This window comes from Saccostrea cucullata, unplaced genomic scaffold (assembly GCF_032062105.1).
Source record: "Saccostrea cucullata isolate Sc308-1 unplaced genomic scaffold, CSIRO_AGI_Scuc_v1 ctg321, whole genome shotgun sequence".
NCBI classification, from domain to species: domain Eukaryota; kingdom Metazoa; phylum Mollusca; class Bivalvia; order Ostreida; family Ostreidae; genus Saccostrea; species Saccostrea cuccullata.
In genome coordinates, this window is record NW_026931624.1 from 71,896 (window position 1) to 216,074 (window position 144,179).

At 32.0% G+C, this 144,179-nt stretch overlaps 5 protein-coding genes across 6 annotated transcripts; all 5 read left to right on the forward strand.

Moving 5' to 3' along the window:
- Nucleotides 1–6,834: 6,834 nt before the first annotated feature.
- On the forward strand, nucleotides 6,835–28,390 carry LOC134233149 (tRNA wybutosine-synthesizing protein 4-like). Of its 2 annotated transcripts, XM_062715143.1 has the most exons (17): nucleotides 6,835–6,960; nucleotides 11,659–11,783; nucleotides 12,196–12,271; nucleotides 14,065–14,148; nucleotides 14,583–14,697; nucleotides 15,636–15,783; nucleotides 16,823–16,889; nucleotides 17,212–17,243; nucleotides 18,005–18,095; nucleotides 19,086–19,269; nucleotides 21,446–21,694; nucleotides 23,408–24,076; nucleotides 24,428–24,525; nucleotides 25,393–25,568; nucleotides 26,268–26,397; nucleotides 26,664–26,841; nucleotides 28,208–28,390. In XM_062715143.1, the coding sequence occupies exons 1-16, from the start codon at nucleotides 6,865–6,867 to the stop codon at nucleotides 26,838–26,840; spliced, it is 2,517 nt and encodes an 838-aa protein (XP_062571127.1). In that variant the 5' UTR covers nucleotides 6,835–6,864; the 3' UTR covers nucleotide 26,841; nucleotides 28,208–28,390. The 2 variants fall into 2 exon arrangements, with proteins under 2 accessions (XP_062571127.1, XP_062571126.1); XM_062715142.1 differs by lacking the exon at nucleotides 28,208–28,390 and having other exon boundaries at nucleotides 26,664–26,971.
- Nucleotides 28,391–34,293: 5,903 nt separating this feature from the next.
- Nucleotides 34,294–39,365, forward strand: LOC134233150 (uncharacterized). Its single transcript, XM_062715144.1, has 4 exons — nucleotides 34,294–34,333; nucleotides 34,596–34,712; nucleotides 35,835–35,879; nucleotides 39,143–39,365. Exons 1-4 carry the CDS (start codon nucleotides 34,294–34,296, stop codon nucleotides 39,313–39,315), a joined length of 375 nt encoding a protein of 124 aa, XP_062571128.1. The 3' UTR covers nucleotides 39,316–39,365.
- A 10,980-nt stretch (nucleotides 39,366–50,345) lies between these two features.
- Nucleotides 50,346–99,415, forward strand: LOC134233155 (adhesive plaque matrix protein 2-like). The gene is made up of 8 exons (XM_062715150.1): nucleotides 50,346–50,386; nucleotides 50,669–50,785; nucleotides 58,133–58,171; nucleotides 61,040–61,153; nucleotides 61,327–61,443; nucleotides 98,714–98,827; nucleotides 99,001–99,117; nucleotides 99,301–99,415. Exons 1-8 carry the CDS (start codon nucleotides 50,347–50,349, stop codon nucleotides 99,357–99,359), a joined length of 717 nt encoding a protein of 238 aa, XP_062571134.1. The 5' UTR covers nucleotide 50,346; the 3' UTR covers nucleotides 99,360–99,415.
- LOC134233154 (fibroleukin-like) lies at nucleotides 62,999–66,423 on the forward strand. The gene is made up of 4 exons (XM_062715149.1): nucleotides 62,999–63,129; nucleotides 63,513–63,609; nucleotides 64,446–64,613; nucleotides 66,019–66,423. The coding sequence occupies exons 1-4, from the start codon at nucleotides 63,001–63,003 to the stop codon at nucleotides 66,273–66,275; spliced, it is 651 nt and encodes a 216-aa protein (XP_062571133.1). The 5' UTR covers nucleotides 62,999–63,000; the 3' UTR covers nucleotides 66,276–66,423.
- Nucleotides 99,416–101,352: 1,937 nt separating the features above from the next.
- On the forward strand, nucleotides 101,353–112,450 carry LOC134233151 (ficolin-2-like). The gene is made up of 4 exons (XM_062715145.1): nucleotides 101,353–101,370; nucleotides 101,810–101,906; nucleotides 110,243–110,407; nucleotides 112,188–112,450. The coding sequence occupies exons 1-4, from the start codon at nucleotides 101,353–101,355 to the stop codon at nucleotides 112,448–112,450; spliced, it is 543 nt and encodes a 180-aa protein (XP_062571129.1).
- The last annotated feature ends 31,729 nt before the right edge of the window (nucleotides 112,451–144,179 follow it).

Below are 144,179 nucleotides of genomic sequence, written 5' to 3' on the forward strand. Positions count from 1 at the left end.
AAAATAGTGAAGAAAACATTAAATTCAAGTTATTGGCCCAAAGAATATCTGTAAATGATATTTTATTTAATTAGAGAATACATATTTTGTTGAGAAAAAATAACTTGATCTGTCTCTCACCGAATACAAAATACGTCATGTTGTAAGAAATGACGTCATATTGACAAGTGTATTGCGATCAGTGACTTGTCTATAACTTGTGGGATTTAACTAACGACAAAACAACACGCTGTAGTAAGTTTTTATGTAGTTTGATGATTTCTTACTGGTTAAATTAGCAGACAAACTCATATTGTGGTATTTTAAAGAAACGATGTTTGACGTATATTGTGTATGATGTCATAGTCAAGTTTTCCCGTACAAATTAGGCTCCGCCTCCTTTTTGTAACCTTAACTGTGCTGCGAAAGTGTAAATGAAATTTAACAATAATATGCGTATATGAATTGATCAAATTAGAATTTGACTTAGTTTGCGGATTTTTGAATTCTGCATCATTATTTCTAAGATTAAAGGGGTGGTTTGTAGGACGAAAATGTTCAATCAGGTCATTTAAATATTTAGGTGAATAGCAATTCATGATTTTATAAAATAGTAGCAATTTATGAATATTCCTCCTAGTTTGTAAAAGATCCCACCCTAATTCATCATACGATTTTGATCTAGAGGAATTTGATCTTAAGCCAGTAATGATTCTACCTGCTTCTATTTGGATATCTTCTAAAAGTTTTGCATCTTTTTCAGAACAATATTGTCCCAGACAACGTCAGAATATTCTAAAACAGGTCTAATAAATGCAAAATATATATTAACAAGTATTTCCCTTTTCCCTTTATACTTTAAGCATTTTGAGGATATTTAGTCCTTTGGTAGATTTTTCATGAATTAATTGTATATGCGATGTCCAGGTAGCATCACTTTAAAAATGTAATCCTAGTTGGGTATGAAAAGCATTTTGAATAATGGATGGGCCATGTTCACCAAATGTAATGGGCGGATATTTTATGTTTTTCGGGTGAATTCAACATTTACAGTTTTGTTTGGATTAAAATCAACAAGTCCTTTTATTTTTACCATTTATCAATTAGATCCAGATCACTAGTAAGTGATTGTGCTACATTTGTGGCTTCCTTTTCTACAATAGCATATAAGGAGATGTCATCAGCAAAAAGATGCATATTATTTGCTAAATCATCACAAATATCATTTACAGTACCCGCATCGTTATTCTTTACAGGATACACGATACGATAGGATACACGCACGATACGATAGGATACACGCACGATACAATAGGATACACGCACGATAGGACAGGATACACGCACGATAGGATAAACGCAAAACACGACACACGCAAAACACGATAAACGCAAAACACGATAGACCTGATAAACGATCTTCACGATAGGATAAACGCAAAACCTGATAGGATTGTTTCAAAATGCGGAACGTTTTCTGACAAGAGGAAAAGATTATTTTGTTTAGTTACTACAATATTTTAATTTAAGTACTTGCAAAGCTTCAAATCTAACTTATAAAGTACATTAATTATTATAATAAAAAAAATTGAGATCACTGGTAATTTTACAAAAATTGTGTCTTTATACATATTTTTTGACAATGATTAAATGGATTATTATGAGATGGAGACTGTATTTTTTTTTATTATTATTTCTACTCAAGGGTGTGGATTTACGATTATTTGTGTACATGTTGAAATTCGCATCTTAAGGTTGAACTATGACTCCTTTAATTATGGATATTTTAACATACTTGTAATTGTTGCAAAAAATCACTTTCATAATTACCGGTATGTGCCGTTTCTCGCGGGTACTATTATAAATTTATGAAACTCTATAAATAGATTTTTTATTTATGAAAAAGATTTGTACCTAATAAATTTATCTACAAATACTAAATTATTTCACGGAAGAAATATACGCAAAAAATTAAATATTTGTATTTAATGTCTAAAGCTTACAATCTGCGGTGTATCCAAAAATCGCAATATTAAAATCTTAGGGAAAAAATACATGTTGAAAACCGGCCGAAAGATTGGTCCGAAGAAATCAGCTTTAAGAAAACTTTATATTAATTCAAGAAAATTAATTCCCTGAATAGAAATCTAAATAATTGTTAATATAATGACGCTCTGCATTAATACATTTAACTGTGTCAACAGAATATGAATCTGCTACAACTACACATGTACATGTACGTTACGCTAAGCTCTAACTTATGTAAAGGAGAAAGTCCAAAAACTGTCCATTCTGTGAGAGAAAAAGCTGTTCGAGGCCCGAAGGGCCGAGAATAGTTTTTTCTCTCACAGAATGGACAGTTTGAGGACTTTATCCTACTTAAAACATTTTCTCTATTGTTAACTTAATAAACTGTCCCAGGTGATGATGATATATTTGCTATGATAACGTTACACACTTGATTGTCCAGAGAGTGAGGAGTGAAAACAATAGCTGTATTGTTCAACTTAAAGGACAGTGCCAGGTAAATTTAGATTTAAATGATAGCTCACTTGATTTCTGACTACTTCCCATGTAAGGCTTCATGAATGAAGATGTCCTCATCGGATGGAGAAAGTAATACATATTTCTCCAAAAATGCAGAACAAAGGTCGGTAAATACTAAAAAGTAGGTAGACACAAGCAGAAGCCTGTAGGTATGCAGAAACTGAAGTTAGTGTTCAAGTTTTGACAAAAAATCTTTGTGAACAATCAGGATTTAATGGAAACTACACGAAACATTCTTTTAGAACAACAGCGGCAACCCGCTTGTATAAAGCTGAGACTGCGGAACAGCTACATTATGTACAGTGTAATGACAGAGAAAACGGGCCACAAGTCTATTACAGTTTGATTCTACAATTGAACTAACAATGATTAGTAGCAGAGAGTAAATGAAATAATTCATCGAAATACATATGGGGATTCAAATAACGGCAAGTGTATGAAAAAGATGAAAATTTGTGATCCATGTCTCAAAAATGATTCCACCTGTAGTGCATCGAGTGAGGTTATCATTTCATCAGGAAATATGCTTTTCCCTTTTAAAATTTAAATTGTTGTAGGATGTATTTTTAAACATTCATGGAATGGATCTAGTACGTTTAGCATTCATCTTAGGCAAATGTTGTGAAGAGGATAAGATGTTTGTTCATTAATGAAAAAAATTCTGGATGCGGATGTTCTAAAATTATTACGCATTAGGATATTACATATGTGTCTTTTTTCCATTGGATTTTTCATTTCCAAAAATGATACACTGTTGAACAATTCATATACAAATGTTTGAAATTTATGCATAATCGTGTATTAAATTGAAAATTTAGTTGCCTGTTTTTAGTACTAATGAATTTCAGGAAGTATTTTGCATTTTATGTTTTGTTTTCAATATTCAAATCTGTACATTAAGTTACCTGTAATTGTACATTAAATTGACAAAAAGCTGTAGATTAAGTTAAGAATTGAGAGTTTTGCCAACTTAATGTACAGTTACAGGTGACTTAATGTACAGGTTTTAGATATCCAAATCTATTATGCTATATAATGTACTAAAAACACAAAGGATTACATAACAAAAATGTTTTAAGTACATGTAAACGTTTATATATCAGATACTTAAAACCTCTTATAAATTAACGAACATTGAATGACATTTTTTCTTTACAATAGAAAACACAAAAATTAGAAACAAATATTAAAAGGGTGAAATGCGACTTTTCCGACTAAATAATTGTAAATCATTGATACTAAACTTAATGTGTACTGTTTCTAATGCAAATGAATTATTAAACCCTGAACATTATTTTAGACTTACCCGGTAGTCTCATATACGGCGTATTCGAAGGGTGGGATGTTGAAAGTCCGTAACCAATTTAAAATTAGATAAATATGATCTAACCAAATACATGTAGCCAAAAATAATATTGACTTCTTAAATAAAGATATAGACGTATGGAATTAAATCTATTAATACTATAAATTGATTGGGTGCAATACATTAAATCGCCTTGCATGGTCACGGTGGAATCAGACTTTTTTATTATTATTATTATAGTAAAATACCGTAGAAAAAAATAATGCGAGCAAATTTTCATAGTTTAAAATATAAGAATTATTTCAATCTTTTCTACCATCAAAGAAATTGTTTCCTAGAATTAATTCTGTCTGTAAGCCGATGAAAACCCGATGATCCGAAAGAAAAACCGATGATTCGAAAGTTCATATACCATAAGTGCAGTATTTTTTTTTTATTTCTTTAAAAGACTTTTTTTTTTACATAAAGTTATGGAAACATCGTACAGATAAAATAAATCAGCGGATTGAGTTATGTGATTTTTTTTTTAATTTAAATTCAAGCTAGGAAATGATTTTTCAAATCCATAAATTGTACAATTATTTAATTGATTTAGAAGAAAAAAATCTGTTATGAGTGTACATGTAGTTCACGCAAGGTGTAAACACAATCCCGAAAATAGATACTGTTTGACACAAGGTAAGAGAGCAGTTCAGGAATGTTGAGCTATCATTTAGGGGGCTAGGATAGAAGGGGAAGGGGTGTTGACCGCACAGGAAGGCAGTGTGCTGATTAGAAAGGTACACATACGTGTCAGCTTTAATTATGGTAAGGAAAGCTCTTCGCTTTGATACGCAGGTGCATTATATTTTAGTTCATTTCCACGCGGAAAAGCAAAGCTGTTCAAAACCATCATGTTTTTTCCTGTTTATTATTTTTTTGATTTTCTAATGCCAGATAAAATTACATGTAATGTAAAACTTCTATTTTATAGGAACTGGAGTGATAGATCGGGTAGAGCATTTTCATGCAGTACATTTTATAATGTAGATATACTTCTTTTTTTAAATTTAGACAAAAATGTCATATTAAGAAATTTAACTAATTAGATAGTGATAAAAATAAATTCGAAAAAATTGTACCTATACGGAGAAAATCTGTGTTAAAGTTATCTGGATCATTAATGTCTCAAATGCTTAAAGCTTCGTTATTATTTGTTTTAAAATCAAGATTTTTTAAAAGATAATTGTGTATACATGTACATGCAGATCAGAGGCAAAAAACAATCCTAATATTACCAGACGATTGATGGTGAGAAAAAAATGTATAAATCCTCTGCTAATTATTATAAAAATTTTCCGTGACTTACCGAAAATCATCCTCTATAGTGACTCATTTCCATGAATTAAAAAAACAAACAAACAGGGAGTCGATTATTTCATTTTCAAAAATTAATTTTGATTCTCTGTTTGTCTATGATATGATTAATTTCTCAATTTAATTTATTATTAATTGTTTAATTTATTGATTATATTATTTATATATTTATTCTTTTCCTTCCACCCTTTAATATTTCTTTTAATGATGAAAAACTAAGGAATTAAACTATCTTTTCTTTTTCTTGGTTAAAGCAATCTTATTTTAGTTAACAAAACGAAAAAGAAACTCGGAATACCTCGGTAGTTTCTTCCTGTAGTAAAGATAAAAAGCGAGGATTTCCGAATATACACGATAAACGCAAAACACGATGTATACAAGATAGAACCTGATAAACGATCTACACGATAGAAAACGCAAAACACGATAAACGGAAAACACGATACGATAGGATACACGCACGATACGATAGGATACACGCACGATACGATAGGATACACGCACGATAGGACACGATAGATTTGTAAAGAATAACGATGCGGGTACTGTATATGTATAGGAGAAAAACAAAAGGTCCCAAAACAGAACCCTGAGGAACACCAGCATTTACTGTCTCATGGTTTGATGAAAAGCCATCAATTACAACTTTTTGTTGTCTAGTACACAAATAATTCTCAATCCAGCCTAATATGTTGCCATTAATACCATATTTTTTTTTTTACTTTAGCAAACTTTATCAAATGCTTTTGAGATATCACAAAAAATAAATCTAACATCTTTTCCTTTGTCAAGACTTGAAATTATAGTGTTATATATTTCTACTAGTTGGTTCACAGTTGAGTCTCCAGGTTGAAACCCTGACTGATATTTGTAATTACATTATTATCTTTCATAAAATTATGCAATTGTTTAAACAATTTTTTTCCGTTATTTTACACAAGACACTTGTTAGGGATATTGGTCAGCCTATAATTTGATACTTCTTGAGCACTATCTTTATTTTTAAATACGGGTGTAATCTGTGATAGTCTAGATAGATCAGAGGTTGGGGGCTATGCAAAATATTCAAAAACAACTTACATTTGGGGAAATTTAAATGATTTTTTGAAGAGATTTGAGGAAAATGAAATATACACATGTAATAATATTACTTCATTATAGATGAACTAGCCAGAAATGTGTCATGCAGGTGTGACTGGCCGACAGGGAATGTTCACTCCTCCATCGTACCTGATCCCACCTCTGATCTTTTGGAAGTCCGTTTTTGCTCTGCTCCTATTTTGTATTGTTCTATATATGGACTTTTGATCTTGAATACTGTTCGTTATCTCCATATGTTTCAATGTTATGCATTCAACAAAGGTTCAACTGAAAATTTAATATATTTTCAACTAAAACTGAGCAGTTCTAAATTTTCAGAAATTCACAGGGAGGGCCAAAAAGGCAATTAGTGGACCTTGTTCTTTTTTTAAATTCTACTTTTCGTTCAATTATTTATTTTCGAAGCATCATACCCTTGGATGGAATTTACCGGAGTTAAACCAAAGACATATAAAACCAGGGGGTCTCTATGTCTCTGGTTAAACATAGAATACGAAAAGAACTCCTTTTTCCCCATGGGACCGAACTGTAAGCGGGTCGAATTGTCAAGATACCAAGAGTAAACACGTTCAAAGATGGCTGCGCCCATGGCGCAGATGGATGTCCCAGTTCGTGTCAACAAAAATGCCGAGAAAAAGACAAAGTCTTGCAAAAGTCGGAGAGAAACAGCGGTAATTCATTTAGAAATGAAAACAGTTAACTTTTTTACGAAGCCATGCTTACTTAACTTCATTAGATGATAGATTAAACCGGTGTTTAAAACTCCCTGTAAAATTAGCTAGACTAGTCCGAAAAATCTGACGTTTTCCTGGCTTTTTTACGATTTTTATATTTTACATGCCAGGAAAACGCATGTTAAATATAAAAATCGTAAAAAGCCAGGACTATAGCTAGACATGCAGGGCTGATCGCTAGTCAAAGTTGTCCCGCAGTCAGCTGTACTAAAAATGTACTAGCCCGAAAAAATGTCTTTGATAAGTTCTTTTTTGTAATAAATAATAATGTGAATGGGGCCAGCTCACTATATATTCGACCTATACAGGTCCAGTACAATCACTAGATTTAGCTACGTAGGTAGAATATTACCTACATAGCTTTATTTACCTTACCTCAGGTAGCTTTATTTAGCTATTTCAAGGCCGAGGCTATCCGCACGACGGTCGTGCCGATTATATTCGTTATTCGCACGACGGTCGTGCCGATTATATTCGTTAATCGCACGACGGTCATGCCGATTAGAAATCTTATCCGCACGACGATAAAAAGAGAGATAACTCCTCTAAAATACCCACAACTTATTGTGCACACTGGTAAAACAAATGATAATGAATACAACAAAACTGTGGCAAAAAATAAAAAACTTCGTAATTATTATTAAAGCAACAATTTTGCAAAAATTACTATGCTACTATTACTTAGCTGCATAGGTAGAAATAGTCTTTGGACTGACCAATGGTTATATACCACATTATGCACGTATAAGAGATTACATATTTCTTTTTCTTTAAAATAAATATTTTGTTCATGTAATTGTAATTCAAATGTTTTGTAAAATCAATAAATAAATCAATTTTCCAATTATATTCATCACTATGTTGCATGTCCTAAACATTAATTCAATGACATTCATAATTATTACTATACCTCTGATTTGGTCGAAGCCCATGTCCTTTCACTTTTTTCTTCTTGTTCTTCGGCCCGTGCTTACATTCATATTTTACAAATCTGAATCGAAATTTTTCATCATAAGGTCTTTTCACTTTTAGATTCTCGCTTTTTGTTGATTTGCTGTCTGTGATGGTGTATTGAACATTTTCTCTTTCGCAGTAGGCTTCTAAAGCTTTTTCAAAATCTTCATAAGTATCGAATGTGTCGCCTACATCCATCCCTTCCTCCATTTTTGCGCTATCTCATTTTCCCGCGACAGCATCCTCCGATCTCTCTGGCCAACTTTGGCCGATTCTGTACCTTGGGGCGGGCCATTGATCACCTGGGGGAATTTTAAAAACGAGAATTGACGTGCAGTATCAAAAGCTATGACAAACCAGTACTCGAAAGATTTGAAGAATAATAATAATTCTAGTTCTGCTGATAAACAAAAGTGTATTACAGGTTCTAATCTAAGTCAATTGACGTTTTAAACATTTGTCTTAATAAATGAAAAATTCCCCATGGTGCAGCCATAATAATAACATTGAAATATGGGGATTTTTTTTTTACTTTACGATATAAGAAAGGTTAAAAAGGTCCAGTGGTTGTATATTATATTTATCACAAAGAAATATCTTTCCCATAAATAAGTAAAGAAAGAGCGTGATATTGTGACAAAATATTTAATCAACATATTATGTAGAAATAACTCTTTTACTTTTTAAAAGGATTGTCTCAAAAATAACTCGAACTCTTAAAACATTTTGACTTCATTAATAGTCTTAAAGCGAAACCGTTCATATGTACGTGTTATATAACAAAAAACAACAAACATGTAGCACAATTTGTATAATAGCTGCAGATCTGGTCTGAAAAGGAAATGGGATGGATGACCCCAGAGGTACAGTGCCACACACTAATATATGACCCCTTGATTTTTTTTTTATTTTACAATTTATATTTATTACACTGTCTTTTCATGTTTTCAATGCGAAAAATTTAGTTAAAAGACTGAAGATAACCGTTCCATTCAAAAAATACTCCTCCATACATAATATTAGAGGGGTATTCGTTTGTGAACGTGGGTGTACCCAGAATTTTTTTTTTTTTTTACTTACCTGAAGAAGTTGACAAGCAAAAAAAAAGATAGAAAATCCTATTACATGGGGGGGGGGGGGTTTAAAGCTATTTTTTTTTTAATGCCACATTATTTTTATGATGACTTGCCATTTCACGCCATTTAACTGCCATTTTTAAAGCAAAACAGCGTGCACAATAAGTCATCACAATATTGTAGAGGAGTTCACAGGGGCCGGTAACATACAGTTTTTGATTTTACGTATTCACTATATATATACAAAAAAGGATCTCTTTTTGTATACATATAGTGATTACGTAAATTCAAATACAGTATGTTACAGGCCCCTGTGGAGGAGTTATCTCTCTTTTTATTGTCGTGCGGATAAGATTTCTAATCGGCACGACCGTTGTGCGAATAACGAATATAATCGGCACGACCGTCGTGCGGATAGACACTTCCCTATTTCAATGCAACTTTTCAAAGTTTTTCTTTTTATTTAAAAGAGACAAAAAATCGCAATTAAATGACTTTTGATATTTATACTAGGAAGGTTTTAAAAAAAACAATCCAGAGCAGAGATAGTTTATACATCATGTACATTGCTGTATTTCAAACATGCATGAGAGAGGATATAACCAAACAATGGAATTACACGTTTTGCTCTAAATTGTCCAAACGCCTCTCTCATGCATGCAGTGAGGCATGGCTGAGTATGCTTACTTAACATTGTGCTAAATAATTACCAAGTTGAACGTGTTATCATGATAACCGGAACTGGACTCCATTGTCATTTCATTCAAGGAGTAACTGTTCCAACTGTCATACATAGCCTCAAAACTTTAAAAACTTTTATTGCAATTGCGCAGAAAAAGACATTTTTTCAAGAGTGATTTTTTCATGAATTGTTTTCAGATGAGTTCAAAGTTGAAAATAATCATTGCATCAAAATGATATTTTCTGCACACCCTGAGAAAAATGCTTTTTTACAGGAATAAATTGATTTGGTTAGCTAAATACACCTACCTCAGGTAGGTGAATAAAGCTAAGTAGGTAAATCAAGCTATGTAGCTAAATCTAGTGATTGTACCAGACCTGCTATAGGCTGCATGATCAAATTCTACTCATTTGCTTGTTACACAGTCACTGTACAATCAGTAGTTATATTAGTTGATTTGAGAGAGTTTTTTCAAATATCTAAATTTTGATTTATGGAAAATTTTTACATGTCCAGCGCTGGGCATCAGTATACTTCCAAATCTGTTTGCCCGTGACAAAATTGGCTTAAATTGAGGTTGGGAGCACGGTTATTTCAAACACTGATTAAATGAACGATCGGTGTTAAGAAAATAATATCACCTGATCATATAAATACACTGTCACATTGATTTTAATATCACCAGGACCACTATGCCACCTTTGAAGAATTGTTAGGTTGCCCTCTCCTGACCGACTGGCAAAAAATGGCCCCAATCAAAACTTTTTTTAATCTTCCAAGAAGCTTACGCAGCGAGCATCTTATGCCTAGCTGAAGAGAAAATTCAGACTATTGCACATTCATTCCATAAAAAATTTTTCCACAGTAACTTTGACCAACAGGGCATTGCTTCGTACAGCATTCTCGCGAGAATAACAACAAAAGTTTAGCAGAAAATAAAAACTCGCCTTGACTTTATGACTATCACCTCACCTTCACCTATCCTCTTCATGCCCCCTGGCACATAAGGCATCAAATGCTTCTTCAGTCTCGAGGGGTGTTTCCAATGCCACTAGGTCTTACCTTACAAATCCCCGAGTAAAACAACCGTCTCAAACAGCGAAGCACATGTCACACCTACACGTTTGGTGACTCTGGTTATACCTTGGTAGCTGAGTGACAGTGGTGAAAGGCGAGACTCCGGTGCCTTTAAATAACTGGAACTTGTGGCTAAGGGAAGGAAAACCCCAACAGAAAACCACTGGTGCTTCGAGTCCAGGGGGTTTCTGCATGGCTAATCACCAGGCAGAGTAAAGTCTTCATGATTACGTAAACCCAAAATACACTGAATTTATGACTATATTGCAGATATCCAAGTAAATAAAAACTTTCTTCATTTAAGTCAGCACTGTTCAGGCTGTGTTTTAGTAGAACAACCTTACAGATGATGTAATGTTATGTCAGAGTCTAGACGCAACAAACGTCACGTGCTGTTTGACGAACCAGTTATTATAAATTAGAAAAGAATAAGCATCTGCGCTCGCCTCAACAGTTCACTGTCAACAGATTATTTTAGCATTATGAAAAACAGATTTTGAAAATTCAGCATTGAAATTGAAATTTTCTTTGAAAGATGCTTCTACTATGGACCAATCTTTTGGTTAAAAAACCCCAAAACTTTTGTTAGTGAAGCTTACCAAGTGATGCATTCATGACATTGACAATGCAGCATCGTGGGTCCAGATCTAGCATGGAAAAAATTCTAATTGAATGAAAATGAAGTAGATTCCAATCATTCCATCTGAATTTTCTCTTCACACGAGCATTGTTGTTAGCGCTTGCAGTGATGAGAGGGGCTTCCTTCCGCTCACTGTACTTGCTATATATATTTGATTACAAAAATAATTAATTTACTTTCAGTTGTTTTAAATTTTACACATCTAGGTCCAAGGAACCAATGATAGCTCCATTGTCAGCAAGTGTTCCATGGCCAGTGTGGGTTACTTCTCGGACCCCTATCTCCATTGCTTTGTCTCCAAGACAACAAGACGCTCTCCACTTATCCATAGGTAAATTATTATGTACAGGTATTGCATTAAATATAACTTTTATTTCTTTCTCTGGTTTAAGTTATTTTTGGAGAAAAAAATGGATCAATAACATAAATTTTATGCTGACAATATATGAAATTTTGTATATCAGATTGGCAGGTAAGAGGCTCATTAAGCCAATTAAAAATTATCTTAATCAGGAGGCAGAGTTAAACTTTAAGTGATGGAATGTAGAATTTTTATTTGATTGGAAAATCTTGTATATCCAAAGAATATACATGATTGTGAGTACTGTGAACAATTATAAATGATTAAAGAGTATACAATTAAATACAGTTTATTTTTGAGAAACTTTTGCATCCAACCTTAAGTAAAACTGTATAACTATAGAGAACTCATTAAGTCATACAGGATGAAATTTTTTTCACAGGGGTTATTATATCCGAGCAAAGGCCGCAGATTTCTTCCTTAGAAAGTTTCTAGAAACCTACCCTCACAGAAATCAGGTAAATTAATCCTGTTATTTGTATATCTAAAAGAAAAGTACCTTAAAGGATTTTAGCTGTCATCAATTGGAGTTTAAGAGGCTAAAGTATAAAGGAGATTTTTAGCTCACCTGAGCCGAAGGCTCAAGTGAGCTTTTCTGATCACATTTTGTCCGTCGTCCATCCTTCCGTCTGTCTGTCTAGCTGTCTGTCCATCTGTAAACTTTTCACATTTTCGACTTCTTCTCAAGAACCACTGAGCCAATTTTGACCAAACTTGGTACAAAGCATCCTTGAGTGAAGGGGAATTTTATTGTTAAAATGAAGGGACATATCCCCACGCAAGGGGAGATAATCAAGAAAAGACAAAAATAGGGTGGGGTCATTAAAAAATCTTCTTCTCAAGAACCATTGGGCCAGAAAAGCTGAAACTTATGTGAAAGCATCCTAGGGTAGTGTAGATATTAAATTGTTCAAATCATGACCCCCGGGGGAAGGGCGGGGCCACAATGGGGAATCAAAGTTTTACATAGAAATATATATGAAAAATCCTTGAAAATCTTCTTCTCAAGAACTACTGGGCCAGGAAAGCTGAAACTAATGTGAAAGCATCCTAGGGTAGTGTAGATATTAAATTGTTCAAATCATGACCCCCGGGGGAAGGGCGGGGCCACAATGGGGAATCAAAGTTTTACATAGAAACATATAGGAAAAATCTTTGAAAATCTTCTCAAGAACTACTGGGCCAGAAAAGCTGAAACTTATGTGAAAGCATCCTAGGGTAGTGTAGATATTAAATTGTTCAAATCATGACCCCCGGGGGAAGGGCAGGGCCACAATGGGGAATCAAAGTTTTACATAGAAATATATAGGAAAAATCTTTGAAAATCTTCTTCTCAAGAACTACTGGGCCAGGAAAGCTGAAACTTATGTGAAAGCATCCTGGGATAGTGTAGATTCTAAGTTGTAAAAATCATGACCCCTGGGGGAAGGGTGGGGCCACAATGGGGAATCAAAGTTTTACATAGAAATATATTGGAAAAATCTTGGAAAATCTTCTTCTCAAGAACTACTGGGCCAGGAAAGCTGAAACTAATGTGAAAGCATCCTAGGGTAGTGTAGATATTAAATTGTTCAAATCATGACCCCCGGGGGAAGGGCGGGGCCACAATGGGGAATCAAAGTTTTACATAGAAATATATAGGAAAAATCTTTGAAAATCTTCTTCTCAAGAACCACTGGGCCAGAAAAGCTGAAACTTATGTGGAAGCATCCTGGTATAGTGTAGATTCTAAATTAAATCATGACCCCCGGGGGAAGGGTGGGGCCGCAATGGGTAATCAAAGTTTTACATAGAAATATATTGGAAAAATTTTGAAAATCTTCTTCTCAAGAACCACCAGGCCAGAAAAGTTGAAACTTATGTGGAAGCATTCTTGGGTAATGTAGATTTTAAAGTGTTCAAATCATGACCCCCAGGGGAAGGGTGGAGCCACAATGGGGGGATCAAAGTTTTACATCAAAATACATAGGAAAAATCTTTGAAAATCTTCTTCTCAAGAACCACTGGGCCAGAAAAGCTGAAACTTATTTGCACATGGAAGGATCCTGGGGTAGTTGATTTCAAAATGTCTTAATTATGATCAGTGGGGTAGGGTGGGGATACATAATGTATTACAAGGGGGAAATCTGGTAAAGAACAGAATGGTCAAAGCTTCTCAGGTGAGCGATGTGGCCCATGGGCCTCTTGTTACTTATATTTCATTAAATTTTGATTTTTAGGTATAATTTTTTATTGCATTTTATTTTTAAAGATCATTTCTCTTGGTGCTGGATTTGACTCAACATACTTTCGCTTAAGATCAGAAGGAGTGTTGGAAAAAACTTCATTTTATGAGGTAAATATTTGTTAATTGAATAAAATATAGTTTGCAGTATATGCCCAGCCCAGGGATATGATATGTTCAGTATCATGAGATAGTCATGTATTATACATATAAAGCCATAATGTATCATAATATGGCTGTCAACAATTGATTTGAATGTTATTTTTAATACATATTCTTGTATTGCTAATCCTAACATTAGTTTACACAACTTGAATTGATATGTGTATCACAAGTCCTTGTCATCAATAAGATTGATGTACCCATCTCCCCTCTGTATGAATTTTCCAATTTGATTCAGATACTAAAAAGGCAGAATATATATCCATAGTGATACTTCATAATATCATTTCTACTTTATCTGAAACATATCTGATAATATGTGTATTCTTACAGGTATATATTCTAATTTATCACACATTGTAATAAAGTATATTTGCTTTTAGGTGGATTTTCCTGATGTGGTACAACGTAAGAACTCTTTGATTCAGAGCAATGAGGACTTAAAGAATTTAATTCCAGGACTGAAGACCCAGGGAGTTAAGGAAAATCCTCTGATTGGTCAGTAAAGTCATGTATCCTCTGATTGGTCAGTAATGTCATATATATATGCTGATTAGTCAGTCAAGTCATGTGTAAAGTCATGTATCCTCTGATTAGAAAATTCATGTATTCACTGATTGGTCAGTAAAGTCATGTACATCTATCCTCTGATTAGTCAGTGAAGTGGTGTATTCTCTGATTAGTCCGTAAAATCATGTATCCTCTGATTGGTCAGTAAAGTGATGATTGGTCCATAAAGTCATGTATCCTCTGATTGGTCCATAAAGTCATGTATCCTCTGATTGGTCAGTAAAGTCATGTATCCTCTGATTGGTCAGTAAAGTGATGATTGGATAGTAAAGTCATGTATCCTCTGATTGGTCAGTAAAGTCATATATCCTCTGATTGGTCCGTAAAGTCATGTATCCTGTGATTGGTCAGTAAAGTCATGTATCCTGTGATTGGTCAGTAAAGTCATGTATCCTCTGATTGGTCAGTAAAACATTATGTTCATAGATTAGTCATATAAATCACAAATGTATACATTGCATTGGCTGATGACATGTTTCTGTAGTTGAGCAAGAAATATTCAAACAGATACATGTTAAAAATGCTTCATTAATGCCCCTCTCAATTTCTTCTCGAAAAATAAATTCAACTCATTGATTATGATTTTTTTTATTGATTATGGTTCTTTGATTGATTTTGCTTTGTGCAATTTTATACTGACTCTTTGTTTCTTTTTAATAGCTTTATAAATGTATTGATTGTTTTCTGAAGAAAATGCGATTCAGTCTGCTTTAATTTCATTTGATATTTTTTTTCTACTATGACTATTATAAAAATTACATTAAAAAAGGTTTTACAGTGAATAAGAAGGTAAAACTGGGCTTTTGAACTATTTTGATTTCTTCCACACATATTAGTGCATTATAGTTTTCATGTCTTATATTTAGAAATCAACACGGAAGAATATAAACTGTTAGGGGTGGATCTGACCCAGCTGAACACCCTGGAGGCATGTCTAAATCTGTGTGGGGTGGACTGGGACACACCCACTTTATTATTGTCAGAGTGTGTAATGACCTACATGACTAGGAGATGGTGAGCAGCTCTAAATTAAGTCCTTATTTTAAATCATGCATAAGTATAAATTTATCCTTGTGTTCTCAGGCCCCTTTCAAGAAATATGATCAAGGGCATCATAAAAAAAAAAGTTATTTTTTGAATGATTTGTTTAAGTTATTAATTGTCCAAAACTGTCAAAAATGATGAGGGAGGTGATTTGTTGTTTTTATTTTATTCATTTAGCAATAAAAGGGGTCAATGAGGCACCCTTGGAAGAGATAAGGGAGGGCTTAAAAACCAAGAAATTAATTTTTTATGGCCTACTGTATTTATAATTATCTAGATATAAAAAAAAATATAACTTATTTCTGTTGTCATCCTTAACCCACCTCGCTTTATCAAACCTTGCACAAAAATATACGAGGGCTTGCACAAAAAATATAAGACTTAGAGGGTAATGTCCTGTCAAGGGTTTGATACGAAAGAGCTATGCCACTGGCAAAATTGGCAGAAGCGTTTTATTATACTGAAATGTTATAATATAAATGAGGTTTTAATTTTTTTAAAAAAATGATGATATTTAATAATATGAAACCTGATGATGTCACAATGCTGCTGGAGTCATTATGACATCATCAGTTTAAAAAGATTTATCGCTGGAAATCAAAATTGGCGGCAAAACATGAAAATTTTCAGATGTTTTTTAGCAAAACTATAGGCATTCTACTTTTTAAGAGTGGAGTATAAAATGAGTTATTTTACCTTCTGAACTTTATATAGGAAACATTTTAACAGAAGTATAATAATAATAACTATTTATTGGCTATGTTCTCCTTTAATCAACTGAAAGAATGATTTTGTTAACACTAAAGTATTGTAAAGAATTTTTATTCTCTTTGATATCACAAGCTGAATCAAATATTTCCAAGTTCATGGGGTTATAAAACCTTCTTTTTAGTTGATATGGTTTAAAAGAAGAGCAGACAACTGGGAGATTTTCCTCACAAGTCTTTATCTCAATAATTATGATCATGATATTTTTCTCAGATGATACAAATACAATTTTTTTTTACAGTTCTTCAGCTGTAGTGAAGTGGTCAGGAGAGGCATTTTCTGAAGCTGTTTTTATTTTATATGAACAGGTAAAGAGATTTAATATGTCTGTCTGAAAAAAACCCCCCAGATACAACGGTAATTTTTAAACATGATGAATTATCAGTGAATTACATCTACAGTGCATAAATAAATGTTAAATTTTAGATACTAAAAAGCAAATTAAAATCTTAGCATACTTAGAGGAGGAGAAAGAGATCTGAAATTTCAATGATATTTTAAATGCTTGATTACAGACAGTGTTAGACAAAAATATCAAATGTTGTTAATCTTTCTAATGTATGTTTATGTATTTTATTGGTGACTTTTAATATTAAAACATGATACATTTATCTAGTACTTTCTTTCCAGATAAACCCAAATGATGCTTTTGGAAAGTTCATGTAAGTATAGAAACAAAATTATTCCACTGCCTTTTACCTGTTATAAAGTAATACCAGGGGGTACATTCAGCACTCTTAATCAGCAAATGATATCAGTTCAAATGTATCTAATTCAAGTTCAATATAGTCTAATAGTTTCCATTTCTTTTTATGATATATATGAAGGATACTGAAGGTCCACTGTAGTCTAATAGTCTCCATTTCTTTTTATGATATATATTAAGGACGGATGGTACAAACAAACTTTTGTCAAAGAATTTGAAAATAACAACTTGGGTCATGTTTAAATGAATAACTTTCACCGCGTAGTTTTTAATTTCTTATTCAAATTTGCACAAAAATGGAATTTAAAGTGATTAATATTTGTATAGATTAATAAGAATTGTTTCACAAGGGCAGACTTTTTAACATCACAGAAGGTTTACAATTTCTTTATATTCTTGAAATTTATTATTTGCATCATTTGCAATGAAAATAGGCCAAAAAATATATATCAATCCAGGCATCCATTTTTTGTTTGTATCATCTGTCCTTAAGTTGATGTCAAGGCAAAACTGTCATTGCATAAATGTATTCTTAGACTATATGTAGGCTAGACACATTCAGAGTATGTACATGTACTTACATTATCAAACAGGTAATCAAATGCAGATGTAGGTTTCTATAATACACAGTCAAGTCCAGTATATACAGTCCAAGTACAGATATGATGCATATTGTCTTAACTAAGTCAAAATGGTTGCTGTTTCTAAATTTTTCAGGCAGAGCCACTTTCAGGTGATAGGTTCTCCACTGAAATGCATCAATGCCTTCCCCACACTTCAAGCTCAGAGGGACCGCTTCCTGAATCTGGTAAGGACTGATGCTATATTTGTTGTGGAGGTTAACTCCACTTTGGAGTGGTAATAGAGAAATGGTTTTGAATTGTGGAAGGTTAATGGAGGAGTGAAAGTAGAGCAATGGTTGTGGAGTATTAATTGAGTGACAGGGGTGGTTGGGAGAGAGGATTGTGTAAAAAGTGTCTCTAAAAGGTGTAAAAAATGATCCTCTCATTTTGGCCGTGGTTGAACGAGGAGAGAATTCTTCGTAGCTCATTAAAATATTGACCAATGTAAAGCATAGTGATGATGATGGACCTTTCAATATATTATAAGGAAATATTTCTTGTAACCTTTTCTTTGATTTCAATTGTTTAAAGGACAGGCATAAATATTCAAGACTTTTTTGAAGCATAAATAGTAGGAGAGAGTATTTGAAAATTTGAACTCTCAATAGACATGATATTATCTCAGTAGCTGTGATATCTCAAAAGCTGTGATATCTCAAAAGCTGTGACATCTCAATAGCTGTGACATCTCAATAGCTGTGACATTTCAACAGCTGTGATATCTCAATAGCTGTGACCTCTCAATAGCTGTGACATCTCAATAGCTGTGATATTTCATTAGCTGTGATGTTTCAATAGCTGTGATATCTCAATAGCTGTGGCATCTCAATAGCTGTGATATTTTAATAGCTGTGATATCTCAAAAGCTGTGATATCTCAATAGCTGTGACCTCTCAATAGCTGTGACATCTCAATAGTTGTGATGTTACAATAGCTGTGATATCTGAATAGCTGTGATATTTTCAATAGCTGTGATATCTGAATAGCTGTGATATTTCAATAGCTGTGATATCTCAATAGCTGTGATATCCTGAGAACTCTCAATAGCTGTGATATCGCTTTGTGATACATATATATCAGATTTTATAGTTAAAACAAAACAAACAAATCCAACTAGACAAAAATATGTAAAAAAAACCCATCTCATTCAGCCACTAAGTTTTATACATTTGCAGGGTTGGAGTCGGAGTGAGGCAGCTGACATGAACCACTTTTACCAGGAGCTGGTGCCACTCAGTGAACAGCGGCGCGTGGAGTCCCTGGAGCCGTTTGATGAGTACGAGGAGTGGCACCTGAAGTGTAGTCACTACATGATTGTCAGTGCAACCAACGCCAAAGGCTTTCCCTCTGTCTTGTCTGGTAACTACTATATGAGTACTTTAAATAGTGGTCTTCATATTTTAGCGGCTTTGGTGCAGACAACATTGTGCTAATTCATGAAAACCAATAAGAAATCATTTGCATATACAATACATTGAACGGACATGTGTAGTGCTAATTTATGATTACGCCAACAACTCCATATCCACTGCTTATGCTAAATTTTGAATACCTAAAATTATGTACACGTACAGTACTTTATTTTATTTAACATAAAACCATCTGCACTCTATCATTTGTATTTCTATTTAAATTCTGAGGAAATTTTGAATTTCAACAACTATAAAAGACTAGTGCTAATTGTAACGGGAACCGTTACAGATGTTCCCCAAACGCTCCCCAACTTCATTTTGATGCCATATTCCCTGTAAGTTTCATTAAAAAAGATCAAACTCTGTGCATTTTTGACTTTGCGTTTACGTCGAGAAGGATACCAATTACAGGAACCAATTTTATTCAAGCTGAAGCATTGCACCCGTGCGCATGTGAATGCATGAACCGTTATGACCATATCATCTTGTCTACACTATCTATATATTTTAATATACTATATATTAAAGCATTCAGTCCAAAAGTATTAAAAATTACTCATTCAAGTGTATTTTTAGTTCCAAATGCATGCACGTGCGTGCACGTGCATGATGGCCACACCTTCTTTTAGGAGTCCGTTATATCTATCTATGTTCTAAATCTCATCCTGTTTGGTTGAAAAACAAGGGATATAGCCATTTCAACTTTCAGCCAATGATTGCTAGCACACGTGCATACCAAAATTTCATGAATTTTTTCTATATCATATTGTAGGATATCCTGTAATGCATGTCTATGCTTTAAATTTCAAAGCATTTTGTCAAAAAAAAGGGAGATATAGCCTTTTAAAGTTTCAGCCAATTGCAGCACGCGCGCATGCGTTGTGCGTTTCATGAAAATTTTTATTTATCAGCTTAGATCTTCATAATGTAGGACCAAATTTCAAAATTTCATAAGGATTATGGGACAAAAAACAAGAAAGATTTGAGACTTTAGTTTCAGCCAATCAGAGCGAAGCGCACGTGCATCTTTGAAATCTTCTTCTTTTGACCATGTCATCTTGTCTAAACTGCTAATGTATCCTTACAATGAGTTTCAAAAAAATCATCAAGAAATAGAAATGTTATGGCATCATCAATAATATTGGTTATTTCACATGTTGCACGTGCGCGCTCTTTCGAGCACATGTGCATGTACGTGCTTTCATGAAAATTCTTATATATCAGGCTGTAGACCTTTATAATGTGTGACTAAGTTCAAAATTTCAAAGGATTAAATAAACTAAAACAAGAAATATATTATGATGAGCAAGAGTTTCAGCCAAAAGAGCGAAGCGCACGTGCATGCGCGTGGTGTTTGGGGCTATTTTGACCATGTGAATCTTGTCATTAAATCTACTAATATATCCTTCATTATCCTAGTTTTAAAGAATTTTCATAAAAAATGAGAAAAGTTACGGCAAAATCCATTATATTGGTCATTTCACGTGTTCACGTGCGCGCCCTTGCAAGCACGTGCGCGCAAAATGACCTTCGTTAGGAAAATGCATTAAATCTTGACCCTAAAAAGGTTTCTTCCTAAGTCAGATGTGTTGATTACAAGATCACTCTGGATTATAAAATTTTCCCAGGAAGAAGAAAAATAATAATAATAATAATAATAATAATAATAATAATAAGAAACAGAGTAAAACATGAAACAAATTCAATCATCTGAAAGTTGTTGCATGATGCTCAGGTGACCTATAAGGCCCGTGGGCCTCTTGTATAACAAAGGAATAAGTTTATTGCACTGAATATGTGAATACTTGCTTGTATTTTGTTTCTTTTCACATTTACATACTTTATACAAGATTTTTTTTTGTCCTGGAGATTTTCTCAACCTGCAAAAATGTATTTCCCAATGGTTTTTGTACCATTTTAGTTTTGTCCAGAGAAAAATGTGTTAAAAGAGAGATAACTCCTTTTTTTTTCAATTTACTCTAATTCAAATTCACCCACTTGTTATGAAGGTTAAGACCAAAAAAAAAAGTAATTAATAGTTTCTCAGGCACAGCCCCATCAGGTCAAAAACTGCCCTATTGATGGTGTTTTATGAATTAACTTTGAATAATTCTGTTTGACAGACATCCAGACTTCACACAATCCAGGCATCAAAGACTGTGTTACTGTGAAGGAAGGGTCTGCCTCTCACAGTATATGGAGGTTTGGACACAGCAGCCTGTTATTAGAGGACGGTCACTCGCTGGTCAGTTTTGGGGGGTTCGGGGAGGAGAAGGGGAAACACTGCAGAATCCTGGATCTGACCATCACAGATATCAAGACTTCTCAGTCCTACATAGTGCCGGTCAAGGTCAACCCAAGGGAAGTTCAAGGTCAGTATGTATTCTTCATCTAAAGGTCTTGTGTTCAAAGTATAATGTATTAATTTTTGTACAAGCTGCAAATTATTTACAGTAAAACACATTTGTGGTGAATACGCTTATAATGAACTGACACTTACAATGAAGTGCTTTTCATTCCTGACTACTTTAATTCATTGTAAACTTAATGGATATACATTATGTAACAAACTACTTAAAACAAAGCACCTGGGATGAACAATTTTGCTTGGTTATAAAGGTTTTTAGGTCACCTGAGTAAACTCAGGTGACCTATTGCTAATCGTTTTCGTCCGTCGTCGTGCGTCGTGCATTAACATTTGAACATTTTCAGCTTCTTCTCTGAAACCACTGAACCAATTTCAACCAAATGTGGAATATAACATCTATGGGTGAAGGGGAACAAAAATTATGAATTTCATGGTCCCTGCCCCCCTGGGGCCTGGGGGGTGGGGCAAAAACTACTAAAATTAGTGCAATCTTTAAAAATCTTCTTCTTTACTCCTGGACATCAAGCAGTCAAACTGTTGGTATGATTGTAATCAGCAACAAGTCCTCTACCAAAATTGTGAAATTCATGGCCCCAGGGTCAGGGGTTCTGGTGTTAGGGCGGGGCTCTATTGATTATATTGTGAAAATGCATTATTTCTTTGAAAATCTTCTTCTCTGTTCCTGAGTATTAAATAAACTAATTAAGTACATAGTTATGATGAGCAATAGTGCCTCTACCAAAATTGTGAATTTTATGGCCCCAGAGTCAGGGGTTCTGGTGTTAGGGTGGGGCTCTATTGATTATATAGTGAAAATGTATTAAATCTTTGAAAATCTTCTTCTCTGCTCCTAGGTATTAAATAAACTAACTAAGTGCATAGTTATGATGAGCAAGAGTGCTTCTACCAAAATTTTGAATTTTATGGCCCCAGGGTCAGGGGTTCTGGTGTTAGGGTGGGGCTCTATTGATTATATAGTGAAAATGCATTTATTCTTTGAAAAGCTTCTTCTCTACTCCTAGGTATTAAATAAACTAATTAAGGACATAGTTATGATGAGTAAGAATGCTTCTACCAAAATTATGAATTTTATGGCCCCAGGGTCAGGGATTATGGTGTTAGGGTGTGGCTCTATCATGATTATATGGTGATAATACATTACATCTATGAAAATCCTTTTCTCTACTCCTGGGTAATAAGCAGATGAACTATTTATATAGTTATGATGTGCAAGGGCTCTTCTTTCAGAATTGTGAATTTCAAGGCCCCTGGGTCAGGGATACCAAAGACGGGGGGAGGGGGGGGGCTCTATTTCTATATACTGAAAATGAATTGTTTGAAATCTGCTCCTTGGTATTAATTGAACATTTTTGATAAGCAAGTGTGCCTTTTCAAAAATTGTGCAATGTGTAGACCTAGGGTCAGGGGCTCATGTGTGTTAAGGGAACTCCTGATTATTGCTGAATATTACTGATTAGTTGACATGGATTTTTGTTCACCTACCCTGCTTATGGGTATTAAGTAAACAAACTAACCAATTGCAAAGTGTATAGTTATGATAATCAATGGTGCCTCTTTCAAAATTGTGAATGCCATAGCATCTGGCTTAAAACATGAACCAAATTCAATCATTTGAAAGTTGTTGCATGATGCTCAGGTGACCTATAAGGCCCATGGGCCTCTTGTTTATGTTTTACTGTACAAAATATTATTTCAGTTAGCAGAATGCATGATCAGAGTATCTTGCTGAGGGATGGATCTGTGATTTTGGTGGGTGGAAGAATGTCTCCAGTTCGTCTGTGTAGCCAGGTCCTGAGAATCGAGTTCAAACCTGTCACTAAAGGTCAAACAAGGTCAACAGTACTGTGTACCAAGTGTGGAAGCACAGCGGAGGCTGCGTGTGACCGCAAAGGAAACAGGCCTCCTGAGGAATTTGTTCTTGTGGAGGGAAATCATTCCAAGAATGGTCAAAGTCAGGAAGTAGGCTTAAAAATAGAGCAAAAAGTGGAGAGAAAAGAAATGGACTCATCAGTGCCTGATAGACCTAATTTACAGGGCAACACTTGTGAGAGACAATCCAGAAAAGAGAATTTGTCAGAAAATAATTGTAAAAAGGAAGGTGAAAGACCTGAAATGAATTGTGAAAGTGATAAGTTTAATTCTGAATGTGTTAGACCTGATAAATTTAATGGAGATACAGTGATGGAGAAAAAATCAAATTGTGAATGTGATGAAGATAAAAATATTTGTGATTATAATGAATCTGTTAAGGATAATGAGGGTGAAATAAGACGATACTCAGGGGTCCGTATACAGGAAGTGGTAACTACTGGAGACACACCCTCTCCCCGCTGGAGGCATGTTGCTGTGTTGATCAAACAGGAAGGTATAAGTGGTTTGTTTATCTCTTTGATGTTCAATTTAAAAAAAAAATTGCAAGGGTTTATTCAATAAATAATTTTGCATATTATTTATATGTTATAGTTTTTACTACTTTACTCTTAAGGTTTTTGATTCGATCATGTGGATTTATGTTTTTTTTTATCCAACTCTTTGTGTGTTTAAACTTTTCTATTCCCTAGCCAAGCTTTGGAAATAAAAAAAATTGGATAAAAAAATATTAATAACACCACAAACTTTAAAATATTCTCTTTATGTATAACTTATCATATTTAATCCAATATTTCTCCAAAAATACCTTGTATTTCTTCAGTTTGGTATTTTCACTTGTTTTAAGGTCATGACCTTTTATACCTACATGGAGGGAGGACTGACACAGACTTGGCCCTGGACGATAGTTACCTGATGGACACAGAGTCTTTTACCTGGACAAAAGTATGTTAGGTTTCTACTCTGTCTTTGAACATAAAAAATGATGTCTTGGGTTGTTGCATTAAAGTATGCTTGTTCTGTAATTTTTTTTTCTGCATCATTGGTTCTCATACTTTTAAACAAAAAGGGACCTTTTATTATTTATTTATATTTATATCTGTACAAAATATCATTTAATGAAGGATTTAGAAGTGTGAAATACTGTTCTATTGATCATGTTGATATGTTCAATAAAATGTCAAGCTTTAAAATATTCCAAACATTTATTTAAAAGCTGAAAATTTAGAAATATATGCTTAGTGGTGCTGGAAAAATAGAAAATTGATAGATTAAAGCCGTTTTTGAACTGATTGGGCAGTGCCTGAGAAACTATTGATTAATTTTTTTTTCCTAGTGGTGAGAAATAAAGGAAAAATACATTGGAGCCTCATTTATCCGGATATGTTGGTTCCCAGTCAATTTGTCCAATTTTTTTAAGCATCCGGATACCTGAATTACCAGTTAAACAAGACAAAATAAAGTTTAAAAATTCCATTTTGTTGAAAAATCGTCCAGATACCGAAGTGTGCGGATTTCTGGCGTCCGGATATCTGAAGGTCCACTGTATTCTGTTTAATTACATAATTTTGTGGGGTTCAATTTCTCTTGGTTTAAGGAAAAATAAGGGTTTGTTGGAATTTAATTTCTTAGATGAAGAATTATTGAGCAGTAATATCTGTTAAAATATTACATTTCATGGTGGAAATAAATTTGTGGGTCTCATCATACCTTAAACACCAAGAAAATTAAACCTACACGAAAATTAGTGATTTCACAGTATTCATAACCTTGAAGACAAGTTTTGTTTTCTTTTTTGTTGTTGTTTCACAGATAGAGGACACGAGTCCAGGAAGGAGACAGTCACACACAGCCTCTGTTTGGAGAAATCATGTGATCATCGCAGGAGGTGTGGACCAGACGCTTCAACCTTTGGACTCGGTCCATATCTTCAGTCTCCAGACCAGACAGTACACTCAGTTACAGATACAGGGAGATCTCCTTCCTAGGTGAGAAATACCTAGAGGAAATATTATAACAGAGGTAGCTTATTTAAAACACTCATCTGAAAATAGTGGTGGGAATCATTCAAAATTTCATAGTCGATGATTGGGTCACTGTAACTCACCAATTATCAATTATAATCAGACATTTAAAATCTTAACAGTTTAAGTAAGTAATGGTAAGAATGGGTAAATGACTACTTTCTGAGGTGATCTTTGTTCATTTAGTAGAACCCAAAGTACGTCCATGCCAAGAAACACGCTTTGTTATCCGGGTAAAAATACAAGTGTTTGTTTATCTGCACCATTACGTAAAACAGATAAGTTAAAAACAATGTGATGGTTGGAAAATTCGGCTTAAAAATTATTACGCTTGTAAAATAAATTGATAAAACAATTAATCAGAATTTTAAGAATGCAATCGAGTGTTTGGATTATGTCAGCAATTGATTGATTTTCGATTATAATCAATGATTGGAATACCACTATCTGAAAATAAAAATTTTCAGTTTGTAATGAATAAATACTAGAATACTTTTTGTCTTAGCACACTAAACAGAATTAAATGTTTAACAATAGATTTGACCAATATTGATGGACACTTTCAAAAACTTGAAGAAGTTTAAGAAGTTTAAAGTCAATTACTTTCACCCTAGATTTATTGTACTGGTTTTATCAGTAATATCATGATCATTGTATTTAAAGGTACTCCCATACTGCTCATGTGATCAATGATCACCTGATTTTGGTGGGAGGAGTTAATGTCAATCACTCTGTACCAGGCGTGGCCTTCATTGATATTGACAGCAAGAAAGCAACAGAGTTTGAAGTCCCTGTAAGTGTTTTAAGCCAACCTGAGTCGAGCGTTGTGGACCATCAGCATCTTTTTTAATGACAATGAAAATCTATTGGGGCTTCTCTATGGAGTGTAATTTTGTTACATTTTATTAGTATTAAACATCACAAATGAATTTTAAGACTTGTATTGGTTTAATGTGCATCTTAATTAAGCTTGAACTAGATTAATTGTAATGATAGGTAATCAGAGTTTATCACATTAGTCCATTGCTGGTGTTTCAAAGTGCATTTTCTCACTTTCAGAGAGAGTATGGAAATAATCATCTTATGTTACACAAACACACCAGCTGTTACCTTGGTAACAACAGAATCCTGGTGATTGGTGGAGGAGGAAACTGTTTCTCATTCGGAACTCATCTGAATTGTTCCCCTTTTGAGGTTGATGTTTCCAGATGTTGGGAAAATCTTAATGGAATGTGATGTCAGTAAATGGCTGATTTGTTGTTTTAATTATTTATTTACTATGTTATCATAAGGACATGTTAAAAAGTATTTATCAATTTAAACTAAATGGTATAAATTAATTATGCTAAGAAAACTTTATTAAATAAAAAAATCTAAAAAAAACCCCGTTTTTATTTAGGTCATGCAAAGTTAATTACTTGGTTCTCAGGCCTTTTTTCAAGAAATATGATGAGGGAGGGAGGCATTTTTTTTTCTTTTTTATTGCCCCCAAAACATGATGAGACAGCTTTTTACATTGTACAAAACCTCAAAAAATGATGAGGGAGGTGATTTGCTGATTTTATTTTATTGATTTAGCAATAAAAAGGGTCAATGAGGCACCCTTGGAAGAGATGAGGGAGGGCCTGAGAACCAAGAAATTAATTTTTTTTTGCCTTATTTGTGCAAAATATTTGTTCATGTATATACATGACATATTTATTCAGATTCAAAGTTAAAAGAACAAGATGTTTAACAAGTAACTCTCTTTATTTTTAATATAAATCTTATACATAAAATGAAAACACTTGGTCTGGCCTTCAACTTGGCATTTTAGAGATATATCGACGACGTATTGTCAATTAATAATGGTCATTTTCTTTCTTTCTATACTATATATCTTGGTGAGCTTGAAATAGATGAGATCACAGAGTCTGACACGTCTGTTTCATAAATTGATATTTTACTTGAAAATGACGTTAATGGTAACATAATAACACAGCTATATGATAAACATGATGTCTTTAACTTTTCAATCGTCAACTTCTTTTACTAATGACGTTCGCGGCGTCGCGTCAAACCTAAGACGTAAAGATAGGTAGCGACTGTTCCTTCGCCAAGCACTCGGCATTAGAAGTGAAAGTCATGGGTCTTTCGGATATGACCTTAAAAAAACGTACATTGTAGGTCCCGTGTCACGGCAGGCGCTGGCATGATAAAGAACCCTCACTGCTCAATGGCCCTGAGTGCCGAGTATAGGTCTAAATTTGAAGCCCTTCACCGGCATCAGTGACGTCTCCATATGAGTGAAAAATTCTCGAGAGGGACGTTAAACAATATACAATCAATCAATCAATCTTTTACTAATGCTTATATAATCTTACCACCTACATCAAGGTCTACATCTGTCAATTGATTCGATACGCAAGAGCATTATCTACGTATGAGCGAAGTTTAGAACCAAGTTTGTTATTGACAAACAAATTGATGAAACAAGGATTTCAACACTGTCGTTCAAAATCATCATTTCCTAAGTTCTATGGTCGCTACAATGGGTTTATCAGCAAATACAATGCCTATCATTAAATCAATTGCTGATGGAGGTTTTTCATACTAATTGTTAGGCCGTTATCTACACAGTGAATTGTTGGTGGACTATTCCCGTTATTTTCCATTCATGACAAAGAGCTTAATGCTAGTATGACCGTTTGGCAGAGGAAGCTCACTCCTCCAGGACACCCGATTCAACCTCTGATGTTTCAGAGTTGCATGTATCTTTGTTCTGCTGCTGATTTGTACTGTCTGACAGAACATTTGAGTTTGATTACTGTTCATTATCTTATTATATTTCAATAAAGTTGTTAATAAATAAACAGTATTATAATTTGTGTGTTTTGTGTTTAAAGTGGCCTGGACACAGATCTAAAATTAATATTTTCTAAACTTTTCTGTTTAGTATTATAAACTATCGCATTTCACACGGAAATATAATGAAAGCGCGTTTTGGGTGACGCAGGTGACTGGAAAAGGACTCCGAGGTAAATTTAGGCTGATTATTGAATTTCCCTTTCTATTGCTCATACAATTAACATAGGTATGCTATATATGAATTTCTGATTGACAATATCTATGTGGTTTTTGCAGAATTCCAACCAGCTATTGGAGTTCCCATGGGTACCAATTGCGCTCCGTTATTGAGTTGGCTCGCGTAGCGAGCTACTCCCTGTCGACATAGCCGTTTCAGAGCTGTAAAATTTTTCACGCATTCATCAAGGTGATCCATACGCCAAATATAATAGTTCTAGCAAAAAAAGCTTTGGTTTGAGTGATTGTATAAACTTAAGAGGAAAAAACTGTATAAAATTTCATACTGTAACATTATGTATGCCTTCATGCTTTGAAAGAAATTTTTGACTAAATACCTGTACAATGTACAATTACTGCGTATGAATATATATATGTTCAAGTATGTTAGGTGGATCTAATCTTCCCATCTGAAGTTTATTTATAATTGACCTAGAATACTCCCTAACACAAACACCTGCTGATCTCATTAGCTGCAGCTGGTGTGCTTGAAAAATCTATTTTTAGAATCCAGATTTGCTGTGGGAATCTTTAACCTAATTATTCCATAACACTGACCACTTCAGCTAATGTGCTGAATTCATTATAGAATCCAGTCAAAATAATACGGAAGCCCATTAGTGCCAACCTGTATATGTAAAGGAAAAGCAATATACACTTTATTTATGAACCGAACATGGATCAGACATATAATATTCAATCTCTTAGATGCAAAATAAACTGAATATATTAAGGTATGGTGCCCAGACGTATGAAAAAGTGCAATTGACTAGAGCGAGTCAACTCGCAGGCCCTTCAGGCCTTTGATAAGTAGACCTATTTTTATATTCATATGGAGCAAAATTTGTGCAAAATCTTATGCATGAAAAGAAGAAAACACTTGCTGTGGCCTTCAACTCGACATTTAGATATATCGACGACGTATTGTCAACTAACAATGGTAATTTCATTTCCCACGTCCATACGATATATCCCGGTGAGCTTGAGATAAAAGATACCTTAGCGTGTGACACATCTGTTTCATACTTGGATATTTTACTTGCAAAGGACATTAATGGTAATCTAACAACCAAGCTTTATGGTAAACGTGATGACTTTAACTTTTCTATCGTCAACACCCCTTACTTATGCAGCAATATACCTTCATCAAAATTAAATGAATACATTTCAGCTACCACAAGCATGCTATCTTTGGTGTCTTTTATTTTGGTTTCAGAGGGTATAGTATAGACTAGTCGGCATATGATTGACATTTAATGGTATAAATATCTTGAAATAAATCAACTGATTATTAAAGAAGGATTTCAACGAATACCCGGTTAACCGAGTACTTTATCAATCATCCGAGTATCGAATACTACAACTTGGACTCGGATAGCAGTACTCAGATGTATTTTTTACTTATTTCGAAGTGCGTATTTTTATTAAAACTTATATAAAAGATAACTTTAATTTCTTATTTTCTTCTTCAATAACACAAATAACAAACACTCGCACATCATTGTTTCATAAAAAAAAAACAAGAAAAAATATGTGAAAGAAAATTTAATAGATTAAGGAAGAATGGAGAGAAGAAAGAGGGGAAAGGAAGAGGAACGAGAGAGAAGGGACACTGAACTTTCAAAATACTGTTTATAAAAATATTCAAGTTTTTACAATATTCCTCCTGGCGTCTTGTCAATTCCTTAAATTTACATTTTTTCAAGTCTAATTTTGTCAAGAATGACATGTTCAATTTCTCAATGCTTAATTCAATGGGATTTTTTTTAACTTACTTGAAAAAATATATTGTTTGACAATCATAAATAGAAGAATCTCAAACTTGTATGTAAATTTAACAAATCGATCGAATTTTTATCGAAGCAAACATTACCGTTTTAGTTTATTCAAAATCTGTTCTTTAATCAAATCGTTTAAGTTTATTCAAAATCCATTCTTTAATCAAACCAACGTTCTTTAACACAGAAACATTCAACAACAGGATGTGTTTGTGAAATACTGATGCCCCCGTATGGCAACACAGCGAATATTAAACTTTTCTTAAATACAAACTCACTGGAAATACAATTCTGAAATTTTGAAATAAGTTAACGTTTTTTCATGGTATGGAAATCTCCAAGGTCAAGGGCAAAAGATCAAGGTAATTGGTATCCAATGAAGGTCTTGCCACAAAAGATACATACTAGTATGTGAAGTATGAAAGCCATAGTCCTAATCTTTCAAAAATTATGACCAAGGTTATAAATTTTGAAACGTAGGTAAAACTCTAAGTTCACAGTCAAAGGGTCAAATGTTTTGCTTTGAAATGAAAGGTCTTGTCACAAGAATTACATATCTTAAGTTTGAGATCACTTGCCCTTAGCGTTCAAAAGTTATGGTCAAGGTTAAAGTTTTGTCATAAACAATGAAATCCCCAAGGTCAAGGTGAAAAGGTCAAGGTAATTGGTATCCAATAAAAGGTCTTGCCACAAAGAATTCATATATAAAGCCCTAGTCCTAACTGTTCAGAAATTATGGCCAAAGTTTAAAATTTTAAAAAGTGGCTCAAAGTTCAAGGTCAAGGTCAAATGGCAAAAGGTCTTGTTACAAGTATTAAATATGTAATGTATACATGAAAGCACTAGCCCGAACCCTTCAAAGGATATGATCAAGTTTTGCTTTTTAAAAGTAGGTCAAACTCCAAGGTCAAGGTCAAAGGATTAAAGTTATTGGTATCCTATTAAAGGTCTTCTGACAAAGATTACATACGTGAAGTATGAAAGTTATATCCTTTAGCATTCAAAAGTTATGGCCAAGGTAAAAGTTTTTTCATAAGTACGAAAACCTCCAAGGTTAAGGTTGTTGATCCTGAAATCTACTGTTCAAAAGATATGGCCAAAGTAAATCTTTGGAATTTTTGTGTAAAGTGGGTCAAACTCCAAAGTCAAGGTGAAAAAGGTGTAGAAGGTCAAATTTGGTGGAACTTAAAGAAAGGTCTTATCACAAGGAATACACAAGTGAAATATAAAAGTCAAAGTTCCACTAAATCAAAAGTTATGGCCAAGGTTACAGTTTTTGCGGACAAACTGACAAACAGAGAGACAGACAAAATACTATATACCCCCGAAACTTCGTTTATGGGGGCATAAAAAGATGATTAATAGTTTTAATATCCCTATCACAGAAGGAACATACAGGTGAAGTATGTAGTTTATTATGATTTATAAAGATAACTTTTAATAGAAATTCTTCTATGTAAAATTTGAAATTGTAACCATTGCAATTTAGATTCTTGAATTGTTTTAAATGGTAGCTTTTTTTCACATGATGCTTCACAAAATTGTTCTCCTTTTTTCAATTTTGTAACTAAAATTCATTCCCCTTTTTATTTCTAATGAGCAGATCATACATATCTTTACAAATTTCTTTTGGAAATTGGAATTGTTTTATGAACTTGAATGCAAGCTAATCTCTTTGTAAAAGCAATTAGCATTCCTGCATATTTATTATAGTTTGTTTTATCTTCATTAAAGTCATTTTTAGTATGATTCAAACTATAAGTATCACCAGTTGGATCAAGGAATTATTAATAAAGACAAAAGCAGAATTAGAATAACTTTTTAATAAAAATTGACCGGTCATCAGTGGTAACCATTAGATTGTAGCAAACATGTTTTTGATGGAATTTTGTGTACCATTCATAGGTTCATTCTGATATATTTAAGACCAGCTAGAAAAAATATCTTTCCAGAAATCATTTCACTAGGTATTGCCTAAATTCGTAAAAAATGATCAATTCCAAACACCCAAAGATGATTTATACTTGTTACTTCTGCCTCAGTTAAGCTGACAATATAGTTTTTTATATGTTACATGCACCTGTCTTATCCATCTTGCTTTCAGTGCTGTAAATTAACACAATCTTTATGATCTATCAGGCCACCATATTTTAGCTTTTCAATCGTCAACTTTCCTTACTTATGCATCAATATACTTTTGCGACCTGCACACGGAGTTAATATCGTTGAAATGTCTTTGTTAATTTGATCCGGTAGAGCATGTTCTACAGTATGTATGAACAATTTCTAAGACGAGGTACATGTAGGTTATTGACAAAGAAGTTGATATAACAACAATATCAGCAGTCTCGTTTAAAGTCATCATTTTGAAAGTTCCTTCAAACTCGAACACTGTCTGTTTTCTTCAAATGTTTCATTTCTTGAATTTTAGCAGTTAAGATTTCTTTACGTCTTAGCAATTAATTATATCAACCGATGGCGAAAAAAAAAATCAATTACAATCGATGAAACTCACAAAAGCTAATTTATTTCAATTACTTATTTTCGGGAGATTTAACGCCATTAGTTCTACATCAGTACTTAATGCAGGTCGATGTATGTCAATACGCAATTTCCTAGGAGATTGCTTCATTTGTTTAAATTGTATTTAAGGAATGAAGCTTATTTCAACTTATGTTATACGATATAACATACCTTGGGGCAGTTTACGCTTTATAAACCGCGAAGCGGTTTATAAAAAAGCGTAAACTGCCCCAAGTTTTGTTATATCGTATGATATAAATTGAAATAAGCTTCATTCCTTATAATTTAATTTCAGTGCAGACAATGAGACAATTTTTCCCTCAGAATAAAGTTTCACATTGATTAAAATTTAAAAGTAACGTCAAGCGGAGTAATACGTTTTTTGACGTAATTCATTGTGACGTAGGCAAGTTATCCAAAATGGATAAAATCTTTTATCCAATCAAATAACGTGTTACAAGTAAAATTAAATTATTCTTGTATAAAAGCTTTCTTAAATGAAAACGTTAATTGTAAAATATGGAGCGCCTCTTCTGATCTGCAGGTACCAGAGATGAAAGCCCCTCATCAATGTTACTAACTTTTAAAATAGTTTAACGGACATATTAAAAATTTGAAGAATAAAAAGGGAAGAAGTATTTAATTTTTTTATTTAAAAAAAACAAAACGCTGAAAACATAAAAAAGAGAGATTCAAAAAGATTAATCGTCAACATGGTCAATACTAAATATTGAAACCACTGCAATAGGTACACCAACTTTTTCCAATCAAAATTCAAGTACACAGGTAACTAGCTATAAAAAAAAAAAACGAAGGAAAAATGTACGCTTAAGTGATAAACATGATGAAGAAAATAATGTTTTCAGGAGTTTAAATGTTCTTGATTGATTATTCAAATTATGTCGCTAAAATGTTTTAAATAGAAATATATTAGAAAAATAGTTATAAAGGAATGCAATTCAAGCTTCATATTTAACACTTGGATATTTGTTTTGACAGATGAATATCTATTATATTAAAATTTAGATTGTCAACATCTAATTGAAAGGCATTATGTTATATACTTTTAAAGAATTACGTACCACCTGATGATTTACACGACAGTTCCTGGATTGTTAATGTTCATAAAAAGACCATACAGGATGTTTGTCTTAAAAAATTAAATGTACATGTTTTCTCCCTAGGTAGAACCCCTTGAACTTAAAAAACTCTGCACAATTAGTTAGCACTCTTTTTCTTGTATCCTTGTTTATATATAAGAAGACACGAAAGCATATTTAACAGGACAGAACACAGGCTCCAATTTTTCTGACATTTAGAAAAAAATGTCTACGGTTATTCCTGAAAACAACGACACGATGAAAGGTAAGGAAAGAGTATTACTAGAGTTGTTTAGCTAGGTATATGACATATTAACCTTAATATTGAATACAACATAGACGATAAGAATAAGGCATTTTGCTTCTTTAAATTATTTATATGTTTTTGCATAAGATTAATTGAGTATGATATCAGTCAATGAAAAAAAAACCCAGAGTTTTGAGAATAAGATTTTTTTTTATATTGCCTGTAAATATTGAATGATACATGATAATGTTTAGGTAAAATATTTTTCTTATAACTATAGAACAAATGAAATATAACAGTGGAATTCGAAAACGAACGGTAATTTCAATAGTTCTTGGAGTGTTGCTGACAATTGCTCTTATAGCTTTTATAACGGTTTTGGTATTATACCTGAAAGGTAAGACGTTAATCTTTTAGAGTGAAATTTACAATCTTTATAATTTATTGCAAATGAAATATGTTCAATTAAGAAATAAGATATCATTCTTAGAGTTTCATTGGGATATGACATAAAGTGGGTCACCTGATCAAATTTGATAACGCCCGAAGGGCGTTATAGTATATTTGATCACGTACCGAATTCAGGTCATTCCCAAATGAAACTCTAAAAAATGACATTTTATTTCTTATATTCATATTTTCATTTTTATTTGTGTGACAAGGAAAAAAATGCACTATTTAGACTTTGTTATGGAAATGCTACATAATGTATCTACGACGTCATGTGACGTCACAGTCTGAACTTTCCAAATGGCTCGTGTAATTTGCTTTCCATATATAAGAAAATCGGATCATGTGACCAACTGCATGTCATTGAAAATTGAATTTCAATTTTATTATTATTGTTATAGATAAGGAAAAACAGAAGCAAATGTAAATATTTGAAGATATCATATATAGCCCTTTTATGAGATCGATCTATGAAAACAGCATGTCGTTTCATAGAAAACCATATCGTCCTACCACGGGTGTAAGTTCGATATGTTTCTGTGAAGTCAAAATATTGACTTCAGGAAAGGCCTACATTTGTTTAATTTTTAATTTTAATTTAAGAGTTTTGCAGAACAAAACTCGAAAACTTGAAAATGATTGAACCAAAATTTATCTAGATATCAAAGAATAATGTCTTTCATTGTAATTTTTTATTATGTTATATTTATTATGATTAAACTAATAGGGAATTTTAGGGAATATATACCTGCAACATTTTTTAAAATTTAATTTTGAATACTAAAAATAAATAGATTAACATATTAAATGAATGATCAAAATGAGTTTGTCATAAATAGGATTGAGTTTACAGCTCTCAAAAATATTACAGAATGCAATATTTGTGATCCAATGTATATTCTATATCTCAACTCCTTAATGACCATGTCACACAATTATACAATTTATTTTAGTAACTACCACTGAAACCATTTGAAACATCAGACTTTCTATCAAAAGTAAAATTTGAGTGCACTTTTAAAAATTACTTAAAATTATAATTCTTCTAACCCTTTTTTTTTAAAATTAGGACAAAGTTCAAAAGAAGAAGGTTGCAATACAGACAGATTTGATGGTAAGATTTAAATTGTTTTTGTACTGCCCTCAACCTTTCATGAATAGTACCGAAACTAAAAAAAAATACCTTTCCTTGTTTTGTCATGATTTTTCAGATCTTTTCACAATAATCATAGAAGAAAAATAAACAAACAACTATTTACACAACATTTTTGTGACTGGTCACGGTAGCCTAATGGTAGAGCGTTCGCTTCGTGATCGGGAGGCACGGGTTCGATTCTCGTTCGCGGCGTCATGTCAAACCTAAGACGTAAACATAGGTTTTGACTGTTCCTTCGCCAAGCGCTCAGCACTAGAAGTGAAAGTCACGGGTATTTCGGATTTAACCTTGAAAACGTAGATGCCGTGTCACAGTAGGTGTTGGCACGATAAAGAACCCTCACTCCTCAATGGCTCTGAGTGCCGAGTATAGGTCTAAATTTGAAGCCCTTCACCGGCAAACCTTGACATGTCCATATGAGTGAAAAATATTCTCGATTGGGACGTTAAACAATATACAATCAATCTATCTAACATTTTTCTGGTGTTTTTGAAAACCTTCAGTCCATTAAACAGAAATATTGTCTGTTAGATATACCCGGTACATATGATTATTCTTTTGAACTATGGTCATCAATAGTATTATCAAAGATTTTTTACAACAGTTTAAGTATTCTTATGAGGAATGTCAGATTATTATATTTCTTGGTGTTCAATTCTTTCAAGAAATATCTTTTCATATTAAATCAAAAAAGGGTAAAGGTTTTAAGAGAATGCTCTTGTTATTTATCAGAAAATCAAACAACCTTACATTTGTAGGCTCGCTCGATATATAATATAAACGGTAAGGAAGCGCTAAATACTGCACACCAAAGAGTTTAAGGAAGCTTTAAACACTTACAGAAACTGTTTTTTGGACTCAGAGAAAAATATATCATATATAGATATGCATATTTTCATTTATTTAGAACATAGGGTGCGTGCCTTATTTGCGGAGGAAAATGTTCAAAGACAGTGGACTATTTGTGAGCAGAAATCAATGTTGTTTACTTACATTGGGAAAGTTAATGAAAATAGTTAATTAAATTTCTTACTCTTGGTCTTATGTAATGCTAAAATATTTCAATCTATTATGAATTATGTAATTAAAGATAAATAACAATTTCTGTAATTTTACATCTAAGGGTAGATTACTCTAACTGCATAAAACTACCCAATAAATAGAGATCAATTGTATGGTAGTTTTTTGCTATTAGAGTGATCTCCCCTAAGAAGTGAGATAGAAAAAAATGGTTATTTACAATCAATTACACAATTTGTAATAGACTAAAAATGCTTGGCATTATATTAGACCAAGTATAAGTAACTGAATTCCTTATTTCCAGTAATTTTCTCAAGGTGAGTAAAACAGATTTTCTGTCCATGCATAGTCTATTGTCTTTAAACATTTTTCCTGTAGAATTAAGGCAGGTACCCTTCGTTCAAAATGAATAAAATAGTATCAATATGCACACCTTTAGATGATAAATTTTTCTCCCAGACCAAAAAGCACTCTTTGTTAGTGTTTAGAGCGTCCTTAAGATAAAAAGAAACCTAGAAATCTTATATATTAACAATCAAAAATTATAATGAAAATATATTTTGTATACTTATTGCATGCTTTTCCCAATAAATGGCGTGATTCCCCTTGCTGTTCTTTTTATCAGGCAATAAAATAAATGAATTCAATTCCAAAACTTTGAGAAGGATACAACGCAAGGTGACTTACTGCACGGTTTACATGTAAAGTAATGGTACTCAGAATATCAATACGGCTGCCAAAAGATCGTTTTTGCAGATATTTAACAGGTACATGAAATACATGAACAATATACAGCTTACCAGGCATCCAGTATTAAAGTAATGAAATAAAATAACAAAAATCGATTGAAGTGATCTAAAGATGAAACTTTAATCAATTTATTACCATAAAAACACAAAAGCTTGGAATGGGGAATTCGGCGGGTTTCTTACACTTTATACGAATGAGTAAAAGATGCATATTAAGGATAAAACGGTCCGTTATTGGTCAGCAGTGAGGTCACCTTAGATCACCTAATGGGAAACATGTCAAAAAAAAAAAAAAAACAATATTACATGATTTCTAAAAACATTCACACTAGACACATAAAACAATCAAATGTAGCGAACGTGCATACTAGTAATTAGCAATGCGTGCTAATTGTATGTACAAATTAAAATATAACACATCTGGCATCTGTTGTTATTCGATCAAAACATAACAAATCAGGATCAGCACGAATACGGACCTCTACAACATCAATATATAGAAGAGATTGATTGATTTAACGTCCCACTCATATAGAGACGCTTTATATAGAAGAGATAAACACATTGTTATAGCCTTTAAATGTTCAATTTATTATTCTTATTTTCTATTTTTTCTATCCCCTTCTTTTCATTGCCTTTCTTAAACCTACAAAATGTTTATTGTTATGAGAATCAACCGTTTGTAAAAAGTTTTAGGATATAAAATGATGTAAAAATATACACGCTAAGGATTAAAAAGCATTATGAGAAACCATTTAAAAATGGTGAAGGTCTGCAATAAAGTTTAAAAGCATGATATTTTTTCACAGTTGTTTAGGTTGATAGCTTTAAAAAATATTTAGTCTCCCTTATCCTAAATTCCAATTCCATTAAATCAGAATTTGAGGTAACACGTTATTGAAGTTTGATGCAGAAAAAATTAATCACACACATTCTTTTAAGAAAACAAAACTTTTTTTAAATGAAAGACCCTCGTTCAACAGACAGACTGCCATATGCCCCCAAATATTCTATTATGTAGGCATAGAAATTTAAGGAAGAATAATAATGAGAAAAAATCAATACCAACAAGTATACAGTTGTTTGTAATGATTCACAGCTATCCTCAAATTTTTAGTCATTAAATTCGAAAGTATGACGGGCCACTAAATAAGGTTAAAAATGAAAATAAATTCTTAACTTTTTCACTGAAGAACAGCAATGTCACAGATAGTCATTTTGATATACAACCGTCCCCATGAAATGTTTTTTTGCACAGGTCAAGTCATGTGGGTTTGACAACAAAAGAGGATAAAGGTGACTGAGGATATTTGCTTATCTAAAGTACTACGTGTTTCCGTATCTGTCATATATCAATTAACCCGCTTTTCTTACTTCATTTTTATTTTATAGAGCATTTTAACAACTTCCTTCAATTCTATTGTTTTATTGAATAATTTGAAATACTTCCAGTTGCCATCCGAAGTATCGGATTTCTTTGTGAAACTAACGATGGCGCCGATGCAGTGAATTGTGTAAGATGTGCACGACATTTAGATGACCAGGAACAATGCGAGGCTGAAACCAATGGTATTAACAGCATCTGTACCTTTGACACAACTGAAGGACTATGTAGAAGGGCATAAAAGATGTAAACTTAAGGCGTATACCCTTGAGGAAATACATTTTATCTAGTAAAAAGGAATAAATTTTAAGATCTATATGTCGTTTTTGTCATTTGCTAGACCGGACCATTAGCAAAAATTAACATTTCCGATAGATATTTTTCAGTTTTAACATTTCGCACTACGGGCATGATTTCATCTATGATCTTTCGCATCTAGACCTGTTCAACTGCAACTTCAAATCCAATGAAACCAATGGCGAATATCAAATTTTACGAATTTACGTTATCACGTGATCTTCGATTTTCCAGATCACCAACCACATATCACCACTCTCTGAGGTACGCAGAAATATACGTTATTTTTCTTGCGCGTTAAGCTTTATTTTATGGATTAAAGTTTTCTTTTGCTATATTTTGCTACTTATGAAGGGGATATAATAAAATATTTTCTTTCAACGTAGCGCAGTTACTTCGGTATTTGGGATCTCAATTGTATGTCTTTTGATCAACATACCCAACTATGTTTTTTTTTTCATCTTATGGTCAGTTGTGCTCAGTTTGGAAGCATCAACAAGAGAATTATTCAGCTGGCTTTGTTTAGCTATATATGCTTTTCATCATATATAGAAAATCATAAAGCTCGTTATCTGACCTCACACTTTATCAAAGGTATGGTCAGCCATTTCCAAGATATCCATGGTCATTTTCAACACATCCCCAGGGTAAGCTGCAAAGATACACTAGACTTTTTATCTCCTTGTTCAGGTATTTTAAAAAAAAAATATTTGATTCTTCTTAGTTTAAATACTTAACCCTCATCAAAATGCTACATTCAACAATAGATACCAAATTTTACATTCTTTTATACAGTTAATCAAAGATCAAAAGTGATTATTACAGTAAATCAAAGTTATCACTGTAGTGATTTCTTGATGACTTTTGTATCATCGTTTTTACCTTATTGTCATACTTGTAATTATAGTGCCATTGTTATAAATAAAGTTAATCAAGCTTTCAAAGTTGCATGTCAATCAAATTGTCAAATTTATCCTCGTAGTACACTGTAAATCAAAGTGTTTGAAGTGTATAGTAATTACAAATTCGACATTTATAAGTACCGTATATAATTTTCCTTGATAGATATCCCATTTAATGTCTCATGTTTTATAGAAACAAGATGTGTTTGTGAACAAATATACCGTCTCCATCTCCATCTCCTAGGGTTCAAAAGCTATAGTGAAAGTTCGAAAAGCTATTTTTAGTATATAGGTCACAGTCAAGGTCAAAAGATCATTGACCTTGGAGTTATTTAAAAGAGTTGAATTAGTGGAGTATGCATACCAAATATGAAGTCTCTATCTCTCATTGTTCAAAACTTATGGCGAAGGTTCAAGTTGGCAACAGACAGACAAACAGCTAAACAGACAAAGAAATAAACAGACAAAGAGACATGAGAAAAACAATTTACGCCTCGGATCTATCGATACAAGCGTATAAATATCGGACATCTATAGATAATTTGAATGGAGGTGCCAAAGTAAGCATAGGAAGTTTGTAAGATCTGGAAGTACCGTATATACTCGCCTATAAGTCGTTTCTTTTTGGGAGTTAAATTTTGATCTTAATTTCTATGTCCGACTAGTGGACTTTTACAAGAAACACTGACTTTCACAGTTGATTGACTGACCGGGAGTTGAGGGTAAGGTGGTTGTCGTTTTCTTTCAAGACAACTGATTTACGCTGTGCAAACTCTATCTTGTTTAATATATCGTTTCCTTCGCTGAGTATATATGGTAATGTCATGAAATATGTGCAAACGGCGAAATATATATTTTTTTCACGTTGCACGTATTTGAAGCTTTACAAAAATATGATTTCTTAATTTTCGGTTTTTATTCTTCAATCACACAAATGACAAATAATACAAAACAAGGAAAAAATGTGTGAATGAAATTTTAATAGATTAAGGAAAGATGGAGAGAAGGGGAAGGAAGAGGAAAGAGAAAATTAAGAACTTTCAAAATACTGCTATGAAAATGTTTGAGTTCTTACAATTTTTCAACAACTTCTTGCCAGCTTCCTGTAAATTCCTCAGATTTAAAGTTTTTCATAGTAAAACATTTTCAATTTCAATTCGGTCTATAATTACACATTCAATTTCTCAATGCTAAATTTTATTGGATTTCTATTTACCTTAGATGTACTTGAAAAAAATATACCCAGTCTGTTTCATAATCATTATCAGAAGATTCTCAAACTTGTATTGGTCTCTGTAAATTCAATAAAAAAGATTGATTTCTTCTCGAAGCAAACTTACCGTTTTAATTTATTTATGATCCATTCTTCAATCTCCAACTAAAGTTCTTTAATACAGAAACATTCAACAAAAAGATGATCAATAATTTTAATATCAGTATCACAGAGGGAACATAATGGTGATTCAGTTTAAATAAATTTATAAAGATAGCTTTTAGTAGAAATTATTCTATGTAAAATTTGAAATTGTATCAATTGCAATTTATATTCTTGAGTTGTTTTAAATGGTAGCTTAATTCATTTTTTCACATGATGCTTTACAAAATCTTTTTCCTTCTTATCTCCAAATTGGAACAAGTTATTTTATCTTTTTTGTTTTTAATGAGAATATTAAACATATCTTGACATCCTTTTTTACTCTTAAAAAATCAGGATATAAGTAGGAATAAATTATCTGGAAACTGGAACTGGTTTATGATCTTAATTGCAAGCTAGTCTCTTTTTAAAAGCAATTCGTAGTCCTACATATTTAATATAGTTTGTTTTTTTTTCATTAAAGTCATTTTTAGTACGATTAAAACTATAGGTATCATCATTTGATCAAGAAAATCATTATTAAAGACAAAAGCAGAATTAAAATATTAACTTTTAATAAAAAATGGCCGGCCACCAATGGTAACCTTTGGATTGTACCAAACGTGTTCTTGAAAGAATTTTGAACCATTCATAGCATTTTACATGGGCGGATCCAGCAATTTTTGAAAGAGGGGTTCCTCATCGGTGCTCACAGCACTCATGCATAGAATCACACCATGAACACTTCAAGTCAGTAGCTACATTAATAAGAAGTGCAGGGAGGACCTCCAAAATCAGGTGACAAGAAAAAAACCAACCAAACAAACAAATCAAAACAAAAACAAAAAATATGCCCCACACTCTAAAATCTTTTCTGTTTTGGAATGGGTAGAGAGGGGCTTCCTTTAACTTTTCTTATCCTTACATGAAGAAATTCTTGAATCTGCGTATTTCCGGCAACAAAAAGTTTGGAGGGAGCTTCCAATTCCAAATATAACTTAAAACTGCAGCAAAAGATTATTCTCAGAAAAATTGACCCCTCTCCATCTGCATACTAAAGGAACATTTTACACCTTTCTCTTCATTGATTAAAAATATTTTGTGTATACTTCTAAAAGTTAATTAATTCTGAAGATAGTCCAAAAATATCATAGCTAAAGATCGCTGGAATCTACCTTGCTTGTTACTTGAGCGTGGTCGGAGCCCTTAGCTAGGATTGTAAAGGTACGCGGGGGAAAGAAAATACGCGAAAATCTACAGATCTAACAGCAAAAAGGACAGAGATTTTTTAATTTTTTTTTTCAAATTATTAGACGGAAAGATATCTATATTACAGAAAAAATTCTCTTTCTCTGTACAAAAGAAGAGGGATGGGTTCCAATCCCCGGACCCCCCCCCCCCCCCTCACCCTTCCTGGAATTACCGATGTTTTACACCAGCTAAAAACATTTTTGCATAAAATATTTATCAATGTGCATTTATTTCCTAAATTCTTAACATAACCAATTCTAAACAACCAAACATGATTTATACTTGTTAATTCTGCCTCAAGTAAGCTGACCTGTTTAGCTTTTGTATGCATAAATTAACATGTACCAGCATTATCCAACTTGCCTTAAGCGATATAAAAAATCTTTATAATCTATCAATCCACCGTATTTTAACTTTTTTAATCGTCAACATCCCTTAATTATACATCAATATACCTTTGTTACCTGCATACGGAGTTTATATCTCTCAGTTGATTCGATAGGGAAGAGCAATTTATGCATGTATGTTTGAACAATTTCTATAACGAGGTAAGTTATTGACAAAAACATTGATGAAGTAAGAATATCAGCAGTTTCTTTTAAAGTCATCAATTCTTAAGCTTTATGGTCGATACCTGACCTTGTCAGTAAATACAATTTATCGTTAAAGTCAAAATGCTGATTGACCTTTTTCATACTATGGTTTGGCCATTATTTACACACTGAGTTGTCCATGGATTTTCCCTTTTTTCACGAATATGACGAGTATGATAAGAAGCACACAGCGGATGTTACCGGTCGGTAGGGGATGCCTACTCCTCCATAGCACCTGATCCCAACTTTGATGAAAAACATACTGAAACGTAGAAAAGAGTAACCCCAAAAGATCAGTCATCAAGTCTAATTATTGTTACCAATGCAATGGGTACACGAACTTTCCCCCCCTCAGAAATCAACTAATTAGAAATAAAACGAAGGGAAAATATACGCTTAACGTTATTCATTCTTTCTTTATCCATTACAGACAAAACACATGCATTTTAGCATTTTGAAACAAGATATATTCATGATCTTATTCATGATTTGACACAATTGTCACAATTTAAAACAGAACCTCTTATTAAAGATAGTGACCAATGCACGTATTTGCATATAGATACACATCATAATATGCATTTGTGTAATACATGTAATTAGTTAAATTGATGAGCTTTTCACAACAAAATTAGTGAGTTGGATTTAATCAAAAAAATTAACGTGCATTTTCAATTTATCGAAATTTTAGGAAATTGATATTTCAGTATTTAAATTCCTTTGTCTCAAAACAAATTCAAGATATTTATAAATCATCAAAAACAATAATAAGTGAAATTTTTTTTTACCTTGTTCTTTATTTTTCTTAAATTAGACTTCTGATGTAAGCTGTGCAACCGTGTCATTATTTTTTTTACATTGCTTTCCTTTGGCCTAACATTTCTTGAATTAATGTTTAGCTCAGTTTGAAAGAAACCTTCCATTTAAATCAATCTTCATGTGTTTATACATACTGATGAAAGCTAATCAACTGCATCATCATTTTGACCTCGAACTTTAACTCCACGTTTCTTTTATTAATGTCCTTATCTTAGTTTCAAAGAAACTATTCATGAAATTATTATCAAACTAAATATGCTTTTACAGCTGTATATACGAGGGGTGATCAAAAAGTTCGCGAACTAATTGAATGACTTCCATAAAATTTGGTTTCAATGTTGATTATATTTTAACTTAATCCTCTCCGATTTTAATGCACATCAACCACCGTTATGCACATGCGCGAATCACGTAATATTGGCGGTCACGTGACCCCCTCCGTAGCGTTCTGTCACAAAAGTTGAAAGATTTTTCTGAGTTTTATATTTCTTTCTATGTAAGTTAATTTTTATGACAAGAACAGTTAATTTGTCAGAAATGGTCAAATCTCGGCAACAGAATGGGTGGATAAGAATATCCTTTCCAAAAATAAGTATGGCGACCATTAAAACACAAATCTTCTGTCTCGGAAGAGACCTTTATTCAAGATGGATAGAGAATGGGTGCCCCTTTTTATCATATCTAAAATGTTTAAAATCTAAAGTAAACGATCTCTTAGGTATTTAATAATATATCATTGTTCAAATATTCAACTATTTTTCAAAGTGTAAATTGGAGGTCTTTGATAGCAAATTGCTTAATTAAAAACACATATCATTTCAAACTTGCTTTCACTGGGCAAGATGACATGTATCATTTTTAACCATCTGCCTTCCTTCACTAAAATGATCAATCCAATCATTAATTGAATTTATAGGTACTCATTTATCTTAATATACTGTGTACAAATTATTATATTATATTGCAGAGGGATTTCTAAGATATACAATAAATTGTACAGTCGTTTGTTGAACGATTTCGACTGAGACAACCATTTTTCGTCACAAGTGACCTACATAGTGACGTCATTTTCACATTGTGACGTCAAAAACAAGGAGAAAAACTTTGTTCAGCTTATGCTATTTATAGACCTTGTGTACGGCTATTTGAGTACCGATTTTCATTCTAATCTGAATTGTGGTTTTGTAGATATAGAGATAGTTCGCAAACTTTTTGATCACCCCTCGTACTTATGTAAGCTATCAACTACATTGATATATTTTTTACCTTGACCTCTCCTTTGATCATGGCCCCACTTCTCTTAAATTAGCGTTTTTTATGATGATGTAAACTGCATCAGCATTTAAACTTTGAGACCTTGACTTCACTTGTCTTGATTAGTGTTTAGCTCAGTTTAAAAGTGACCATTCAGGACATTTCTATCAAACCTAAACCCTCAAGTTCTGAAAATCAGGCACTGAATAATTGAAAATACTCACAAAAATGTAATGTCTCTAAATTCTCAAAGTAATGTATTTTTATCCACATTAATTTTTCAGACTTCATCTTAAAACTTAATCATATTATATAGGGACATTTTGTAAATTTCAAATGGATTTTCAGAAAATGTGAATAAAAACACCTACTATGAATTTTCCAATACATATTTGATCAACAAACAGAATTAAAATTCATAGATATCCGGGCTTTGGAATTAATTGCATAATTTTAATACATACAGCAAAACTCGTTTAGTACGGATATAGCAAATTCACGGATATAGCGAAGTATTTTAGATCCCCAGCTATATAAATTTAACAAATTCCTTATATGGATATAATGAATTACGGATATAGGCTACAGCGAAGTAATTTTTATAGGTCCCAGTGACTTCGTTATAACCGAGTTTTACTGTATAAGGTTCTTAGGTATCTTCTATTTATTTCGACCATTTACAATGTATAAAGACTTTACTATCATTGCATAACACCACAAAACACTTTTTATTTCATATCCTGTTGAAAAAAATTGGTATGTATGATTAAATAAAAAAAAATATACATGTACTCAATTTCTTTCAACGTGTAATTTTTAAGCACTTTTAAGGGATAAAAATTCCGACTTTTAATAAGACCTTTCTGAGAAATTCAAAGAGAGTTGAAGCATATTGAGAGGCATAAAATGAAAATTGCTGCATGAATAGATTCAATTTTCAAGCTTCGTTTTTGGACTTTTTGAAATTATTTAAGTTTAAGAGTTGTCCTTCCCGAGGATCGAAATACCTTAAGCTGATACGTAGTAGTGAGTGCTATTAAACTTTTGATTTTACATTTTTCTGTGGCCCTGACCTCACCTGCCTTCAACTTGCATTTTGATTAGTTTAAAAGAAATAATTTATGATATTCTTGTTTAAGCTTATTCACTAATACATAATTTGCTGAGAATTTGTCATCTTTATCCAATTGTTTAGATTTTTATTTCAATTTTAAATAAACTTATTTATGATAAAGTATGGTTTTCTTAAATGGTTTTTTATAGTTTCTCGTTATGTACGATCCTTTTGTGATACTATGCATTCTTTTCAAAACAGTCATTTGCTCTTTCTAAACACAGAAACAGTGCTGCTCATTTCATTTCTGTATTTTATGTACACCAACATGACTCTATAGCACAGGATTATAACAATATTTCTCATCTATTCGAGGGTTTTCCATATTAAAAATCGGGCATTTTTATGGTCACTTTTTGAAATTCAAAAGGTGTTAAGAAAGTTCATTTCGGATTTTTCTTTCATTTTCGAAAAAAAAAATCTAAAACTTTTTATATTTCAAGTTCAAACAGTCCATTCTTGCTATTGATAAGGTTTTTTCTGCCTTTTGTTGGATCAATTAGGGGAGCGAAGGTGTTAAAACAGATGATGTCAAAATTTATTAAATGAGTGAAGAATTTCAATATAAAAACCCAATTCTTTTGAAATGAGATTAAATTGTTTATACCTAATCTAATCACTTTTGTATGATGCAGGAAAATCTATGAAGAAACAAAACTACATATTAAGCCTTTATTTTCCCACAAAAAGCATGCCTGTAATTTAGGTGCTTTAAATATGCTTATTTTTTATGCCTCCTCTTTTCCCGACAGCTATGCTATGAAAAAGGACAAAACATGTGTGTATATTGATATTGTAATTCACTGATCAAATTAAAGTTTTGATCAATGAACAAAATTGTAGTAAATATAAACATCTAAAGGTTTCCAACAAATATAGACAATTGATCTTTACATATAAAATATTTCTTACATACATGCATAATTTTAACAAACTATATATTAACTACTGTTTGTTAAACGCGATTATTAAATATTTATATGCAGTTTTCTTCTTACAAAGGAAAATCAAAACAAGAATTGAACAAGTAGAATACATATACAATGTAATATTTATATTACATCTTCTAACCTTGGCAAAGATGGGTCAACATTTAGAGAAGAACAATCCCTAAACTTTCTTTCAGAAAGACTAAAGAACAATCTTGTGATTTTGTCAGACTGATAAAGTCATCGCAGGGTCTAAAGTCAAACATTACTTTGAAATTTTACCATGAAACGAATTTTCTTACACCCCTTGTATCATGAAAGAGAGGTCCTAACGCAAAATTTCAAGTTTGAGACCGTTAATGTAATTTTATTTTCAATGGTAACAATTTTCCATTCTCAAAGAACAATAGACACAACACATTAGTTCATTAACCTATGTTTAAACATTATTGTCTTCCGCTCTAGCGAAAGCGAGGGGGCATTAAATCTCACCCGTCTTTCCGTCTGTCAGTCTTTTAGTCTTTCAATACGTCACAAAACAAATTAATCTTGGTAATATCTTTTGAATGCGAAAAGAAAAGGCTTTCATATTATACACGTATAATACTTTTGAGAAGACCTTTTTAAAATCATTTTGGCTTTAAACCCATGACCTTGAAGTTTGAAATACTTTTGAAAAGTTAAATATTATATCAGTTTTGCCATAACTTTTGAATGAGAAGAGATAATGCTTCCGTATAACACATGTAAATTACCAGGGATATATTTAACCTTGTCTTATTAAAAGGCTGCCTTAACCTCTAAAACCTAGATACTTTTACCATGTTTAATTCTCCATGGAGAAAATCATATACGCATATAAATAAGCTAGCACTGTCTTTCAGACAAAGGGAATATTCTGTCACTCATGATGAAAACGTTTGAAAAGATTGCCTTGGTTTACCCTGATGTGTCCAATTATGTATAAGTAAAATTGAAACGATGAAATACATTGGATTTGGAAATTATAAGCATAAAGTACAAATATATAGTGAAATTACTCTTTCAAAACAATTACAGGTATTTAGTTATTTGTTAAAGGAACCACCAGCCATATAAAGTGAATAGAGTGATATAGTTACTCTTATAAAACAAACAGTCACAGCAACATACCCGGTACATGTAATTAAAAGAGAAAGAGATTCCATACCTTTTTTGACACATGCATTTCTTATTAATGCGTTTAATGTGCAAGTTATTTAACTAATTAAAATGAAAAACAGTCAATTAATCAGCACTTTAAAGGAGTTAAATAAGTACTTAAAAAGAGTTTATTTAATACTTAAAATATTATCAATAAACACTTCAAAGGAGTTTATAAATAAAAATCAAAGAAGACGTTTAAAGTTTATAAACGCAGATAAAAATGCACTCGATGTTAGCAGGTGATTTAAAAAAAAAAAAACTGCTCATGAGAAAGAACATGCAAAGGATATTTTCTTCGTCGACTAATTTTATTCTTGTGATCAATGGCTGCATGTTTATAAATTGATATTCTTTATATTAGTCTATCTGGTGAAGATTTTTGAAAGTGTGTTTTAAATTAATTGCCAAATGTACAAAAACAAAGTGTTATATGATAAATATTTACATCGACTTATGACAAGGTAATGCTTTCTTTTGTTAATTCGGTTTGTAACAGTAGCAACCAATGCAGACAATAACATAAATTGAAAACACACACTGGATAAAGTAAGTATATCTTCTTGTTCCAATAAAGTTAACATAAAATCTTCCTTGTAACCTGTAACTTTCAATTCAAAGTGCAGCTATCTTGGCCAAGAAACAGTATTGTCAACTTAGGATTGTTGCAGCTGTGTTAGAACGCACTTTGAAGAATTACGCACTTTGAAAAAAATTCTCAAAGTGCGTTACATTTTGGTACAAATCAACGCGGCTTGAAAAGTTTGAAGTTGCTAATATAATTTACTAGCTATATAAAATATTTTGATACTTACATTTACTAGTCTAAATAAGTTAAAGTTATTAGAACATTGATATATCTTCCAATTGAATGCAATTCTTATGATGTATATGAAGAAATAAATAAGAAATGTCTTTATTCAGTTGAACGTCGTGTTTTTGCTTATATAAAAAATAAATAAATAATTTGAAATTCATAGTGAAAATGCTTCGACTTACTGCTTTAAAAGCTTTGATAGTAGACACAATATTATAGAAAACTATAGGCAACTATAGTTTTCTTAAGTATAATTTTGTAGGGAAAAAGTCATTGACTGTACATTTATTGATGGTGAAAAATGTTGATCTCTTGCATTAGAAAAAAGAACGAAAATTAGAAAGCGAACCCAGAAGTATTCTAGTCGCGTACATATGAACAGACAATTATCTGTAGTTTTATAGATTTTTAAATTGTCGGAATTAAATTGAAAGGCATTAAGTCATATAAATTAAAAATATCACATAGCAAAAAATTTTTTCTACATGACTACTACTCTGGCATTCGTAGGTCTCTTGAGAATGTTGATGAAAGAATGAAAGGATAGTTTTTTGATCAAAAAGTATTAAAAGTACAGTTTGTTCTCCCGGAGTGAAATTTCCCTTAATCATAAGAAATAGATAATTATTGTGCAAAAAGCGTAACATAAGTAAACGGTTTTTGTTGATGTTGTGCTTATAGATAAGAATATAAGAAAGTAGGAGACCAGATTTAAAAAACAAAAGAAAGACCAAAATCCATTTTACAGATATCTTAGAGAATGGCTTCGGTTAGTCCTGAAAATAATGGCTTAGTGCAAGGTAAGAAAGAATAATTCTTTAGAATTGATATCAAAGCAAGGTAAGAGGCAGATTAACTGTGAATATCAAATATGATAAAGACTATGAGCTGTTAAAGAATATCTACATTAAAGCGTGAATTTAAATAGTGTTTTTGTACAAGATTAATTGATTCAGATATCAGTCAAATTATTTGAAAACAAAAAAGAGTCGTTTAAGTATAAAGCATATTTTCATGATACTTATACAGGTAGCAAATGAATAATTTGAGATTAAAAGTAGATTAAATAATTTTTTAATTAGGAGAGATGGATTATAAGGGTGGGATGAGAAAACGAACGATTATTTCAGTAGTTCTTGGACTCTTCTTAGCCGTGGTTCTTACAGCTTTCATAACAATTTTGGTGATATATCTGAAAGGTAAGATGTCAGTCTCGAACATTTAAAAAAATTATAATGTTTTGATTACTACACATACTTTGAGGCACCCCTGTCAGATATTACAGATGAATTATTTTTGAGAGCAATCATAATAAAATGCAATGTTTAATATTGACTCTCGATGGTTTAAACTTTTTTTGATTTCGAACTTCTATATCTTCGTAAAGTTCTCTATCTCTATATCCAAGACCTTGGTCTCGTTACACATATGTCATTTTTTTTTAACTCTCTATTTCTCGAAGTTTTGATTGTGCATGTATATACATAGCAATCAAATGTACAATTAATGCAGTCTGGACTTACTTGGACAAAAGTGAACTTCAGGGACTGGAATAGAAGTGTTAATTGGGTGTTTACGTAAATGACACTACACCTATGGGTGGTCCTTGTGTTAATATAATTAATTGCTTATTATAAAATGCGTAAATTATAAACGAATTCGCAACTTATTTTGACTTGAAATCGAGAGGATAATTTTTAGTTAATAACTTCGTTATAGACGTTCGTGTCAATAAGTTTTAATTAAGAAATAAACAACGTTATTCAGTGAACATGGCGTTATGAATAGCAATGAACTTTTATTAGAGCTTTTCTACATAATCATGTTCACTGAATAATCGTTGTTTATTACTTATATTTGCATTCTTTGAAAAAATGCATAAGGACAGTAAAGGAAAAAATACGGCTTTAAAATCGGGAAATTGATAAATCACAAACAATTTTTAAAGTATTTCCCTCTCAAACACAGTTATCTGGATAAAAGCAGCGCCGTCATCACATTCTCTTAATTTTTGTTTTGATGCAGTTGTGACGTCATCGATCAACGTTATTGAAACCCTCTGACAAAAATCAATAATTTAACGCTATGATGAAAAATGATAATGCTTCCATAATGATTATTACTCCAGAATGCTTTTCTATGATTTTTTTCCCAGTTTTTCTATTTATTTTTAATAGCTGAAATCATTTTTGAAATAGAATTTTCTCTTTCTGAATGTTATTACCCAAGTGTGAAGAGTTATCGTTCTTTGTACAAATATGCATGATACGAAAAATTAAAAATTTGGCAGTTCTCTAAAATTTTTTGACCAAAATTAAATTTTTAAAGATATAAATCAGCAATTTTAAATATTCTGAATTTCTTTTTTTTCAAAGAATATAATTAAAAACTTATATTTATGCCTCTCATGAAACATTTCAAATATATACTTCTGAACACTATATATATGTGTAGCAGAGCTTGATCTGTACGAGTGCGATAGAGCAATTGCACTTATAGCAGTAGCAGTTGCGTCTATAGTCCTATGAATGCAGTTGATGTCGACATGTTCATAGTGGGAGAGTGCAGTGGATATGCAAATATTAGACTATGAACTTTTATTAGAGTCTACATAATCCCAATACGGCAAAAAATGCAAACAAGACTTTAGGAAATTGTTTTATTCTTTCAAAACACGATCATTATTGTTGATATCAAGCATATTTCCTGTAAATATGATTGAAAACTTGCAACGACTGTATTAACATATTTATTTTAATAGCATTTCACACAAAAATATATTTAAAATCTTATTTCATCTAAAAGTTATTAAAACTTTAAATTTTTAGACGGGTTTGATTCACACATCCTTGTACGTTCACAACTTTTTATTTTATTCTTAATATTAAGGATAAGTAGCAATCTTGTTGTGTATAAATAACAAAGAATCTTAGAACTATAATCCAGAAAATTCAGAGTAGAAATGTTCGAAAGCAAAACATACACACAGTATATTGTCAGTCCGTGCAGTTGTGTTGAGCAGACTGCCTTGTTTACAAAAACTGTGTACGTTTCACGGGTGTGATCAATTTGCTAAACTGTATACTCAACACTTAGCACGGAATGACGATACTTGTGAAGGGGTTTTGTTTTCTAACATTTCTATTCTGAATACAATTATTTTTCTGGATTACAGTTTTAATATTTTTCATTAAAACACAACAATATTGCCACTTTTACTAAGTATTAAGAATAAAATTAAAATTTGTGAAATTGCAAGGATGTGTTAATCAAACCCAACTAAAATTTGAATTTTCAATAACTTTCAGATGTTTTAAAATTTTTAATATATTTTTATGTGAAATGTTATTATGATATATTAGTCGTGATATTATACAGAAAATATTAACTTCAAATCCGAGTCCATGCACCTTTAATTATTTTACACCTTTGAAATATATTACTTGCAAAAAATAACCTTTGAAGACAGCGCTTTAGGTGTATTTAAAGTTATTAATATATCAAGTAGTGGGTTCTAATTCCAGAATTTTGCGCTTGTCCGAGTTTGTTTTTTTTAAAATTATATCTCATTAATATTCGGAATATGCAGAGCATTTCATCGATCAGTTGAAAACATGTAATGGCCAGTTATAATGGATTCTGGAATTTAATAAAAAATATACAGAAAAATGTACAGAAATGTAAACACAAAGAACATGTTTATACTTAACCAGGATACGTTATTTCTTTTTTTTTTGGGGGGGGGGGGGGGAGAATGAAGCGGGGGGGGGGGGTCTAGGAGTTATTTATGTACACACACCACGGAAATCAAGAAATTTTTCAGTTTTTGTAGGTTTGCGTGGAAAATCAACACTAAATAAGATAATTCAAGCATACAATGCAAGCATCGCCCACAAAGATTTTGAAATATGCAAATTTCAATGTGTTTTAATTTAACACAATATATCCAAAATGTGAAGTAAGCAACGTTGGTAGTCTCCATTTTCAAAAAAAAAAAAGCAAAGAAATGAGTCATTTTGAGGATTTTCTGCATGAAACTTAAGACATGCATCAAACTAATTACCAACTTTTTTGTGTATTATCTATGGATTTATCATATTCATCTACCCAACTCATGTTAAAGCCAATTTCATAACTTTAAGAACATGATTTTTTTAAAGTCACACTATCGCCTACACCGCACTTTCTTCTTTGTCCAAATCATGAGACCAATATGTAGGGGGCTAAAACAGGGGATCAACATTTTACTAGAAATATATTGGATAAAAAATATTGACAATTCATATTTACTCTAAGAAGAGTCCCACGGATCATCTTTAAACGGAGAAAAATTAAAGATTCATAGATTTGACAAATCGTATTTCCATCCTGGCAAAGGTTGATTTTTCATGCGTTTACAATTGTTTCAGTAGAATTTGCACTGAATTATAGTTTCAATTTTATTAGCAACGCATAAAGCGTCACTCACTAGCAATGATTTGACTCCCTAAATCAGTATCTATTGAACACTATTACAAATAATACAAAGCTTTTGATCCTTTTTTGTAAATACCGAATGGACTTTTTTTCTGTAATCTAATGTAATATCATACAGTGGCTGCAACGTTATTGTTGACAACTTACACAAACGATAACGTTACATGAACGATTCCGCACGATTAACGCACGATTAAACCTGTTACCCGAACGATCATTCACGCACACGATTCTACACGTTACACGATCTTACACAATTGCTAACGCAAACGCACGATTCTTCACTCAAAATAGTTCAAAATATTTAGGAATCGATATTTTCAAAACGAAACACGACTAACATGTAATACTGATTTTAGATTTCAAAGAATTATCAACATTATTTAATCGACTTTGAAAAATAATTTTAAAAAAACGGAAATGGATATTTCTGGAACTAAATACATGTTAGACTTATTTGATATTTTAGATTATAAATAATTATTTAGGTAATTCTCCAACTTAAGAAAACGGATTTTTTCGCTCTATCAGAAGATGTACATGTAAGTGGACCGTAAAATTTGATTGAATTGGATTTCATAATATGCAGAGAGAGGGACACGATTGAAAAAAATGGCAGCATGGAATGGCTTAAAATACAAGTTATATCCATTTGTTTCCATTGATTCAATGTTTGTGAATCTCTAAAAATGAATTTGTCAATTATTTATCAATTTTGTTATTTGCAGAAATTTTAAAAATGAATAAAAAGTAAGCTCCAGAGAAAAAACACTGATAAACAAAATCCCGAAAACCATGTCGTGTGCATGTACATTCGCCGACTAAATATCTAAATTATTTAAGCATTTAGAAATGTTTATTTGTAAAAATATTTATTTTTGATGGATTTAAAAATTTTGATAATATCTTGACCACAATTTCCAGTAAATAAAAATGAACATCAAAGAAAAAAAAAACGTTAAACTTCTAAGTCCGGTTTATCACAATAGGGCACGCTATTTGACGAGAACATAATATTGTACGACTTACTATATTATTTCACCTTTACATGTACAAGCGATAATTAGTCCGTTCTGCATTTAACGAGGCCCGATCTACTTGATCTGCGCATATGTTTTAACGCAGCGTCAATTCAGGCACGTCATAATACCCTTGACTGCCGTCACAATTGAACATTGAACACAATAACGTCACAATTAAAATGACGTGAAATTGCGCTAAAATGTTTCGCTGATCTTGCTTACCTGTTAGCTCTATAGACTGTGCATTGAAAGCTGGCATTTCTATTATTTTTTTTAATTATTTGAATTAATTAACAACTTTGGAACCTAATTAATTTTGATGGATCATTTTTTTGGCACATATTCATTAATCTTATCTTGTTTTATTTCAATTTGTGAGTTAAAAAAACAAACACTTCAACCAAAAGTAAACGATTTTAGTCTTTCTCTTTGAACATGTTGAAGTGTTTATACACACTCTTTTTATTGTGGACTTAAATATGCATGGATGATCTTCAGTTTTAAAAAATAAAATAAGTCTATAAATCATTTAAATGCAACCCCCGAAATATTTTCTTTTTCTATATATTACATGATATTAGTAAAATCGTAATTTTGTCGCCTTTAACCCCCTCCTCCCTCTATCCCTTTTTTCCACGTAGAACAACGTCGCGTGTTAAGAGAAAAATAAAGGATGGCGAGAAATTTATTTCATAATGTAAGAATTATTTATTTTTAGAAACCAATACAGTATTGCTATCATTTGTTGGTGTTACGTAAACCCATTGCGGCCTATAAAATACGTAGTTGGATAGAATAAATCCAAATTTTGTGTTTTGACATGTCCCCTTTTCATTGCAATAAAGGCTACCTCCAATTTTCTTTTCATTTTTTTTAAGAAGAATGAAAAATGCATGATATATGTGAAAAACAAAGAATTGCTTCATGTATTTTTAGCTCACCTGAGCCGAAGGCTCAAGTGAGCTTTTCTGATCAAAATTTGTCCGTCGTCTGTCGTTGTCGTTGTCGTTGGCGTTGTTGGCGTTGTTGTCGTTGTCGAAAACTTTTCACATTTTCATCTTCTTCTCAAGAACCTCTGGGCCAATTTCAACCAAACTTGGCACAAAGTATTCCTGGGTGAAGGGGATTCAAGATTGTTCAAATGAAGGGCCACGCCCTCTTCCAAGGGGAGATAATTATGAATTAGTGAAAAATTAATAGCATTTTTAAAAAATCTTCTTCTTAAGAACCACTGGGCCAGGAAAGATGAAACTCATGTGGAATCATCCTCAGGTAGTGTAGATTCAATTTTTTTCAAATCATGACCCCCGGGGCTAGGGTGGGGCCAAAATGGCCAACCAAAGTTTTACATAGGAATATATAGGAAAAATCTTTAAAAATCTTCTTCTTAAGAACCACTGGGCCAGGAAAGATGAAACTCATGTGGAATCATCCTCAGGTAGTGTAGATTCAAAATGGTCGACCAAAGTTTTACATAGGAATATATAGGAAAAATCTTTAAAAATCTTCTTCTTAAGAACCACTGGGGCAGGAAAAATGAAACTCATGAAGAATCACCCTCAAGTAGTGTAGATTCAAGTTTGTTCAAATCATGACCCCTGGGGCTAGGGTGGGGCCAAAATGGTCGACCAAAGTTTTACATAGGAATATATAGGAAAAATCTTTTAAAAATCTTCTTCTCAAGAACCACTCAAATTGGAAAAATGAAACTCATGTGGAATCATCCTCAGGTAGTGTAGATTCAAATTTGTTCAAATCATGACCCCCGGGGCTAGGGTGGGGCCAAAATGGCCAACCAAATTTTTACATAGGAATATATAAGAAAAATCTTTTAAAAATCTTCTTCTTAAGAATCATTGAGAAAGGAAATATGAAAATAAATGAAATTATCCTCAGGTAGTGTAGATTCAAGTTTGTTCAAATCATGACCCCTGGGGCTAGGGTGGGGCCAAAATGGCTGACCAAAGTTTTACATAGGAATGTATAGAAATTTTTTTTTAAAAATCTTCTTCTCAAGAACCTTTGGGCCAGGAAAGACGAAACTTATGTGGAATCATCCTCAGTTAGTGAAGATTCAAGCTTGTTCAAATCATGACCTCTGGGGCTAGTTTTGGGCCCAAAATGGCTGACCAAAGTTGTACATAAGGATATGTAGGGAAACCTTTCAAAATCTTCTTTTCAAGTACTTCAAAGCCATGATTAATGATATTTTTCTATTTATATGGAATCATCCTCAGGTAGTGTAGATTGTACATTGTTCAAATCATGACACCCAGGAGAGTTAAAATTCAAGCCCCCCCCCCCCCCCCCCAGTAAACTTTCAGTTTTGATCTGATATGTGCTTTTTCCTAGTAGATGTGCTCAGGTGAGCGATGTGGCCCTTGGGCCTCTTGTTTTTATATTTGTCAATTTCTTTGTTTATTGAAGAGTTTTAGTATGTAATTGTGTATAAAAAACGACAAATGGTCCATATCTTGACAGTGCCCCCATTTGACTACAATAAAGGCAAGGTAACAAAATTTCATTCTAATTTTTCTAAGCATAAAACATACAAACATATTTCCAAGAATTAAAATTTTTTATCATTCCGTTTTCGTAATATTCAACTAGATCGGGCCTCGTTAATTATGTAACTTGCGCTTCTTTCATTTTATTTGGATTAAAAAAAACAAACAAACAAAATGCCCGTTTAACAAATAACATTCCGATAAAAACTTACAAAACGAAATTTACACGTTTCTAAACGCACGATCACGCACGATTAAAACCGCAAACGATTGAGTCTGATACATGCACGATCTCGCACGTTACACGAACGATCACGCACGATACACGAACGATTCCACACGATTGGTTTGTCAACAATAACGTTGCAGCCATTGTAGCTATCCAAATAATCAATGACTAGTCAAATATTTTATCTTTGCTAATTGGGAGGATGTTGTGAAAACATTTAAAAATGTTAAGATTTTTCAAGATCTCAACTTTAGTATGTATTTTTAACATAAGAAAATTAATTGATAATTTCTCTTGTGATTATTTGATTAGGAGAGAATATAAAAGAACGAGAGGAAGGTGGATATAAAGGTAAGTTTTACTTTTTTTTCTATTGTATCGCCCTTCACAAACCTTTTGTTATCAATGCTGATGTCCAATAAAATCGTGGACAAGTTATCTAGTGTGCAAAAATAATCATCACTGCGTTCTGAAAATTTCACATATCTTTAATACATATGTTAAGAATATACTAGCAAATAATCATCACTGCGTTCTGAAAATTTCATCTATCTTTAATACTTATATTATGAGTATACTAGCAAATAATCATCACTGCGTGCTGAAATTTTCACTACTCTTTAATACATATATCATGAATATACTAGCAAATAATCTTCACTGCGTTCTGAAATTTCAACTGCTCTTTAATTCTTATATAATGAATATACTAGCAAATAATCATCACTGCATTCTAAAAATTTCACTACTCTTTAATACATATATTATGAATATACATTGCAAACAGCATTTTTTAATTGTGCCACGTTTTTGTGCAAAGTGTAGGCATATTTAACATCAAATTGCCTAAAGAAATTGCCATTCTGCAAAAGCACTACTATGTTTACATTTTATCACAGACACGTGGTTTAGGTCAATATACCTGATATAGTTTTCTACATTTCAAACTTTTATGATGGTCAGCCAAGGCTATTTATACATGTACTTAATAATACGCATGGATTTTCAGCATTTACGGGTTTTAGGACAAGTTCACACCAAAAGTGCACAAAAATATTGCGCCGTAAATTGCACCTTTTTTTGCATTAGGGGATCTGTAGCGTTATGGTCAAAGACAAATATATATAACCATAACGCTACAGATCTGCAGCTAGAAAAACAGATGAAACTTGTATTAACTGATACTTGGGAATACGTGTAGACCTAGCGAATTGCTCATCAAACACGCTACAATAATTTAAACTAATGTATATTTATCAATTGTCTGTAACTGTATATAAATTTTACTGTGATCTCGGAAATTGTACATATGTAGATCTGTGTCTAATCTGGGACTCAAAGCATAAAAAATTATCGGAAAGCAGTAAAATTCCAAGCATGTTTCCATAGTATTTTTGTGGTACTCACTCGTAACAAATTTCATTTAGCTGATTGATCAGTTAGAAAGTATCGCCAGTGTCTCGATTAGCATATGAATTTATGTTCATAATAGGAAAGACCAGCTTAATTTTACATTAAAAAAAATAGCACGTGAGCATAGTTAGGTACAATTTTCTCCTTTCACATATACATGTAGGTAGATTTCAATAAAATACAGTGACCAGCCAAAGGAGAAAATTGTACCTACCTGCGCTCGTATATTTTAAGAGCTTCAAAGAGTGGGGCTGGGTTAAAATGCAATGAGAATTGGATGTAAACGTTATACCCCTTCTCCAATAAAAGATCTATGTCTTTCAAATTACACATCTATTTTTGTTAAAAGTAGTATTCTATTAGAGTAAACATATCAATGATTAGTTGCATGCAAAAATAGAGTAAAATTTAGACATTTGATTTCTTGCCAATTTCAGATCATCCTTTAACTAATAGAATGCAAATTCTGTTTAAAGCAGCAGCACGTTCTAGAAAGTACAAATTATGCACAAACAATTAAAAATTTACATTTTTTTATTTCAACTACGTTATGCCCTTCCTATATTGAAAGATTATGACCTGCATTCAATACAATACTATGTATTTTTCTTGTTACTGTCCTGTGATGGGACCAACTTAATTCGGTACAGACTGGGTTATACAATGTTATTTTAAAAATCATTAAAGTTATGTGATAATATACATGCAATAGCTTTATTAGAATAAATGAAGTTTAAAAAAGTTTATTTTTATCTATCAATGAATCAAATTAAATTAACATGTAGCTTTTTGACTCCTCGATAAACGTAGTTCATGATTAACTTGGAATTAACAAAAAAATATGACATGTTGCTTTATCAATCAGTTCAGTCGTCAAAATAATACTTTGCTTCATGAAAATGACGGTAACTGCAAGTGTATAGGATATCTCAACCAAATTTATTAAAAAAAAACAATTTTATGGTAAGCGAATTAAAAATAAAGCTGCAATGTTAAGCAGAAATTTGAAGCAGATTCATTTTAAAGTTTTTCTTTATCAGAGTTGCCAATTGTAATAAACATGCATAAGGTTTGAGTAAAAAATCAATCACATATCTCAAAGTAATAGAGAAATGTGAATGAAAAAAAAAGTGAGGACAAGAGGAAAATTACCTAGTTTTTTTCAAAAGCATTTGTTGTAGATAATTAGTTTTTTTTTTCAGTTGTATTGATTCCAAATGATTTTTAACAAATATAACAGTGTATTTCTAACATATCCATTCATCTATTTTTTTTGACAAAAAGGTTTTACCTTAACTTTTTGGAGATGCTTTAAAAATATTTGAAAAGGATACTGTAAGCCAACTATTATTCGCGACGACTTTATTTCGCGATTTACCAAGGGTAAACTAGTTTGCAACGATTAATTTTTGCGATCAAGCCTATTTAGGTTCTCTTGTTGATAGAAAATGATTTTTAACAAATATAACAGTGTATTTCTAACATATCCATTCATCTATTTTTTTTTGACAAAAAGGTTTTCGCGAAAATTTTTGGAGATGCTTTAATAAAAGTTGGTTTACAGTGTAATGGGCCCAGTTAGAAAAATTATAATTGTGGCAATATGATTTCCTGGTAACCTTGATTATTAAAATTAAATGTGTAAGGATTGATATTAGCTTGTTCCTATATTTTAAAACTTCTATATCTGGAAATTCAGACCTTTATTCTAGTTTTTGAATCAAGTCGCCATACACATTTCTTGGGTTTGCAGTCCATATTCAAAAAGTCATCAAATCATTTAAATACTAGTACTTTTTCTTACAGTTAATGCATGTGACAACCATGACTGTCAGAATGGGAATTGTGTGGCAGACAAATCCAGAACACGAGGATACACGTGTAATTGCACTCTTGGCTATGTCGGTCATAATTGTGAAGGTAATCTATCCACCACCTTCGAAGTTTATAAAAGCAACTGCATCCGGTAATGATGAGTTGTTTTAGGTTTGTTTCTTAAACAGTTTATGGAATTAATATTTAAATGTATTGTCCACGTCAGCTGTATAAGAATGTTGATGTGTGAAACGGGACTTAGATATGTGTTTCTATAGCTGATGCATGTAACATCACCTATTGTAAGAATGAAGGCAGTTGTGAAGCAGACCTGAGTAGAGTACTAGGATACAAATGTCGATGCACTATAGATTATGTCGGAGAAAATTGCGAAGGTAAAATGCTTATTATTAAACCCAACGAGTCTCTTAGAAGTCTTCTTAAACGTTTAAAGTATAACTACAATGTAAATGTTTTAAATGATATACACCTATGTAAATAAAAAAAACCATTTTCTTGTAAAAACTATGTTTTGAATTCTTTACTCTTAACTAAGAACATTTCTATGTGAATAAGCATTTTTGTCTCTGAAGTCAGCGTATGTGAAAACGGTGAATGCCAAAATGGAGGTACATGTGTGAAAGACCAGACCAGGATAAAAGGGTACGCGTGTACTTGTCAGCCTGGTTATCTCGGTTACAATTGTGAGGGTAAGCTAGCTGTCTATTGCTACGATGTCACGACTTATACATTTCTTAACATTCAATTTTATATCAGTGATGTTTGGATAAATTTGATGCACCTATTCTATTATATACAATATTAGCCTTTTATGTATCACAGTAACACTCAGAAATATGGAAAACACTGATGACTTATCCTGTGCTATAAAGAAATAAAAAAGAAATACGTTGAAATGATTTTTTTTTAATATCTAATTTATTCATATTTTCAAATAATTGAAGAACGCAAAATGTACAACATTCAATTTAAAAACAAAGTGAATGAAAAAAATCAAAATTGGGAGATCATTTCTGGTGATAAGAGGAATATATTAAGAACGAAAATTCGCAGAATATACAGATTGTTTCAATAACATGGAAGTTTAACTGTACATATTTTTTTACTCACAGAACATTTGAAGTCATTAAATGACTTAAATATTCACTGTAGATTCAAATGATATTTTGATAACAAATTTGATGCATACCACAAATTGTAGATGAATTGAAAAAAAGTCAACAACAAATTAACTTTTTTTTCTCTTTTTGTCAAAATTTGTTGAATGACACAAGTTCCAGTTTTCCTTTGTTACTAACGCAAACGATACTTTTTTTTTTTACAACTAAGCACTGAAATTACTAAAATGCTTCACATTTTGAAATAAAGAATTGTTATTTTCCTAGAAAGAAGTTATTGGTGGCAAAATAGCAATAAAACATTTTGACCACCGTGATGAATTCTTCTTTTCTATCGTCAAAATTCTTTTTCATTATAAAGGAATATACCATTATTTCCTACATAGGGAGTTTATGCTTCCGAGTTAATTCGATATGCAAGGGTGTCCGTGTTACTTCTGATCCAAATTTGTATAGATTCAAAAGACTTTCGAGCTTGATAAGTGTTTGTCAACCTCACATTTCAATTCATTATTCAATTCATTATTCAGGTTTCATTCAAGTCATTCAGCATAAGCAATAGAACTGATGTTCACTAAAAAAGTACGGACTGATATTTTCGGATGTATTTTTAAATTTTTAAATGCGTTAAATAACAATTCATATATTCATTTTCTTGAAGAATTCAAATTTTAGAAAATAAAATAAATCTCTCTCTCTCTCTCTCTCTCTCTCTCTCTCTCTCTCTCTCTCTCTCTCTCTCTCTCTCTATATATATATATATATATATATATATTGCAAAAAGGTAATCATTTTTTCTTCTTAGTTCTTCCTATGGATTGTAAGGATTTACATGAAAATGGTAAAACTGTATCTGATGTATACACAATATATCCGTTTGGTAACATGGACGATTCTGTCAGCGTCTACTGTGATATGGATACAATGGGAGGGGGATGGACGGTATTTATTTACTATTATGACGTCACTATTCACGGTATCTATTTATCATTTATGAATCTTCATGATCTTTGAAAAAAAAAAGATATATAAGATTTGAATCATTTCTTTTCCTTATCAACACACAATTACAACAATCTAAGGATAGAATAATTCGGTTTTCTTGTTTTTTGTGTATATGTTTAAATCAAACGTTAAGCCAATCTCTTTCAGCTAACCAAAAATAACATATATTTTTTGGTGAGGCGATGGAGTGATGCCATTAAATTTTCTATTGACTATACAATTCTGATTTTATATATTTGTTTTTCAAGTTTTTATGCAAATATTTGACTTGAGTCAAACTAATCTGGTCACAATCAGAAAAAAAAATGAATCTTTCAAAGGCAATCCAGAAACGGGTCGCTGGATCAGTGGGCTTTCAAAGGAAATGGATAAAATATAAGGAGGGTTTTGGTGATCCAAACGAGGATACATGGATTGGTAAATAAATATCTATATATCAAGGGTGTTACCATATTTTCATATTTTCACATATTCCATATTTTTCTTTTATTTTCAAAAGAAATAGGAAGTGAATTTAATTACAATTTGTGATATTTTATGTTGACAGAGTCCATTCTTGCTACTAATAATAATGTTTTAACTGACTTTTGCTGAATCAATAAGGGGAGGTCAGGTATTAAAACAGATGATGTCTGTGCAGAGTGACATTTATAAAGCATACAAGTCAAAACATCCTTTCCGATACAATGCAAAAATTATCAAGTCGGAGAAAAATTTTAAAATGACAAACTTATTCTTTTTAAAAGTGATCTGTCGTTCTTGTACCTACTTATCAGCTTGTCTGCTGCAAGATAAGCGATGAAAAAACAAAAGTAAATTATCCTTTATTTTCACTCAAGATGACCAGCATTTCTATCTTTCGGGTGCTTTAAAGATGTCATATATATATATATATATATATATATATATATATATATATATATATATATATATATATATATATATATATATATATATATATATATATATATATATATATATATCTTCATGTGAAAGAAAAGTCCTTTAACTTCCTGCTAAAAATGGATTTCTATAAATCTTAAGCACACTCTTATAATATTGTCAGACTTAAAAATTCATCGCATATGTTAATCCCTTCTTTGAAATCTTTGAAAATATTACATCGTTGAACCTACTTTCTTAACACCCCTTATATTGACCTAGAAAAACAAAGTAATAGCCTGAAAAAGATAATTTATTCATACCTGCATTGCATTACATTTTCAGTTGATTAAGAATATCACCTATTACAGGTAATGATGTGATCCATCAGCTAACAAAAGAAAAGAAGACATCTCTTTATATATCCATCACACTACAGAATGACACAACACTGTATGAGTTGTACGAACAATTCTCTGTGGCTAGTGAAACAGACAATTATCGACTCTTTCTGGCAGGAAAAGCGACTGGAACATTAGGTACATGAAAGAAAGAATTTAGTTTTCTCAGAGAGAGAGAGAGAGAGAGAGAGAGAGAGAGAGAGAGAGAGAGAGAGAGAGAGAGAGAAGAGGGTGCAGAGGGTGCAGAGAGCACAGAGAGCACAGAGCAACTCATTTGAGATTGATAATGTCAAATAAATAAATAAGAAGTAAATTGTTTGTTATACCCTAGGACTCACCTTAAATCATATTTTTATTTTAGGAATTACTCTAACTTTGGCCAAATTATTCGAGTTTAACCTAATTTGGGTCAGGTTACGCTTTATATCTATTGTTTTATTTTGATTTTAATTTTCTATAGCAAAGTTTCATGGATTTTAATACTGAAAAACCTATGAGTCAATTTTTGTTAGTGAGGTTAATTTAGTCTGAACAGCGAGATAATATTCGCTTTCATTTAATAATCGGTAAAGGTAATTTTTGTAAGATAAGTTGCAAGTTTATTTTTTTTCACTATTCATGAAATATATTTATAGTTTTAGAAGTGTTAAAAAGAAGGAAATTGACGCCATTATTTTCACTTATCTCTCTCTCTCTCTCTGTATACTTTATCTTTCTGAACCAATGTTCTGTTCCTTTTTTATTAGGTCTCTTTGTACTTATAATTTTATTGATAAAAAGAATATCTATGCAAGAGTTTATATTGTTACGCCTAATTCCTCTTCTCAGGTAACGGTTTTCTTATACAGAAACCCGGTACAAATGACGGTATCAATAAACAACATCTCCCTGTACACGTGAAGATATCGAATATAGCTAGCTGTTGAGAATGTTATTATACGGTATGTCCTTATACATTAATGACTTCATTGTTGTTGAATCTTTCTAAGAAGAGATAGCGTTGTTTCACCAGAGCTCCATGTACAGGTGACGGTCAGTCACTATCACTATTTGATATATCATATATCTCCGCACAGATGACGGTGTTGATAAACAAATTATCTCTATCCCGATGATGGCATTTTTATATCATATCTCATTTTATGTGTGGATGCATTGTTATGCGAAAACTAGGTGTACATGTAAAGATGTGTTTAGATGGCATCTCCTTCTACAGTTACTGTTTTGATGAACGAACTTTCTTTGTATAAATGACGGTATTCATATATCGAATATCTTCTTTCATGTGGCAGTATTGTGAAAATGTGTTTCCCTCCCCATATGTAACAATTTATTTATACCAAATATCTCTGCACAGGTGAAATTATTCTTACGCTATATCTTTAAGGTGTGAACTTTGTTTTACCAGATCATTTTGTATATGTTAAGGATAATTGTAATTTTCAAATTTTAAGACAATTACTTATCCATCAAATTTTACAGTACTGCGGATAATAATGATTCGAATTATCTTTAAAACATTGTTTTTTTTTTAATTGCAAAGGTGATAGGATGATGAACATACCGTATACAGCATATACGCTAAATAAGATGTCCTTTAGTACATTCGATAGAGACAACGACAATAAGCAAGACGGCAAATGTGCTAATAGACACAAGGGTGGATGGTGGTTTAACGATTGTTATTATGCATTTCTCAACGGACCCTGGTCTTTTAGAAACTGGACTGACCCGTGGAGTCCTAAAGTTACATCTGGGACACAAGTGAAGAAAACTATGATGATGGTGAAACGTGTCTAGCAACACTGCTTATTTTGTACATAAACTGAGACTTATTCTTTATAACAGCCAGGACAAATGTGAAAATGGGACTGATGGATTTGATAACGTGCCGATGGATATCAAAAAAGTTCAAAAACAGGGATAGCTGGTGGTGCGTAATGGTGTAATCGTGAACATGTAGATTGATCTTTGCAGCTGTACTATGGCTGACCAATGACTTACATGAAACATGCGTTAGAAAAATGCTGTTGTATTATAAGCTATGTTTAATTTAAATTTGTAAACTGTGTATTTATGTACAGTAAACCTGTACAAAAAAGTTTAACTTTGCTGATCATATGACGGACACATAAATTTTCTTAAATATTACACAAAATTCTCATTGGCACTTGTAAAACAACTTATCACTTTAACTTTTTTTTACATAATAAATTCAAACTCATTCTTATTCTTTTTATATAATGATGGGGATAAGCCTAAATTTTACTTAATTCTTAAAGAAATAGTTTATGTAGAATTCATCTTATCAACATTCAAAGTGTTATTTTCTACTCTTCATCGCAATTTATACAAAATAGGATAAATAACATGGAATCCCCTAACAAAACTCAGTTGGAGGACATTACCTAGTACGAGGGTCGTTCAATAAAAACAATGGAGAAAGGTCAAATAAATGTAGAGATCAGATGCATACATATGTATAAAGTTGCATACATCGTGAACTTACCCAAACTTGTGTGGATTGGACTGATTAATGAAAGATTTTTATGCTCCCCTTTGAAAAGAAAGTATAATTGTTATGCTTCTAATGGTAGGTCTGACGGTTGGTAAACCAAGTGTTGTTTGCAATTGCAAAATATCTTAAAAAAAAACAAACATTAGCTTGACGGACATAAAACTTCACTGGCACCCACTTAAATAGGACATGACCCATATTGATTTAGAGATCGCAAAGTCAAAGGTCAAACTCCTCTAGACATAGTTCAATACTGTTCTTGAGAATCATTTGCTCTTGACAGGCTGCAAACATGAACATTGTTTGCCTTCAAGGAGTCGATGACCCTCATCAATTTTCATGTAAAAGTCGAGGGTCAAACTGGACAAGCAAGAATTGGTGATTCAATATCTTGAATTCCCTTTTCTCCAATGACATAAAATTTGATATACTAGTATCTATTGAGGAGTAAATGACCAGAGTTGGAGGTCACAAACTGAAAGGGCAAGAGTCATACTGGACATGAGAATATATTAACCACTATATCTTGAGAACTATTTGCTTAACAGACATCAAACGTAGTACATGTACATTGGTTACCTTCAATGAGTACATAACTATTGACCATTATTTATTTTTATGTAATAGGATCAAGGGTCAAACTGGGCAAAGGAAGATTTTGAGAACCCTTTTATTGACATACATCAAATTTGATATGCTAGTATCTATTGAGTAGAAAGTGACCAATTTAGATTTGGAGGTCACAAAGTCGAAGGTCAAGGGTCATACTGGACATAAGATTATATCATCCACGAAGTAAGGAGTAAATCCTTATGTCGCAGGTTCGAATTCCACTGTCAGACATGGAGACCGTCCTTCAGATAAGACGGTTTAAACCGAGATCCCGTGTCTCAGTAGATCTTTGCATGAAAAAGATCCTTCACTCCTTAAGGACCATGAGTGTCGAGTATAGGACACAATTTGCAGCTCGCTCTCCACGTAATGGTGGCGTATCCATATGATTGAAAAATTCTCGAGAGGGACGTTGAAAGACAAACAAATCATCGAGTACGTGATCTCTATTGATTTTTATACAACAAGGTCATGGGCCAAACAGGAAATAACAAGATAATGACCACTCAATTTCTTGAGAACCCTTTTCTTGTCAGACATCAGATTTGATATACTAGTTTTTTGAGGATTGCACGATTGAGTAAATGACCACTGTTGATTTGGAGTTCACAAAGTCAAAGGTCAAGGGTCAAACTGGACATAAGAATATATTATATACTTATTGATTTTCATGTAACAAGGTCAAGGGTCAAACTGGATATTGCAAGATATTGACCGTTTAGTATTTTGAGAACCCTTTCCTTTTCAGACTTCAAATTTGACAACCTAGTTTCTATTGATGAGTAAATGACCACTGTATATTTGGAGGTTACAAAGGTCAAGAATCACAATAGACAGAAAACACATTAACCATTCAATATCTTAAGAATTCATTGCTTAAAGGACATCAAACGTAACATATTGGTTGCGTCCAAAGAGTAGATGACCCCTATTTATTTCTACGACACAAGGTCGAAGGTCATACTAAGCATAGGATTATTTTGATCACTCCATATCTTAATCCTTTGCATGACAGTTATCAATCTTGGTACATTTGTTCCCACTAGAGAGTAGATGATCATGATTTTGCAGTCACAATTATCAGGCATGAAAACAATATACATACTTTATATACAGGAAGATATTGCCAGCTCAGTATGTAGACAACCACTTGCTTCACAGAAATCAAAGTTAATACATTGGTCCCCTTTGAGAAAATAACCCCTCATGATAATGAGGTCTGATAGAGATTATGTTTGCCCTTGACTAGTTAATGACAATTGTTTTCATTATGACTACAGACATACAAAATTTAAAGTTGTTTCAACTTTATAATGCTGCATGGTGGGCATACATATTTTAAGACAAATATTGTTTCACTCATCGTGCGAATTAATATTAGGAGCAAATTGAAATCTAAATTATGTTATGGATATATTGTGGTACATCATTATATTACCATATTTTTTTGAAAATGAGTAATTACATGATAATTTCTCGTATATTGGAAAATGATATGGCATCTTTAGTCCTAGTTTCTTCATTTAGTGACATTTCTTGTCCTATGGGAGAAATAATCCTATTTTGCATCAGTCAAAGCAAGGGATTTTTTCCTCACATGAGACAATTTATCCCGCAGGATTATTTCTCCCGTGGGATTTTGGTGGGATTGAGGTGGCATGAAAAATTCTCCCATTCTCACGTGGGATTTTTATGCTGGGAGAATTTTTCAAGAAAACCACTACATTGTGAAAGCTAAGGTTGACATAAGATGGTCATAATAAAATTTTCCACCAAAATCCAGGAAAATTTTTGAATTATGTCTTTCAGAAAGGGTAGCTGAAAGTCCGGACTTTGTCGTGTCCAGACTTAAATGTCGCAGTGTTTCTATTCTATTATTTTCCATTATATAGCGCCCATTGAGTCTTAGGCTTAAAAAAAAACTACTATGTCATCACGTGACATCTATTATTAAAGAAATGTGTTTATGAGAAAGTTAAAAGTTCAACACTAAACTGGAGATAATCAATTTCCTTTTGAGAAAATAATAATATAAACGCATTACTGGGACATGTAAAGTGCTGCTAGATACCCACCTCCCCGTCAGAGAAAAAAAGCATATTGCAAGGTTTTGAATGAAAATTCTCCAAAATTTTTACATTTTTTGTGCACAATCATGGAAATGTCATCAATTCATGTTAGCCACGTGATTCTAGCAGCACTTTCCAAAGACTATAAAAGACAAGTTTCCGAAACAAACAAAATATGCCTCAGATTGTGCGGCGTAGTTTTGAACTTTTGCATCTTTGTTGTAGGAAGGACAGAGGAAAGACTGATTGGGAAAACAGTGGCTAAATTTGTCTGTGATATGCACTCTTAATACTCTTACGAAGATTTCATTCTTGTCCCCTTAGATTGACCCTTTTAAAAGTTATTGCCCCTTGTGCGAAAAACCTTGTTATCGCTACTCCTCGGAAACCATAGACCGTAGGGACACCAAATCTTCGCTAATGTCTTAAGGGTCTTCAGGCCTATCTTCACTGTATAAGTGCGAAAGGATCTGATGACCCCGTATATGAGTTATTGCCCTTTAATCTTTGTACTTACTATCAAACCTTATAACTTGAAAAGTATAAGTCGTAGAGGCATGGGGTCAATTGCATTGTGACCCTTGACCTTTGACCTTGAATATTTTTTTCAAAGTCAAAGGTCAAGGCCATTTAAAATTTTTTAATTTTTCTTAATTTATCCCTTAAGGACAATTTTGTTTTCTTATTCATGGAATTTAATTTTTAGGAGTCAGATATAAAACAAATTTGAAATTCAAAGAAGGTGGAAAGACCTCTTATTGTTCTGTGAACAAGACGTCTCCTAGTTATTATTAGGCCTTTCCACCTTTCTGTGGAAAGACCTCTTGAAATGCTCATGTTTGTTAGGTCTTTCCACCTTTCTGTGGAAAGACAGCTTGAAATGCTTCTGTTTCTTATTATTTTATTTCTCACCTTAGCTTTTGAGACCGTATGACTTATCGAAAAACTTTATAGTTTATCATATTGAATATTTAAAGTTATTCCGAAAAACCACCCCCCCTATGTTTGAACTTTGACCCCTTACGTAGTTACTGACCCTTTCACCATAAAGCTTGTTATCTCTACTCCTCCGAAAGCGTAAACCGTACAGATACAAAATCTTCGCCAATGTCTTCAACTAATTTAGGAGACTTTTCAATTTATTCATTGCGAAAGTTTTCCTCGACCCCTTCAATGAGTTACTGCCCCTGTAAGTTTAAAAATTCTATAAAAAATTAAAAATTTTCAAAACGAGAAGCCGTAGAGACATGAAACCAACTGCATAAGATTCATTGACCTCCGACCTTTAAATTCATTTCAAGGTCAAAGGTCAAGGTCATTCCAAATATGAGGAATAAATTTCTTTTAATAACTCTTATGTCCTTAAACATACACTATCTATATTCTGACTTTAATATGTACTCTTGAAACTCTTTCGGAGATTTCATTCTTGTCCCCTAAGATTGACCCTTTTAAAAGTTATTGCCCATTGTACTAAAAACCTTGTTATCGCTACTCCTTCGAAACTGTAAACCATGGAGACACAAAAACTTCACTAATGTCTTCAGGGCCCCTAGGCACAACTTCAGTCTATTCAATGCGAAAGGATCTGATGACCCCTTGTAGGAGTTTCCGCCCTTTAACGTATTTGCACTTTCTATTAATAACCCCTTAACGGCCAAGTGCGCCTTATGACGCATTTTCAGCATCACAGTGATTTAACTGTTGGCGTTTTGTAAATAATTGGGATACAACAAAACAATTGATATTTTCTGAAACTAGAGAAGAAACACAACATCTTTTCTACCATCAGTTTTTCTCTGGGATGTTAAGAAATTATCGTAAACTTGAATTGAACATTGAATATAATTGCGGGAAGTTAGTAAAATTGCGCATAAATGAGTGATTTTTTGCTATCTTCTGTAGGCTGTATCTCAATTACAGCACACGATAAAAAAAATTGAATGCCGTTACCTAAAAGCTAGGAATTTTCCCTACATTTTCTCTGTTGGACATTGAAAGGTACGAGCATCCGTTACAGAAATATTTGCTGTTGAATATTGGAACCTTATCGAGTAAAGCGAACAAAATGCACCATGACGTCATCTAACGTTTTACATGTACACAATGAAATCGTTCATAAGCTCGGTGTAAAATAAATCGATTCTTTTAATATATGGAACAGATTTATATTTTAAAGGAATTATTGATAAAGAATAGTTAATATACGAGACGTTTTCAGCCATAAATACGTAATTAAGGGAATTTTACTTAGCTTTAGACTATTTATATCTAGTTCTTGACCCAACGCCCCGATTTCGCGCACCCACTGCTTTCAGAAATCCCTGTTGAATTTTGTGTCATTCCTACATGTATTAGGGATAATTAATCAAGTAATTAGGTATTGTAGATACCATTTTCTTACTCTTCGGATTTGGCATTGAAAGTAAAAAAAATATACAAGCTTATAAATCTTTTTTCGAGTCCATATTAAATGTATTTTGAAAAGAAAAGCTATCATAACGACGAAACATATTAGGTGTTAAAATTTCGATGAAAGATATATTTTTCCTAACGCACAAACTGCATTTAACTGACGCAATTATTTTCTTACCCTTATCTTTATCAAATATAAAAATTAATGTATAGGAACATGAAAATAAAATGATGAATAAACACTTTGATATTTAATTTTTATAAATCGGGAAACTTTTAAAATTTCGTTTGAATTCTGATACCATGGTTGTTATATACACAGGGAGACACATAGCACGGAACAGTCCTTCTACAAAAAAAAAGCATGGGCAATTGTTTGTTTTTTTCATGTCACTTACATGTGTACAAATTTGCCGTTTTAATATCTTAACTATAAATTTTAGGATCGATTTCAGCTTTAAGATATAACATGCACGCGTGTTTTTCCCCCCCAATATTTACCGATATATATGTTGTTAAAGTTCATTTATTTACAAATTTCAAGACGGGATTCTCTGCCGTAAGCGTTTCTGACAGATTGCGATGAATGTTAAATAAGTTTTTTTTAATCTTGAATAAAATGAAATCAAACTATTTCTCGAAAAAAAATGCATGGATCTTCTTTCATAAGTATTCATACCATTATCGCTAAAAATCAATAAAATTCAGTAATGAGTTTGCTCTAAATTTCACGGATAGATTATTTGTAGATTTCAAAAAGAACTGAAATTGACCAAAAAATCTTATATCATTAATTCTGGTTGCGAGTCAGCTATTTATTTTTAAGACAATGTCTTTTTAGAAAATTGAATTGAATTGAATTGAATTTTATTACAAATTGAATTGGAGAAAAACATTTACTTCCGAAATGGTAATTCAGGAAGGATTTTGCATGACAGATACATGTATAACTTTTTTTTATTCTTTGGGGAGCGAAATTCTTGATACTTTTGTTTTATATCCCATAGAACAAGCTTTGATTTTAACTATTGCAGAGAATTTTAACTTTTATTATAAAAGTTGGAGAACTAACTTCCGTAACCTTAACTTCCGTATCCTTAACTTCGTAACGATATTTTTACCGAAATTTTAACTTATTTTTGGATATGTGAGACTTCATAAATCATACATTTGTGTCTATACTAGACATCAGAGACAAACGAATTGGTCATATTTAGCTTCATTTAAAAAAAAATAATGGGACTTGATAAAGGATAAAGAATTGATTCCGTAAGATTACCTAAAAACAATGGAATATTAAAATTGTTTTGAAAAGTAATCGATGCAAGAGTTGTGGACATTTTTTTTTCAAGTTCAATGATGTGTCTTTAAGAGAATTATGATTATGTTTTTGCTTTTTGAAACAGTTATTTCTTTCATGATTTATATCACGAATTCGTCCATTTATCGTAGAATGACTGGGAATTACATGTTAGGTCTGGTAGCGAAGTGGGACATACAATGGAAGTATATGCATTGGCGTGGGAAGCAAATTGAAAGTGGAATGGGGCAAAGTAAAGGAGAAAAAAATATTCAAGGTACCAAAAATTGAAAAGCGAAAAAAAATTGTCCTTCGTCCTTCACGAAAATCCTATTTTGTGGGGAGGAGGGGGGGGGGAGGGTTAATATCGATCTTCTCTCAGTACAATTTCTTTCTAAGCTACGCTCCAGTGTTTTAATTGTCTATATTATGGCTATCTTTGCAATAAAGAGGTCCTAGCCCCCCACCCCGGTTCCGACGCCTATGATGTGTAAATTTGAGTAGCGATTTAGATTCCGTTTTTTGGCTTTTGACCGTGATTAGGAAGACACCAGGTTTGCACTAGAAAATGCAATGTGTTTGTCATCTAAACATTTTGTTCCCAGTGCATGTATTTTACCTTAGGTCCCTGAAAAAAAGTTTGGTGAATTTAATGCTTTGCATAAGCCTGTACTGATATTACTACCTAAAATATATATAAATCTATAACAATTAAACGAAATCCAAAAAATGAAAATCTCAAACTATAATCTATATTCCGCCCTCGCCCCATGCGTGCTCATCAAAGCAATTAAACAGATACATTTACCTGCAAAGATAACATGATCAAGATTGTGACTCAAACTGGACTCAACGTGATGCACTCAGTTTATCTTAGGAAGTCTGACACAGGAGGATAGTCTTTTAGGGTTTTTGTACGGGGACTTTTCAAAGGCTGCTCCATTTGCCACCTCCATTTTTGTTTAAATTCCATGCTTAAGTTTCGTTTCCTTTTTTACTCATTGGTAACCCCCCCTTACCCCCTTCCACACAGACATATTTTAATAACAATGCTTCCCGTCTCTTAGTAAATAGAGATAAAGGATAACTCTGGGTAATGGATATAAAGGAGATCAAACAGTTACTTGCCCTGGTTGGAATATTTATTGTTAATGCTACATGTCACAGCTAGTTGGTGTTCATTTTGCATTTGCATTGATAATTGATTTGGGAAGGGGATCATAGGTGATGATAAACCATGTAATGGAAGACAAGTGCAGTACTTGGTAAAACCTTCATAGGGAAAAGTGGAATGAACTAAATGTACATTTAAATTCATGCATGCATAATAGTGAGACCAGTAAAAAGTTCCAAAGTTATATAAACTTACTCGTATTAATATTGTAAGTCTTTTTATTTTTAATTCGAATGCAAAAATTTTACAATTTGCTTTATGCATACGCACGCTACCGATCTAGTAGGCATAACTTTCATTGATTTTAGCAAGGCATTTGATTTGGTTAATCATGATATACTTATAAGTAAACTTCAATCATATCACTTTGATCAAATGGCTATTAAATGGTTTCATTCTTATTTAACCTCAAGGTCTCAGTGTGTAAAAATAGGAACATATTCCTCTGATTTTTCGCCCGTCACAGCAGGAGTGCCCCAGGGATCTATCTTAGGTCCCCTATTATTTTTATTGTATATAAATGATCTCCCTTTACATGTAAATAGAACAGATATTGATATGTTTGCCGATGATGCAACCTTACATACATATCATAAAAATATAGAAGGTATTGAGAATGCCCTAAACTTTGATTTGTGTGAGATTGAAAATTGGTGTTCCAAAAATCAAATGGTGTTAAATACCAATAAGACAAAATGTATGCTTATGGGAACACAACAAAGAAAATCAAGAAAAAATTCCCCTGAACTAAATTTATATGCTTCAAGAAATTAATTGAAAATGTTGAATCTGAAAAACTTCTGGGAGTGCATGTTGATCATTCATTGCGCTATAATCACCATATTGACTCAGTTTGTAAATCTTTGACATATAAATTATATACTTTACGCAAAATTAAAAAATTTCTTCCCATACACACAAGAAAACTATTCTATAATGCATACATTCTGCCTTCTATGAATTATTGTCTTACTATTTGGGGTAATGCGCCAGGTACTGGCATAGATAGAGTTTTTGAATTGCAAAAAAGGGCAGCCCGGATTATATTAGATGTGGCTTATGATGCCCCTTCACTACCATTATTTGAAAAACTTGGATGGCTGACCATATACGAGTTGATCGATTTTCATAAATATGTACTACTGTACAAAACACTTCATGGTATGGCACCTACTTATTTAAGAGACTCTTTTGAATTTATTTCTTCTAGTAATTATGTTTCACGATCTGAAACAAACTATGACCTTCAACTTCCGAAATATTGAACAAATCAATTTAAAAATTCTTTTCATTATTCTGGTGTTCATTTATGGAACAAATTACCTTTGTATATACATTTTTCACAGAATTTACACACATTTCGTAAAAATGTTGAAACATTTATTATAACGTGTCGCAACTAAAACTGTCCTAAAAATGTATTTTTACGTCATATTGTATTATTTATTCATTATTGTAAAATGTTTTTATTATTGTACATGTATTACTGTGAACATGCTAAGAGGGCCCCGAGGAAGACTAGTGCATTGCACTAATCGGGTTACCCTCTCAAAATAAAGTATTATTATTATTATTGCAATTACATACTCCAAGTACATGTAACTATATTCATCAATCAGATTAAAATCATCTGTTTAGTTTTAATTTGGGTACGTTTAATACTAGCCAAGGTACTACGTTATTCGTCGTAAACTTGACAAACAGCTGGTGGTATGTTTACAGATAAAAAGAAATATTTTACATTAGTGAAGTAAAGTGAAAATTTAAAAAAATGAAGGATCATTTATCCATATCCATGAGAAATGAAAATATGAAAACTATTTTCAAATCTGGTGATGTTTAAACTTAATTACAGTGGATATATATCTTAATATCTTATAACCCTCCCCCACCACCCTTCACTCTTATACAAAGAGTTGTAATTAGGAGCAATTAAGAATTTGACACTGGTATTAATATTATAATTCATTCACTAATTCATGTTTGTAAGTAAAAAGAGAAGTAATGGCAAAAATTTCATTTTGATTGAATAGAAGGTGTTTATGTTAAATGTAGGATGGAATCGAGAGTTAGTGTGCATAGTTCTTTGTCATACTCTCCCCATGGCCGTCATCTAAAACTTAATGATAAACTAATGATATTGTTTGTTAAAGAACATAACAGGGTGTTGTGAATTCTTATATGCAGATCACTGGAACCAAGCAGGTGATTTTTATTCATTGATAACTACTGAAAGTAAATAAATATATAATACCCATGATTTGTTAGGAAGCCCGCTTCTCAAAATTGCTATATTTGTAACCATGACAACACTGTTCCTTGAAATAAAAATTCTAAAGTATATATAAAAAAATGTGCATCTTTGTATGCTCCACATGTGTACCACATTTTATTGAAGTCAGTAAAAAACTGTAGGAGGGAGAGCGATTCAAAAATTGCTTACGACAATCAGACAGTTGTAAAGCCGAAGTCAAACGGATGACGAGCGGACATTGCGTAATTGTATAAACCCTTTCTATTAAATGAAATTGACCAGTTAAAACTAAAAACTAATTTAATACATGCTTTATTTTAATAGTAACACCAAATCCTCTGGTTTGGAAACATTCTTTGTAAAACTGTTTGCATCTAAGGGACGAGTATAGGGAGAGAAACACATATTTTGGCAATCATAGGTCTCAATTGTCGCCATGGTAACCGTGACGTCAAATTACTCTGCATAATTAAATACGTTAGGATCTTACCTTTCAGAAAATATATAGGTTGCTCTATGTAAAAGTGACTAGAAAATGTCTAAAATTTTATTTGAAAATTTTTAGGCAGTTATGCCGAAAAATTGCAAAATCTCTGGCCGTTAAAGGGTTAATTAAGCCTCATAACTTTATAAATATAAGTAGTAGAGGTTGGGGGTCACTTACCATGTGACCCTTGACCTTTGACCTTTAATATTTTCTCAAGGTCAAGGTCATTTTAAAAATTTTGAAATCTTCATTTTTTTTCTATCTTTCAAGGCTTTTCTGGTTTCTTTTTCATGAAACATTATTCAAAAGAGTTAAATATGAAAAAAATAAGAAATTTTAAAAAAGTGTAAAGACCTCTAATTGTTCGAGAACAATTAGTCTACTAGTTATTATTATTCTTTTTCCGGCGGACTTTTGAAACTTATCGAAAAACTTTATAGTTCATGATACTGGATATCAAAAGTTATTCCGAAAAATGACCAAACGTATTTGAACTTTGACCCCTTACTCAGTTATTACCCTTTTGTCATAAAGCTTGTTATCACTACTCCTCCGAAACCATAAACCGCAGAGTTTCCAGACCTTCACCTATGTCTACGACTTAATTAGTAGACTTCAATCCTTCATTGTGAAAGGATTCGTAAACTCCTATGATGAATTATTGCCCCTGAATGATTGCGATGTTTACGAATATCAAAATCTTTTCTTTAACAACATGTCGTAGAGACATGGGACCAACTGCAAAAGATTCTTTGACCTTTGACCTTAAAATTTAGGTCAAGGTCAAAGATCAAGGTCATTCAAAATATGAAAAATTAGGCTTTTTTTAATACTCTTTTGTTCTTTACCAAATTTTAAACATCTTTGCATCTTCAATATGTACTCTTAAAACCATTTGAGAGATTTCATTCTTGTCCCCTAAGACTGACCCCTCTAAAAGTTAGTGCCCCTTCAGTATAAACCCTTCTTATCGCTACTCCTCCGAAACCGTAAACCGTAGAGGTAGGAAACCTTCAACAATGTCTGCGACTAATTAAGTACACTTTCCAATCTATTGAGAGCAAAAGAATTCGTAAACCATGTAAGAAGTTATTGCCCCTGACAGTTTAAGATGTTTATGAAGAACTTAAAACTTCTGAACAACAAGTCGTAAAGACATGGGGCCAAGTGTATGAGATATTTTGACCTTTTACCTTGAAGATAAGGTCAAGGTCAAAGGTCAAAGTCATTGAAAAAAGTATGAAATTGCTTATACATGTTTTATTTTTACAAAATGACCTTGACCTTTGACATTGGTAGTTGAGCTTGACCTTTGACCTTGACCCTTACTCAAGAGTTTATAACATCTTCATTATATATATAGCTGTGATCCACCTTCAAGTGTTAAACTCAAGTTTATGAGAGTTTTTTTTTGATGACCTTGACCTTTGACCCTGATACCATCAATTTTATCAAATGTCTTTATTTTTCAAATCTCTCTCTGGACCCGTTAAGCCTGACGCGTAAAAAAGTTTTTGTTCTTGTGTGAAAAACCTTCGTATCGTTATGCATTCGAAACCATTGAACATAGCGATGCAAAACCTTAAATAGTGTCTTCGACAACTTTAAAAACTTTTACCTTCAAATTTAGGTCAAGGTCAAAGGTCAAGGTCCTTAAAGACACATATTATTACCGTATATACTCGCCTATAAGTCGGTTTTTTGGGAGTTAATCTCTGGTCTAAAACTCTTTGTCCGACTTATAGGCGAGCTATTAAAAGTATGGTTTTATATGAGGTCAGTACATCTGATATGCAAGCTTAAGAAATACAACCGACTTATAGGCGGACCGACTTATAGGCGAGTATATACGGTAGGTCTTTCCACCTTTCTGTGGAAAGACCCCTTGAAATGCTTATTAGGTCTTTCCACCTTTCTGTGATAAGACCTCTTGAGATGCTTCTGTTTCTTATTATTTTATTTCTCACCTTAGCTTTTGAGACCGTAAGACTAATCGAAAAACTTTATAGTTCATCATATTGAATATTTAAAGTTATTCCGAAAAACGACCCCCCATGTTTTAACTTAGACCCCTTATGCAGTTATTGCCCCTTTCACCATAAGGATTGCTATCACTACTCCTCCGAAAGCGTAAACCGCAGAGAACCAAAATCTTCGCCAATGTCTTCAACTAATTTAGGAGACTTTTCAAACTATTCATTACAAAAGTTTTCTTTGACCCCTTCAATGAGTAACTGCCCCTGAAAGTTTATAAATTTTATAAAAAACTTAAAATTTTCAAAACCAGAAGTCGTAGAGACATAAAACCAACTGCATACGTTTCATTGACCTTTGACCTTCAAATTCATTTCAAGGTCAAAGGTCAAGGGCATTCCAAATATGAAGAATAAATTTCTTTTAATAGCTCTTTTATCCTTAAACATATATTATATATCTTCTATCTGTGATATGCACTCTTAATACTCTTTCGAAGATTTCATTCTTGTCTCCTAAGATTGACCCTTTCAAAAGTTATTGCCCCTTGTGCGAAAAACCTTGTTATCACTACTCCTCGGAATACATAGACCGTAGAGACACCAAATCTTCACTAATGTCTTAAGGGTCTTTAGGCATAACTTCACTGTATAAGTGCAAAAGGATGTGATGACCCCTTATATGAGTTCTTGCTCTTTAACATATTTGTACTTACCATTAAACCTTATAACTTGAAAAGTATAACTCGTAGAAGGACGGCGTCAATTGCATTGTGACCCTTGGCCTTTGACCTTGAACATTTTCGAAGGTCAAAGGTCAAGGTCATTTGAATTTTTTATTTTCATTTTTTTATTTATCCTTTTAAGACAATTTTGTTTTCTTATTCATGGAATTTAATTTTAAGGGGTCAGATATAAAACTAAAATTAAAATTCAAAGAAGGTGGGAAGACCTCTTATTGTTCTTTGAACAAGAAGTTTCCTAGTTATTTTTATTATTTTTCCGCCGAATGTTTTTTTGTTTCACAAGTTATCGAATAGATTTATAGTTCATAAAAATGTACTCCTCAAATGATTTTTTCGTTTGACCCTGCGTATATGAACTTTGACCCCTCTCAGAGTTGTCGCCCCTTTCGCAAAAATGATTGTTATTGCTACTCATCCGAAACCGTAAATCGTAGAGGAATGAAACATTCACCAATGTTTTTGACTAATTAAGAAAACCTTAAATCATTCTTTGCAAAAATATTCATGACCCCCTTCAATGAGTTCAAGGAAGTTCTTGAATTTTACAAATAATTAAAAATTTTCAAAACGAAAAGTCGTAGAGACATGGGACCAACTGCATAAGATTTATTGACCTTTGACCTTAAAATTAATGTAAAGGTCAAAGGTCAAGGTCATTCCAAAATGAGAAATGAAGCTCTATATATAATCTTTTTTGTCTTTTAACATATACAATCTGTCTTTGCATCATTAATATGTACTCTTAAACCTATTTCAAAGATGTCATTCTTTCATTCTTGTCCCGCAAGATTAACCCTATTAAAACTTATTGCCCCTTGTGCGAAAAACCTTGTTACTGCTATTGCTCCGAAATCGTAAACCGCAAAGACATGAAACCTTAACTAATGTCTTAAGGGACTTTGGGCACAACTTTTATGTTCATAAAAAAGGATCTGGTGACTCCTTGAATGAGTTACTGCCCTTCAATACTTTTGTGCTTACCATTAAGCCTTATAACTTTAAAACTATATGTCATAGAGACACGGGGTCAATTACAATGTGACCCGTGACCTTTGACTTTGACTATAATTTGAAGGTCAAAGGTCAAGGTCACCTCCAAATTTTTTAAATTGATCATTTTGTTTTCTTCTTTTAAGCCATTCCTGGTTTCTTTTTGATGAAATTTAATTTTAAAGAGATAAATATTAAAATGAAATTGAATTTCAAAGAAGGTGGAAAGACCTCTTATTTTTCTGTGAACAATAAATTTTCATCTATTCCCTGGACCTGAAATCAAACTTTAAATATAGATATAAAAAAAACATTAAGAAGTTATCTCTAATGTTCACACCATTTAATTTGACGTCATTGTTTATAAGCAATTCGGATGCCTGGGTGTTGCCTGAACATACCCGCGACCTTAGAAATGAGTATTCAGTCTGTCGATAAAAAATATTTCAATTGGTGATAATTAAGAAGTTTTGAGAATTTCATTTCATCTCTTTTAAAGTACAATGTATCTTCATCTCGGGAAACACCGAGCAGAAAATATGAAACTTAAGTAAATAATTTATTATAAAATTTGAGCATAACATAACCCATACGTTAAAAATACTATAAAAATTCAATCGGAGTATTCAGTTGACGGTTCACTGACGATCAACGACCGTCAATTGTTCATCAATTGAATTTTTGTCTTGCAATTAAGGGAGCGTTCAATTCTATTGCGTATAGCTGACTACTGTTGAATGCTCTAGATATTCAGTTTACCGTTAGTTGAATGCTCCATTATTTCTTTGCAGTTAAACATTAGTTGAACACTACTCTATTTTCTTTGCAGTTAACAATTATTTATTTATAAGATCATAGTTTATAGCTTTACTAAATGAAAGCAAGGAACATGAATGCAACACCACATTTTTTTTCAAAAGTCAGCTACTGCTCCGAAATTAACATTGACTTGCCGGAAAAAAAATCAACAACGGTCAAAGAAACTTACGTAAGCCATCTCAGTTCAGTACTAACTCTGGGAGATTCAACATCTATAGTTTGACATTAATACTTTATTCAGATACCGAGAAACTATCATATGGTGTTTCTTTAAATTAAACATTTAATAATGGAAAATGGTTTATGTAAAATGGGAAGTTTCTCTTCTAATCTGCAAACAGAACAAAACGAACCCTCAAAAAAGTAATTGTGAACGCATTTTCTCAATTTAATTATAAATTAATAACTACAATTAATGACCTTATTAAATGGATTTTGAAATCTTTTAAAGAACAATACAAATACCTGTATAATAAATATAAGAGGGAAAAACTTATTTTTGACTGTTATAGCTTTTGTATAGAAAGACGTGTTTACAAAAAAAAATAAATAATAATAATAAAAAAAAAAAATCAACTTTAGGAAGAGTGCACCAAAAGATCCATCGCCAAGTCTATCTACTGTAACTACTGCAATAGTTACACAAACTCTTTTTCCCCTCAGGAATCATCAATTTATTAGAAATAGACAAAACAAAAGCAAAATACATATAGTCCATGAGCCAGGCCATGAATGTTTCGGTATCGGTACCATCTTGGGTGAATAATTTTCATAGCTAATATTTGAAGGACATACATCTCTACCTTCAGAAAATATATGATAGCATTCAATTGATTGTGGCTGTAATGGTGTATCAACCGTTTATATACACCAACCCAACTTGCACTTTTATCGGATAAAAATTCAGACTTTTAATAAGACCTTTCTGGAATTCAAAGAAACCTTGAAGCACATTGAGAGGCATAAAATGACAATTGTTGTATGAATAGATTCAATTTTCAGGCTTCACTTTTGAACTTTCTGAATTTAATTATAAATATAAGAGTTGTCTTTCCTAAGGATCGAAATACTTTACGTAGTAGTGAGTGCTATTAAACTTTTGATTTTTGCATTTTGATGTGACCTTGATCTCATCTGCCTTAAACTTGCATTTTGATTAGTTTTCAAGAAACTATTTTTGTATGGTTTAAGGTCAGTCTGGGCCAAGACTTGAACTCACGATCTACCGAACACAAAATGAGCACTCTACTGACTGTGCCACCGCAATGGTATACTTTACGTAAAATGAAAAGTTTTAGTGAAGTGAAACGTTTAACTCCTCCTCCCTCCCCAGGTTTCTTTCTATATTTAGAACACATGAAATTTTATCTATTCGCAAGTCTACTTTGGAAAATGACATTCATAAAACATAAATTGCAACCATAACCAACAGGCGTACCTTTGAAGGTATTTGGACACAGATTTGATGTCAATTTTTTCACTATAATATTACGACTAATATATTTTAACAGCATTTCACAAAAAATATTTAAAAATCTTATTTCATTTAAAAATTATTTAAATTTCAAATTTTTGGCGGGTTAGATTGACACATCCTTGTACTTTGACAAATTTTAATTTTACTCTTAATACTTAGAAAAAGTGGCATTCTTATTGTGTATAAATGAAAAATATTAATACTATAATCTAGAAAATTCAGAGTAGATATGTTCCAAATGCAAAACAAACACACAATATATTCTCAGTCCGTACAGTTGTGGTGAGCAGACTTTGACGATTGAACGCACCTGGTGAATCGTAAACCTCAACAATAACAGAGGTCGTGCCCTGTTTACAAAAACTGTGCACATAACACGAGTGTGATCGATTTGCACACAATACTTAGGTCGGAATGACGATACTTATGAAGGAGTTTTGCTTTTTAACATTTCTACTCTGAATAAAATTATTTTTCTGGATTAAAGCTTTAATATTTCTCATTAATACACAACAAGATTGCCACTTTTCCGAAGGATTAAGAATAAAGTTAAAATTTGTGAAAGTGCAAGAATGTGTCAATCAAACCCGCCAACAAATTTGAAATTTTAATAACTTTAAGATGAATAAAAATTATCAATATATTTTTGTCTGAAATGCTATTAAAATATATAATTTGTGATATTACACAGAAAATATTAACTTCAAATCTGTGTCCAAGTACCTTAAAAACTGTGTAAAAACACGTAGTTTGAATAGTGTTACTGTTTTTATACTGTTCAATATCTTCAAATTTCATATTTTCGATCTTCCCACAATGCTATTTCAAGCAGCTAGAATAAACATAGATATAAAGTAGATAATAAAATTATAATTATGTAATTTCCTTATTCACTGACACTCACAAAATGGTTTAAAATATTATCTTTTATGTGCATTTTAGGATTATTTGAAAAGTACTGCTAAACAAAGCGAAGTGTAAATTAGAAGCAATAAGGAAAATACCACATGCTGTTTTTTAACGTTTCGTCTTCTTCTTTTTTTTTTTTTTGATTATAATTGATTGATTATAAAAATTCTTTTTATTGCAAAATAGGTATGTAAAACGCCAACTTTATGCAAGCTGAGTGTGCTAAACGAATTATCTTTTTCACACGGCTTGAAAAGTAACAAATTAATGCCATTGAACAGTGTTTTTTGTCATAAATTGAGTTCTTTTGAACGACAAATATCACTGTTAAGTGAATGTATTTTATATATTCTCCTAGGAAAAAGATCATGATGTAGAAAGTGTCACGGGGATGAATGTTACAAAAAATAATTAGAACTTACACCAATATTTTTTGATTGAATATCCGACAATTACAAAATGAATATACACAATAGTTAACACCCTTCCCCGCAGTCACGCATTTTAACGCATATACCATTACCTATTTCTAACGCAAAATCACGCATTTACCGTTTCCCCGCAATCACGCATTTTCACGCACTTTAAAAATTTCATTTTATCTTCAATTTATTGCCAAATTCCAACTTTTTTATACTTGCTTGAATCTCATAAAATAAGAGAAGTTATTTTCTAATTAAAATATTATTTCAGAATATTATTTACGCTAAACTTTAGAGAAATTTGTACCCCGCTATAAAGTGCTTGCGGTGAAATGGTAAAGTGATATTTCTTTGTCGCGAGGATTCAATGTATGTTGTATAGCAATTCTGTAAGTTGTAAAGAGTTAACTTAAAACAGGAGAGAATATCTCAGATTTGCATAGCTGTGCGTACCGTCAACTGGAATGAAATTCAGGTTTAATGTGCCACCACGCATCGAAACGTAAACTTTATCAATTATATATGTTTCAGAAAAAGAAATTACAAGTATGTGTACTGAAAATTCGTTTAAGTATTCAAATTTGCATTAAGAAAGTTTGCATATCTTATTCTTTACTTATGCATGTGTTTCATTGATGCAAAATGTGTTTAAATAGGCAATTTATAGTTCATAGGCACTTTAATACCGACAGCAGAAATTTAAAATACATGTATATCATTGATGCGAAATGTGTTTAAATAGACAATTTATAGTTCATAGGCACTTTAATACCGACAGCAGAAATTTAAAATACATGTATATCGTGTAAGAGAATACAAACATTTTATTATCACTTGTATTTCATTAACCATAAAACTTTAAGAAATATGATATATTATGCATATAAATAACAAACCTTTTCAGTTAAATTAAAAGCATGAAAACAACATTTACAATTTCATATATAGCACCTTTTAAACGCATATGGTTTTTGAAATAATTGAACTTCACATTGTTATAATGCAAAAGCAAAATTGTGAAGCGAGACAAAAAGAAATATTTTCTTGTTATTATTTATTTTCATTTTACTTAGCAGTTCAAACATACTTCAAAAACAATAATTGGTATGATTCTGAAATGGTCTTGGATGATAGATCATGATTTTCTTAATGGTTTTTCATAGTTTCTCGCTGTATACATTCGTTTTGTGATACAAAACAGTTCTTTTGTGTGCCTAGACAAAGAAACAGTGCAGTTCATTTCACCTCTGTATTTTCTGTATATCAACTTGACTCTAAAGCGCAGGAAATATAACAATATTTCTCATCTGTTTGACGGCTTTCCATGTTAAAAACATCGTCTCAAGCCACGGTCCGGAGTCCGCATAAAGCTCTCTCCTACCCGTGGCTGCTTGATTACAAAAAGTGTCGTAATTTTGAATATTGACGTCTCTCTATTGTGACGTCATATTCAGTCAGTGGGAAGTTTTGTTTCCATTGCAACAATTGAAATAATCAGTATACAAGGAATATTTCTGCGATTGGATATTGAAAGGTTGCGATAAAGTTCATCATCCAACTATGCTTTACTCGCATTGGTCAATATTTTAATGAGCTACGAAGAATTCTCTCCTCGTTCAACCACGGCCAGAATGGGAGAGGATCGTACATTTTGGCCGTGGTTTGCGACGATGTGTTAAACATTGATCATTTTTTTCAAGGTTACTCATCTGAAAAATTAAAGAATGTTAAGGATATTAAGAAAGTTCATTTCAAGTTTTGTTTTTATTTTCGAAAAGAAATTGAATGAGAAAAAATCTAAAACTTTTGATATTTCATGTTCACATATACCACTCTTGCTACTGATAAGGTTTTATCTGCCTTTTGTTGAATCAATATGGGGAGAGCACGTATTAAAACAGATGATGTCTGTGCAGGAAAATCAGGGATGCAGCATATTTGTGACATGAATTATTCAAAATAGGTCAATAAATCATTTTAAAAATGGTATTCAAATTTTATTAAGTTAGTGAAGAATTTCAATGTGACAAACCAATTCTTTTGAAATGTGAATAAACTTTTTATACCTAACCTCATCAGTTTGTATGATGCAAGCGAATTTGTGAAGAAACAAAAGTACATAGGCCTTTATTTTCAAACAAAAAGCCTTTCTGTAATTTGGGTGTTTTAAAGATGCCTATATTTATTTTTATGCCTCCTCTTTTTCCCAACTGCTATGAAAAAGGGGGAAACAAACATGTATATTCAAGTTGTATTTCATGGATTAAATTAAGGCTTTGATCATTAAACAAGATTGTAGTTAATTTACACTGTAAGAATCAAAAGTTTTACAACAAATGAAGACAATTAATCTTTACACATTATCTTACATACATGTATAATGATAACAAACTCTATATTAACTACTGTTTGCCAAAAACTATTGTAAAAAAAAGTATATACAGTTTTCTTCTTACAAAGCAAAACCAAAACAAGAATTGAACATGTAAAATACATATACAATGTAATATTTGTATTACATCTTCTAATCTTGGCAAAGGTGGGTCAACATATAAAGAAGAAAACTCCTAAAACTTTCTTTCAGAAAAATATTGTTTCAAATCTAAAGAATAAGCTTCTGATTTTGTCAGAATGAAAAAGTCATCTCAGAGTCTTAAGTTACACATTACTTTGAAATTTTTGAAAATATTTCACCATAGAACGAAATTTCTGAATTTCCTTCGGATCATTAAAGATACTTCCTAACGCAAAATTTCAAAGTTTAAGACCCTCAATATAAAATAATTTTATTATCAATGGTAACAATTTTCCAAACAATAACACATAAATTTATTAAACTATGTTTAAGCATTATTGTCCCCGCTTTTGTGAAAGCGAGAGGGCATAAAAACTCATTCGTCTGTCTGTCAGTCAATCCGGTCGTCACAAACATTTTAGTCTTGATCATTTCTTTTAAATATATTGAGAAAAGATAAGGCTTTCATATCACACATTTATAATACTTTTGACAAGACCTTTTTAAACTCTTAAGCTTGACCTTGACTTTGAAGTTTGACCTACTTTTGAAAAAAATAACATTACATTGAATTTGGCACAATTTTTGAAAGAGAAGAGATTATGCTTTCATATTACACATGTGAATTACCAGGGAGGTATTAAACTTTGTGTTAAAGAATCCCTTGTCCTAAGTTAACTAAGTACTTTACCATGTTTTTAATTCTCCATGGAAATAATTATACACGGAAATAAGGTAGCACTGCACGTCTTTCAGACAAAGGAGATGATATGTCACTAATGATGAAAACGTTTGAAAAGATTGCCTGTGATTTACCCTAATATGTCCAATTATGTATAAGTAAAATTGAAACGATAAAATGCATTGGATTTGGAAATTACAAGCACAAAGTACAAATATTTAGTGAAATTACTCCAAACAATGTTAAAAGAACCACCAGCCACATAAAGTGCATGGAGTGCAGTGTCTTATTTTATATAGTTACGTAAATTTAAACTTAATTTTTCAGGTAAGTTTAATCGCACTTAAGGAAAAAAAGTCTTGACCAAACAGAGATCGACAATATGTAATTACTTATGGTATGTGGCATTGACTTTTACATGTAATATCGTATAAGTGGAAGTTTAGCGAGATGCAAATTTAGCTTTTTTTCCTTAAGAATTGTTATGATCTTATTTTTAGCGAGATGTTATCTTATAGGTTATTTCATCAAGTATTCAGAAATTACATAAACAATGGCATCTGACTGCATTTTCAAGTGTCAAAGTTTTCCAAGTGACGATAAAGAAGCCAGATGAAAGGTATATCTGTGTATATATATTATACACGAAACATATATTCCCTTTGCTTGTATATTTTGCTTTTATTTGTATTTTTGCTTTCATTGTTGTCCTTATTAGACAGGACAATACACAAGTACAAATGTGCAATTCCCAGAATCTCACACTTTACTATAATTTTTTTTAAAACAAATGTTAAAATGAGTAACTACTATGCAAATTAACAAATGTTTAAAAGAAATCCATTATAACTTATGCATTTTGATTATATATGCAAATCCATGAGCACTGTTGGAAAGGAGAGATTGGGAAAAAAACCATTATACCACTTTTGGCTTTGCTATTATTGATGAGATAATTTTAAAAGAATTTTCCCATATATGTCTATGTAAAACTTTGATTGTCCATTGTGGCTCAACCCTAACACCGGGGATCATGATTTGAACAAACTTGAATCTACACTTCTAAAAATCAATAGATTCAATTATGGCTTTGCTATTCTTGAGAAGAAGATTTTTAAGAATTTTCCTATATATTTCTATGTAAAACTTTGATCATCTACCCCTGGGGGTTATGATTTGAACAAACATGAATATACACAACCTGAAGATGCTTCCATATAAATATGATCAATTATGGCTTTGCAATTTTTGAATTTTAAAAAAAAATTCCTATATATTTCTATGTAAAACTTTGGTTGGCCATTTTGGCCCCGCCCTACCCCCGGGGTCATGATTTGAACAAACTTGAATCTACACTACCTGAGGATGCTTTCATATAAATATGATCAATTATGGCTTTGCTATTCTTGAGAAGAAGGTTTTTAAAGAATTTTCCTATACATTTCTATGTAAAACTTTGGTCGGCCATTGTGGCCCCGCCCTACCCCTGGGAATCATGATTTGAACAAACTTGAATCTTCACTACCTGAGGATCTTAACCATAAGTTTCATCTCTCCTGGCACAATGGTTCTTGAGAAGAAGATTTTTAAAACATACGACCAAATTTTAATTAATTAATTACTTGACGGTTTTTAAAAGAATTGAATCCCCTTCACCCAAGGATGCTTTGTGGCAAGTTTGGCTGAAATTGCCTAAGTGATTCTTGAGAAGAAATCGAAAATGTGAAAAGTCTACAGACAGACAGACGGACAGCTAGACGAACAGACAAAAAGAACGGAGTACAACAGACAAAATGTGATCAGAAAAGATATATTGAGCCTTGAGCTAAAAGGGTGGACCAATCAGAGATCATAAAAATCCAAGATTGTAAAGCGAATTCAATAGACAATCGTTTACAAACATACAAAACTCGAAATAACATCTGTACAGGCCAGGCAAGTCTTCTTGTGCAACATTCCAGTGACATATAATATACATTAGTAGTCTAGCAGAATACTAGTAAGCCCCTTTACGGTAACATAAGTACTCCTTTTCTTCCGGTGGAATTTTTCTTGATAGATAATTACATTTTTAGAAGAATTGCTTTCACGTTACATGTATCCACAGTATATGATTTTATCCTGAAAAAGAACAATACAACAGTCATCGTCAAATGGTCTATTCTTTCAATAAAAGGGTTCCATGCGAAAGTATCAAAACGTATCTTACCTAAAAATTGTTTATTTGCAGAAAGCCTGTAAGACGCAAAAAGATTATCTACTTATTTACATTTTTTTTAAAATATCACACAAGACCCGTAGTCTTCTTCAACCAGCCACGCTCGGCCAACATCATCTAACGATACATTATAGACTGTGTCTCGTACGAATTTACGTCTGAAAAGGCGGACCAACGATACAGCCACAAGCTGTTTATATGTCTGCACTCGCCATGACGATCACTATACTATATATACATGCATATCTATCACATCCCTTTGGAGTTCGAAAATTATTTGAAATATAATGGAACCATTTTTTTTAAAGCAATATTAAAATTAAGTTTTATTTCAAAGGATTTAAAAAAAATATATAGAAATCCCCAATTACATGCACGTATAAAAGGGGTGAATTTGATATTTTCTGGGGCATACATATAGTATGTCACATTAAAAGTAAATCATACCTACAAACAGAATTATGTGATGTTGAAAAAATGTCTTTTTTTAAATTACAAAACCATTAATGTCTTTCTCAAACAAGATATATTTATTAAAAAAAAAATATTTAAATCTTTTAAGTTCCAAGAAATATTTGAAAATAGTATCACAGTTTGCTTCCATCACTTACATATCATTTATAGTATGTATTCAATGCCACTTTCACAATTATTACTTTAAATACTTTTTTCATTTTTTTTTGGATTACTTTAAAGCACTATAATTTTGCGACAATCCTCTTTTCTCGCGATAGACATTTACTCTTCATTAGAGAAACAAAACTTAAGCAAATAGTGCTAACTATTCTGTATACATAATTCTAAGCAATATTTATATATACGAGAATGATTGTTTGCGAGCACATCGCACGTTATTATTCAAAGGTGAAGAAAGAGTGATAAACAGTACGTTATCAAAAATTCTTAATAAACAAGGATTGTAACGGATAAAATGCTATTCGTCTTTAACTAAAGAATTTTCAGTGTTAAGTATATTGCCTCCTTCCAATGTAATTACACCGAGACCAACAAAAAGTATATTTTAAGATCTATTTTAGACTTATTAATGAAATATATGGATTGAGATGTCTAAAAATACTTAAACAAAAAAAAAATTGAATTATTAAAATGAGGAGCCGGGGAGTTCGTACCTCTTAAGTCAGAGTTTGAATCAAGTCTCTTAAGTGGATTGATCGATCGATCGATCGATCGATCGATCGAGAGAGAGAGAGAGAGAGACAGAGAGAGAGAGAAAGAGAGAGAGAGAGATCTAAAACAAACAAAAAGCCACAGCAATATAAAAAAAACCAAACAGATTTCGCAACTTTTTTGACACATGCATATCTTATTGATGCGTGTGATTCGTAAGTTTCTTCACATGTTTAAAATGAAAAAGAATCAATAAATAAGCACTTTAAGGGGTTTAATAAGTACTTTAAAAGAGTTTATTTAACACTTTAAAAAAATATTATCAATAAGCACTTCAAGGGAATTTATAAATAAAAATCAAAGAAGACGTTTAAAGTTCATAAACGCAAATAAATATGCACTCTGTGTTAGCAAGGGATTAAAATTGTTCATGAGAAAGAACATGCAAAGGATATTTTCTTCGTCAACTACTGTTTATTCTTGTGATCAACTACTGCATGTTTATAAATTAATAGTCTTTATATTAGTCTATCTGGTGAAAAGTTTTGAAAGTGTTTTTTTTAATATAAATTAATTGCTCAACGTACAAAAAAAGAGTTATATGATAATATTTACATCGACTTATGACAAGGTAATGATTTTTTTTGTAAATTTGGGGTGTGTAACAGTTGCAACCGACAGTTGCAGACAATAACAGCATAAATTGAAAACACACACTGGATAAACTAAGGATATCTTCTTGTTCCTATGAACTTAACATAAAATCTTCCTTGTAAAAATATATGTAAATAACTAACAGTATTCAAGCTTAAAAAAAGTCCATTATACAATACAAAACGTGCCAGGAGCAAAACACACACGTTTCTTTAAAAACAATCAGGGCTAGGTGCCATTGAGGAGTGAGCATCCCCTGCTAACCGATCACACCCGCCGTATGTTCCATGTCATGATGGGGGAATAACGGAAAATAACGAAAAAATCAGTCAACAGTTCATTTTGCATATAAAGGCCGAACAATAAGTTTGAACAAAACCTGAAAAAAGACCTGTAACTTTCACTTCAAAGTGCAACCAAGGAACACATTTATCAACTTACGGTTCTTGCAACTGTGTTACAACGCACTTTGAAAAAATTATGATTTTTGATAAAAAAAATTCAAATTGTGCTAAATTTGGGACAAAATCAACGGACTTTGAAGTTGCTTATATAATATACTAGCTATATAAAATATTATAAGTTCATTTACTGGTCTTTTTAGTTTTTAGAACAGAGATATATCTTGAATGCAATTCTCATGCTGTATATCAAGAAATAAATAAGAAATGTCCTTACTCAATTGAACGTCGTGTTTTTGCTTATATCCAAAAAAATATTAAATTGAAATTCATAGTAAAAATGTTTCGATTTACTACAGTAAAAGCTTTGATAGTATAAACATTGATAAATAGAAAATTATAGCCAACTATAGTTTTCTCAAGTATAATTTTGTAGGGAAAAAGTCATTGGCTGTACATTTATCGATGGTAGAAAATGTTGATCTCTTGCATTAGAAAAAAAATGAAAATTGGAAAGCGAACCCAGAAGTTTTCTAGATCTACATATAAACAGACAAGTATCTGTAGTTTTATAGATTTTTAAATGAATTAAATTGAAAGGCATTAAGTCATATAAATTAAAAATATCACACTTATAAAAAAAAAAAAAAAAAAATTCTGCATGACTATTACTATGGCATTCCTAAGGTCTCTTGAGAATGTTGATATAAAAATGAAAAGATTGTTTTTGATCAAAAAAGTATTAAAAGTACAGTTTGTTCTCCCGGAGTGAAATTTTCCTTAAATAGAAGAAGATGAGATAATTATTGAGCAAAAAGCGTAACATAAGAAAACAGTTTTTGCTGATGTTGTGCTTATATATAGGAATATAAGAAAGTAGGAGACCAGATTAAAAAAAAAAACAAAAAAAAAAAATAAAGACCAAAATTTATTTTTACAGATATCTTAGAGAATGGCTTCGGTTAGTCCTGAAAATAATGGCTTAGTGCAAGGTAAGAAAGAATAATTCTTTAAAATTGATATCAAAAAAAAGGTAAGAGGCAGCTTAACTGTGAATATCAAATATGATAAAGGCATGAGCTGTTAAAGAATTACTAAAAAGTAAACCGTGAATTTTGATCGCGTTTTTTTGTACAAGATTAATTGATTTAGATATGAGTCAAATTATTTGATAACAAAATAGTGTCGTCTAAGGATAGAACATATTTTCATGTTACTAATACAGGTATCAATTGCATAATTTGAGTTTATAAGTAGATTAAATATTTTTTTGAATTAGGAGAGATGGATTATAAGAGTGGGATGAGAAAACGAACAATTATTTCAGTAGTTCTTGGACTCTTCTTAGCCGTGGTTCTTACAGCTTTCATAACAATTTTGGTGATATATCTGAAAGGTAAGATGTCAATCTCTAACAGTTAAAAAAGATAATATATTGATTACAACACATACTCTGAGGCACCCCCTGTCCGATATTACAAATGAAATATTTTTGAGAGCAATCATAATAAAATGCAATGTTTCACATTCACTCTCGATGGCTTGAAATTGTTTTTGATTTCTCGGTTTACTTCACATCCCTCGAACTTCTATATCTTTTTAAAGTTCTCTATCTCTCTATACAAGACATTGGTCTCGTTACACATATTTCATTGTTTTTTACTCTCTATTTCTCGAAGTTTTGATTGCGCGTGTATAAACGGCAATTAATTGTACAATAAATGCAGTCTGAACTTACTTGGACAAAAGTGAACTTCAGAGGCTGGCTTGGAAGTTTACATAAATGACACTACACCCATGGGTGGTCCTAATGTTGATATAATTAATTGCTTATTATAAAATGTGTAAATTATAAGCGAATTCGCAACTTATTTTGATTTGAAATCGAGAGGATAATTTTTAGAAAATAACTTCGTTATAGACGTTCGTATCAATACGTTTCAATAGACTTTGAATTTTTATAAGAGTCTACATAATCCCAGTATGGCAAACAATGCACAAGACTTTCGGACATTGTTTTATTCATTCAAAGCTCGATCATTCTTGTTAATATAAAGAATATTTCCTGTAAATATAATTGAAAACTTGCAACGACTATATTAACATATTCTTCCGGTATCTTTAATAGTAGAACATTAATGATCGAAACTGTATATTCCGGATTCTATTTGCTTTCTATTTCTCGAACCCCTTGATCTGCCGAACTTTTTCTGCGATCCTTTGAACTTCGAGGGATCGAAACTCACCTGTAAATTCATACTTTATGTGCCGCACCAAATAAAAATGACCAACGACATGAACAATAGAAATTGTCAAACTTTAGGGACAAACTGTCCTTTCCTGGGGACAAAGAAAAAAGTAAGGAAGTCATAAAATCAGAGAGAACAAACAAAATGTTTGATAACAATTAAGTATGGTAGAGAGCAGAGGATGAAGAAATTTTTATTAAAAAAATAAACAATAGAAATATTGTGCTTTGAGCAAGTCAATGATAAGATTAAACGTGCTTAAAGCCCTATGTTTTAGTTATAACTTTCATACTTTTTGATATGCATTGAACTTTTTTTTTACTGAATGGTTCTTGAATTGATAAATATAAGGCCACACCAATAAAATTTCTTTTTCTTCGGACAACTGACCCCCAAAAATACGGGCGAGCGAGCGATTTGATAATTATAATATTAAATTTTTAATCAACAAAATTTCCAGGCGGTGGAGTAAAACAACGTAGCGGGCGATTATATATTTTTTGTTTTCCTTTACATTTCTAGGGAAAATCATTACCAAATCTTTTCCAATTGCCCTGATCATGTAAGACATTCAATATTCCAATGTTTAGAGTATCATTAGGGCATTTTGGTACGTTCCTCGTTTCATAAAGGTACAAAATTCTGTAAATAAATCTCCAAATAATATAGAATATTAACTCTCCTATGCACCCCAAACCTTTGGTGTTTTCTGGGATCCATGTTTTTGTCCTGTACAAGATTTGCTTGGTTTAATACATGTACATTTATCACTGTTAAAAATTGTTTGTTACCTCCATCTTTTACATCTATTTGAAAACAGTGTTAACAAAATGTGATGTGATCAAGACTGTGAACAATCAAATAAAACTGGTCAATTACAACATATAGTAACTGACAAATACATAATAAAAAAATAATTGGCATAGAACGCAAAATAACAAGGTTGATTATCAGTAATAAAATGAGAAAATATCATTAAAAATCAAAACTAGTAGTGTTTTTTTTTTCTCGACCAATCAGATTCAACTAAGAAAGTTGATATTACTATTTATCATTTTAATGCCAATAGTGATATATGTTTTAAAATAAGGTATCAAAGATGTTTAAATATATTCTGGCTAATTCACGACAGCTTGGAATTAGTACACGTAAACATGGAATCTGTTGAAGAATTGTCTAAGATGGAAACGGTTTTACCTACAACTTGCATGCTCTGTGGTTCAACTGGCGGGAAATAGAACGGAAATTTCCGGAAGCAGGAAATTTAAAATAATATTATTTTTTACGTTTCTCTAAAATACGAGCGGGCGGGTCCGACAAACAAGAAATTTTATTGGTGTGGACTAAGACATATTTGAGGTGAGTTTGCAATCAAGCCGTGAGTTGTGATAACCTTTGTTAACTTTTGAGGATAGGGTATATCAATAATCAAGGAAAAGGTTGGGCTACAATAAGGTTCAAGATTTTTAACATATGCATGTATGTATATATATATGATACAGAAATAGATTCTTTAAAATCTTTTCAAATCACGCAATATATAAACGCAATCATCCTCAGGTAATGTAAGTTTATTCAAATGAAAACCTCCGAAAAAATAGTGCCATAATAGAGGATTAAAGTGCTAAATAGGAAAATTATATAAAAAATGTTTACACTGTACACTTAAGTATATTGTCCTGGCCCCAGGATCATGAAACATCTTAAACTTAAGTCAATGTTTTACTTAAATGTTGTGGAAGTCAAGCAGATCAAAATTAAAACATGTTTCAATATGAAATTTTAAAAAATCTTTATAAGGTTTAAAGATAAGATTAAGAATGAATACATAAATGTAAAAAGTAAATTTACAAAACAATGATAGTTTATCTAAACTTTAAATCTTATCTTTAGACCTTAGAAAGTAACAAATAACTTTTAAAACATCCCCCCTTCCGACCATTCAATTTAAACGTCCTAGTCCGCCATGTACAACAAACACAGCCCGAATTCTACCATGCAGTAGGTTTATCAATGTCTTAACCTGAGCAAAATAAATATTCTTGTGCATCTTTAAATACCTGTTTTTCAGATACTGAGGTCGAATTTTCTCTAACTTGGCGTAGTGTAACCCTTGGACTTCCGGTCAAGGAACTGTCATTCATGCTTTTGAAACACATGAGCCCGAAAAGTCGTTATGTAGTGTATATTTGCATCTATAGCTCTCCCTTTTCTCTATTTTGAGAATTTCCAACATTAGCAATGAAAATGCGTGCTTTCAGTTACTTTGAGGAAATACAGGCATCACATCCGGAAAAGAAAGAAGGATATTTTTTTCCGGAATTTTAGTACAAGACTTATGATTAACAGGTACAAAACCTTGAAAACCCAAAATATTGTCAATAATTTTTGATTTTTGGTCAGGGGGCTAAAACTCAACTTCCGGTAATGAAATGAAAATCATTCAACCGTTAAATAACTGATTTGGCAAAGTAAAAGATGTCCTAACTTTTTTGGTACATAGTTATATCCCGTACATAATTTTCACCCCTTAAATTAGGGTGTTGCGTTTCTATTGACGGTGAGTATACATAGCTTTTGATCCTTTTTTGCAAATATCGAACGGAACTTTTTCTGTAATCTAATGTAATATCATAGCTATCCACATAATTAATGGCTGGTCAAATATTTTATCTTTGGGACAATGTAGTGAAAACATTTTATAATGTTTATATTTTTTCAAAATCTAGACTTTAATATGTATTTTTAACATATGCATTTTTAACATAAGAAAATTAACTGATAATTTCTCTCATGAATATTTGATTAGGAGAGAACATAAAAGAACGAGAAAACAGTGGATTTGAAGGTAAGTTTTACTTTTTTCTATTGTATCGCCCTTCACAAACCTTTAGTCCATGAGCCACTAGGGGTGGACGGTACCATTTTGGGTGAATAAACTTTATAGTGATATTTGGTAAGGTATACCCCCTAATTACATTTGTACTGAGAAAATGTATGATAGCATCAAATCTGTTGTGGCTTCAATGCCTGAGACACAATTATTGCCCTTTATTTGCTCAAACATTGTATTATGAGCTATATATATTTGCAACCTGCAAAGTATTAGTCACACAGTTACCAAATGTGATGGAAAAGTCTACAATTACTCAGAGATATGATGATTATATTAAAAGGGCATTAACTGAGTTACTAGCCTTAAATTTAACAATAATTGCATATTTTTACCACTTTTATTCAACAATTACATGTATCGCAAAAAACTGTATAACGAAACAAGATAAGTACCAACACACATATACTAGTTCAGTTATTCGTCCGTCGGTGACGAAGATGTCCACTGTCTCATCTTCGTGGACTATAACTGCAAGTGAATAGGATATCTCAAACCAGTTTATTAAGAAAAGCAATTCTATGGTTAACGTATTAAAAATAAAGCAATGTTAAGCAGAAATTTGAAGCAAATTATAGCAAAAAAATAAGTTTACCTCTATCAGAGTTGCCAATTGTAATAAACATGCATAAGGTTTGATTACAAAATCAATCACATATCTCAAAGTAATAGAGAAATGTGAATGAAAAAAAAAATGTTAGGACAGGATGAAAATTACCTATTTTTTTCAAAAGCATTTATTGTCAATAATTTTTTTTTCAGTTATATTGATTCCAAATGATTTTTCACAAATATAATTGTGTATTTCAAACATATTGCATTCATCATTGATTTTCTTTTTGAAAAAAAAGTTTCTACTAAATTTTTTGGAGATTCTTAAAAAAAAAATGAAAAAGATTTAATGGGCCCAGTGGGAAAAAGTATAAATGTGGCAATTTGATTTCCTGGTAACCTCCAACCTCCAAGAAAAAATCGAAAACATTCTCCATCTTTATTGAAATTAAATGGGTAAGAATTGATGTTAGCATGTTCCTGTATTTTAAAACTTCTATATCTGGAAATTCAGACCTTTACAGCAAAACTCGGTTATAACGAAGTCGCTGGAAACTATGAAATTACTTCGGTATATCCGTAATTCGTTATAACCGTATATGAAACTCATGAAATTTATATAGCTGGGGATCCAAGATGACTTTGCTTTATCCGTGTTTGTACTAAACGAGTTTTACTGTATTTCTGTTGTTGAATCGAGTCGTCATACACATTTCTTGAATTTGCAGTTCATATTCAGAAAGTTATCAAATCATTTCAATGCTAGTACTTTTTCTTGCAGTTAATGCATGTGACAACCATGACTGTCAGAATGGGAATTGTAGGGCAGACAAATCCAGAACACGAGGATACATGTGTAACTGCACTCTTGGATATGTTGGACATAATTGTGAAGGTAATCTGTCCACTACTTTCGAAGTTTATAAAAGCAACTGCATCCGGTAATGATGGGCTGTTTTAGGTTTGTTTGTTAAACAATTTATTGAATTAATATCTATATGCATTGTCCACATCAACTGTATAAGAATGTTGATGTGCAAAACGGGACTTAGATATGTGTTTCTATAGCCGATGCATGTAACATCACCTATTGTAATAATGGAGGCAGTTGTGAGGCGGACCTGGCTAGAGTACGAGGATACAAATGCCGTTGCAACATAGGTTATGTCGGAGAAAATTGCGAAGGTAAAATGCTTATTATTCAGCCCAAAGAGTCTCTAATAAGTCTTCTTTAACGTTCAAAATGTGTTTAATTGATATAGATATACAAATATAAATCAAAACCCATTTTTTGGGTAAAAACTATGATTTGAATTCTTAACTCTCGAAGACCATTTGTATGTGAATAAGATTTTTCTGTTTCTGAAGTCAAAGTATGTGAAAACGGCGAATGCCAAAATGGAGGCACATGCGAAAAAGACCAGTAGAGAGTAAAAGGATACGTTTGTAGTTGTGCCCCTGGTTATATTGGTTACGATTGTGAGGGTAAGCTGTCTATTTCTACAATGTCATTATTAGCAAACATATTTCATTTCTCCATATATTTAATTGACAACGTGGATAAAAGTTACTTATTTAAATTATAATATAGCAAAATAATAATAAATAAATAAACCCAGTTAGTTTTTGGTCGAGCTGAATTGGTATAAGATTTTATTATTTACAAATATAATGAAAGAGAGAAAAAAAATCGATCACACCCGTAACTATAACTGTTTAACATTCGATGTGGATGAGAATCCCCCTGTTCTTGAATCTCGCATAAGGTAAGTATTCGCAGCACATTTTTTCCATTTATTATTATTCCAAGATGGCCAATGCGTTTTTGACCTCAAAAGTTTATAGACTGTCATGCATCTAAGACAGTCATTATGCAATAGTGTTTTTTTTTAAATAAAAAAAAATCGCTCATTATGCAAATTATTCCAGGTTTCGAAGTATCGGGTTTCATACCGTGTAAATAGCCGAGGTTTAAGTTGGATTAAAGCTATTTAAACTGTCATATACTTGTTGTCTTGAATGGGCAGTGGGGTAGGGACGTAATTTGGTGATAGAGCTAGAGAGAAAGAGAGGAAGAGAGAGATTCTGACTTAGCCCTCTCCCATTGAGAATGTTTGGTGAATCGCATTCTAGTTTGTTGGGTATGACAAGGCATCAACAGTTGTTGGATACGTGAAATAATTTGCATAATGGGAGTAGTTCGTTATACATAAATTATCCAACGTTTCCAGCCATCGTTATTTTCCTGACAGCAAAATATACAACGATTCCTTACACATTTATTTCCTTTCATTGTGAAATAGAATAGTTAATTAAGATTTTTTAAAAAGTTATATGTTTAAATTAAACGATGCTTTCCATGTCAATTTCATTTGTCCCCGCCCACTGACGTCAGACACAAAGACAGAGATGTACATGCATTTTGTGCCTTCTTAGCTTCCCAGCCTTCACTTGGCGAACATCTTCAATAGCCAAGGGTTTTCGGTCCGCAACACTCCCCATAAACTCTTTGTCCATATGCATTGGAAAACGCTAGCCGACCGTGGACCATTGAAAAAATTGTTTTCAATTTACGGCCTAGAACTTTTGAGAAGTTTTCGAGGAAATTATTACGCATGTTTAAACCTGTTTTCGTTCCTATGAACACACCACGTCTGTCCGTTAAAGCATGTATCTCTTCTTGTTGGAAAGAATTTAAATTTTTGTATTCCAAATGTTGTTTCAATAGAAATCGCCATATTGTGTATAATTTTCTACCGAAGCATACATAAAAGCTATCATTTCATTGGCTGTTTGCTTCAACCAGAATTATCGGTCTTTCTGAAGAATTTACAGATGGCGCTATGTGTGACCGGCGTTTTACAGTGCATATCGGCCAAGGGTTTATGGGGAGCGTTGCGGACCGAAAACCTTTGCCTAGAGAAGATGTTTGGCGAAGTTTCCATGCAGATTCAATTATCAAGAAACTTTCAAAGAGTTATCGCAGAAAAACAAATAGAAATGATAATACACATGTATATGACACCTATTATACACGTTGATGGTTTTAGATGTCCATGTTTTCTCTGATCTATTTTTTATAGATCGAATGGACTTCAGTGCTTGATTATTATTTGCTGATATCATATTTCAAGCATGAAAAATAAACTGATGTTTATTAATTGAACTTTTTATCAAGTTTTTAAAATACTATTTAACATTTATTATATTCATTGATCGTAATAAATCAAATTCCAGAAAGTGAAAAAAATGTGTTTATTTACCTATTGAATCTTGCAAATTCATTCTTATTCTTGCTTAGTTCTTCCAAAGGATTGTAAGGATTTACATGAAAATGGTCAAACAAACTCTGATGTATATAATATATATCCATATGGTGACATCTAAACTCCTGCCCCAGTCTATTGTGATATGGACACAATGGGAGGCGGATGGACAGTACGTACTTAATATTTCAAAATCGTCAGGATTTCATTGTACGAAATAATAATTGAATGCCCAATGAATGCTCACTGAAAAAATCACAGAATTTTCCGCCACTTTTCTGTGATCATGATCTTTCAGTTATCATCCAGCCGACTGAATTGCAGATGCACTTTTGCGACATTTCAATTATCTTTCAGTTGTATCTTTTGTATTGAATGAACGGTCTTATTACACTAGCATTGGCTTAATATTATGTTTTCTATATTAGGTTTTCTCTTCCCCTGAAAAAGGAAGATTGTACGTCACAAAAACAAGTCAGCTGTCCCTATATTACATGTTTCATAGAATTTATGGATTTGTTGTTCAAGTGATTATAATTGAAAAATTATATGTAAACATATTGCTTTAATCAAACAATTAATCTCAATGATTAAAAAAAAACTTTTTAAAGGTAATTCAGAAACGGATCAGTGACGCAGTGAGTTTTGATAGGGATTGGCAGACATATGGAGAGGGGTTTGGATCGCCGGACGGGAATTTATGGATTGGTAAGTAGGAATTTAGTTCAATACTAATCGTTCAACCTCACTTAGGAACAAGACTGCTTATTGCAATTTTTGGCCTGTGAATTTCTGAAAAAAAAAAAACCCGAAACTTCGTCATTTTACAATGTAGTTAACAATGGAATAAATATCATTCATACATTTAGTAATTTAGCATGTCTTTCAAAAATGACGTAATTATCTGGCTCGTCAATGTGTTATGACCTCACGAAATGCGTCAATTTCCTCATATTCTTTAAAAAAAGTCTACAAAAAACCCCCCCATTTTTAAAGCTATTTTTGCATATGTAATATTAAGCACAATCTCTGGTCTACAATAAACAATCAATGATAGATTAAGTTTAAGGAGAAACATTTAAAAAGGAAATGAAAGTACTGGATGTCTAGTTTATTTTTATGTTTAAAACTGAACATAAACTGTTAGTCTATATATATTGGTATAACTACAGGGCCGTTTTATGCATAAAGTGAACCAAGCTATTTGGCCCTTTTTATGACATGTCAAAATGTTGAACTAATCACATCTGGTTTTGAGAAAAGAGGTATCATGCTTTCATTTCTACGGGCTTATGGATCGTTGAATGTTAGGAATCGTGAAGCGTGTTCGTCTACAGCTCCAGTTTTTTTTTCAAAGATAGGAAAAAGAAATTTTTAAGTTTATTTAGATTAATTACCCTTTTATATCAGACGTAAACTAATCTATATTAATGAAATAACTACAAGGGTCATTCCAAAAAATAAATAAATAAATAAATAAGTAAAAAAGAAGGAAAACATAGACAATGCTCCTCATCGTCATGTTATTATTAAAATATTATGGGTCAACACATCGATAATCTTTGATGTGAATTTAGAACTATTCAAAATTGATGTGTGTAATCTACGTAAGAACCGATTGTGACGTTGAAACATTAAATAACCCAAACAAACATTGCAAGGAAAAAAAAGACAGATTAATTTTAAATGCACGTGGTTGTATTTCTACGTTAATTTAACAGGTTTATAGTTTTTATGGCACAATTTCTGAATGTTGTGCTTTGTTTGATGGTTGATAGAATATACAATAGAAAATGTATTGAATTGAAAATTGTCATTTATCAAAATGACGAAGACAAAACTCACAATCAATCTAATCAATCATAATTAGTCAGATCAATAATTCATAATCATTCAATTCAAAATCAAAATTCACAATCAATTGATATAATCAATCACAATAAGTCAATCTTTCTAATCAGTAATTATAGATCAGTTCCAAGAAGTGTCAAAATCATAATCATTCTAACCCATAATCATAATCGTGTATGATAAAATGTATGATCACTAATATAACATATGTGACAAATTAGAATTGAAAGCAACCATATACACATCAACTTCAAATTTAAACACTTTTCAAAATTAGATAATGTGAAAAATGCTACAACCATCAAAGATGGGGGGGGGGAACCTATCCATAAACCTTTGACGTTGGCTAAAAGGCTATCTGTATTAAAATGAAGACTTAAAAGGGGAGGCTGGGTTGGGTTTTGTAAAATCAAGTCGATAGTACATGTGGTGATTTTGCATGGAGCCCTTACTTGGGATGGTTTTTATGACGTATTTCCGGAGGTGCGCACTGCGCGTCAAGTCATACCAAGTTATCAAACCTACATTTCTGTGAAATGTAATGTTAGAGTTATCCCCCTTTTGCTACAAAGATGTGCCATAAAATTATTTATAAAATATAAATGTACATTTAATAAAATTGAGCAAGAACATTGTACATCTTCAAGATTACCGAAAACGCATATAGTTTCTACGGTGTATTCTAACTTGCGTTAACAAGGATCCGGGTGTGTTTTAGGGATTTGTTTGTTATTTCATGCAGAAAATTACACTTAATATAAATATAATTATATATAACTGATTTTAAAACAACTTTTCGACTAATGGATAGATTCATGTTTTGAGATACCCCCCTTTGGAAAGAACACAGTTAAATTTTGTGTTTCTTGCATATAATGTACATTAAAGTATTTCTCATTATTAAGCAAAAAATTTTGTTGTATTTGTGCATTTTGCTAAAACGTGCGAAAAATTAGCACTTTCCTATATGATCCTATAGTAAATGTACGTGTATTTTTAGATGGTCTCTTAAAATATCTAGACAGTAAATATTTCCAAAACTTGGCATGTACGAGGGCCGTTCAAAAATTACGCGGACTGTGTTATTATTTACTCTTACAGACGTCAAAGAGTTATGAAATTTCACAGAAATATGTATCTCAAAGATTCCAATAAATTTTGGGCAAAATTTCTGTATTATAAAAAAATTCTACTAAAATTATCGGTATGTTGATATCGCTGATGGAGAGGTACGGAGCACGACAAAAAATTTGAAGAAAAAGCATGCGGAATCCAAAATATAGCTCATTTATTTTCTATAATTCGCAATATTTTTCGACAATTTTCTCAAATGTATCTTTAAATTGTTCTGTTATTATGTATTTGGATTTCTGACGTGATATTTGAAGTACTAAGAGAAATATAGTTATTTTCCTCTGATGCGATTCCCGTGAAAACGACTGTGAAAATGACGTCTGGTGAATTGACGGCGCACCACACTTTTGTTAAATTATGTGTAATGCTCGAGATATCGGCAACATAGATCCAAAATATGCATAATAAAACATGTAGTAAACTTTCATTCGTCCACAAATAGCAAATAGGAATTTTAGACCGTTAAACCTCTGTAAAATGGCTATACTGGAGGATGGGAAGAAGATTATCGACGAAAACTTTATCCGGACTGTAAAGAACGTGATTGAGAGTCACCAATATCACACTATATCTCATAAATAGCTGCAGTTTTTGGTTTTAAAACAAAAAAAGAATATTCTATACTTGTTTGATAGATTTAAAACTCGACAAGAAATGGTGTTTGGATGTTGAGTAGATAAGATAACTGAAACTGTACAGGTACTCTTGGGAAAATGTTGAGAAAATGAAAGCTCAATCACATATTTTTTTATAATGTCTGTGACGTCGAAGATTTTGCTGCTCCGTGACTTAATGATATGTCCTGAAAAATCACTCAAAATTGATACCAATTTATAACATTTTGATATGAAATTTTGTAGACCATATAAGTAAGGATTCTTTTATATTATGTGCGACATTTTGCCCGATTATGTCGTCAAATATTTTTTCTGTGCAGCAAGTCCGCGTAATTTTTGAACGGCCCTCGTACACTGAAATCATTGTAAGTTATGTACAAAATCAAGATAAAGAGTTTATTTCTGTAGTTTTCACACAATTACATCCTAGTCATCTTCCTAAGTCATGAAAATAGACTTTTATTAAATTGAAAAAAAATCAAAGAAAAAATTGGCAGAGAGGAGAGGAAGAAGGTAACTCAAAAACTAGATGAACTCCCTCCAAGGATGGAGTTTATGGAGGTAAATAGAACAACTGTCATTACAGACTGTATTTAAAAGAATATTTAGAGAAACACAACTTGGTAAGAATTCTAATTAAATTTGATTGCTCAATTTCTGCCTCTTATCTTCGCACACTTAGCCTGCTTCATGTACTCGATCCGCGTCACTAGGACCATTTGCACTAAAATGAAATCAGGGCGAATCTGTACTGAATTTTAGTCTCTTCTGGTGCAGTACACTATGCTTACGGTATAGAATTTTATTGTGACGTCGTCGTTGTAATGTCTCATTGTGATGTCGATATTTATTTCCGAGGTTAACGGTTTAGGCTCAAAACCACAGATTTAGCACACATTGTTCTGTCCTATCAAAGGAAAGCATCAAATGAAATCCACTTGGCTATCCTGCCTTGGCAAGGATTAGACAGGGAACCAGACTAACAAAAAATGGTGTCTTTTGGAAACTCCCGAAACGTTTTGTAGCAATAGTGGTAAATTCAAATTCGGCAGTGAAACATGTGAAATTCTGAAATTGTTTTTTGTCTTATTGTAAACATGAAGATAATAAATTTTAAGAGTCATTGTATTATTAAAATTTACTGCACTTAGTTTTATTTTAAAATTGAAGACCTATATTATGCATGTAGAATTAATGGAGAAAAAAAGTTGTGGAATTATCTTTTCCTGAGCAAAAAGTATCAAAAATTGCAGGTAGCTGGGGTTTAGTGGAAAATAAATACTAACGTACAATTTATTTGGATTTAATTTTAACCTGCATAAGTACAAGGACACCATTAGCGGTAGTGCATATAAGGAAACTTTTTCTCAGGTAACATTTTTAAACCTTGTTTTCAAATCCTGTGCTACCTTCAATTCTTCTCTTAAAAATAGTGATCAGAACAGATAAGTTGCCCCTGTGATTCAGACTTTTAAATCATATAAGGAGAACACTTAAGAAATAAGGTAGCATTTTAAGACATCTATCGGGATAGATAGCCCGATAGATGTTTTAAAATGATACCTTTTTACTTATGTTTACATATTATTACATTTTTTACTTATTCATATTTTATATTTTCCTGATAGTGACTTTAAACATGTGAAATGCATTATTTTTTTTATACCCAAAGGCATGTATGTAATCCACTGAACGCGCGTCGACTCTTTATGACGTCACTGAGAAAATATGTCGAACGTTTATATGCGCACATCTATGACTGTAGACTGTAGACATTGTTTCCTGAAAATACTAATATAGTATGATTAATCGTTTTTATCTTATATGCTCATCTAAACTCCCCAACGTTTTCAAGTTTGACGTCGTTTTTATAAATGCACCGCGTGTCTTTCACTCTTCTGGAGCAGGGAAGGTCTGTGGTCTTCAGTCGATGGTCTCAAGAGAGGTTTTGAAAATTAAAGTGGTTAAAATAGTAACAATAATTCTGTCTGTCCTCTGTGGTACAAGGGGGAATAGCCTGAACAGGTAATTCATCTAAAGACTATGTCCCTGGTATAAGAGGAGGAATTTGGTTTCTTCCTAATCGGATTTACGTTTTACAAACTTGTATCCTGGAGCGTCAGCACTGAATATAAAATACCGACACTGCTAGAATTCTTTACAAACAAATCTGCAATGAATAAAAATTAAATAATAAACGATATTCTTTAAATTATATTTTATCATACTTATAACTTTGAAGCATGAAATGTATTTAAAACTTTGAAGGTACGTAAAGTTTTCAATTTTTAATTCGCTTAATTTGACTAAAAATGAAGACATAGTATTTCCTTCAGTGCTCTAAAAGCAAAAATAAGCTGCTTTTCCGATCCCTCCATACCCAAAAGTCTTCCGCTGTGTATCTAACAAAGACTAAAATCTAGAGATTTTACTGTCCAAAACCGACGTAAACCAGACTCTTAAGGAAATTATAATGTTATATGTCTTTTTTGTTATAATTTATGCATACATAGATTTTGTATGTAATTTTCTTATCAATACAGGACACACAATCTTAATGCATATGAATAGGGAATAGAGATTTAGCTTGTGTAAATCTGTATTTGAAGCAAGAAAATGATGTTCTTATGTTCTTGTGCAGTCCTACAGAAAGAATGACAAATCTTTTTTTTTTTTTTGTTTTGGCCTTTTTAAATATTTGAATAATCACAATTTTGAAATCTAATAACAAAATACAACGTATTAAAAACTGTCAGTTAATTATATGTACAGTTAATCTTCCAATTCTTCCTTGGATTCTTTGACGCATTCTTTATAAACCGCTACTCATCCGGATTCTTCGATATGAACAAGGTATGCCCTGTTGCCTCCAATTTATCATCCTTTGTTCTGATATCTTCCATAGATTTCCTGCATATGAGACTCAATTTGAAACAAACACAATCTTTTTGATTGCTTTATTACTGTGGAATCCTTACTGTTCGTGGGGGACCAATGTTGTGGCTTTCGTGGGTTACCCTGACCCACGAATTTACATCCCCACGAATGTATATGCAAACACATTTTATTATTTGTTAAAAGTTACGATTATACAGACTTATCTTATATTGTAAAATAACTGTTACCATAGTGTCAGTGTGATCGCGCATAAAGAAGACAATCTGTATGTGGTAATTGACACAAAACCAAAATAATTTTCAAAAAAAAAATTAAGTATCAAAGACATCGATAACTATATACATTAAGTAATAAAATAATAAACACATCTGCTAAATTTAAGTAGTATTTACATTTCATTCCAACATTTGATGAGGTCAATTATCAGTCCGTTTTTGGAGTAGTGCTGATGTTCATTATAATTTTTATTTACTGTGACATCAGGGCTGTAATTGGTCTGTACATTTTTGTGTTCACAAGAGAGATAACTTAAATAAGCAAAATTGATGGAGTTATCCTTCTTTATTTTAACTTTGGAGAAAAAAACTAAATAAAACTTGTTACCAACGAAATTACGTCTCCACGAACCAGGGAATTTTTGGCTACCCACGAACATTGACCCCCACGAATAAAAATGATTCCACAGTATATGCGGTAGAAATATCTTCCAAAGGTCATAAAATACTGAACTATCCCAGAGTTTCCATGAGTTCGAGGCCTTCAGTAACGACATGTTTTGAAATGTTTTAAGCATTTATGTTCACTACACTTAATCGAAATTCAACTTTTTTAAAAGTATATGTTTCCAGTTTTCTTAAAGTTTGTCACTCGTTAGCTTTTAGAAAAGTTCACGCAGATCCTCTTGCTTCAAAACTTTTTATTGAAATTCAATTTTATAACATATTTAAATTCAACAAGGTTAATGTTTAAACATTCAACGAAAAAGCTACTCAAAAAGCTACAAAGCAGCAAGATTTATGAGGGACTATTTCTTGTGGCGGAAGGATATTTAGCAGATACTTCTGCAAATCTGTATATGAGACTTTAGTCTCACATACTTTTACTCGGAGAATATTTTCCTTTATGATATTGCTAGGAATATTTAATGAAGGTCTTAATTTATATTTTCAGAACAAGTTTTACACATTCTTTCAACAAATTTTGCCAAAAAAAAGAAGATATGTCAAATAACTCTTGATAAAATTTATACCATTTTTCGACTGAAAATCACATATTTTGACCAATATTTCATTATTTCTTTCATTATTTATAAGTACTCGATACTTGTGACTGATCAGCACTTAAATCGTAAAAAAGCTTGATTTAAGAAAATGTTTAGTTTTTAATTCCCAAATTTGTTATTTCTTAGTGCAAAAAGGTCACACAATAATTTACACGCATTAATTTGCAAGATTTGTTCAATGATAAACATTATTCAAACTATTTTAAGTAAAATAAAATTGTATTTATTGCCATAGTTACATCTGATGAAATAGGATAAAGGTTAAAGTAATTTACCAAAGAGTTAAAAATTAAGTGCAAAAAGGTCAACTTAATTGTACTGTAGATCAGTAAGATGTAACTGACCCTCTATTTTTTTTTTTTGCAATTTTGAGTCACACTATATAAGTACTTATCCAAAATATACTTCTAAAAAAATCCTTGATTTAACAAATTTCAGGTGTGGTATACCTTAATAGTAATTCATAAAATAAAGGTGTAGATTGTATAGTACGATTGAAAGCATGACATCGTTTATAATGAACAGATTCATAAATATACCAACAATACATTATTGTTTGTGTGGAAATTGATTACATTAAGACTACAAATAATTTACTACAGTTCTTGTGTATACATGTAATATATATTACGATTAGACAAAGAAGACTGTTGATTTGCACACGATTTCGTACACGGTGTAGTAACGTACTGACTTAATTTTTTTTTATGTATGATGAATAGGCGGTGACATAAAACCTAAGATTTACTGAGTATTTTAACCTAACAAATTTATTTCTAAAATTAAAACATGATTCACAAAAAATAACTTAAAATTACAACTGTTTATAACATTACCTCAAATTCGTCCATTAAGCTGATTTTTTTGGTTTCTGCAGGTTTTTAAACTTATGCCTGTAGTCTACAAGCGTTTTATTGTTCCCATAAAATGACGTCATATAAATGCATTGTGATGAGAAATACTGAGTTTAAAGTCAAATTCAATGTGAAGAAAAATTCCCCATATTAGTTAATGTAAAAAAAAATCTACTTGTATAGGAATATAAAGGAAATATTCCTGAAAATGTACTTTTTTTCAAAACATATATTCCGGACTTTCAAATTAAAAAAATGTCAACTGTAAAGGATTTAAATGAATTTTCCTAAAGTTACATAACTATTTCGGACAGTCCTTATCAACAAAAGTCATAAACGAAAATGTGATTTTTTCCTAACTGTATTTTTATACTTTCTTCAGCTGATTGTGGACATTCCATTTTACAGGAAATGAAATGATCCACGAGTTGACAAAAGACAAGAAGACATCTCTTTATATTTCTATAACAACAGATGGCCTTCCACTATATGTGCTGTACGAAGAATTCTACGTGGCCAATGCAGAAAATAAATATAAACTCTTTCTCCGAGGGTCTGTGGAAGGAACTTTAGGTACATGAAAGGAATGATTAAACGTGTTTCAAACGCATTCTCCAGAGAGAGAGAGAGAGAGAGAGAGAGAGAGAGAGAGAGAGAGAGAGAGAGAGAGCAAATAATTTGAGACTTACATATCAAAATCAAAAACAAACACTTTAAAATCTTTGAAGTTTATAATTATACTGAAAGGAAAACGAAACTGCACGTAAAATTCAGGTTAAATGATTTTTATTTTTTCCTTTTGTATACTTTTAATATATTCTTATAAAACATTTAAAATCAACAAGGCAGCTCTTAATTGACAGTAACCAACTTGAATATTTGGAACTCTATCATCAAATCAGTACTACAAATATTCAATAAGAAAAAAAATATAGTTAGCAGAAACCAATAGAGAAGGTGAATGAGATTGTTTGCAAGAGTCATGACAAATTTTTGTTCAAAGCCAAAACCTTGCAATTGGTTCCTTTCAATTTGAGTGAATGTACTGATTATGATAGCCTTATGTATTAATATCAGTTTTGTGGTAGGAAGGTGGCAGTTAAGCTTGATGAAGAACTCGATCTTAACCTAACGCGTCAATGTCATTGAACAGTTGATTTCAGGTCGTCTCTTACGACTGGTTAAACGTGCTATTGGGGATTTACAAGAAACTGCACAGCAATTCGTATTAGACTTTGTTCTTACATGGGCAATGCACACACCAGATCATAAGGAACTTCCGTCAGCTGTATCAAGATTGCAAGACAATAATATCGTCCGTTAATATTGAAAACTGGTTATATTGTATATAAATCAAGTACTTCATATGGTACATGAAAATGCGTTGACAAATTTATCATTATCAATTTGCACGTGCTTTGGTTTTTTAGGGCTTTCCATACGTGACGTCATATATCTTAAGCTTGATTAATGCTAAACACAGATTTTTATGCATAGAAACCAAGTTTCTCAACCGACCAGTCTTCACAGTTTTCAGTCATGCTACCCTGAGTTTCTTTTTTCCTTTTTCTATACTTTAAGAATGACTCAAATTATTGGGCTAATAATTCGAGTATCACCACTTTTATATTTACGCAAGTGAGTAAAGGCTAGGTATAATTAGTGTGTCTATGTAAATGAGATAATAAATATGCATAAGATGAATATTTCGATTTCAGAGTAAATAAGTGGATGCGTGGATGTCGAAATAATTTTTTTTATCATACTTTGTATCCACATGATATTGAAGGTGCTAAGGTCTCATAATGACGTCATATTGTTCTTTTTTATGCAAGGTAAAAAACACACATCAACAACGGAAAAGATTCTGGACAGAGGCATATCCTACTTAATTTAAAATCAATAATATATAATATTAAGGAGAATATTCTACAAATTAATAAAATTGCTGCAAAATCCTATGCACTTTCTTAATTGATAAAAATTTTAGGTAACTTACACTAGACTGTGAATGTCTACCCCGCTTCAAATTAAAACTTTACGAATGTAGTGACCAAACAATTGCAGTGTCGACATTTGTGCAAAACTATCTAAGACCCTTGGGATATTCTTCTTTTTTTATACCTTGTTTCTGTAGAACAAAGTAAGGTATGCCCTTTCACCGAAGCAATTAAGCATAGTGTTTAAACATTATTTCTATGCCACGGCTTCCTGTACAAGTGATTGTTTATGATATATACATTACATGATATTTTTTTTTAGGTTCAAGCCAATTTTGAATGCATAAACTCTCTTAGTACTACGGACAATAATAATTCGAATTACGTTTGAAACATTGTTATTTTTTCTATAGGTGACAAGATGTTATATTTAGACCAAGTGGAATCAGGTTACATTTTATCTGGAATGTCCTTTAGTACCTCTGATGCAGACAACGACTTATGGCAAAACGGCCACTGCGCCGTAGTTCACAAAGGAGGTTGGTGGTATAACAATTGCCATTATGCCTTTCTCAATGGACCCTGGGCTTCTGCGACCTGGGATAACCCGTGGAAGGACAAAATAGAAAATGGGGCAGATGTGACGGAAACAAAAATGATGATTAAACGTGCCTAGGAACATTGTTAATTCTGTCTATAATCCAAGAATTGTTCTTTATACCAATTAGGACCAATATATGAGGGAGTAAAATGCATGATTTTGCAGAGGAATCTCCGAATAATTTTGTAAATGTAGTTTGTACATGTAGTTTAGGATGGTGTTGAATAATTGTTGAAGCTTAGGTATGGCTGACTAGAGACTTAAATCTTTATTTACATGATCAATTTATTTTCAAAGAAAGGATTAAAATGTACTACTAATCTTGTTCTAATTTGTTAAATCACATAACATAGCTGATCACTTGATAGGTACTTATGATTTCTTCAATTTATACGACGTTAAAATGATTACTAGAATTGCAAACATGTTCTGTGCATTATTACCACTTGAGAACAAGCTCGGAAAAAATTTTTAGTCTTTTAATTTTTATATACCCAGGTGAACAGTTTTGTTAAGGTATTCAAAGACTCTAAATTTTCTTAATTTGATGGACTTTTAAAATGTTATTTATCGGATTCTTTCAGTGTAAGAAAATGAAATAAAATTTAATAATCTTTTCTTCAATCTATTTAATTTACTGTACATTGCATTACCTGTTGGATGGCTTTCGTAGATTAACAAAAAAATATATTTAATATAATCATTAATTATCACTTGTTTCTATAGTTCGTATTTATACATACAAGGCAAGAGAAAGAAACAACAATTCCACACCCCAAAACGTTCATTATTTTAACAGAAAAACGAAGCTAAAATTAATACCGATTATAAATACATACGGTGGAAAATAATCAATCATGTGAAAGGATTACAAAATTATGACATATATCCCGTAAATGTCCATTTAAGTTTGTAAGGCATAATGTCATATGCTATCATGATGTAGTATCTAATATGTGGTTCGGAGAAGCTTCAGATACCTATCCGAGGGTTTCCATAAAGTTCGTGGACAAGCTAAAAATTTAATAAAAGTTGTGTCATTGATATTTATCAATGGTATATTTCCAATCCTTTACTAAATGTGAATTGAAGAATGTCAAATTTTATTTAATTTCAAATGTTTAATTACAATTATGGCTTCATAATTCAACTTGGAACGGAGACCCGGAACACCGCAAAATTTTGCTCAAAAAATTATATATCAATTTATAAATTTCATTTGTATTTTATAAAATTCTGAAGAAATCTGGAAGAATTTTACATCATTAGGTGGACAGAAGTAATCAGGTCAAACCTGCAAAATTTGAACGTTCAAAATTGCAAAATGGCTGAGCAATCAAAGTTAGAACATATTAAGACAGGATCGGAATCGTTCAAAAAAGAGACGTTTTCGGAATAGGTGGATACAATGACCTTGTCAGCAAACACAAATCATTGAGTCAAATGCTGACTGACGTTTTTCATACTAATTATAAGTCCATTATTTACACGCGGAATTGACGAAAGATTTCCTAATATTCCTCGTTGATGAAAAAGAGCACATATCGGGTTGACCGGTCGGCATCGGGTAGCTATATGTAACTCCTTCACTGCACCTTACCCCACCTCTGATGTTTTGGAGGTCCATGTTTGCTCTGCTCCGATTTTGTATTTTTTAATGAACTTTTGATCTTCAATACTGTTTTCTATATTCATATGTCTCATTCCTGGTCATGACAAGGAAAACACGGCGAATATGACCGGTCGACACAGGGGATATTCACTCTTCTATGGCACAAGATCGTACTTCTGATGTTTTTGAAGTACGTGTTTGCTAAGCTTGTACTAAATTCTTACGAATATAAAAGAATATACTGGACAATTAGCCCTACTCCTCCGTTCCTGTTGCCTGATATTTCGTATTCATCTTACATATTGATGTATTCTATCTCCAGCATAATGCCTTCCCTAACTAGTCAGTATTACTGTACCTAAAGCTAAAAAAATAATTTGTACTCTGAATTTTCCACAGCAAATATTCCTTTACATTAAATTGTGACACAGTATACCTATAATATTCCAACGCTAAAGACTGGCGGTTATTGTGACACCTTGCTCAGGAAGGAAGGAATTATAGCTATTTACATAAATTTTTTTGAAAAAATACGTTTCAAAATGACAAATAAAATCTCACAACAGTGACATAGATTTTTTTTTACAATAAAGATTTTTTGGATATTTTTGATCAGTGAAGCATGCCTATGATCCACCTTTTCCAGTCTTCTTTTAGGGAAAACAACTTCTTGATCTATTATTTTTAAATAAACTACCTATCAAGAGATGGTAGCGGAATTGAATATTTTCAACCTTGTGGCACAGAAACACAGCGACATGCGACCGCTTGTAGATCGTTACTAAATAAATGTTCTCCCATTACATGTTCACCAAAGCATTGGTTCTTATTCAGTAAATTAATGATCAGAGTCCTGAGTATGCCTGCATTATGGTTTGGGTCAGTTTACGCTTTTTTATAATCCGCGCGTATTATAAAAAAGCGTGACCCAAATTAACGCTTTTTTATAATCCGCGAAGCGTATTATAAAAAAGCGTAAAGTCATTCCTTATAATTTAATTTTAAAATAATTAAACAACTGGGGATGTAAAATTGTGTTCTTTTTATGAGTTCAAATTTACCGCGCAATAATACAACCGTAGTAACGGAAGTGATTTGAAGCGAGGGAAGGTAAAAACTGATACATAGATCTAGCAGCCATGATGCTTGTTTACATGAGGTAAGATCGAGCAACTGTTTGGAATTAAAGGTACATTTATTAAATCTGGAATTTTCCATGAATCCCAAGGACTGGAAATGATTGGATTGATGGATACTATTAGTTACACAATCAGTTAGTGACCTAACACGGATTCATACAGGGTGTGAAATGGATATCCGTATTGGGCGAGGCGAATACGAATTTCCATTTCACACCCTGTATGAATCCGTATTAGGTCACTAACTGACTGTGTAACGAATTTATCCCGCTGAAGACCTTTTTCCATATAAAAAAAATATTTGTGCATATTATGAAAATATTAGTTTTAATCCAATAACAATCAACATAAAATATCGTTACGGTAACAAGAAATTTAACTAAACTACCTACATTAACCGTTTCTTAGCCGCCATTTTTATTTACAATAACAACGCTTCGAACGGAATCGCGTGCCCGATTTTCATATTACGCCTCGACGGAGACGTAATATGGAAACGGAGACGTAATACGGAAAATTTCAGGGCGTCATGTTATTAGCTTTTATCCAATCAGTAATCGACAAATTTGTCTGAAGCGGGATAAAGATGATTATGCTGGTTGTCAAGGGGGTGTGTCCCCATACCAAACCAGATTATACAAAATGTTATGCGTTCCTTTTTGGAAATCAACCAATGAGAGGCAAGAATACAAGCAAAATTAAATTATTATGCATTATTTGTTCTCCTATTATTTCGTAAATCAGCGCATTAGATTTCATTTACCAAGTTTTAAAAATTCTCTTATTTTTTTTTTATAATATATCAAAAGTAACAAGGAATAATCAGGGGTAATTCTTTACTAACGTTCTGTTTTGAATTTTAATGATGTCTGTCGACATTCAATTAACCAGGAAACTAAAATATTTTTTTAATGAAGTATTTAATTTATATTCATTAAAAGGAGTAAAAAGAGAGTATCTCTGCTGAAACCCCCTCATAAATGTTACGTCACATATTAACTTAGAGTGCAGTAAGCGGACATAAATCAGCACCAGCATTAGCAAATTAAGTATGAGCATATAGGAGCATATAGAATGCATCAGTCTCTAAGTAAGCCTTTAAAAACACATAACAAGGATCATCATCAGCAAGCAAGGAATAAAACTTGCATTGGCCGTCTAAAAATCAGCATTATTCTACAATCGTCAGAGTATCAATGAGGATTTTTTTCCAGTAAAAAACTGAAAACATAAAGAAAATGTTTTTTTTTTCAAATTATTTAAGGAATGACTCTAATTCTTGGCCATATTATCGAGTATAATCTGGTTTGGGTCAGTTTACGCTTTATAATCCGCGAAGCGGATTATAAAAAAGCGTAAACTGACCCAAACCAGATTATACGCGATAATATGGCCAAGAATTAGAGTCATTCCTTATAATTTAATTTTAAAATAATTAAACAACTTTTGATGTAAAATTGTGTTGCTTTTTATAAGTTCAAATTTACCGCGCAATAATACAACCGTAGTAACGGAAGTAATTTGAAGCGAGGGGAGGTAATAACTGATACATAGATCTAGCAGCCATGATGTTTGTTTACATGAGGTAAGAACGAGTAATTGTTTATAATTGAAGGTACATTTATTAAATCTGGAATTTTCCATGGATTCCGAGGACTGGAAATGAGGGGATTGCATGGATATGATGATTAAGCTGGTCGTCAAGGGGGTGTGTCCCCATACCAAACCAGATTATACAAAATGTTATGCGTTCCTTTTTGGAAATCAACCAATGAGAGGCGAGAATACAAATAAAATTAAATTATTAATGCATAATTACAAAGGTTGCAGACGTTTTTAAAAAGGTCTCTTATGTAATTTGTTTCTGCAATTGCTGCGACGTAAATTCTTGTAGTGACAAAAAAAGCATTTTATTGTTTTTATTTATATATCAGAAATCATTCAAAGTAAAAATCAAATTTGTTTATTACCGTATAAGTAAAATTTTTAGCGAGGATTTAGTTTTGGCATTATTAGCGAGGGTCAATGGATCGCTAACATTGAATACCGCTAAAATTAATTGCATTTTATTTGTAATAGTTGCTTAAGTAAGGATTTTAAATTCGCTAAAAATAAATTATCAATTTTTAAGGAGAAATCGCTAAATCGATAAAATTTCCACTTATACGGTATATTGTGTTTAGATGAATATGTCAAGGTATGTAAAACTGATGGAACAGCCATTGTTAAGGAAAACTACACACGTAGCTTGCTCAGTGCTGTTCATGCACTGATAAGCGGCAAATGAATAGAAGAAATAAAGGGAAAATATTCAGTGGATGCAAATATATGAAGAATATTTGTGAATACTCCACAATTATATACTGAAGTACAATTACGTTTTATTTTTATTAAAAAAAAGTTTAAAATCATCAACATTAAATTGCTTCACGTCCATGTGCTTGCAACACTACGCAAAAGACAACAAAATCAAATACGGCGTAGATCAATGGGGAAAATATAACATACATATATATTCAAAAACAAAATCAAGGGCAAAATTTTATTTGCGCCAATCCATTCTTAATTGCATTTGCACTAAAATACGTATACGCCAAATTTACAGTATATAAAAATAAATTTAGGGGTTTAATTGCTGATATATGCCTATACACTCTTAATTATTTTGTGCTAACATCATAAATGATATATCTATAAAGAATATATTGTTACATGTACATGTATATATATTTTGTGCAAGATTTTGTGCATTTTAAAAGAGACAACATATTTATTCTTTTAATCTAAAACAAGATGCTTTAGTGTTTAAAAATGTCAATAAGTGCATAGTAGAATTGTTTTAGTGCACAGACAAACAGATAGGCAGACAAACAGACGGACAGAAATGACACAGACTATACAGATGTTTTCCTGAGTCTTCCATTTAGAGGGCATGTAAAACATGTAAAAATATCTTTTATAATATAAATGAAGGAGACATTCCTTAAAAAACAAGATATGTTTGTGAAACACAGATGTCCCAGATTTATCAAATGCAGATGAAATATGTTGGTACCTAAATCATGTCATTTTCACAAGAAATAAAAATGTGAAATATTAAACCCTAGCACCACCTGTTCAAAAAGTATTAGCAAGGTTAAACCATATTTCAAGGTAGGACAAACTCCGGAGTCAAGGTCAAAGAGTCAAGATTGTTTGTTTCTAAAAATGGCCTTGTCTAAAATATTACATATTCAAAGTATGAAAACGCTAATCCTTACCGTTCAAAAGTAATGGCCAAAGTTAAAATTTGTAAAAAGTAGGTCAAACTCTAAGGTCAAGGTGAAAGAGTCAAAGATGTTGATATCCAAGGAAAGGTCTTGTCACAATATACTTTTGTGAAGGAAGAAAGCTCTAGCCCTTACTGTTCAAAAGTTATGGACAAGATTAAAGTTTGTTAAAAGTAATTCAAACTCCAAGGTCAACGTCAAAAGGTCCAAATTGTTGATTTCAAGTAACAGGTCCTTCTTTAAAGATCTGATATTTGAAATATGAAATACCTAGTACCTACTGTTTAAAAATAAGGTCAAAGTAAAAGTTTGGATTTCTGTGTAAAACGGGTCAAACTCGAAAGGTCAAGGTCAAATGGTCAATTTTCTTGATATTAAATTTAATGTGTTCTCACAAGGATTAAATATGTGAAGTATGAAACCCTAGTCTTAACTATTCAAAAATCATGGTCAAGGTTGTATTTTAAAAGTAGTTATAACTCCAAGGTCAAAAAGTCAAAGTTCTTGGAATAAAATAAAGCGTCTTTTCACAAGAATTACAAATGTGAAGTATGAAAGCCCTAGCTTTTACCGTTCTAATTTATGCGCAGGGGTAATAAGGAAGCATACAAAATATTCTACCTTGACTAAATCAGTGCTACATTATGACGTCATAGTAGGCGAGATGACGTCAAATTTAGAACACAAGTTTTCGTAATATTGGTATTTAGAGATATAATTTAACTCTAGAAAATAAATAGAAACGTGTAAACATTAACAAAAATAAAATGTTTTTATTTTGTAATGCTGTATCTGTCCTTTTGATTAAAATCTACCACCGATGACGTCATATGTGTACATCATGTAACTTGGGAATTGATCATGTCGTGTAAAGAGAATTTGGCTACGACGGCATGTACAAAGATACGTAAAATGGAGTTTAAAAGCAAATACCGGGAATATTATGTGAAATTTATATGGAGTTCAGTTAATAAAACAGGTAGGCTAATGTATTTTCATCGATTATATCCTCTTTCGAAGGCGGTCAGCTATATACGTTTCCAGTTCGGTCTTCCTCTGTCATTCGTGACACAAATAATGCAACAGAACAACAATAAGCTGGATATTTCAAAACATAAGATTTGTACTGATGGAAAGTTTGCCTTCTTAAATACTAGGAAAGTGCTGCTAGAATCCCAAGTTATTCATGGTTTTACAAAAAATCTCAGTTAATAGGTATCAAATTCAAAACATCGGGTAAGGTTTCGTGCGAATGTGTGTAATAATTATTTTACTGACAGGATAGTGGGATTCTAGAAGCAGTTTTTAGACACTATAGATGTTTTTAACTATATTATTTACTCAAAAAAATTTAAACTCCGGGGTATTGTTGTTCTATTAGCTTTTTTATTAAGAACAATTTCGCTATTAATAGAAGTCACGTGATGCCATGGTGGTGGTGCATGACTTTGCGTTAGACACTCTTTTATCTCTATGCAATAGTTAATAAAAGTTTTTGTTTATCAGTGTTTTGGTAAATTATTAAACTTAATTTTCTTTAAAAAATTTTTAAATTTGCCGAGAAATGACTTATATCCTTCCTTAATATACCCACGTAGCCAAGGTTAACGCTTTTTCATTAGTACGGAATCTCCAAAGTCTAGGGCAAAAGGTCAAAATTTTTGCAACAAAATGAAAGGTCTATTCGCAAAGAATACATAGTAATATGAAGTGTAAAAGTCCTCCGTTTCTACTGTTCAAAAGATATGGCCAAAGTAAAAGTCAGGATTTTTTGTGTAAAAGTAGGTCAAACTCCAGGTCAATGTCAAAAGGTCGAATTTGGTTGTTCCCCAAAAGGGTCTTGTCATCAACAACATATATGTGAAATAAGAAAGTCATAGCTCAACAAAATGAAAAGAAATGGGCAAGGTTGATGTTTTTGCAGACAAACAAAAAAACAGACAGACAGAGGGAAACGACAAAAAATATAAACCGCCGAAAATAAAACATGAATTTTTACCAAAATGTATTAAAAACAAGTTATTATAAGTAAAATGTAAAAAAAAAATACTGAGGAAGTTTTATACATAGGACTTTTTAAGTACAGTATTTGGATGGACAGACAAATATACATACCGGTATATTTATATCCAACTTTGAATTGTCACGATCTAATTGAAAAGCATTATGTAAAACAAATGTTGGGCGTTACGTACCACATGTTGCATTACACGACCGTTACTACAGAAATCTTAATGTATGTTCAGATATTGATTAAAAGAATATACAGGATGTTTGTCTGATAAAAAATCTCATAAAGTGGAAATCCCCTTAAATAAAAGTAACACGAGTTTATTATAATACAACAAAAAGTGTAACATTAGGAAGGTTTGTCTTTCAACTAGAAAAATGTCCTCCGTTAGTCCTGAAAATAATGGTTTTATAAAAAGTAAGGGGTGAAAAATATTACACTGTTATAAAACTTTTGGAATTAAATTAGCAGTAAAAATGTTATAAACTAGATTAGGGATCATTTTGAGGTTGTAAATTGTGAACACAGTTTTTTGTTTAAGATAAATTAAATGGTATATCAATGATATTCTTTGAAAAACAGAGTTTTAAGAGTAGGGCATGTAATCACAAATTATAAATATAAACGATTATGTGTAAGCCAAAACCTTTTTTTGAAATAGGAGAAATGAGTAATAAACGTGGAATGCGTAGTGGAATGCGTAATAGAACGATTGTTTCAATAGTTCTTGGAGTTTTGCTGATAGCAGCTCTTACAGCTTTCATAACAATTTTGGTCATATACGTGAAAGGTAAGATTTTCAGCTCTGGCATATTGCATATATGCAATACAACAATTACGTTGCGACACTTCTCCCTTATATATTATGTTATATCTTAAAGAAATCCTAACTCAATGGAATGCGTTAATGTAATGCTAAATCAATTTATATGGTATTCATACATATGATATTTTATACAAGAAGGACAGTTTGTCAAATCGGACATCACTAGTAGTGTCAAATTGAAACATTTTACACCAATGTGCCTTATAAATGAAACAAAATGTGTTTTTGAAACACTAAAGCCCCGTATAGAAGCTTAGGACAAGGGTTGAATTTTTTCACATGCATGGCAAACTCCAAAGATTGAGGCCTTGAGTCAAATTTGTTGATACATTAAGAAAGGTGTTTTGCGAGGAATACACCTACGAAACATTAAATCAATAGTTTTAATTATACAAAAGTTGTGGCGAAGTAAAGTATTCGAACTCTAAGGTCAAGGAAATAAGTTCAAATATATTTATATTCACTGAAATGTTTTGTCACAATGAATAGACATGTTAAGGGCAGATGATACAAAAAAAAAAATTGATGCCTTAATTCGGTCAAACTCAAAGGTCAAGGTAAACAGGTCAAATTGGGAAAGACGGGTTTTGTCACAAGTAATATTTATCAAAATCAATTCAAAAATAATGAGCAAGGTTAAAGTTTTTGCAGAGAGACAAAGAGCTATATGAAAAGAAAGATGGACGGAAAGGGCAATAACTGCATTATACAGTTATTGACTGGGTATGAGGGCAACATATGATTTGTTGGACCTGAAGGTGAAAATGTTGCCCGAGGCCGCATGCCAAGAGCAGCATTTTCACCTTCAGGTCCAACAAATCATATGATGTCCGAATCCCAGTCTATAACTGTTTTGTTATACCCTTCACTGCTCACTTAAGATTGATCAATTTATAATCAATACACGCTATATTATCAATTATTTTATATGGAAAATTATGGCTTCTTCAGTAAATATAAATCATCAAGCTGAGAAAGAACAAAATGAATTATATATCTATTGTATCACAAAAATTATTTGTCACAAAACATACTCTTCCCTTCTTCCTTACCTTGCTGATTACAACAACTCTTGTAGCTCTTAACTTCGGCTATTTTCGCTTCGCCGATATTGAACGATGATTAATTACTTGTGACGTAATGGACGAGTGACGTTGCGGTCTAACAATTCTTATGTAAGACCGGTCAATAGTGAAATTGTTAGACCAATGTAATAAACAGTTCTTTTGTTGGAATTTTTATAAGTAATAAATATATAGAATGATATTTATAAGGGTATAACAAAATATTTTGTTACGAGGGCATAAAGAGATGGTATATTTCTTTGGTAATAAATTACAGGATATTAAAAAATGAATCAAAAAACCTCAAAAACGCATGAGATTTTCTCAAATCAGTCTATTTGAAAAACCAGATACAGTAATTAAAGTAAAACATAAGCCATCCGATTTATAAATTTTTGCTCAAAAATTTTATTCAATTAGGAGAAAATACAAAAGAGGAAGATGTTTGTATTGAAGGGAAATATGACGGTAAGATTTTATTTACTTTTTGTTATTGCTCTAAACCTTTCATGATCAGTACTGGAAATATACAGCATACAGCATGCAAATGTGAAATTGCATTTAATTGCATGTTTTCCATTCATATAGCAGCATTTTTCAAAGTCTAAAAATACAATGAATAAAATCATTTTCATTTTGAAAAGAAAAAAATGAAAAATCAATTTCAATGAAAAATTAATGGCCAAGTAGGGACAAGTTGAGTTTATTGATGTGATTATTTGCCAAAAGAAAGACGCCAATAATGAGGCAAACAATGTGCACACGAGCCAGTGAGAGAAACAAAAAACGCAAACAAAACCACTAAAACATCAATATAAACAAAAAATGACTATATGATTATTGCGCTTGAAAAATCCTGATTATTTTTCAACATTTTAAGAGACGTTTAAATTCATTTTTTAATTCTAAATATATGTTATTATTCCAAGCCATTCCTTTTTTATCTTTCTTAAATTATAATAATTAAATAAAATATATGAATCATTGAATCAAAAACTGTCCCTAAAAGATTTGTAAGATGTAAAATAAGGTAAAAAAAAAATGTATGCTAAGGATGGAAACCATTATGAAAACCATATAAAAATGTGATGTAGGTATGTCATTAAAAAGAAACTTTAAAAGCACTTTCTTTTCCTAATGATATTTTCCTGCAGCTATCCAGGTTAAAAGTTTTTCGTAAAATACAATGTTTTCTTTGTTTTATAAGTTTGTATTTAATAATAAAAATTAAAGCGTACACTCTTTTGAAGTTTTGATTTTGGGAAAATATCGCTTTGGAAATTTTGTTTAACATTCATGTACTATTTCGACAAATCTTTTAAATATTAAATAACAAAGTTCAATGCTACGAGTCAAGGAAGATAATATAGAAAAAGTAAAAATAATTTGGTGATAAGTTATTATTTTAAAATATTCTAAAGAACGGGTTGATTTAGTTAATTATATTTATTCACAAGAACATGATAAAGTTGCAATGCGTTCCAATATTAGAACCATAGAGAAAATTTACTAGCAAAATGAAGATCTGAATAAATTACAAATAATGATGATAATATTGAGAAAATCATTAAAAGGAAATTATAGATCAACTGGCGTACCATTCGCTGCTTTTAGTTTGGTCATGACATGTAATTTCGAATATTATAATTGGGCCACCAAATATGATAAAAAATGAAGATAAATTTCTTTTGTAGACTATGTAAAAATTTGTAATTTGATCGTACAATTTTTTGCAAATATGATTTTTTTTTTGTATCGACAAGTCTTCTTCCGATGTGGAAAGAGTTTGGCCATAATACGAGGGTTGTCTGAAAATTTATTGTATGTCAATGTCATGCTTCTTTTATTTTTAGCTCAAAACTATAAACAATTTACATTCAGTTGGAGCATGAAAATGTGAGAAAATGTATTCTGACAACTTTTTAACTCTTTGCCCCTTGCGCTGTATGTGACGTAATAGTAGCATTACATTTGTTACTTTTTGATGACGTTATCCTTTTCCCCGCAGCGCACTTGCGATACGTGCTGAAAAGACGTGTTTATTTACACGGTGTAAGTATCAACTGTTGCCGTATATATCACCCTAGTATTTATGCAACCAACTGTAAAATGAATTTAAGTATTTTGATGATGATCTAATCCTGTGTTTAGATAATTCTTTTACATGTATGTGGACTTTTACAAACTTTATATATTATATCATAGCTTACAAGTAGTTTATAATAAATTTTGAATCTAAATCTAAAACTTCGCTCAAAATAATTATTTGAGTTTCCAGACAGGGTATCATTTTTATGCTCGGGTTAAAATGACAGACAACGACCCCCCCCCCCCCCCCTCCTTTTTTTATTTCTTCAGTCACATACATAAGCATTTTATCGAAACTTGCAGAATCTTTCAATTATAAATAAAAATAGAAATGAAGTCTAGAAGAAAATGTTTATCACGTAAGAAAATTTTTATAACAGTATTTTATAGACTTTTTAGGACAGAAAAAAGGAGTTGTAGCTTTCGGCACATTTAACTTAATTTATCTATTCGATAGTTTTTTTTTTTTATTTAAAAATTTTACTGGAATATCGCTTCATTTCCGTTGAACAATACAATTTAGCGTACTGTCGATGGAAAACATTTGAATTTTTAAAATACATAAAGTAAAAAATTAACTGATCACATCTTCTTATTAATATTTTGGCCGATGTATGGATGCAATCCTGCTGTAGGACTCGGCATTAAAATAATCAGTCTTAAATTAGCAGTGTATATCTATAGCCAAGGGTTTCCGATATGACATCTAGTGCATGGTGGAGATGTGAAGCGCATCGGGATCTTTACACCTACAGGTACATGTGGACTAAATGGTTTGAAAATAAAGAAAAACTTGGGAGGAGGGGTTAAAGGCAAAAAGTGAATAAATTGATAAATTAAAAGAAAAAAAATCGAAAAGAAGTATTTCTTTGGAATGGAATTTTAACACATTTTTAAAAACAATAGAATAGTTTACAAAAGAGTCCAAGAACTCCTCGGACGTAGCGATCAGAACTCGATATTTTCCCGATGTTGTCCCAAGTATTCCGATTATTTGATTGATTGAGCAAATCAGGCAGTACTCTTGAAAATGTTTCTATGGAATCGCATTAATTGTAACTGTATTTATTGAGAAATATAGAAAGTATTTCCACATTTTTTCCAAGGGTTGCCAAAAAGATTTCTATAACACGATGAAAACTTTTCCACTTCTATAAAGAAAATAGCGAATTTATATAAAATTTATTCAAACTTGCAGAAAATAAATTCAAATTAAGAAACATGGTATACAAAAAAATCAACACTCAGGATCTATCAGGAGTTGGTGCGTAGTAGATATACAGATTTTTCAATATCTTTACTTTTGTGATTGCTCGGTTATCCCTGTGTTCATCATATCATTAAAATATACAAGTTAACGGCATAAAAAGAAATTGATTGTGTTTGTAAAAATTATGCAATTCTGACCGAAATAAATGTTCATATAAATCAGAATGGAGAATAATCAGATTATCTCAATAATTTGACTGCGTTTTTATTTCAGTATAATAATGAAAAAATATATTATTACTACTTTTTCTTTCCGATATTTCAAGGTTTATTGTCAATTTTTAGTTAACTTTTATTTACCGATATTTATGAAAGAGTAAAACTGGTACTGAAGACTTTCCTAACTGAAAATCAAAATCGAACAATAAATTATTTACATTAATTCAAAGTAATGAAGGTAAAAGTTTTGCTTTGTTTTAAAGAAAACCATGTTAAATCTGAGATCTGTATCATGTGTCTCCGACCAAGTTCAATCACTGACATAATATAATTCTAGTGTACTTGTTTTTTTTCTTACCTATCGATTATTCATAACCTTGGTAGACATAAAACTCAACCCCCCCCCCCCCCAAAAAATAAATAAACCAAACAAACCGGAAACAAACAATGTCGGAAATGCTGATCATAATTCCTGAGATTATATCAATGAAGTACATAATTGATATTCGGTTCTTCTATATAGCAAATTGTTGATCGAAGAAAAAAATACCAGAAATGCTAAATATACCGGTAATTCCGGAGATAGATGTAGTAAATAATTTAGATCGATGTTGGTCAAAGATGTTTACCCCCCCCCCAGCCCCAAGAATGGATTTTTTAGCGCCTGTATGCATTGCTTTTCATACATATATATCTGCACTCCCTTTGAATACAGTCACAAGTTAACTGTCCATTCACAAGGTGGATGTCAATTAATTTTTTTTTCTGTGTATAACATACACATATAGCTGCTGGAAGAATCACACCAGACCACATCTTTGTCCTCTTATGGAGATTTAACTCCCCTATAAAGTTTTTCTTAAACCTGTCATTTCTAGTGTATGCAGTGTTGACAAACTTGAACCTACTGTTTTACCCTAGTGTGTTTGTCCGTCTGTCGAGCTGTTTGTGTGTCTGTCCGTAACAAAGTTTTGGTCGTAGTTTTTGCAGCAACTACTCCACACAGAGGCTTGAAATTTAATTTTTGCATATTCTTCACTGAGGAATGCTATATCGTGGGATCCATTTTTTTTTTAAATCCGATGTCAACTGCCTGTTAATCAGTGCGTCTGTCATACAATACATAACACATTTCCGTCGCATTTTTTCCCCAGCAGAATGCTTGAAATTTTAGCATATACTTTGTTGTGGCATGCCATATGATGGGATTTATTTTTGAATGGATCTGATGTCAACTTCCTATTTGTCCGTGTAATGCCAGTAACTGAACTTGTTTGTGTAATTTTTAATTAATATATAAGTGTATTTTCACATCATAGCGGGGTATTTCTAGCGAGCATTGGCTCACAGATTTGTTGTTTGTCAAGTCCTGTTTTGAAAAATTTCAAACAAGCATGTAGTATACTTGCATTAAATTTTCCCGAATACCTTATTTTATGTATACATGTACGTATATTTTTAAAAATCAATACATACGAGTAAGTACAACACTTTTTTTACGAATGTTGGAAACGTTGACTTGATAACGAAATCATTCAAATACATGATATTGTCGTTTCTTTAGGTTTTTTCCCTTTCTAAGTGTGTATGTATTTTTTTTTATTGCTCACAGTGTAAGGCGGAAGCAATAAGGTTGTATTTTTACAAATTGAATTTAAATCGAATAAGGAATAAGATTAAATGTTAATCAAAACAAAACTTTATTCTATGAACAAAACCTCTTTCCTCATCAGTTGTATGCGTATGTATTAACTTAAATATTCCTTTGTAATTTTATACGTTCCTTCTGTCGATTTCTGCACGGGCTTTTATCAAACAATTTAAAGGCATTTGTCGAATTTGATAAATTAAAGATTGAGGGACTTCCACATCACTAAACCAGTGGATCAAGTGGTGAGATTATTTAGTGTCAAAAGAAAGACATTCTTAATATTTGTCTCGCATCCCAAGTTTCATCAAATAAATCGATCGACTCGGACATATTAAACTGAGGAAATATATTCGTATTTGCGAAATACATTAGAATGGAATTACAAAAATTAATATCTAATCATTTATTATCATACCATCAAAACTTTACGCGTAATCAGAGCAGAAAACGTCAAAAACGAAATGTGCGTTAAAGTGCGTGATTGCGGGGCAAAGGTATATGCGTTAAAATGCGTGATTGCGGGGCAACGGTATATGCGTTAAAATGCGTGATTGCGGGGATGGGGGTTAAAAAGATTGTTTCAAAATTTTTGGTCTACTTATATTCATTCTCAGGAGATGACTTGAATGGTTATCCGAAAATAAAAAAAAAACTACTGGAGGACAAAAGCTAATTATAATTTTTTATTTCGAAAAATTCCTCTTGAAATCTGCATGATGTATTCGAATTCGATGAACAATACTATTGACTTTGGGTCTCACTGTTCTATTTACAATGACTGACTCAGAGGCAATTTACTTATCTGAAGTACGTTTGCCATTGCTTACTCTTTTAAGAAAATTAAGCATTTGTCCACGAATATTTTAGAGAATCCTCGTACAACTGGCTTCAGGGCCACCAACCTATAAAAATATAAGAAAAACGTTGGTGTCACGCATCTTTGTGAACAATCTAAAAGTGAAAAAAATATTAAATTTGAGAAAAAAACTCGAAGATAAATCTGAGTTTGAAAAAATATATGTTTTAGAAAAAAAAACCCACTATACTCTTTGAGAAATCTCATATTTAATAAAATCTCAGCGTTAGTGGCCAGGAGGCCTGTACTGCTTGTTTCTGTTGTTGTCTATTTCAATAAACCTTTATATTTTAAGGGCATTTTAACATTATCTTTTGATGTTTTTAGTGATATACTTTTGAATACTTTCAGTCGCCATCAATGGTCTCGGATTTCTTTGTGAAATACTAGATAGGACTGACCAAGTGAATTGTTTAATTAAGATGTGCACGACTTCTGGATGACCAGGCTAAGTGCGAGGCTGAAACGGATGGTGTGAACAGGATTTGTGGGTTTGACACAACCGCACGACTGTGTTCAAGAGTTACATCTCCATAAAAGATGTAAATTTTAGGCGTATAGCCTTTAAGAGATTCACTTAACTTGTTAAAAGGAATAAAGATTCAAATATGTGTGTTATTGTTGTCATTTGCTAGTCTGACTAAATTTAAAACTACCACTGCTGATAGGGTTTATCTTTCCTAAGATTTGATTTAAAGACTTCTCTAGTACAACTACCACAATTTGAAGAAAACCTGGTATATTGACGATTAGAGATTTTGAGTAAAGAACCAAAAGCTGAAAGTTAATAAAAATTTAATTTGGTTACCTATGAACAAAAAAACAACAACATCAGAATCAGGAAAAAAGAAATAAGGAGATAAAAGTTAATGATGGGGGAGGGAAACTATCCTTTATGATTTCAAAAATGAACAGAAAGTCATGGTACATCTTGTCGTTTTGTACATACCCTCTATGTCGACGCCTACAATATGCTGATTTATCGTTGAACATATTAGAGAAGCACCTACATCTTACGAACGAACGTAACCAAAAACGGGGATCAGTCATTGTAGTCTAGTGTAATCACGGTGTATTATTGAATTCTAAAATTTTACTGGGATTTCGATAGATAAAATCCCCACAAGACACCTCAAAGCCACGTCTTGTCGTGGTCGATGCCGTGACGCTACAACACATTTCAATGGACATTTAAACGAGAAAAGGGGTTCAAAAATGGAAATGAAATGAAAATTTAAAAAATATCATTCTGTGGCATGAAATCAAGAATAATAGTTTGTGCGAATCTAGTAGGGGTCGAAGGGGAGTACCAAGGGCGGTCGGGGCAGCAAGGTGTTATGGTGTAAAATTTAATTGCAAAAACCCAAAAGCTTTAACGAAATTCTTGTTCAAAATACTATATGCTTTAATATGGCTTTAATACATACTAGGTATTATAGCCATATCATAAATCAAGGAGGATGCCCGTTCGTTATTTGTCGGTTGATAAAGCTTCTTCTTACAAACATGTATCTTCAAAATCTTCATATAATTCTCACGAGTGTTAGTGAACAGGACCCCCCCCCCCCCCCTTCCTTACTAAACATCCAAGACCCAAAGCTATTTTTTTAAATTTCACTGTAAAAACTCAAAGGCTTTTCGAGATATTGCTTGAAACAAAAGTGAAACAGAAGGACAGAATTACAAAAAGTCGAACGGGCAGACCGAAATTCATATCCCCAACTTTAAGAGGGGGTGTGGCGCAAAAATGGAAATTTAATAAATTGTGTTTATAACATAATTTTAGAAATATGAGAGCAAGTTCCATATTAGCACGCCATCATAGGACCCCATCTCCCAACCCCTAAAATATATAAAAACGGGTATGGGCTTTCCTTCATTAATAACATTTACAATATATAATATACAAAAATCATACCTGCAGTTAAAAAGTTTTAAGTTAAAAGATTTAAGATACCCCCCTTGAAATTGCTTGCTTCAGTCCTGTTTCATATATATATAATGAAAGCAGCCCAAGATCAACTAGTGCTAATTGTAACGGGGACCGTTACAGATGTTCCCCAAACGCTCCCCAACTCCCTTTTGGTGCCATATTCCCTGTAATCTCTATCAAATAAGAAATACTTTATGGAATTTAGACTTAATCAAGGTCTTCCCACAAAAATACAAAATATATTTAAAAATAGGCATTGCACGCATGTTCAAGTGCGTAACGACCATATTATCTTGTCTACACCATCTAAAATTTTAATATATTTAATATCAAAGCATTTAATCTAAAAGTATTAAAAAATACACTCATTCGAGTGTATTTTTGATTTTACTCATTTCACGTGCACGCGCGTGCAAGCACGTGCATAATGACTACACCTTCTTGTAGGAGTCCCTTATATTTATCTATGTTCTAAATCCCATCCTGTTTGGTTGAAAAACAAGGGAGTTATAGCCATTTGAAGTTTCAGCCAATCAGATTGCAGCACACATGCATGCGCGTGATTTCATAAATTTTTATCTTTATCGTATCGAAGGATATCTAAATGAATGACTATATTTTAAAATTCCAAACATTTCGTCATAAAACAAAGGAAATATAGCCATATAAAGTTTCAGCCAATCAGATTGCAGCACACGTGCATGCGCGTGATTTCATGAATTTTTTTCTATATCATATTTTAGGATATCCTAATGCATGACTATGTTTTAAATTTCAAAGCATTTCGTCAATAAACAAAGGAGATATAGCCATTTAAAGTTTCAGCCAATCAGATTGAAGCACGCGCGCATGCGCATGCTTTCATGAAATTTTTTATATATCATGCTGTAGATCTTCATAATGTAGGACTATGTTTCAAATTTCAAAGGATTATGACAAGAAACAAGAAAGATATTGAGACTTTAGTTTCAGCCAATCAGAGCGAAGTGCACGTGCATGCGCGTGAGATCTTGCTACTTTGACCATGCCATCTTGTCTATACTACTAATGTACCCTTATATATTGAGTTTCAAAAAAAATTCATCAAAAAAAAAAAAAAGAAAAGTTACAGCAATATACATTATATTGGTCATTTCTCGTGTTGCACGTGCGCGCAAAATGACCTTCGTTCGGCAAATCTACATAACATGTCTACTGACCCTAAAAACATTTTACCTTAGTCAGATGTGTAGTTTACAAGATCACTCGTGGACAAAATTTTCCCAGGAAGAATAATAATAACTAGTGCTAATTGTAACGGGAACCGTTACAGATGTTCCCCAAACGCTCCCCAACTCCCTTTTGGTGCCATATTCCCTGTAAGCCTTATTAAATAAGACAACATCTGTGCATTTTTGACTTTAACAACGTTTTCCCAAAAGGATACCAATTATATTCAAATTTTAACATTGCACGCGTGCCAATGTGAATGCACGTACATAATGATCATATAATCCTGTCTACACTTTCTATATATTAAAATATACTTTATATGAAAGCATTTAGTCCAAAAGTATTAAAAATCACTCATTCAAGTGTATTTTCAATTTCACTCGTTCCAAATGCACGCATGTGCGTGCACGTGCATGATGACCATTCCTTCTTGTAGGATGCCCTTATATCTATCTATGTTATAAATCCCATCCTGTTTGGTTGAAAACCAAGGGAATTATAGCCATTTCAAGTTTCAGCCAATCAGATTGCAGCACACGTGCATCCACGTGATTTCAAGACTTTTTTTCTAAATCATATTATAGAATATCCTAATGCATAACTATGTTTTAAATTTCAAAGCATTTCGTCAAAAATCAAAGGAGATATGGCCATTTAAAGTTTCAGCCAATCAGATTGCAGCACACGTGCATCCGCGTGATTTCTTGAAATTTTTTGTATATCATATTGCAGAATATCCTAATGCATGACTATATTCTAAATTTCAAAGCATTTCGTCAAAAAATAAAGGAGATATAGCCATTTAAAGTTTAAGCCAATCAGATTGCAGCGCACGTGCATGCGCGTGATTTCATGAAATTTTTTCCATATTATATTGTAGGATATCCTAATTCATGACAATGTTAAAAATTTCAAAGCATTTCGTCGGAAAACAAAAGAGATATTGAGATTTTTGTTTCAGCCAATCAGAGAAAGGCGCACGTGCATGCGCGTGAGTTCATGATAATTTGACAGTGTCATATTATTAACACTTTTAATATATCCTTATGTAATGAGTTTCAAAGCATTTCATCAAAAAATGTAAAAGTTATAGCTATATTAAGTATATCAGTCAATTCACTCATATCACGCGCACGCACGTGCAGGCGTATGCGCGCAAAATGACCTTCGTTCCGCACACCTACACTACACACCTATTAACCCTAAAAAGATTTTAGCTTAGTCGGGTGAACAGTTTCTGAGAACACTCGCGGACAAAAAAGTACCGGAGAACAAATAAGAAAAAAAAAAATAATAATAAGAAACAGAGTAAAAACAATATGTTCCCAAACTCCGTTTGGGGAACATAATAACGAGAAATCGCGTGCACAAAATCGGTAAGAAAAAAAAAGAATAATAATATAGAAGAAAAAAAGTGAAAAAGAAACCGAAGAATAACAAGAAGGTCTTCCGCTGAAGACGGAAGACCTTAACTAGATACGATCTCGTTGCGAGCAACGAGTGGGTCTTCCGTCCGATTCTTGATGAGATGAGATAAGATTTTGATTGTGATTTTCATTCTATACGAATGATTTTCCATAATCCGTAAAAAGACATTGAAAATTAAAGACTTAAAAAATGGGTTTTTGGCCCCTCACGGCCCCTAATTTTAGGAATCAGCCCTATTTTATTCATATCGTATTAAAACTCTTAGGATTTTGATAACTTTTTGTTCAACAACTATTTAGAGATTCTTTTTCGATGTCTTTTTGAGTTATTTGTATAAGAAATATTTAGGGGCCAGCCCTTCAACTCCATAATGGGGACGTTTAGAGAAAAATGAAAGGTTGCATATTGTTTAGAACATGATTTTTAACGTCTTTTGTTCAATATTACTTATCAATATATTCCCAAATTTTGAGATATAAAGCGTCAAAGATTTAGCATTTTGGCCCCTTGTGGCCCCTAATTATGAACCATACGACATTAGAATTATAATATACAGTTGTAGATTGTTGAGATAAACATCTTTGCTTCAGTAATGTATGAAAGATTATTACCTGCAAAAGAGGTATCGATTTAAGACATTTGTCCCCTCTAGGCCCTTAATTTGAGTGTCCAGAACCTTTTTCTGGATTTTACCTTAAACCTCTAATGAGTTTGAACACTTTTTGTTCAATAACTATTCAGAGATTCTGTTTCGTTTTCGAGTTATTAGCAAAAGAAATATTTAGGGGCCAGCCCTTCAACTCCTCAATGGAGACGTTTAGCGAAAAATGAAAGGTTGCAAATTGTTCAGAACATAAATTTGAACATCTTTTGTTCAATATTACTTATCAAAATATTACCCACTTTTGAGATATAAAGCGTCAAAGATTTAGCATTTTGGCCCCTTGTGGCCCCTAAGTATGTAACATTCGACATTAAAATCATAATATATAGCTGTAGTTTGTTGAGATAAACATCTTTGCTTCAGTAATGTATAAAAAATTATTACCTGCTAAAGAGTTATCGATCAAAGACTTTAAGCCCCTCTCGGCCCTTAATTTGAGTGTCCAGCCCTTTTTTCTGGATTTTACCTTAAACCTCTAATGAGTTTGAACACTTTTTGTTCAATAACTATTCAGAGATTCTGTTTCGTTTTCGAGTTATTAGCAAAAGAAATATTTAGGGGCCAGCCCTTCAACTCCTCAATGGGGACGTTTAGCGAAAAATGAAAGGTTGCAAATTGTTCAGAACATAAATTTGAACATCTTTTGTTCAATATTACTTATCAAAATATTACCCACTTTTGAGATATAAAGCGTCAAAGATTTAGCATTTTGGCCCCTTGTGGCCCCTAAGTATGTAACATTCGACATTAAAATCATAATATATAGCTGTAGTTTGTTGAGATAAACATCTTTGCTTCAGTAATGTATAAAAAATTATTACCTGCTAAAGAGTTATCGATCAAAGACTTTAAGCCCCTCTCGGCCCTTAATTTGAGTGTCCAGCCCTTTTTTCTGGATTTTACCTTAAACCTCTAATGATTTTGAAAACTTTTTGTTCAACAACTATTCAGAGATTCTGTTTCGTTTTCGAGTTATTTGCAAAAGAAATATTTAAGGGCCAGCCCTTCAACTCCTTAACGGGGACGTTTAGCGAAAAATGAAAGGTCGCATATTTGTTCAGAACATTAATTTGAAAATCTTTTGTTTAATACTACTTATCAAAATATTTCTCTCTTACAAGATATAAAGCGTCTAAGATTTAGCATTTTGGCCCCTTGTGGCCCCTAATTAAGTAGAATACGACATTAAAATCATAATATATTGCTGTAGATTGTTGAGATAAACATCTTTGCTTCAGTAATGTATAAAAAATTATTACCTGCTAAAGAGTTATCGATTAAAGACTTTTGGCCCTCCTCAGCCCCTTATTTGAGTGTCCAGCCCCTTTTCCTGGATTTTACCTTAAACCTATAATGATTTTGAACACTTTTTATTCAATAACTATATATTCAGAGATTCTGTTTCGTTTTCGAGTTATTAGCAAAGGAAATATTTAGGGGCCAGCCCTTCAACTCCTTAATGGGGACGTTTAGCGAAAAATGAAAGGTTGCAAATTGTTCAGAACATTAATTTGAACATCTTTTGTTCAATACTACTTATCAAAATATTTCTCTCTTACAAGATATAAAGCCTCAAAGATTTAGCATTTTGGCCCCTAATGGCCCCTAATGATGTAGCATACGACATTAAAATCATAATATACAGTTGTAGATTGTTGAGATAAACATTTTTGCTTCAGTAATGTATTACAAAATTTTGATTGTTAGAGAGTTATCGAAAAAAGACTTTTAGCCCCTTTTGGCCCCTAATGTGATGAGTCAGCACTTTATTTTTGATATCATATGAAAGATGTTATCATTCACCACAAATATTGTTAAGTATGTTCTATCAAAATAATTATACTTTAAAAGATATGTTACAAAATGTCTCGAAAATTCAATCATGATTCGTGTCCTAGATTTTGACCCCTACCGAGCTTCCATATTGGACCTTTCTGAAAAATTTTAAATCAAATGTGCAACTCAGCAATGTGTCGTCTATCATCTCTAAAAATTTCAGCTTTCTAGCTAATGTCGTTTTTGAGTTTACTCATGGACAAGGAGACCCTCTAAAAATCACTGAAAGGGCGATAACTTCCGACCGGAAGTGATTTTTTCAAAAGTGAGATGGGGGTACAAACTTTAGATGGAAACACATAATCTCTGAAAATTTGAACAAAATCGATCGAGCCATCTTCGAGAAATCCTCTGCACAAAAATTGTAAAGAAAAAAAGAATAATAAAAGTAAAGAAGAAACAATAGAATAATAGAAGGGTCTTCCGTTGGAGACGGAAGACCCTAATAAGAAACAGAGTAAAAACAATATGTTCCCCAACTTCGTTTGGGGAACATAATTAGTTAAGCTCGCCATTTTACTCATGATCTAAGAAGATACTGTTTACCATATGAATGCCCGTTTATTTCTTTGGTGTGATATTTTAATAAATTTAAAAAAGAATATATCTCTATCTTAGTACGGGATAGTATATAAAGCGCACTACCTATTTACTTGATTGCACGGATTTACTTTTTACATGTATCTAGCTGAAAAAAGTAACCTTTCCTCATATGAACGAGTAGATTGTATACGTTTAATCAATGACGCATGACAAACGTGCTTCCTTATCCGTCTTAAGTATTTTAGCGTATTTTCTTCTATTTGTTCGATTTTAAAATATTGTAAGTGATTACTAAAAAACTGACACGAGCAATTTTCAATTACAAAGTGGTTATAACATTATCCGTTCTATTTCACACATATACTTATTTCTTCCGATTTTAAACTTTATAAGGTTGCAATCACTGGCGAGTTACGTTCGTTTGTAAGATGTCGGTGTTTCTCTAATGAGCGCTCTTAATGTGTCTACACCTTACAACCGGTATACACATTTCCATTATTAAGCGCATAACTGTGCACTTTAGATGTACACCATTCACACCCTGTGTAGGACATTTGTAGGTTTTTACACTGAAAAATTCAATACGACTGACGAATTTCGAAACGGTAAAGCTACAGATTTTTTCCTTATTCAATAATATTGTCAAGAATTCATTAGGTTGATTGTAATTAATTGTGTTTAGCAAATTTACTTCATGTTACCTACTTTTATGGAAAAAATGAAACGTATTTTGCAAAATAATGTAGAATTAAGAGTATGGACTTATTGATTGATTGATTGTGTATTTTAACATCATACTTGAGAATAATTCAATCTTATGAAGACACCAAAACTTGCTGATGTAGAGCTACAAATTTTGCACTCAGGGTCATCGAGCATTGAGGGATCTTTTTAAGCGCCAGCACCTATTGCCACACGAGGCGTCTGTTTATACAGTCTAATCCGAAGGACCAGTTTCCACATCCCACAGTAATATTCAAACTCCTTACTTCGCGACTCTAAAGCAGACGTTCAAACCGCTGTACCAAACGGATGGCGAATATGGATAGATATTTTGTAAAAGAGGTAATTTAATTTATGCAGAGTATGGTAAATACGTTTCTGTTCCCAATGCTAAACCCATAATCGAACACTTCTCAAAAAGTCTATGACACATTAAAAAGAAGTAAGTGTTTGAAATGCTATAAACAATTTCATTTTTAAAAATTTATGATTTATTCAATGATTATTTGTTGTTTTTCATCCCATCGACTGATTGATTGCATATTGTTTAACTCCCTCTCGAAATTTTTTCACTCATATTGAGACGCCACTACTTGGCAATAAAGAACTGCAAATTTGTCATAGATTCGGCACTCAGGTAGCACAGTTAAGGTTACAAATGGAAATTTTGGCGATTTTTAAAATAAAAAATGCACACTTTATAAGAACGGGCGATTCTTTTTAGGACTTAATTGGTATTAAAAAAATGTAATGTGGTTCAAGTCTACATGTTGAGGACATACATATTTTTTATTTACGCTTGTCACGTGATGTCTGAGTCCCATGATTTGAGCATGTATACTTGCAGTTTAGAGATCAACTATAAATTCCAATATAGCAAGGGCATAACCAAGTTAAAATCTTAGTTTAATTTATAATTCTTTTCAACGCTATACGTAGTTTTGCGAAAAGTGCTGCTAACATATATGGATCCCCATATTTAATTGCTTAAACTTAATTTGTTGGACGGCAGGTAAGTATTTTGCTGGTCAAGTACAGGAATATAGTGTAATTACATGTAATTTATTTGGAAGATTTCATGAGGTTCGCATCCTTTTTCAAATATATTAATGCCTCTTGAGTTTATGTGTAAAAACTTGTCAAGATACATAGAAGGTCATGTTACATTAAGGTATATGAAAAAAAAAATACTATGTTAAAGCCGCTTGGTCCGATTCTAATCGCTAAAAATTTATATTCGTTTTTCTTCTTGAAAAATAATTGTCCATAAATTATTTCAACTTTTGTCAAATTATATCCCCAAAGTCTTTTTCTTTGTAAAGATATCAAAATTCAAAAGTTAAAAAAATAGTTTTTGTTAGGTCACACAAAAAATAATCCTTTGTTTACATTGCGTGAAATCACCTTCGAAAAATTAAATTTATCGCTTACATGTATAACTCATGAAGAACAAACCCGAGCATTTTTTCCACACTAAAGTGTACACAGGCAATATTCTAGCCCTCGTTACTAAACCCCCTTTTTAAAAAATCTTTAAAAATATCTGATTTTCCTTTATTCTGTAAATATGCTTTTTAATATAAAAATTACTATGGATTAAATTCAATTAATTTTTTAATTTTTAAAAGATATATCATGACTTAGAATTCTACTGATGGAAAAAAAAATACTCGGGTTTGAATTCTCTTCATAATTAGATATAACCGATAAAAGTATTTTTTTCAAAGGTGACTTCAAAACAGATCTTAACTTCCCGTCAGGAACTGCTGTTTGTCAACAAGGTTTTTGGTCTATGTTTTCCATGTAAGGATTGTTGTAATAAACTATTAAATCAATCTTATAATTAATTTTTATATATTATCTATGTAATGACGTACTTTTATTGTTTAAGATAATATGTGCCTGTTTCGGATGAAGCGGCTTTAACTTAACTTATAGATTCCAAGGCTTCCCAACCTCAATCGTAATGGTTTATTGACACTAAACAGAGTGAAGCTGCACCTTGATTACTATCTATCAAGCTCTACACTACACCATCGTCACGACCAGTCACTTAAATCCCATTACTGTGGCTTTTTGGACGAAACATTTAAATATGTGTAGTTAAAGTTATTTCTTTCACACAAATGAGTATAACGAAGGTTGTTAAGCTCAGAACTTTTGATAAAATTCAAGAAGACCCATTTTCATCAGATAATACCAATAGTCGCGCACTTTAATTTTTGGATTGGTTCTGTATAAATCAAAGAAAAATCACGTCTGAAAAAAATATTGTGGGCAATGCCTGTGGACAATATTATCTGAAAAAAATCATAGAAAATTGGAGACTTCTGCAACTTTGTAAAAATAGGGGAAATACACTTCATAATAATCATTTTTTATTCATGACTTCATTATTAGCATTTAGTAAAATGCAAGTGAGAAAAATGATTTGAATGATGTTTTCTGCAGGTAATTTCAATGATTCAAAAAACATTAGTTTTATTTTTTCCCACTAGTTTCATTTTTAAAAGAAAATTACAGGGCAAGATTCGAATTGAAACCGTACATTTTCATGTGCACAAGCGACACTCATCATATCTCAAGAAATAAGTATGTAGTGTATACTTACTAGTTTGGCAAAATTTTGTAAGTGTCCGTCATTCGCTTCATACTGTAGATTTCGATTTATAAATGCTATCCTTTCATACTTTTATATATCACAGTGAAAGTACATTTAAGTATATGTCAATTATGGTCTGAATTCAATTAAATAAACTTCTGAAATAAGAATTATAGAAGTTGATACATAACGTCTGAATTCTTATCAAAATTTGAGTAAAAAGAAACTTATCTTATGAAAATAAATGGACCATTGAGAGCCATATATATAAAACTTTTTTCATTAATAAAAGTTTAAGAGATGATTTTTTAACTTATCCTTATAAGTGGATGACCATGAATGCATATTTTACACATATTTATTTTATTAAATGTAAGGACATTGGTATTCTTTGGAAATCCTTATCTCCGATTTCTTTAAACAGTGCCCACATTTTATTTAAATTTACATTTAAGAAAGGTTGAAATGTTTAATGGTAATAGTCAAAATTTTACCTTTCATGTATATGATCAGAATCGTTATGAGAGCTGAAAAGGTCAGTGCCAGCAATACTCCAAGCACGATCAAAATAATCGTACCTTTCCTCATTTCAGTTTAATTATCCATCTCTCCTACGATAAAAATATTTTAAGGTATATATAAGAGTTTATCACACACTAGTACATGTATATTCGTGAAGTATAAATAAAGAGACTGTTACAGCATGCATTTCTTTTAAAAGATTTGACTTCTTTTTTAATGAATCTTTCAAGAAATATCCTTTTCAATACAACAGTTGTGCCGCCGTACCTCGTGTATGGTTATCAGTTTCAGGGATAATAGAGGACATTGTTTCCGACGTTAGATGAAGTGGACCTTGTTTATCTTATTTAGAATTAGATCTACTGCCTCCTTATACTGTCTTTATATATGTGTGTGGAGCATGTACATCAAACAGAACAAACAATTCTTTCTTTTTTTTGTATAATGATTTTTTTTTCTTCTTTCATAAAAAAAATCAACTTAAAAGACTCAAAATTTTACTTTCAAACGGACAATTTTGGAGGTACTTCTTTCATAAAAAAATATATGAACAGACAATATGAAAGAGATAGAAAGAAACTTGTTTTGTAGTGTTTTTTAAATGATTTACCTTGAAATTATATAATTAATGCCTTTTAATAAAATGATGAAATTGTAAAGTTAAGTAGAGACTTTTTTTTCTTACCGTTTGTGGGTCCAGTACTCAAATCCAAGAAGCCCGTATAAATTTTTCAATTTCAAATACATGCTCACTATTATTTTAAGCTATCATCTTGATATTGAATAACTCTTTGAGCGACAAACTCGGATATTTCCCGGTGGTAACAGGAAAATTGAAAAAATGTTTTGTCGCCAACAGACGATAAAACAACATTATGCTATCATCAATAGAAGTTTGAGAAAATGACAGATGAAAAAAAAAAGATAACTTATGTGATATATTTTACTGTACTGAATGGTTGTTCATCTAGAAAGAAAAGAAAAGATCAAAAGAGTCTAAGGAATTTTATTTGAATGTTGACGATCCTTGGCTAAACATCATCGACAAAACAGACAGAATTTTTGGCACAACGGTGTTCAAAAGAACAAAGTACACTTTCAATACAAATAAAGCCCTGCATTTTTCTAAATATGAAAGTAATATCAGAAATTAAAATTCATTCTTTTTGAATCTAGAATTCCATGCAGTTAGAGTAGACAAATGATTTATCTCACAGTACGTCCTAAATGCTGATTGTGACGTAATTAATATGTGCATTTTCGCGTATTTTCTTAAAATGTTGCAGAAAACATCAATTTTCAGTGGAATTTTCTTTCAAAAACGTACTCTGTCACTGTCGCCCACAAATATTTTGAGATACATTTTGACATACAGTTTACATAATATATCCAAAAACTGAAGTTTGCGACGGTGTAAGACACTATTTTCTAAAGGAAAATAGGATTGGAATGATAAATGATTCTGCATTAAATATATCTCCAGAACGGTCCTCTTTCATGCCATATTCGTTCATGATTTATTATATTCGTCTCTTCAACTTTTTTGAATCCAGCATTATAACTTTTTAAGAACATTTAAGATTTAAGGTACAATAATGCCCAAATCGTACTTTCTTCTTTGAGGACATTGGTCAAAAGAGTTACATGCAATGTCGATGATGAATTTAAGTGAATGTGATCATATTAAAATATTTCTTATTCTATTCAGTTGATATTTCTTGTAGCCTTCAATTATCAGTATTTGAATCAAAGAATTATTTCATTTAAAATTACAAATGCTCAGATTGGATTCAAAACACCAGTTGGTACGACCATGTATACAATCTCTTTAATATTCGTGTCTTTAATCAGATATATTTAAATAATGCAAGGTCATATATTTTTTTTACATATGAAAATAAATTAGTTCATTAAATAAATGAAGTCATATTTTATTCTTGGCCAGATAATTTGAGTATGACCAAACCTAGTTATACTCGAATAATTAGGCCAAAAGTAGGCGTTTTAAAAAGAATTAACCTCAATTTTAATACACATTTTTGTAACAATTTTGATAGGTTTAGAAATTCCGTATACGCATGAAAAATTTATTTCACTATCATTGACTGGAATATTAAAAGTTTTTAATACTGAAATGACATGAAGTTTTTCGTCCTTAAAATCGAAATTTGGATTATATTCTGGTACATATATAACCATTTAATTCATTCTGACAAAATTTTACCTTCACGTTGCAACAATCGTCTTACATACGATGGAAAATAAAGCGTACATGCTTAAAATGAATCTCTCCACCTCCCATGGCCAGGTAAATAATTCATATCTTAATTGTATAAAGAGAACGGCAGTATTTTTCATTCTTAAATATCTTACTTTTGTTTCATAAACTGTGAATTTCTTTCAATATTGGACAATGAAATGTTTTAATGAAGAAAAAATGTGCAACTTTATCAACTTATTTGCCACAATTTCAATATTGGTAAATTGGCGTTAGATTTACTGAAAAGGCTTTCATGTCAAACCAAATAAAATCCTATTATTCTACTCATAAAATTAACTTTGACCTCATTCTTCATAAATAATAATTTCTACACATCATATATATCAGCCATATGCATGATAAACAGCTGTAATTTGAAGCAAGAAGTGTATGTATATATATGAGCATTAAATCAAGCGGATAGTGAAGAGCCAGAGACGAACAGTTTTCTTCGTTATAAATGTTATCCGTTACGTCCCTTAGTCCACACATATTTTGAAATTACACGGATTAAAAAAGAAATGTTATAAGCGTGTTCTCTATAAAGTTGTATACTATATCATATCAAAGTTATTAAAATGTACGGACATGATTACTTCAAACATGGGAATCAAGAGATCCAAAGGTTGATTTGGAATCTGTTATTTCAAGCTAGATCAAAGTATAAAGGTGTATTACATGTACATACTTAATGATAAATATAGTTTTTTCCTGCATATACAATATGACTGGGGTGAGAAAAGAGTTCTTGTGATTCAACACTCATTATTTTGTTTACATTCTCTGTGATTTTGTTTGTTTATTAAAATTTTTGCTTTGATATCTCAAGCAAGTTTTTGATCATTTATTTTTTTTCTTAATTAGATGAACACAAGAACTTTTCATTTTATCAACGTTTAACATGTCCATCAACAGCGACTATGACGCAATCTGTCTTTTGAGTCAGGTGTTGTCATGTGGACGATCTGATGCCCTGTTTACACGGTAAGTTACTGCAAATTACACTTGAAGAAGGTATTAATGACTTTAAACGTATTCTAATTTAATTCGCATTTTTTATATTTGTATTTGATAACTTCGCATTAACCTTATTACGAAGGACCGATTTCCTCGTCCTTAGGTGGGAATCGAACCCGCGACGTAGGGATCAAATCCTTACTTCGCGACTCTAGAGCAGACGCTCTTACCACTGCGCCACGCAGGCCACCCTACAAAGAAGAGTCACAATGGTATTTTCGAAAGTTTCTTTAAAAGGAAGTGTAAGTTAGGAATTAAAAGTGTAAATGATAAAATTCACTCTTGAAAATGTCCCCAGAAACTTTGCTGTAAGAAAAACCACATATTTCTGAAACTTTTAAAAATATATATGGAGCTGAAAAGATACATTGCACACTTTTCATTGAATTATGTGGGTTGGCCAAACATTATGCTGTTAAGCTAAACAAATATCATTTGTAAAGTAAGAGAGGCACATATTTTAGCATAAATATTTGAAATTTGAGAAAAAAAAGTTTGTCTTATTTGTCCTGAAATTATTTTTTATCATATTTAAAAGCAGGAAGAAGTTGTATTTTGTTTCCCGATCCCTCTTCCTCTTAATGCTCTATAAAAAACGATGTCCAGTTTAGTTTAGTTTATTTCCGTAATTACTCGCGTCCACGTATAATTGCAATTTATTTTGGTTGACGTTTCCTTTTTTAAAATTAATATGGATAATACGAGTACTCCAAATTGATATTAAAGGTACATACATTTATACACAGATTTCAAGTTAAGATTTTCTCAAATTCTCTGTATAACATCACGACTTATATATTTCAATAGCATTTTACACTAAAATATAATAAAAATCTCATTCATCTAGAAAGTATTAAAACTTCAAATTTCTGTTCCAGTTTGATTGACACATCCTTACACGTTCACAAAGATGGGCGTATTTAGCGTCTGTTCTGTAGGAATCATATGTACGAAACATTAAATTTTATGGTTTAAATGTCCATGATCTGGATGGCTCAGATTTCACAAACAACCATAGGATTTTATTTTCATTTAGATTGAAAGAACTTGTCAGATTGTAACACCGTTTTATCCTAAGAGGTACAATAACATAGTAATTTTTTACAAAAATAAACACCTA

Coding starts and splice junctions, on each gene's coding strand:
- LOC134233149 (XM_062715143.1), top strand. CDS start 6,865: ATGGCTGCGCCCATGGCGCAGATGGATGTCCCAGTTCGTGTCAACAAA. Junction 18,096..19,085: donor GGGACCGCTTCCTGAATCTG/GTAAGGACTGAT, acceptor ATACATTTGCAG/GGTTGGAGTCGGAGTGAGGC. Junction 19,270..21,445: donor CTTTCCCTCTGTCTTGTCTG/GTAACTACTATA, acceptor TCTGTTTGACAG/ACATCCAGACTTCACACAAT.
- LOC134233150 (XM_062715144.1), top strand. CDS start 34,294: ATGTCTACGGTTATTCCTGAAAACAACGACACGATGAAAG. Junction 34,334..34,595: donor AAACAACGACACGATGAAAG/GTAAGGAAAGAG, acceptor TTATAACTATAG/AACAAATGAAATATAACAGT. Junction 34,713..35,834: donor TTTGGTATTATACCTGAAAG/GTAAGACGTTAA, acceptor TTTTAAAATTAG/GACAAAGTTCAAAAGAAGAA.
- LOC134233155 (XM_062715150.1), top strand. CDS start 50,347: ATGGCTTCGGTTAGTCCTGAAAATAATGGCTTAGTGCAAG. Junction 50,786..58,132: donor TTTGGTGATATATCTGAAAG/GTAAGATGTCAG, acceptor TTATTTGATTAG/GAGAGAATATAAAAGAACGA. Junction 58,172..61,039: donor AGAGGAAGGTGGATATAAAG/GTAAGTTTTACT, acceptor TTTTTCTTACAG/TTAATGCATGTGACAACCAT.
- LOC134233154 (XM_062715149.1), top strand. CDS start 63,001: ATGGATTGTAAGGATTTACATGAAAATGGTAAAACTGTATCTGATGTA. Junction 63,610..64,445: donor AAACGAGGATACATGGATTG/GTAAATAAATAT, acceptor CACCTATTACAG/GTAATGATGTGATCCATCAG. Junction 64,614..66,018: donor AAAAGCGACTGGAACATTAG/GTACATGAAAGA, acceptor TTAATTGCAAAG/GTGATAGGATGATGAACATA.
- LOC134233151 (XM_062715145.1), top strand. Junction 101,907..110,242: donor GGACGGGAATTTATGGATTG/GTAAGTAGGAAT, acceptor TCCATTTTACAG/GAAATGAAATGATCCACGAG. Junction 110,408..112,187: donor GTCTGTGGAAGGAACTTTAG/GTACATGAAAGG, acceptor TTTTTTCTATAG/GTGACAAGATGTTATATTTA.